At 40.0% G+C, this 144,179-nt stretch overlaps 1 protein-coding gene across 4 annotated transcripts; it reads left to right on the top strand.

The window, feature by feature from the left end:
* The first annotated feature begins 50,542 nt into the window (after positions 1-50,542).
* Positions 50,543-107,493, top strand: rps6ka3 (ribosomal protein S6 kinase A3). Of its 4 annotated transcripts, none has more exons than XM_031896744.1 (22): positions 50,543-50,924; positions 64,957-65,010; positions 85,140-85,256; positions 86,573-86,654; positions 88,481-88,561; positions 89,734-89,813; positions 92,592-92,698; positions 93,661-93,698; positions 93,843-93,985; positions 94,995-95,065; positions 97,624-97,712; positions 97,846-97,904; positions 97,998-98,100; positions 99,239-99,363; positions 99,848-99,970; positions 100,550-100,639; positions 100,951-101,109; positions 102,187-102,348; positions 102,785-102,861; positions 103,058-103,175; positions 103,717-103,857; positions 104,596-107,493. In XM_031896744.1, the coding sequence occupies exons 1-22, from the start codon at positions 50,862-50,864 to the stop codon at positions 104,719-104,721; spliced, it is 2,208 nt and encodes a 735-aa protein (XP_031752604.1). In that variant the 5' UTR covers positions 50,543-50,861; the 3' UTR covers positions 104,722-107,493. The 4 variants fall into 4 exon arrangements, with proteins under 4 accessions (XP_031752604.1, XP_031752605.1, XP_031752603.1 ...); XM_031896743.1 differs by having other exon boundaries at positions 50,544-50,924; positions 97,840-97,904; XM_031896745.1 differs by lacking the exon at positions 64,957-65,010 and having other exon boundaries at positions 97,840-97,904.
* Positions 107,494-144,179: the final 36,686 nt, after the last annotated feature.

The raw sequence follows: 144,179 nt of genomic DNA, 5'->3' as shown, positions 1-144,179 counted from the left end.
GATTGGCCAATCGCTGCGTCAATGTTAGTGAGTCCTGACCCAATTTTGGAAACTGGACAGGGGGTTTTGACCTGGACAGCCCTTCCGAAATCCGGGCTGTCCGGGTCAAAACCGGACAGGTGGCAACCCTACCTCTAAGTGACCCCAGTGCACATATATACACATACCTATACCAACTTATCTATACACTCACATATATAAATTATATATAGACCAATATCTATACTAATTGTAGGTTTTAGTATCACAATAGCCTTGGATATTGTACTTGTTCAAGAAATCATCAAGACATTAAAGGAGAATGCAAGTCAAAATTTAAAAAGCATACTGCCCAATAGTCCTCCTATTGTTTAGTAAAAATGCCACACTTTTGGCTCACCTAATCAAATATTTACTCACTCACACTTACTTTACATTTTCTAGAACAGGCAGCCATCTCTAAAAAGGTATTCTCCCTTCCTTTCCCTCCTTGCTTCATACTGCACATGTGTTTCATTCCCTCCCACCCCCCCCCCCTCTGCCAGATCCGCTTCTGATTGGCTGGTGGGTATGTGTAGCTCAGAACAGGAGACAGTATCAAGTTACACACATGCTCAGAGAATAGGAAGGCTGCCGCTGGCACCTACAGGAAGGGGAGAGAGATTTCAGTGATGTCACTGTAGTCTTCACACTGCTGTAGGCTGCCAGCACCATATCTCAGAGAAGCAAGCAGGGATCTGGGAATTTAGATATGCAGTAAGTACTTAAAAAGAATGCCTTTAGACTTACTTTTAATTTATATTAACCTTTCATTGTCCTTTAACAGAATCTGCCATCACTAGGAAGGGCATTCCCCAACCTCACTGCTCCAACCGTGAAGATGAACCACCTGCACTCCATCTAAAAAAAGTCCTGTTCCTCAAATCTAAAGGGATCATTTGATCATTTTCTATCTTTCCATAATACCCTTCCTTTTAACAAAAATAACAACTAAAGTAGGGACCAACAGTGTACTGTATATAAATATTTAAATGGGAATCTTGAGCAAAACTTTAAATTATATATGTATATACATAGTACTTATTGATGTAAGTATACGTTACTGTAACAAGAGATGCAGTTGTTACAAAATCTTGTATGTGCTGCAGTAAGAAAGGATGTGATCAAGTCTGTTTTTTGACAATGATACCCGCTTTCTACATATTTCTTATAAACATGACCACTTGCTACAGCTGAATATAGCATGGTTACTGTTCCTGAACTATTTAAAATCTTCTTCTATAATGTTATAGAAGGTTATATATCTGGCTTCATTGGTGGAATTTTAAATCTTTGCAATTTTTTAAACATACTGAAATAACATAATGACTTCTATATTTATAGTTATAATATAATATTTAATATAACAATGTATACAATAATATATTTATTGTAATAATTGCATTTAATATAGCATTTATGAGTTTATATTTATAGGGTATTTATAGGCTATAAGGCTATAAGTGCTATAAAGTGCTATAAGTGCTATAAACCTTCTACAGTTGTAGCTTTCAGCATAGTAATTTAAGGGGAACTCTGTTCCTTTAAATAGTATTAATTAATATAATTTTTGTCACCAACATACAATGGCGCGTTGATATCCTTACCCCAGCAGTTTCACAACAGTTCACACTTCCAGTCATGTACTTTGAAGGATTAACACCTTCATCAATGAGAATCTTGGTACCATTGTGATTGGATCATACCTTCTTACACCTGTCAGTTTCAGCTAACACCTAACTGAACAAGTTCAATGGAACCATTGTGATTGGATGTCTGTGACTCTACTACCATCAAGAGTTTAAAGGAACAGTAACATCAAAAAATTAAAGTGTTTTAAAGTAATTAAAATATAATGTGCTGTTGCTCTGCAAAAAAAATGGTGTTTTTGCTACAGAAAAGCTACTATATAAATAAGCTGCTGTGTAGCCATGAGGGCAGCCATTCAAGCTGGAAAAAAGGAGAAAAGGCACAGGTTACATAGCAGATAACTAGTAGATAAGCCCCATATAATGGGGGTTTGTCTGTTATCGGCTAAGTAACCTGTGCCTTTTCTCCTTTGAATGGCTGCCCCCATGGCTACACAGCAGCTTACTTATATAAACTATAGTAGTCTTTCTGAGGCAAACACACCAGTTGTAGCAATGCAGGGCAACAGTATATTATATTGTAATTACTTTTATACACTTTCATTTCTTGGTGTTACTGTTCCTTTAAATACCGGGGAATTCCCTACCAGTCATTTGAACTGAAGAAGCCACTCGGATGAGTGGTGAAACGTTTTCAAGAAAAACTCAGAAAAGTCCAGTTGTTTTAGACTTAATTCTACTAAATACTGTATATCATGACCTGGATGAATGAGAATCTTCATAGACATAATTTTTATACTGAAATGCAGCTGCAAAACAATTTTTCTCTTTCTGCATCATTTGAAATCCTGACAGGGGAGGAGGGATTAAAACAGTGAAGTTACAAATTGTAACAACTTTTTCAGAGCTTACAGACAACATGCAGAAACTACATAACCCACAATGCATTGCACTGTGTTCCGTTCCTTATTGACATCCCAAGTGCATTAAATTGTGGGATTTGGAGGATGTAGGCTGAAGGTAGACTGAGGACAGCTGACTACTTTTACACTTTTTTTTTTTAGTCTTAAACTAGTCAGCCAGATCAGCAGGTTCCAGGCTTAGGTTCCAAACCATATTATTACATTAAAAATAATAAAAATGCTGCATATTTTTTATTTGATATATACTGCAAAGTTGCTCGAAATTATGTTTCCTTTTCAAGAAGTTGATGTTTATGTGGAGTTCCCCTTTAAAGTACTGTCTTTAGTTGGAAAACTAAACAGACTTTATAATCCTTTATAATCCTTCAGATGTGGACCCCATCTTTCCTGCTCCCTTTATTCACTAACTGGCCCTGGCGGTACATTTTACTGATCATAAATATATAAAATAAAATGTAAATGATGCAAGGCACAGGGCGGCAGTTAATAAAATACTGAGATGTATAAAAGTAAACTATACTAAAGTTCATTTCAAGCCATGGAGTCCATTAATAAAATAAAAATGCCTTCCCAGCGTGGCATAACCTTTCATTCTAAATGTTTCCTCCTACATGTGTAAAGTACTGGAGATGGGGGCGCAATAAGTATGATTCATGGCATTTCTTCATCTTAATCCCTGCAAATGTTCAACTTCATTCTTTCACTTTTGCTCTTTTTTATGTTCTGTTTGTTTGGTGGAGGCACTTAACTGAATTTGAGGCTTTGCTGACTCAGTCTGCCCACTTTCCTCTGTGAACCTGACATTCAATTACACTTAACATAGGTTGACTCTTTTGATAAGCTGTTAACTGTTAAATAACAATTTAAGGCAGAAATAATTATAGTGGACTTTGCTTTTCATTTTCCATAAATTGCCAGTACAGGTATAGGACCCATTATCCAGAATGCTCGGGACCAAGGGTATTCCGGATAAGGGGTCTTTCCATAATTTGGATCTCCATACCTTAAGTCTACTAAAAAATTAATAAAACATTAATTAAACCCAATAGGATTGCTTTGCATCCAATAAGGATTATTTATATCTTAGTTTGGATCAATTACAAGGTTCTGTTTTATTTCTACATAGAAAAAGGAAATCAGTTTTAAAATTCTGAATTATTTGCTTATAATGGAGTCTATGGGAGACGGGCTTTCCGTAATTCGGAGCTTTCTGGATAACGGGTTTCCGGATAAGGGGTCCGATACCTGTATTTGCAGTATGAGTGGGAGATATCATATTGATTGTTTCAAAGTCACCACATATTCTCAAGCAAATCATATTAAGTCCAGGCCACTAGATAGGGAGATTAACTTAACAAATTATTACACAAATCCATATACAATGTAGTTAAACCAGGTGCCAATAGAGTTGCCACCTGGCCAGTATTTTTCCAGCCCGGCCAGCAAAAATGATGCAAATGTTATTAATAGGAGAAAAATGCAAAAATATAGAAAAGCCTGTATTTTTTTCCAGAGAGGGTGGAAACCGTAGGTGCCAGGGAAGATAATTTCAGGTGAGAAGGCCAGGGGAACGTTTCACTGCTGCACAAAACTCTTCTTTTCTCCCCAGCTTCCTACCACCCTGCCCACATCAAGTTACAGAACCAGTGCAGATAATTCTGAGGGGGTCCCCCTGGTCCCCCTGGTTCCAATGCAAGAAGCAAGCAATAGCGGCTCATAAAATAATACTAATGTAAGTTTTACCATAGATAGCATAATCATTTAAATGTTAGGTAAAAAGTATATTTAATTTTGTTTCTTAAAAGACAACTGACCCCTAAAGATGAATATGGCTAGAAATCCCATATTTTATATACTGAACAAACCTTCACAGCAGCTACCCATCTTGGATTCGGTTCAAATTGTCAATGACATTGCACATGCTCAGTATGCTATGGGCAGCTGTTGAGAAGCTAAGATTAGGGACTGTAGCAAATGTTCAATCAGAAAATTAGGCTGGCCTCTCATTTAAGCTGATGCTGCAGGGCTGATTATTACATTCTGCTGTATTACTAATCAGTCTTTTATCAAGACATTTATATTCTATATACTGTATACAGTATATTTGGAGTTGGTCCTTAACCTCGGGTAACTGAAAGCAGCACAGAGCATGTTCAGTGAATCAGCAGAAAAGAAGATAGGGAGCTACTGGGGGTACAAACTAAAGCCCTACTAAAGGGTCTGTGGTTGCCTTGGGCTGGTACATAACATAGTGTACAACATTCTAGCCATCTTCTTTTGGTAGGCTTTAATTCTTTTTTTAAGGAGAAGGAAAGTCATTTTGGCATTTTACTGCCACTAGATTTGCCACATTAGTGCCACCTAGAACAATATATTTATTCTGCAGAAACCATTACCATACCTGCGTAAACAGCTTTAGAAGTTTTCTCCTTTTGCTTAAGATAACAGCTGCCATTTTAGGTACCTTCCTTCCTGCGGTCTAGCCATTATAGCTCAGATCACGCATTCCTAAGGGAGGGAGTTCTTAGCATTCTGGTGGGAGGGGGGAGCAGGAGAGGGGAGAGAAGAGAGAACTGTGCAGACTCTCGCCCTGGGAATTAAGGCTGTTTCTGAGAGAGGAAGTCAGACACTGGAACATCATGTTTACAAAAAAAGAGACAAGAAATCCTGTGTTTCTTTTGATAGAGGACAGCGTTTCTGTGAGTGCTTATGTCTGTATTTACATAGTAACATAGTAACATAGTAAGTTGGGTTGAAAAAAGACATACGTCCATCAAGTTCAACCATAATGCCTATATATAACCTGCCTAACTACTAGTTGATCCAGAGGAAGGCAAAAAAACCCCATCTGAAGCCTCTCTAATTTGCCGCAGAGGGGAAAAAATTCCTTCCTGACTCCAAGATGGCAATCGGACCAGTCCCTGGATCAACTTGTACTAAGAGCTATCTCCCATACCCCTGTATTCCCTCACTTGTACTGAGAGCTATCTCCCATAACCCTGTATTCCCTCACTTGCTAAGAATCCATCCAGCCCCTTCTTAAAGCTATATAATGTATCAGCCAGTACGACTGATTCGGGGAGGGAATTCCACAACTTCACAGCTCTCACTGTAAAAAAACCTTTCCGAATATTTAAATGGAACCTCCCTTCTTCTAAATGGAGTGGGTGCCCTCGTGTCCGTTGGAAGGACCTACTGGTAAATAAAACATTAGAAAGGTTATTATATGATCCCTTTATATATTTATACATAGTTATCATGTCACCTCTTAAGCGCCTCTTCTCCAGTGTAAACAGACCCAACTTGGCCAGTCTTTCCCCATAAATGAGACTTTCCATACCCTTTACCAGCTTAGTTGCCCTTCTCTGGACCCTCTCTAACTCAATAATGTCCCGTTTGAGCACTGGAGACCAAAACTGAACAGCATATTCTAGATGGGGCCTTACCAGCGCTCTGTAAAGGGGAAGAATAACCCCCTCCTCCCGTGAATCTATACCCCTTTTAATACAGCTCAAAACCTTGTTTGCCCTTGCAGCTGCTGCCTGGCATTGCTTGCTACAGCCAAGTTTATTATCTACAAGGACTCCAAGGTCCTTCTCCATTAGGGATTTGCCTAGTGCAGTCCCATTAAGGGTATACGGGGCTTGCATATTTTTACATCCCAGGTGCATGACCTTACATTTATCCACATTAAATCTCATCTGCCACTTAGCTGCCCAGATTGCCAGTTGGTCAAGATCCTGCTGCAGGGATGTCACATCCTGGATAGAATTGACTGGTCTGCAGTGTTTTGTGTCATCTGCAAACACTGATACATTACTCATAATACCCTTCCCTAAGTCATTTATGAACAAATTAAACAAAAGTGGACCCAGTACAGAACCCTGAGGGACCCCACTGAGAACCTTACTCCAAGTAGAGAATGTACCATTAACAACCACCCTCTGTACCCGATCCTGTAGCCAGTTTTCTATCCATGTGCAAACAACTTCACTAAGACCAATAGACCTTAGTTTAGAAAGCAGTCGTTTGTGGGGAACGGTATCAAATGCTTTGGCAAAATCCAAATAGATTATATCTACTGCATCCCCACTGTCCAGCTTCTTACTTACCTCATCATAAAAAGCAATTCAATTGGTCATACATAGACCTTTCTGATAAAGCTTACTTTGTTTTTACCTTTCCTTCTCCTTTAAATGACCCTTTTTGCCTTTGCTGAATTGCATTATAGAAGTGTACTCTTACAAAAGGGGAATATCTCTCTACACAGGCATAAGCAGGGCCATATTTAGGTCTGGGAATTTTCATTTAGGGTGCCGTCCTAGGCACGGGCGCTTATATGGTAGATACCTACCTGGCTGTAAGCAGTTTAAGAGATTTGCTCCTTAAATGAAATGCTCCATTTTTCTCCTATTATAACGACCTATTACCTGTTGATATTACCCACCCCTCCCCCGGCTAACTAGATCTTGGGAGTATCCTAACATGTCATCTTAGACAAGAACAGAGGTAGCCATACACCTTTTGACTTATTTAAGCCACTATGTGGTATGGGAGGGTGAATCACCATTGTGTGGAAGCTTCTAGAAGTAGGTGGATCCCTAGTGTTAAGCTCACCATACACGTTCAGATTTTAGTCTTCAAACGGTCGTACTTTTAAATCAACGATCTGAAACTAACATGTAGGATAAAGCGCTTAAAATACAAATCAGAGGATGTTCTGAACATGAAATAGTTGGCAAACACCAATCGTACAAAAGTGACTTCCATGGTAGGTCCCCCAAGGATATTGACAAATACAAAATACATGCGCAGATTTTATCATTAGCCGACTGAAATTTTCTTACCTGCCTGATCAACTAAGCGAGCAATCGCCATGCTACGAAAATTATGGGGATGATAATTCAGAGCAAACACACAAAAATCATACGGAATGATTTTAGCGTCACATGTATGGACAGTTTCATCAGGAGAGAATAGTTGCGCTAGATTTCAAGGGTTTAAATATTGTTTGTAAATGTAACTGCAGTTGAAAGCTAAACCTGGTTTTGACATTGTAGTGTAGCAGACTCAGTGCAGCAGAAGTCAAAGACAAGTCTAGTAATCAGCTGGGTTCTGCTTCATTGTTTCAAGTCAGAACAACCAATGCAGAGAAAATTGAGGGATGGATAATGCTTTCAATTGCAATTAAATATAATTGTATGTATATTGGAATGCTATATTGATACATTGGAAAGTTGCTTAGAATTAGATTTTCTTAATTAAGCAATATGTTTTAAAGGATGGTAGAGTTATAGCTATCAAGGTCCTTATAAATCATTGTAGGTGGACCCCCAAGTGTATGCCAACTTTGGATGAGTACCAACAGGACAGGATGACTCCTGTAGAAAAAGAGTGGTGGTTATTCTGGTTTTTGTTTTGGTGTGGGCTTCCATTTTAGTAAGCTCTAAAGTTATTTTTGTTGTTGGTGAGAGTAAATCACCCTTATGTTATTACAAGTACCAGTGCCCCACCAAGAGAACAGCAGGGTCAAAAAACTGCTCAACCAAATAGACATAAACACAGACAGACATAAATACCTTTAGAAACCAGAGGAAAGGGGAATTACTGTATACATGTGTAGGGACCCATAGGTATTAGAGTCCCTATGGCTTTAATTCCCTACTGCCTCTTTCCTATTACTGTTGCTGGGCAAAGTCCCATGTATCTAGTTCTCTATACCTTATGCCTTATTGGCTTAGTTAGGATGACCACTCCCCTTGCAGACTGATAAAGTGTCTAGCAAGGAGGGGTGGCTTCCTGTTTGGCTGCCTTCTGACTCTCAGGGAACAACTCAATTGAGCCTGGGATCAGAATAGGCCCCAGTAAAGCCACCTGCCCTAGAGTAGCCCCTTGGTGCTCTAGTGAAGTCGGGGACAGGGCCCCGTGAATGAGGTGAAGTTAGTGGTAGGATAGATCCTGTCATATCACGCTTTAGATAGTGTGATATAGTTAGGGCTATCAACCTTGTCTGTGATAATAAACATTCTACAGTTATTCAGCAAAAAGCCTTCTGGCGTCCTAATTACTACATCTACACCATACAGTCTCAGGGAGTTGTAGCTCAACAACATCCTCATCTCAAAAATAGCTCCTATAGGCCATCTCCCACTTAGCGGAGGCCCATCCTGGGAAAGGGGGATCGCATGTAACACATGCTCTACTAAATACTAGCCTGGATTAACCCCTAAACGGCCAAACAGGTGTTACACATGTATAAATGTATTCACTTCCTTTTATTATACAAATACAAGGAGAAAATAAAAAAACAATGTATGCTGAAATTAGACAATAAGATAATAACATATTTAATAGGAATGCACAAATACTCATTTTTTTTATTGGGCAAAATACTTAATGCTCCATAAAAGATTCATCTAAAAAGCAAAGAGAATCTGAAATCAAATTTGCATATTCATATTAAAGGTTTCACCTGTGAACAAATTTGTTGTTTTTTTTTGCATTTAGGTGACCAGAGCTTTAGTCACATAATACTAAGGGTTCAGGTTCAGTTAGGCTAAACGCTAAAGATTCAGTGCATCCCATATAGTTAGTGTCAGGCCACCCGACTTGGCGCCCTAGGCAGGGGTTGCAGGCCACTGGCGGGGGGACTGCCGTGAGGGGGAAAGGGTCCGGAACTAGAGGTAGGTGAAAGAAGAGGTACCTGCCTGGCGCCCTCCACCGTTGCACCTGTTGCATGTGGTTAACGCTAGGTGAAGCCCTGCATCAGTGGGCAATTTTTTTATTCTTTCACTTCATTGGGTATAAATAAAAAGCTACATACAACACAGTAAATCAGGCCCATAATCACAATCTGTGAATTCTGGCAGAGGGGCTGCTGTAAGATGCCATAGACAGCCTCTATTTATTAGGCTGGTGGGGAGGACAGGATTTGTGGAAAGGCCACAAAGACCTGGGCCTATGACAGCGCAATTTTAGGGGCAGTATGCCGCCAAGCCGCATTTCTTCTTTCCCTTTTTTGTGTCAATTCCTCAGTGCTCTGGGATCCGAGGAGGAATGCAAGCAAAAAGGGGGAGTGGGGTAAGATGTGGAAAAGATGAGGAGAGGACCTACTGCTCATGCGTGGGGGGCAGGGCACAATGTATGGTAGGAAAGGGGTGCAAAAACCGGTTGTTCCACTGTGTACTTGAAATGCCAGAGCCTATTATGAATCATAGTCCAGGCCTACAGTAAAGCACAGCAGCCAACCACTACCCAAATATACCAGTCAATGATCTTTCCTTTACTGAAGTTCCAGATATTGTCCAGCCCAACACAGCGCCTTTGTGTGAGTGCCATAATCATGCAGCTTCCATGTTAACTGCCTGTTCATTGCTTGTGGCTTGAAACTGGACTAAAATTTTTCTGAACCCTAAACCAGCACTGCAATATGCGTTTTTTTTTCTCTGAACATATGTTTTTCCATTATGGCTGAAACCTAGCCCCTTTTTAATTTTGCTAAATCTAATTTAAGGAATACACGCACAGTCATGGGTCTATCTACGTAGATGTCTGCTTTATAAATAAATGTGTTAGTTAACTGTGAAGATTGTCGTCCCTATTTTAGAATTACAACATATTGTGAATGTGCGGAGCACGCGGCATCCAGTCAATGAAAGGTGAAATTGTTTTCTCACTATAATACACTGAAATATTCAGTAGTTCACACTTTGAAGTGCAAATTAATTTCAGTACATTACAAAAAATATCAGTGTTTCTATTCACCGAGCGACTTGATTAAGTAATATAGAGTTAAATCGCAGGTTATTGTCAGCGGCAATAAAACATATTGTGTTTATAAATGCCTGTATTGTACTGTCTAACAGAAGGATGCCTGTTTTAGCATTTGTTTTCATTGTTTGATGAATGATGCTTTCCTTGTGCCGTGAAAGCTTCATCACATCATGTAATTTCATGAAATATATTATACAAGACATCATGTTCTCTTGTTTCCAGGAGGTTTCTGTTCAATATAGGTTTAAGCATAAATGCCATAAGCACTCGATATATTTGCTCTAGTATATGTCATATTTTGCCCAAATATGAATTTTATAGGGCCATAGAAATTCACACACACGCAATGTCACATAGTGGTACGATAGTGGTGTCTTATTTATAGAAATAAAGGCACATTATTGACATGTAAATAACTAACAAGAGACTTTACAATATTTACACCTACTGAAGGGAGCTTACCCTTTTATTATTGCCAGTGGAAAAAACACAAGATCAATATTTCTGCTTCAGTACTGTAAATCCACTCCTATCCAAAGAGAGGCTTAGGGCTCATTTATCAACACTGGGCAAATTTACTCATGTGCAGTAACCCATGGCAACCAATTAGTGATTAGCTTTTTTTCAGCCAGCTGCAGGTAGAACAATGAATATCACAATTTGGTTGGTGTGCATGGGTTACTGCCCACAGGCAAATTTGCCCAGTGTTGAAAAATTACCCCCAATTTGGGATTTTTACAATGGATATAGAATTTGTAATTTCAAGTGAATTGCATGTGTTAACACTTATTTATTCTCCAGCAAACCTGGTAAAGGTGTGTGGGAGAGAGGAGCTATATGGCTTTAGTCATCACCGTGTTCATGCAGTTAACAGTTAAATAATCTCTAGTTTGATTTTAGTACATCACCCTATACTATATGAGAATGTACTTACTTTGCTACTGGCACTTTCAATCCTTTCAATTTCATAAAGATGATAAATGGTAGCTATCATAGGAACATTATTAGTAATTACTGTAAAAGATTAATTGTGGCCCCTTCCAAATACAATAAATACTAGTGTAGATAGAAGAAAAGGAGTAGGAAGTAAATTAGTGATCAGGTTTAGCAAGTAATGTAATAGACAGATAGATAGATAGATAGATAGATAGATGATAGATGATAGATAGATGATAGATAGATGATAGATAGATAGATGATAGATAGATGATAGATAGATAGATAGATGATGATGATAGATAGATAGATAGATAGATAGATAGATAGATAGATAGATAGATAGATAGATAGATATGAGACATAGCCCCATAGGTAGTAAAAGGCATAAACTTTGCCCAGGTAATTTGCCAGATAATAATCCATAGATAGGCCTGTTAGTCTGACATCAGTAGTAGGAAAACTTTTGGAAGGGGTAATAAGGGATAGGGTACTTGAATACATTGCAGTTCACAATACTATTAGTTTGTGCCAGCATGGTTTTATGCGTAACAGATCTTGCCAGACTAATTTAGTTGCCTTTTATGAGGAGGTGAGTAGGAACCTTGATGCTGGAATGGCAGTTGATGTCATCTACTTGGACTTTGCTAAAGCGTTTGATACAGTACCTCACAGAAGGTTAATGATCAAATTAAGGAATATTGGCCTAGAACATAATATTTGTAATTGGATAGAGAACTGGCTGAAGGATAGAGTACAAAGAGTGGTGGTAAATGGAACATTTTCTAATTGGACCAGTGTGGTTAGTGGAGTACCGCAGGGGTCAGTCCTTGGGCCTTTGCTGTTTAACTTGTTTATTAATGACCTGGAGGTGGGCATAGACAGTATTGTTTCTATTTTTGCTGATGACACTAAATTGTGCAAAACTATAAGTTCCATGCAGGATGCTGCCGCTTTGCAGAGCGATTTGACAAAATTAGATAACTGGGCAGCAAACTGGAAAATGAGGTTCAATGTTGATAAGTGCAAAGTTATGCACTTTGGTAGAAATAATATAAACGCAAACTATCTACTGAATGGTAGTGTGTTGGGGGTATCCTTAATGGAGAAGGATCTAGGGGTTTTTGTTGATAACAAGTTGTCTAATTCCAGGCAGTGTCATTCTGTGGCTACTAAAGCAAATAAAGTGCTGTCTTGTATAAAAAGGGCATTGACTCAAGGGATGAGAACATAATTTTGCCCCTTTATAGGTCCCTGGTAAGGCCTCACCTTGAGTATGCAGTGCAGTTTTGGGCTCCAGTCCTTAAGAAGGATATTAATGAGCTGGAGAGAGTGCAGAGACGTGCAACTAAACTGGTTAAGGGGATGGAAGATTTAAACTATGAGGTTAGACTGTCGAGGTTGGGGTTGTTTTCTCTGGAAAAGAGGGGTTGATTTTCAAATAGGGGGCTGGGCTACCAAAGTTACTCCCCTGCACCATGTATAGTTCACAAGACTTTTTTCTAGCATATATTAATTTTGTGTAGTAGCCCTTTATAAATGTCTTAGTGCCACCCCAGCTGTCTACATCTACAATAACTACCAACAGGTAATAAACTGGTAACTAAATAAGCCTGCACTGGCTATAACAAACTATCACTGAGTGGGCAGGACTTATGAGCAAAGTATTCCCCTCTGCAGCAACTTCCCAATACTGCCCAGTATACTGGAGATGCCACTGTGCCTCAATGGGTTGTGGCTATCTACTAAGACAGAGATGCTGACAAATATAGCAAGCTTGTTAAAGGGAGGGAGTTGGAATCCGCTTCAGCATGGGGGGGTCACTCTCTATTTCTATGGGAGTCACTTGGAGTCTAACAGCACCTTCTATCCATAAGCATGCCTGGCTGTGCAGAGAAACCATGCCCACAGTTCCAGTGTCCAAATATGGAGGTTCAACCAACCCATTATATTAGTAATATAGTTATATTCAAGGAACCTGTTAGAGTATTTTAATAAAACCATTTTTTCATTTCAGTAGAAATCTTGTGCTTTCATTTTTAAAGCTCAGACAATAAATTGACATTATTCATTTGTTTATAAACAGCATAAACTATAGAAAATGAACCATTATTGGACTCTGCGAAAGCTTTCCAAACCCCCTTGTAATTTTGCACTCCTGCAGTGAAAGCCTCAGCCGGTTTAAGCAATTTTTGTGTTGCATTGTGATTGTAATTTTATAGAAGAGAAAAACCCTGCTTTAATCGTTGCCTTAGATGCAGAAAGGTATGAAGAATGCTGAACGCTGCTAAGACAAGATTAGAGGACAAAGAGAAATGTTTTGAAATGTAAAATAAGACAAAGGACATGTGGCAGTGCTGGCAGTAATTTTTGTTAATGCTTTGCTTCCAAGTGGATTTGTTGGCTGGAATAGCTCTTTTTCTTTGCTTTGCATTATATTGGCTTGTGTCAATGAGCTCTGTTTGCTGCTGTGTGCTTTGATTGTCTGCCGTGTTTCCCAGTGATATGAAATGACAGCTGATATCAAATAATGATCTAGCACTCTGTAGAGATTGTAGTGTTCCCCTGCTATGAAACCGTGTAAGCCAGACATGATTCCTAATTATCAGACCCATTTCAATAGAACACTGGTAACTGCTTACTGAAGAATAATTCTGTTTTTCTTAGCTCACAGAAAATCCACATAATATGTACAGTTTAGTAGTTTTGAACCCTGGCATTTTAACTAGTTTATCTAGTTAATTATACAGACTGGAGGAGCATGTCATGTCCTAAATTAGCATTTTGTATTCATTATGCCCTAAGTTGGGCCAAAATATGAGAGTGTTACCTTCACAACGAGTTCCAGAAGTCATATACAATTAGTTGTACCCTCTGTGAACTAATTCCTCTACAAGTATATTTGTCTCCTTGGTATGCATATTAGAGCCTGGCCAGTTGCAGATTAGCTGAATGCAATACTCTGACCTACGGGGGTACTGTATTGAAGTTCCCAGCTAATGCCAATGGCATCAGTGAATTTGCATTATAAGGAAAAAAGAGGGTTTGCACAGGCTAAAACTAATGTTCAAAATGGTAAAATCTATTTTCATGAACTAGAAACCCAAGCCTATACTTGCCTGTCAGGGACTATTAGCATCACAATGTGCTTTGAGTTAGCCATAGCGCATTCAACATAACTAGTAATTTGGCGGGATGATGCTCTATCAGATCAATGTGGCCCCCGATCTGACAGAAAATCAAACCTGCCCGATTTCAGGCCACATGTCGGGGGGATGGGGAGGCCCATCGGTGGTGCCCATACACGGGCAGATAAGCTTCCAAATCGGTCTAAAGGACATTGTCATAAAGGACATTGTCACACAATGTTTAGGGGGACCAAGACCATATCAAGCCTCACCACACAGACAGATGTCATCATGCACAGTGTCTCACTATTGCCTTACTGGGATGCTAAATTTGTTGCCAACCTTGGTACCACCTACAAGGAATTTGTGTGTGCTCTCTCTATCTATGTGGGTTCCCTCTTGTTACCATAGTTTCTTTGGGCACTGCAAAATAGTGTTAGTGAAGATGGTAGGAACCTTAGACTGTAAGCTCCACAGGGGCAGGGATTGAAATGGTTAAAGGTGCTTGTGTGCTGGTTCTTCTGTCCCATCTCCTGTTCTAAATTGTGCAAAAGTGTGCATATTGACACACACAATCACACCCAGAAGCAATTTTAACACCAGGTACCAGAAAGGATTGCATTCTGAAAACGTTCATGTTTTCGCACATTGAGCAGTATTTGGTTCAAATACCAATCCACCCTCACGGCTGCAATTACACTGGAATTGTAAGGAATAAAATGCTGCATTTAGGTAAAAAAAAAACATGGCAAATTGTGGACAAAGCTGCATTTTGCACAATGCACTAAATTACCCTTTATTTGTCCAGCTTTAATTTTCTCTGCTGTCTATTTTATAAATAACAGAGAACAGAGGAACAGAGAGGAGCCAGTAGGGTTCCAGTCTGATGCGCAATGTCACTTTATGTGCACAAAACAGACTACTTTTTCAAAGTGTCAGGGGTGTGAGGGCCACAAAGAGATTGTGCTGTGGAGCCTCAATGACCAATTTTTCAATTGAAAAAAAAAAGAAAATTGCAGTATGAAGTAAATGTACAGAGTCTAAGTACTAAGAAAAGCACTTTAATTGATGAACAATACCTCATGTAAAAGATAACAAACTTAGATGGAGCATGGAGATCTTCTACAAAGTGACATTTAAGAGTTAAATCCTGAAAGCTAATTGTTGCACAGTCATTGCAACCAAGGAGGAAATCAATGAGCAAATGAAACCAATATTACCATGATTCTTATTCTAACCAAGCAATACCCTTGCATTAGCTTTGCTGCTGAAGGATTTACAGATGTCTTTGCTTGGGTATTGCAGAAAAAAATGTACCTTCCTACTCTCCAATTTACCCAAATGTAAGAAATGAATTCTCTTATGAATATGGAATGAGCCAATCAGTGTTCATGCGAGTAGATCAGAGTAAGTGCTATGTATGATATATATTTAATGGGGCAGAGCAAGAGCTATGTACGATTCTGTGTATTTCAGTACAGAGCACAGGGATGCTCACAGTAGAATAAATCATGTAGCTTGGGTAGGATCAAAGAGCTGATTCATCACTTGGATCTTTCCAGTCTGTGATACATGTGGGTGTTGACAGTCTATGGATCACAGTAAGGCAGAGAGCTATGAAATACAATTAGATTCACATACGTTTTGCCACTGTCTCATACATCGTGGTACCCCTTTATAAAGGGTTTGCACAACAATATTCTTAATTCTAGGTGCCATTTGTGCCGTTCCATACCAGGCCTTTGTGGTGATATGTGGTCTTGTTCATTACTGCAGTGTCACATTCATAATGCCCTAATGGGTCACTGAGGCTTCAGTTTGTGGGCACATAGGCATTTATTTTTGGGCTGCAATTTTTTCAAAAGACAGAGGGACAACATGAATAGGGTCAAACAGAGGAAACAGAGCCCTGTACCAACAGCTGGACAGGTGTGTGTGTGTGTGTATGTGAGACAGAGAGATTGCAAAGGATCAGTGAGTTTGCCCTGTCACCTCTGATACTGCTATATTGTATTAGGATCAGATTTTTGTATAAACCCCTAGCACTCCTATCAGTGTCTTTGCTCTGCCAAGAGTCCTGTCCTATTTGCCTTTGGTCTCTGTCTGATTTCATATTGCATTGGTTTTTAACCCATTCATTACCTGTTCTGACGTGTTTTTTGCTGTCCCTTTTCAGATGAACCACTTTCATTGTTACCAGCCTTCTGCACCATTCACTTTATTCTTCCCTTTTCTCTATCTAATCCATCTGGATTTTTATACTCTCTTTTACCCATTAAAATTAGCTCTTCCCATTCCCCATCTGCTCTGTTCACTTTGTTTGCCCTTCCTGCTCTAATTTTTATGCTGTTCTATTTCTCATAATCTCTCCCATCTTTTCTCTATCTAAGTATTGTTGCTTTACCACTTCTCTTTTCTCCTTCCTCACTTCTTCCCCTTTCTCATTTATGCATCCTGTCATCCTTTAGTCCTTTCTCTCATGTTTCTCAGCTGCTTTGCCCTTGCTCTTATGGCTGTTTCTTGCATCTCTCTTCCACTCTCTCCTCCCTCCTCTCTTCGAGACATAGAGCCATATGTAAAGCTTTCTTTTTCCTTTATAATATCTATATTAATACTTTGCTTCAGTGACCCATTCTAAATTTATTTTCCAAAAACATAGTCATAACAATGTTGGAACACCTGCCAAGTTACTTGCACTCTCTTTTGTATAAGGCTGCTCTCTGCTGTCATTTTTTTAACCAGGGTTGCACTGTGGTGTGCAAGGCCCACCGGGGCTGCTACCCCAGGGGCCCCCACACACCCTCTTAGACCCCCGCCGCCAGTCCGCTCAACCACCACCAGCTTCTTCATCCCACATACGCGCACCTTATACTTTCTTTTACCGTTATCTGGGGAGGGAGGGCAGCGGGAGAGTTTGTATCATGGTTGTACGAATTTTGCTGTTAAAAGCACTGTTTGTCCCTTTTTTATTCCCTGCCCTGGGGGCTTTGGCTTTTAAAACAATGTAATATACCAGATTGACAGATCTGTCTAGGGGGGAGACAGGCTTTTGCAACATTGTTTCAAAAGTCATAATTAGTAGTTAAGCAAATGCTGTTTTCAATAGCAATTACATTCACAAATAACACTGAAAGCACCTCTTTTAATAAATTCATATCAGTCCCTTAGAATTGTGTTTTTTTTAATTAGGGAAAAAAATTATATAAATATGCCATTGGCAGTAACCAATTCTGTCATATAAATGGCATTTTCAAGCCAGTCTATAACAATGGAATTGTAAATGAAATCATTTCCTTTTGGAATATGTAAAAACTAAGAACTACTGCGGTGGCTGCTGTTTCTTCTTTCTGCTTATTTTTACTAGTACCGGTGTGAGACCATAATGTAAGAAGGAATAATGTTGATACACCCTGATTAAATCAAGACTGCAAAACATACATGGAATCTTTTCTGCTCATTATGCCAAAAAATAAGGGTTGAATAATGTCTTAAATATTCAAAAAATCAATAAATGTTCATATATCAATAAATGTTTAAAAAGCATAGAGCCCGGTAAAAGCAGTAAATTAAACAAATACACTGATTTTGCCCTGCTGATATTGTAATGCATTGATAAAACTGACAAATTATTTCTGAAAAAATAAAAATTGTGCAAGAAGATAATACTCAAAATCAATGCTTTTAGAATTCTTAGACAATTTAATAAAAACATCTGTCTGTTTGGTAATTTCTTTTACAGACATATCAATACAAGCAATCACCTGTCTTTCTTATTCTAAGGCTAATGTGTGTGGCACATGCAGAATCATACAACCACTAAGGGAGAACAGCAGTGGTTAAATTCTCTTTTTCTGCCATTTCTTCCAATTAATTTGGCAACATTTAGAAACGTGTTGGCATTCCCAAACTATCCCCACCTGACAGCACCAAAACCACCCTGGCAGGGTTGGACGGGGCCGGTGGGAAATTGGCAAAAAAATTAAATGGGCCTTGGCCATTGTAGGCCCCATCAACCCAGTCCCATATCCTGCCAGCAACTTAGCTCTCCACCCCCACCTCTAAGAATGTGACGCAAGTTAAAAAACCTAATGTGTGAGTCACGACGCAGAGTAACATGGCAAGCACTAGAGGGGGGAAACCTGGAGGAGACGCACCTGTGGTTTGGGAAGTTTAGAACTGGGGTGGGGGCCCTTGTGGTGGCAGCCCTAGTGGGCCCTGGACACCCCAGTCTAACATTGGTCCTAGGCTTCAAGCAGGGGTTGGGTTCAAATGCTGTGTTTGCCCGCCAAATGTAATGAAAGGCCCATGGTTAAATAAACGATATTAACCAATATGTTGCTTTTGAATATGTGAATAGTAAATGCTTCCAGCTGATTGGTTGCTATAGTTGACTAGACCTGTAGCACACTTTGCACCTTTTATTGCTACAGTAAAATGCCAGGTATTGTCACAGATGATTTCCCAATATAGCGAATCACAATGTATGACAGAGGGGCTGTCTCCATGGGGCCCAAAGCAGAAAATATCAATTATCAATACAATACAATAATTAGTTGGAATGAATTTGCTACTTTGGATATTATGGGGACACTCTAGCAGGGCAGCTTTAATTACAATTTTTTATAAATCTCTAGTATAGTTAAAAGTGGTGGATTACAAGGATGGGCCCAAAGTATATACTGTATTCTGTACATATACAAGTATGGCTAAATAGATAAGCATTCTGTACTATGTATATTGTAAACCATTGTATGACTTAATTTTGTATCTTAACTCATAATTACTGTACACAGTACATGAGAATAGATGTTACAATAACTTTATATAATACTGTTTCTTTTTGGGTTTTTTTTTTTTATTCCAACACTCAACTGTTTTTCCTGGGATAAATCATGTCTGTAATTATGGATGTAAAATCAGCATTTTAATTGAGATTGGCAAAGCTGCACATGGGGAAAAATGATTTCTGCTCAGCCTTTGTAGTCATATAGCAATTATATGTTCAAAACAAATGTTGCAATATCTTGCCAGTGGCATACAAATATGCTCCTTTCAACCAAGGCAGCTATCAGAGTTCCATACGCTGCTAATGAATACCCATCAGACAGTGAGAACATTTTATTTTTATAGTGCATTCCCAAAAGTACCACTGCTTACCTGGAATGTTGTTTGTTGTTGTGACATATGCTGTGCCTTAATGGTTAGATATTGAAACATCTTTTTCAAAGACAAGGAGATTAAATGAAACTATTTATTTAGTTCTGAAAACTTTTATAGGTTCATTGTGTTTTATTAATCTGTGTGGTGCTTGCTGCTCTGTTTGAATAAGATTTCCTTTCTTACACTCTGAAGCAACTAAGTGCACAAAATGTTTTGATTAATATTATTCATGCTGGCTGTCACTGAGCATTTAATGATTTTATTTATTTATTGTATTTGCATTTAGGGAATTTATCATTTGTTGTCTGAATTTTCCCAAGAAAATTATTCTCGCAGTGGGCAAAGTTGCCATAGACTTTAAAGGTAAAGGAACTTGAGAGTTCTCAAGTAAGTGGAGGGGTAGAAAGATTTCAATTTAAACAAAAGGCACCCATTGCTTTGAAAGGATGTCTGAAGGTATGAGCAGCACCAACATTTTTTGTTGAGAATAAAAGGTCAGTGGAAAGCTGTGACAAAAAATGTTTAATACTGAACAATTCAGTCAGTGGGAGTGGGATTTTTTGGTTGAAATTTTTTTTAAAAATGTAATGTTGGCCTTTGATAAAGCAAGCCTCGAGTATAATGTATCTGCAGGGACATTGGCTCTACACTAGTGAAGAGCAGAACAGAACACTGGAACTGATATCACCAAAAGGATAATTAGTGTACTCGTCTATTGAAGGTAGAATACTGAAACAAACTTCTTGTTAGATCTTGGTAGATATAGTTTAATCTGATAGGCTACTAATAGGTTCAGTGAGTGACCCTTATCTTTGCCTCTAATAACGCTGCCCATTCTTTTGCTTGGAGGGGTGATAGTAGCATCAAGCTTTTTTCCCCTATAACTGAACAATTGTGTCAAGGCATATACACATACTATCAGTGTAAGCTCATCTTGCCATAAATCCTAAATCAATATAAGCACATACAGGTAGAATAACTGACAAATAACCTATGTCTATGCATTATTAGAGAGATGCCACATTTGGTTCATTGAAAAATGTCACTAAATTCATCAAAACCATTGCATTACATATGATATTAAAAAAATCGTAGCAGGAGATTACAGCTTTAATGAATATGCATCTTACTTCCAAGGGAGTATTTTTAACTTGTTTCACAAGGATGAGAATAGAATGCAGGAATGACTCAAAGACTCCCAGACTCATGTTCCCACAGCTTTTCTAATGAACACATATTTTTCTGTGCTTTTATCTGTCGCACTTCTAGTCAAATTTGAATTAATAGCAATGTTCATTTTATTTTCAAAGAAAACGCTACACCGTGTATCCATGGTTATAAATCTAATAAGTTGATTTACATTTTGATGTGTGCTGGATGGTAATTTTAAGTGTCTTGTTTATGAAAGTCATTTGGCAGTTTTTGTGCCAGGAAAATGGATCCCATCCAATTATTCAAAATCCCAAACACTGAACCAGCTTCAAAGGAATTATTGACCATTTGTGGGTATATGTGTCCTGGTAGAAAGCTGAAGCTATAACCTTACTGTATCTGGTGAATTGTGCTCAATGAAGGGAAACATTGATGATGTTATAGACAATGGAAGTCTAGGCAAAGCAACAGCTACATTAACATGGTCACAAACTCAAAAAATTTAAAAAGTGGACAATGGTTCCCTAGTAAATGCTAAAATCATTTGCAGGTTCACAGAAAACCAAACTAACACCCAATGCCTTAAATTTTGGTGAGGGAGAACGCACAGGTAGGGTGTCAAGTTGCATTTAAGGACACCTAACTCCACACTGTGATCAGAGCTGCTGTCCTCCATGGCATCTGAATCTGATGTTACAATTGTAGTTTAGCTCCTGATCTTTTTTCAGCATTTCCATTTAACTGTTACTACTAAGTAACAATGGAGCATACTTATCTCCCAGCTACAACAGAGTGAAATTCCACCACTGTCTATGTAATTTTATGCAGTAGAGTTACCAATGGCATGACACTCACCTTTACCCTTTGATAACTAAGTGAATAGAGAAAAGCAGAATTTCATTGTGGCAGGCTGTGGCAAGCTCAGGCTTCACTTTTTTTTTTACATATATCTCGCCCAATGCATTATGAAAGGGATCCATGATGCACAACCCAATGCTGCCATTAATTGTAGGCCAGGTCCAGTTCATGGGTCTTAGAAAGTACTACAAAAGTTTCTGTGAGCTCCATAATCTTTGTGTATGCATTGCTGGTGTAACTTGCATGCACAGCTGAACATGGAACATATGGCTGCATGTTTTTGTGCTCCATAAAAATGACTCATGGTTTCAAACACAGTTCTATGGTAAATTAGTGGTCAAATCTCCCCCAACTTCAAAATAATAGGAATGAATCCATGCAGTTAGTGAATGTTCTGCAATTGTGCTAGGTAGCCTGGTAACCACACTCATATTGTACTCTTCCTCCACTGTATCAAAATCCTGCTAGAATAACCATCTGCAATGTCACCTTTAAAAATTTCACTTCATTCTTCATGGCATTAATTTAGTTGGTCTGAAATTTGTGATGGTTATTACTAAGATATTAGTATCCACTACACATGTCAATAAATCTACAAACATCTTCTTTATGGTTTTGTTTTCTGAAATTCAGGTACACAATAGCAGACAGGACAAAATAATAGATGATTATAGCCCCAGACATGAAATTGTCATTGTTGAACTATTTTATCTGTCAGTCAAGGAACTTTTATATGTGATAAACCATATGTACTACTACTACAATACAAATATTATATCATATTTACATTAGCAGCATCACCTGTAAAGAGGAAAATGTCCTGTACAGTTTTTTAAGCAGAAATTAGTCTGTTTTAGTGCAGAGTGCCATTATTCCAGCCACCTTAGATGGCATGGAGCTAAGAAACACCCCTACCTAGATGTTGATCTGTTCATGTAATGGTGTCTAATAAAAAGAGAAATTCTTCTCCTTGTCATGGTTTATAGATGCATAACTCTGAAAAAAATAATGGCTTCAGCTGTTTTAGTTCATTTGCAAATGGTGTTCAGTGACACTAGCTTCAGGGTATGTGTACACATGGAGGTAAGACTTTATTCCAAGCTGAGACTACATTCAACTGGAATGCATCCATTTAAACATGGTGCACAATGAGGCAGGGAAGATATATGATAGAATGAAAGATGGTCCTTTGCTTATTCTGTTACTACTAGGTCTCCTAGTCATAGTGGTGCCTAGAGATTCTTGTGCAAAACATCAAGCTGAATGGCATAAGGCTAATGCCACATAGGACTTTTTTACTGCTGCTGCCACTGGTTGGAAAACAGCAGCAGTCTATACTGTATATCCCTCTCCATCAATCACTGTTTCCCATTGATATCTATGGCACAGGTGGTGCACATAGTGCTGACTGATTTGTATCAACTGGCAGAGAATAAATGAGGGTGGGGTATAAACTAAATATATATGAGAAGAAAGTGGTATTGAACAATATTCCTGCATTTGTCTCTCCTCATTTAGCTATGGGGCCATTTTCTCAATTACCTGCACACTAAAAAAGAGAATCATTTAATTCTTCCTTAATTTTCTCTTGAAATGGTTTACACCTGGGTTTCATGGGGTTTTTTTTTTGTTCTGAAACATTTTGTACTCCATTTGTAAAATGACCCTTCTAGCCTTTAAAGCTGCCGCAAAAGCAAAATGTTAAAATTGCTTCCTGAGCAGCTTCTATGCTGTCTATATTTTATTCATAATTGCGTTAATAAATCTTGCAGTATTTCTATGCATTTCTGAACTAAATTATGCAGGTCCACTTTCATTGCTGATTTTGCTTTGGTTAAGAAACCTCAGCCCTGCTCAGCTCTTTGATGCATAAAATGCTTATTATATGTATTTTGCCTTTTGATGCTGCCAGGAAGGATAAAAACATTTTTTTGGAAGACAGACAATCTTTATGATAAAACAGACTTCTTTACTCACCTCAAAAAAGGTGAGTAAATGTACTTACCAAAAATAATAATTGCCTCATGATATTCATACCTCCAACTGTCCTGATTTTCAAGGGACAGTCCCTCTTTTAACAGCTCAACCCACAGTCCTGGATTCTTCCTGAAGAGTCCCTCATTTCCCTTTGATCTCCTGCACTGAATGCTAAAAAAGATACAAATTTACACCTGCACTTAGATACATTGTTTCTCAGAATTAATTAAATAAGTAGCTTTTGACAGAGAGCCCAGAAACTTAACAAGCTACACCTGCACTGAGATACAATTGGGAGAAATGAGTCTTGCAGCTTAAAATTTCAGCTTTTTAGCAAAACTGTAATAACACATGAAATGACCCCCAGAAATGTGATCAAACTTTAAATAACCTGCCAAATTTAGTAAAATGGGAGTGGTATTTAGGGGGTGTGGTCGCAAAAATAGACTTGGTAAAAAAAAATTGCGGCATTCCTTTTTGTCCCTCTTTCCATTTTCCAAATGTTGGGAGGTATAAATGAGGTGTGGATGTTCACATGTTCACACCTCAGGCAGCCAACATTGTGCCACTGTGTGCCGGCCCTATGCTGCCTGTGTGTGTGGCACACACAGACAGGGAAGGGCAGGCAGAATATGACACACACAGACAGGGGAGGGCAGGCAGAGTATAGCACACACAGACAGGGGAGGGCAGGCAGAGTATGGCACACACAGGCAGCATAGGGCAGGCAGAGTATGGCACACACAGGCAGCATAGGGCAGGCAGAGTATGGCACACACAGGCAGCATAGGGCAGGCAGAGTATGGCACACACAGGCAGCATAGGGCAGGCAGAGTATGGCACACACAGGCAGCATAGGGCAGGTAGAGTATGGTACACACAGGCAGCATAGGTCAGGCAGAGTATGGCACACACGGGCAGCATAGAGCATTTTTGTAATTTAGCACCTATCTCCCATATGTTATAAAAGGCACTGTTTACCCGTGCGCACTAACTTATATCAACTATAAGGGGGCTCTCTTGGTGTACTTCAGATTATCCCCACATAAATAATAAGCACAACTAATGTTGCCCAGATTCAATAACTCAATTTTAAAATATTGACCTGCGTGGAAACCAGCTGGCACTCAGAGGGTTAAATTGATGAAATTTCGATGACATTTTTTTTTATACAAAAGTTCTGTACTGCCATGGAAATAACTAAAACGCGGAGCATCTCTTATATAACTATGTAAAATGACAGACACATTTGTTTTTGAAGTGCAGTATATAGCAGAAGCAAATATAATAAATAATGTTAAAAGTTGTGTCTAAAGAATTCTAGTAGTGTTATATCAACTATTATTATTGCATAAACTATAAATAAAATCTGTTTTCCCCACTATGAGAAGCTGATACGGAGAGACCAGCAGCTCAATCTTCAAGGCCTGACCCACTCAGCATCTCCAATTACTCCATCTTTTCTGTGCTGGGAAAAGGAGAATTTGGCAAAGTTAGTGATTGTTTCTTATTAGGCGCAGCTGTTTGTGTAGGGTTTAAATCCTAACTGTGCAAAAGAAACAAAGTCCAAAACTGAATTTCCAACTATATATCAATGTGTTTTCCATCATAGCGCTCTAAACACATAGGAGCAGATTTAGCAAAATGTGACTTTAGAGTTTAAAACATAAAAACTCACTCTTGTTCTGTTCATTTCTGTGGGATTTTTAGAAGCGTATTTATCAACGGGTGAAAGTTAAAGTTCACTACTTGATAAATATGCTTCTAAAGATCTTATAGGAATAAATAGAATGTGTGAGTTTTTATGTATTAAGCTTTTAATAACACATTTTAATAAATCTGCACCTTAGTAATATATATTTATGTTTTTCTTGCCTTTCTCAGGTAATGCTCGCCAAGCGTGGAGATGCAGAGCCATATGTGGCGATAAAATCTATTAAGAAAACTACGAGCACATTAACACCGAGGCACAAGTGCTGAGGGTCTCCAGAGGGTGCCCATTCCTTTGCCAAGGCACTGCCGATTTTCAAACTCAGGTACAACTTTGTCTCAGTATTGCCATTTAGCCCCATAGATGCAGTGTTGGACCAACCTGCCAAGTACCAGAGGATTGTCCAATGTTTCCCAGTCTCAAGGATATTTCCCATCAATATTAATTAATCCATTATTTCACCATAGGGCTACATATCACCTATAACATTTATCATTGTGTATACCAAATTGTTATGAGAGTGAGCCTACCCACCTATCTTCCCACGGCAATCCCCCTAGCACAACTGTTTGCCACCGTTTTCATCCTGTCTTGTCCTCCACTATCCCCCCCCCTTGCCTACTGCTGCTCTCTATCATTGCCTATCATTGTCTGATCTGCTATGGCAACTATCGGTGGGCAAAATGACAGGAACCAAAAGGGTTCCAATAAAGGTTAAAGTTTATGGGAACGCGGGGAGAAAGAAAAGGAAAATGGATGGAAGGAGGGAGCAGATAAAAAAATAATGGATGGGTGGGAGGGAGGGGCCAGAATTGAGGTGAACAGTTGTGGGGAAGGAAGAGAAGTTAAACCTATGGGACTAATGTATTAAACACAAACAGCAAAAAAACGGTTCTCAGGCACTGAGGGACTCCACAAAAATAAAATTTTATTTACAATATTGAAATCATTAATATCTCCATACGCCCTACATTATTTATGCTTTAGGTCCATACTGCAGGATGTGGGCATTTAAATGTTAGACAGTCAATAGGTGAAAACACAGGAAAAAAAAAGAATAAGGTCTTAAAGAGACAGTGTCCTCTATATACAACAGGTTTAAGAGAAGCATTACAGCAATGTAAAAACATAGAAAAAACAATATGGAGTAGTAGATATATGTGAATACAATATCCAAAAAATAAGTGCAGATAAGTATCTAAAATATCAGCCAACAGAGAGGGTAAAAAAAATCACAACATCCATGGTAGAATTTAATATTATTTGACATACTAATTATTCTTCATAAACACATCAGGAAATTCATGAATGGGAACATTTTTACATTAAGTAGTCAATTATTTTTAATTAACTTAATAGAAAGGTAGTGCATTATAGGATAGTCTTCATGTAGTTAACCATTATTTCCCTGTTTAAAAGGTTCCATTCAGCGGAGATGATATGCAGTCTGCAGTTCCTGCATGGCATGGGGATCATCCATCGGTCAGTATAGATTTCTTCATCTCTGTAACATTCTACAGCAGAGGCCACAAACAGGTTGCTCTGCAAATCAGCAGTCCTTGTCTTCTTCTATGTAACTCCTTTAATCTCTACATTACAGAGACTTAAAACCCCTAAACATTCTGTTGGATCACAAAGGCCATGTTAGGATCTCGGACTTTGGCCTGGCCATACAAAACATATTCAACAATGATACCATCACTGGCTGTGCCGGAACTCCGGGATACATGCCCCCAGAGGTAAGAAATGAGTTTCTACTCATAAAGACCTTAATGGGCCACATGCAGTTTACATGGCAACTCTGTACACACCATGTTCTGTATGGAATATGTAGAAGGGGACATATTTAACTTAAAGGAGAATGCAAGTCAAAATCTAAAAAGCATACTGCCCAATATTCCTCCTATTGTTTAGTAAAACGCCACACTTTTGGCTCACCTAATCAAATATTTACTCAGTCACACTTACTTCACATTTTCTAGAACAGGCAGCCATCTCTAAAAAGGTATTCTCCCTTCCTTTCCCTCCTTGCTTCATACTGCACATGTGTTTCATTCCCTCCCCCCCTCCCCTCTGCCAGATCCGCTTCTGATTGGCTGGTGGGCATGTGTAGCTCAGAACAGGAGACAGGATCAAGTTACACACATGCTCAGAGAATAGGAAGGCTGCCGCTGGCACCTACAGGAAGGGGAGAGAGATTTCAGCACCATATCTCAGAGAAGCAAGCAGGGATCTGGGAATTTAGATATGCAGTAAGTACTTAAAAAGAATGCCTTTAGACTTACTTTTAATTTATATTAACCTTTCATTGTCCTTTAAGTGTTTTTTTTTCTTTCAATATCCCACAGAAGAAGCCAAACAATGCAGCAGTCAATTGGTGGTCATTTGGCATCACCATCTGCAAAATAGCCACCAGAATGTCCCCATTTGACAAGGGGTACAGTGAGGAGCTCAAATGTTCCCTTACATCATATAGGCCTGAAATACCTAAATGGCTGGCTCTATTAGATCTGCTGAAAAAGGTGGGTAGTAAAAGTGGGGGCATTGCTCAGCCTTCTGCCTTTCCTCTCAATTCCTTAGACACTCAGTCTCTCAGATGGTTGGACAAAGGCTCCCTCTGTTCCTTCCAGTGGCAGGTGGCACCCCAGTCCCTCTGGAAGAAAGGCAGAAATAGACACATATGGACAGATTTATCAAAACTGGAATTTAAGCATTATTGAAATATGTGCTTATTTATTAAAAACTCTAATCTGGAAAAGTTGACAAAACATTACAATACAAAGCAAATGCAATGAAATCTCATTTACCCTTTATTTTCAGTAGGTTTGCCAAATTTCCAATTAGTCCCTTAGAAACTGAAATTGAAAAATAGCTTGAATTTTGAGTTGAATTTTTTGCACTAAATAAATCTTGAAAATTTGAGTTTCGGAAACTGAAATTTAAGATTTTTGATGCAAAAAACACAGATCACAGTAAAAAGTTAACTTTAAATATTGATAAATCTGCCATACAGACAACATGACCGAACCGTTTCTGCTGTGATTTGGGCACTGATAAAGTCTTAACTAGCTATAACACATGTATTTTATTTAACATGTTAATACCATTATACAGTGTAAATGCCATTATAATTAAGTGACTTACTGTGAATGTATTACAGGGCAATAAATTATTTTGCTGTCAACATTTATCTTTCCAGTTATAGATATATGTAGCTATTTAATATTAATTTTTATTGTTCTCTTTTGCATCACTGCATTGACCTTGATGCTTGTCTTCCTGTGTTTAATGGGTAATGGAAGTACTTTCCAGTAGGGACTGGATGTACGTTCAGCAGCAATCACTGATGGCCATCTGTAATCTTGATTCTTTATGGAGAGAGCCCCAATGACTTTCACTACAAAGGGCTCCACGGATGCACTGCATTAAAAAGCTATTTGTAGGAAATTGGGTAAGGTGCTTTTTGTACAGACTTTACAAAAGAATTAATATAAAAGCTCTTTGTAGACATTTAATAAGAAGAAGTAAGAAAAATTGGCCAATTTCCTGTGCCATCCAAGGAGCTCTTATAGCATGCCACTATTCCATTCATAGATCGAGTGCTCTAATAAAGAAACACTAGCATTACATTTCATGTTGCTAGGATCTGAAAGAGCATACATTTAGGATCCAAAGTGAAATGGGCATAAGATTTTATTTACCTTTAACGATAATTACAGGTATAAGACCTGGGTCCTGTTTTCTACAATGCTCAGGACCTGGGGTTTTCTGGAAAAGGGATCTTTCCATAATTTGGATCTCCATACCTTAAGTCTGCTAAAAAATCATTTAAACATTAAATAAAGCCAATAGTATTGTTTTGCCTCCAATAAGAATTAATACTAAAATATATTGGGCTATAGAATCTGGAAATAGCTCAGTAGCGCACTAAGCAATTTTTTCATTCAGTAGCCTAAGGGGCACATTTACTAACCCACGAACGGGCCGAATGCGTCCGATTGCGTTTTTTTCGTGATGATCGGTATTTTGCGATTTTTTCGTATTTTTTGCGATTTTTTCGGCGTCTTTACGATTTTTGCGCAAAAACGTGAGTTTTTCGTAGCCATCATGAAAGTTGCGCAAAGTCGCGATTTTTTCGTAGCGTTAAAACTTGCGCTTTTTAAGTTTTAACGCTACGAAAAAGGCGCGACTTTGCGCGCAAGTTTTAACGCTACGAAAAAATTGCGACTTTGCGCAACTTTCGTAATGGCTACGAAAAACTCGCGTTTTTTCGCAAAAATCGCAAAGACGCCGAAAAAATCGCAAAAAATACGAAAAAGTCGCAAAATGTTCGTTTCCAATCGGAATTTTTCCAATTCGGATTCGAAATCGTGTCTTAGTAAATCAGCCCCTAAGTGTTCAAGGCAAGGCAGGTTGTTTAAAAGTGTTGTGGTACCTACATCACAAAAAAGCACCTATTGATGTTATGCTGGCATTAAGAGGGAGGCGAGGACTGCTCTCAGGGCCGGCATGGGACCTGTATGGGTCAGGCGCACAGGCCAACATCCACACAGTTTCCAAGGGTCACGGGCGGGCTTGGGCTGAACTTTTCCCACATATCCTGCGCCTTTCCTGATGTCAGAGGGGGGTGGGGTAGGTGTGGGTCTATTAATACAGAGATTTGGGTCGGGTGCAGATAACAAGTTAGTGTCGGTTGAACTTTTTGTTGACCAAGCACACAGTTGTGGAATAAACTTTTATTAAAATTTTATAATAAAACTGCCCCTTTATGTAAACTTCAGTGTAATAGGACTTAATGTAAACTTTAGTATATTTTTTCAGTATGCTTTATTATATTTATTCCCACTGTATTTATATATCAACACATTAGTGCAAGTTAGAATGCTATATTTATTCTGCAGAAAGCTTTACAATACCTGAGTAAACAGCCCTAGAAGCTCCCTGTCTTTGTTTAAGATAGCAGATGCCATTTTAGCTTGGTCTCAGTTGCTTCCTGCTGCAGCTCTGGCCATTGGTAGCATAGATCACACATTCTGATGGGAGGGGGGGTGAATTCTTATGAATTCTTATGGGGGGATGAGCAGGAGAAGGAAGATAGGAGTGAGCTGCGCAGACTCGGGAATGAAGAATTTTTCTGAGAGGAAGTCAGATAACAAAATACATTTACACACAAAAGAAGACAAGAAATTCTGTTTTGTTTTGATAGAGGACTTTTCTGTGAGTGCTTATGGCTGTATTTACATAGACCTTTCTGATAAAGCTTACTTAGTTTTTATCTTTCCTTCTCCTTTAGGGCTCTGGCACACGAGGAGATTTGTCACTGGCGATTTTTAAAAGAGCGATTTGGCGACAAGACGAACGACAAGACGCCAATGCTAAACCAATGGAAATCGCCAGCGTCAAAACATATGAGGCTACTTCAAATTGCCTGCTGTTTCAAATCGCACACAGACCCTTTTCTAAGCGACTTGAGTAAACATGTGGGAGGGGTAACTGTTGAGTGGTATCATGGGTAGCAGATGGCCTGGAGCTCAACTCGCATGAAATCTCTTCGTGTGTATTGTTGTGGCGACTTGTCGCCAAAGCGCAGGGGGGGAAAAACGCAGGCGACAAATCTCCTCGTGTGCCAGAGCCCTTAAACTATATTAGATTTCTCAGATTTGCCATCCCACCAGTGATATACATTCTAGCCGGTGGAATCGCATTGCGGGGAGATTAGTTGCCTGCGACAACGGAGATTTGTCACGGCGCAACTAATCTCCCCATGTGTCACGGTCCTAAGTGTTAGGAAGCTTCCACCTTTTGCTCACCCATGTTTGATCTCCTATGATGTGTATGTATGTAAACACAAGGAGGCCTAGTGATATTTAGGCAGCCCAAAACCCTTGCTCATTTACACTTGATACTCCATTATGTATTTGAATGCGTAAATATGCTCCTAAAAGTTCATTTTAAGGTGACCTACCCCTTTTCTACTGCTGGCAGAGTATTGTCCATCTCTCCAGGTTTTCACTGACCTACAACTCCCTCCTATGGCAACAGGCTGCAAGTCTCCAAGTCAGACATCTATGGGAACTAAAATTCCTTCCTGTGACAAACAGCAATACAGAGATAGCCATAACTCTTAACTCTAATATTTATAAAGTTTTCTTTTGCCCACTCAAGCTGTGGGAGTCAATCTCAATTATCACAAATTGTACCACAAAGCAAATTGAGCATTTATTATAATTTCACTTCTAAGTATTATGCTGGCTGCCATGTAAGTCATAAAAATCATATTACTGAGGCCATGTTCAAAATCAGTAATATCAGGGAATATGAGAGGACCAGAAAACTTGCGGATTACAGAATGCATCTTCATTTTAACCTACAATGCCGATATCAGGGAATCACACCACGCAGCCTAAGTCTGGGTTCTTCAGTTAAAGGTCACAGGGCCAAAGTGATCCTTTGGAAAGCCCAGAAACAACTGTTAAATGAACGGGTGAGACAGACTAACTTTGCAGTTGAGGTCCGGATTCATAAATCTGATAATGTGAAACAGAGACTGGCAGCACAACTACCAGTGCAGACTTTGCAAAGAGTGGTTGAATTCACAGAGCGGGCGCAACTTGCTCAACATGCCAAGGGCAAGGAGAAGCAAATAAACAAATTCACCAGTTTATTAGCACGTACCGACAACACATACCCAGGTGATGCCACTTCATGCCTATATGGACTCCCAAAATAACACAGAGAAGAAGCCCATTTGTGGCCAATTGTCAGCAGCATTAACTCTGTGACTTATAACATCGCTAAATACGTGGCCAACATCTTAGCTCCCTTAGTTGGAAACACAGTACACCACATTCAGACCTACATGGACTTTGTCAAAAAAGTGCAGGAGTTAACAATGGTGTCCTATGACGTTACATTCACAGCGGTTAACGTAGGCTTTATTGCTTTAGTTATATTGTGTCACTTATGGCATAAAAGTATATAGATGTATCAACCACCAGTTGTCATGGGTGCCATGCCGAGATCAAATAATCAGTATGAGATTACAGCAATGAGACCACCGTGTTTCACATGCGATAAAACAACAAATTTTCACTCTGTGGGACACCTCAGTCAGCTTGTGGGTGTCAAACAAAGCTAGGGGAATCCACCTCCAAAAGGCACAAGTCATCTTAACTATTTTTATTGGTTATGCTTCTATATAAAACATCCTAGATGGTCCTATTGTAATATTTATATTTTTGAATTTGAACCTTTATTATACATTGTTTAGAGATAGTGAAAAAGTTGGCTTTCTGTTTCATGTTCAGCTTTTCACTTTACTGTGCACCCACCGAAAAGAAGCAGAGAAGAAGATCCCAACATTGTGCTTGTACAGAAGTACCCCAGGTAGGTGCAATTTTCTGGTAACAGGATCACCAGCTATCTGGGCTATCAGGAAAACAATTAAAATCAGTGGGGGGTGCCTAAGATTTGGCAAAAGGTTAGTTAAAAAGTTGGCTTTCTGTTTCATGTTCGGCTTTTCACTTTACTGTGCACCCACTGAAAAAGAAGCAGAGAATAAGAACCCAACATTGTGCTTGTACAGACAGGGGGGGGCCAAGCTGACCGGGCGCCCTAGGCAACCCGGTCAGCAACCTCGCTGATTCCCCCCTTTAGCATGCGCTAGCGGCTAGATCATTGCCCCCTCCGCGTAATGACAAGCGGTGGGGGCAATGACTAAAGTGAGTGGGCTAGGGGTAGGTAGCAGAGGCTTCTGCCTGGCGCCCCCCAATCGTTGCGCCCAAGGCAGCTGCCTCTTCTGCCTACCCCTAGTTCTGGCCCTGTGTACAGAAGTACCCCAGGCAGGTACAATTTTCTGCTAACAGGATCACCAGCTATCTGGGCTATCAGGAAAGCAATTAAAATCATTGGGGGGTGCCTAAGTTTTGGCAACCCCAGTAATTATAACTTTTTTTCTCCTTCAAACCCCATAAGACTCAGAGGAGCCAGCTATATTGGAATGCTGGTACTGACTAGTGATTACTCCTTTAAGTAGGAACTAACTTGAATATTTTATGCTCATGAAAATTACAATTTCCTGTGCTTTAAAATAGAAGTCTTGTGATTTTAAAAGTCCTTCCTTCCCTATTTCCTGTAGCCTGATAACAGGATATGCTAATCCAGTCCATTTCTTCAGGCTATGAGGGTTATTTGTAACTTGTCTTTAAGGGATGGGGCATTTGCCATAAATATCTGCCAATTAAAAGTTAAAAACTAAAACCTAAATCCTATTAAAACATATATATATTGTATTTAAAAATGTCTATACCGCAGTTTATTTTGACACATCTGGTGGAAGTCTATTCCATGCATTTCCAAGCCTTTCATTAATTAATTATATTGAATATTGCACTTATACCCCTCCCCTCCAATTACTGTGACCTATTTTTCTTACTGTCTTCATTTAACCGTGTTGATTGCCTTGCTATGTCTGCATCCTACAAATTTCTTAACTTCGGCAAAGTTTGTCTTCCTATTGTTTTAACAATTTTCTAATGATTTTTTTCAGTGCTACATTCAACATTTATTATATACATCAAATTAGACTCAACATTTATCTTATACATTAGGGACTAATGATAACTATATATTTTCACCAAAACATTACAGTAAGCTCCATTTAAGCCAACGAGAAGAAATACAGAGGTGCTTAATGTATGCTGTGCAAAAGTGGAGAGATAGTGTAGTACTGTAGAAGTGAATAAGAGCTGCAGCTCTTCACTACACCAGCTCACATAATCCATCAGCTGATGAAATTTTAAAAACCTGTTCAGTTACCAAACTGACTGATAACCTTAGTACATGTATATTGGTCAGGACTGGTGGGCAACGTTAGTACATGTATATTGGTCAGGACTGGTGGGCCACCATAGATATAAAGTTGCATGCTCCTCACGGCAAATTCCTATCCCCCCCATGTACTTTTTACTTCCTACTTGCAAGTGTAATCGAGGTAGGGGGGGATTGCCTACAGTTCCCAATGGGGAGGGTGCTTAGGTTGGCAGGGCCAATGAAAACTGGGGCCCACCGTGTGTTTTCCAGGTGTCTCGCCCTCCCAGTCCGACCCTGAATTATTTTTTTTTCACTAAATTTGTAAATGATCTCCCTAGTCTCTGTGCTTAAACAACTTTAATTCAGTGATGAATTTTACTGAACCATGACTTTGTCACTGCCAGCAAATACAAATTACACCTTGTCATTACTGAAAATTAATTCAGGGATTTAATTCCCAAAACAATGAGCATATAACATGCAGAACTACTTTAGTGCTATTTCTAGGCCTTTCAGATATATTATGCATCACTTGCTATTTTTCATTGTCTAACTTTAAAACCTTTGTCAGTCTAAAGGATCTTTAACATGCTGCAAGGAGCTACATGATTTATCAGGATTTTCATCTAGTTTAATGGAACACCAAAACTGAAATACAAATCATTTTATTATAGTGTTGTTACATGATTAATATTACCATATAGCCCAGTATGTTCCTGGCAGATAAACCCCCAATATGTGCCAGCTCCAAGGCTCATTCGAATTTTCAAAAACATATATAATCTACACAGCATTGATTTGAAACTTTTAAAGGAGACCTAAAACCTAACTAAAGGATGTAGGCTAGAAATGTTGTTTTGCTTTCTCTACCAGTCCTAGGCAACCACAGCCCTTTAGCAGGGAAGATCTGTGCCTTCAAAGATACCTTCAGAATCTCCCCATCTTCTTTTCTGCTGATTCACTGCCTGTGTTCTGTGCTCAGTTACTGAGCTTAGGGACAGACTTAAAATATACAGTATATATATAAATGTCACAATATAAGGCTAATTAGTAATTAATCCAGATAATTACAATGACAGCTCAGAAATCAGTGCAACTGGCAACAAAATTTAATAATCAGCCCTGCAGCATTAGTTTAATAAGACAGACCAACCTAATTTTCTGCTTGAGGATTTGCAACAACCACCAAGCTTAGCTTTTCAACAGCTGAACAGAGCACACCAAGCATGTGAGTGTTGCAGACAACTGTAAAGACCTGAATCATTGGTGATATTGAGATGTTGAAACTTTAGGCTTAGTAAGTTCAGCCAGTCAGTGGCGTCCCTTCTTTTTGGCAAGGGCATGAACTTTAAAGGTTTGGGATTGGACATATTTATTCACTTGGGAGGCATTTAAATTAAAACCTAGAAGAGGGGAACAAACATGGCTGCTCCGTTTGTCTGTAATTCGTGCTACCATAATTATGAAGCGAAAAAACTTTGCAGATTTAGTTTATAAGGAATTTAAAGCTGATACAAATTAAAACACAACAGCAGGTTTAAAAAATTTAAGTGGCTGTCAGTATCACTTTAACAGGCTGACAAGCAGGTGTACACAAAGTAATTTGTTTGAAAACATATAATTTAGAGCTTTTTCTGAACAAAACACTACTACACACACAGAAAGATAATTTTTGCACACAGGTTTAAAAAGTGCTCACAAAATGATCTAAATATCAATGTTTTGTGTCCAAGAAATTAGACAAAAGAGAACATTGGTGAGCTTGTTTGTGTACTGTCACATTAAATATCTAAACATTAGGGACTAATGATAACTATATATTTTCACCAAAACATTTACAGTAAGCTCCATTTAAACCAACTAGAAGAAATACAGAGGTGGTTAATGTATGCTGTGCAAAAGTGGAGAAGTAGTGAAATTTTAAAACCTGTTCAGTTACCAAACCGACTGATAACCTTAGTACATGTATATTGGTCAGGACTGGTGGGCAACCTTAGTTTAGGGATGACATACAAAATTATGTACTGGAGAATGGCATTTTGAGCAGTAATCAGCATGGCTTTATGAAGGACAGGTCATGTCAGACCAATTTAATTGCTTTTTATGATGAGGTAAGTAAGAAGCTGGACAGAGGATGCAGTAGATATAATCTATTTGTATTTTGCCAAAGCATTTGATTCTGTTCCCCACAAATGACTGATTTCTAAACTAAGGTCTATTGGTCTTAGTGAAGTTGTTTGCACATGGATAGAAAACTGGCTACAGGATCGGGTACAGAGGGTGGTTGTTGATGGTGCATTCTCTACTTGGAGTAAGGTTCTCAGTGGGGTCCCTCAGTGTTCTGTACTGGGTCCACTTTTGTTTAACTTGTTCATAAATTACTTAGGGGAGTGTATTATAAGCAATGTATCAGTGTTTGCAGATGACACAAAACTCTGCAGACCAGTCAATTCTATCCAGGATGTGGCATCCTTGCAGCAGGATCTTGACCAAATGGCAATCTAGGCGGCTAAGTGGCAGATGAGATTTAATGTGGATAAATGTAAGGTCATGCACCTGAGATGTAAAAATATGCAGCCACTTATACCCTTAATGGGACTGCACTAGGCAAATCCATAATGGAGAAGAAATTTGAAGTCCTTGTAGATAATAAACTTTACAGAGCGCTGGTAAGGCCCCATCCAGAATATGCTGTTCAGTTTTGGTCTCCAGTGCTCAAACGGGACATTATTGAATTAGAGAGGGTCCAGAGACCCAGAGCTGGTAAAGGTATGGAAAGTCTCAGTTATGAAGAAAGACTGGCCAAGTTGGGTCTGCCATCTTGGAGTCAGGAAGGAATTTTTTCCCCTCTGCGGCAAATTAGAGAGGCTTCTTGCCTTCCTCTGGATCAACTAGAAGTTAGGCAGGTTATATATAGGTATTATGGTTGAACATGATAGACGTATGTCATTTTTCAACCTAACTTACTATGTCAACTCTCAAGGATTAGCTAAAGCACAAAATGTGGGTTGTGTTACATCCCCAAAAGTGAACAGTACACAATGGAATTTTGATTACATCTACTGATGGGTCAGTGTGGGTCCACTCCCATTGATGGAGGTGGTCCAGCTAAAGTATTAACCTGCACCATGTAAATCTCCAAGCATGCCATCAAATTTAAAAAGAAAACTAAAGTTCTATCAGTGACTTAACTAGAGTTTGCAGGCTCCCCCTGCAGACACTGCTTGCATTCAGTATTTTTTTCTTGAGGGTTGGGCATATATATATATATATTACATGTTCTATGCAAAAACAAAACATTTTCGGGTGGAAGTATGGTTACAAGTTCATGTAAAAAATCAGGCATGCTTTCAGAATATCCCACAGAAGTGCTGCACTGATTGCAAATAGCTGAAATAAAATCAGCTTGCAATCACTATAAGCCAACAATTTGCAATTTTTTGATGTGTCCCTGATTGTTCAAGTTATCTGGAATGTAGAGTAAGCTTAAATCAGAATTAGGTTGTTGTTAAAGAATATGGCCATACTTTGCATAGCCTGCCTGAATCAAAAATGTCTACTGAAAAAAAACAATACACGCCATAGCTACCAAAGAGGTAGCATTTACTGGTCTGCTGGTTAAAAAGAATTCTATTATTTTTGTTCAAGTTAACAGAACAGGAGCAATGTTTGCGCCAGTACTCTTCATACAGCAACAGAAAGCAGGCTTTGTAGCTGTAAGGATTGCAACAAATTTAGGATTTTGGTTTTTGGCTAAATACCAGCACTATATGCAGAAAGTGTTTAACAGACTATTTTTTGTTCAGGACTGACATTTTATCTCAATTCTCCATAGGCAAATTAGGTTTTGATTTGGTTCAAGATTTTACCATAATATTTCGGGAAAGATTTTATATTCAACCAAATCAATGATGAAATAATGGATTTAGTGCATCCCTTGTATCTGTGGTCAACAAAGGCAGCAGAAGACATTTAGACAATCTGGATCAAGACAGGGATACCAGTATTCTGATATATTTCCTTTCCTAGCATTTAACCATTGATCCTTTACCTGCCAGGAACTCACTTTTGGGTGGTTGGAGCTTAAATTAGTCTATGCTCACGTAAAAAGGGAGTTTGAACAGAAAGTGAGATGGCATTTCGAATACAGAGGCAACATGCAAGGCAAGAAAAAAAGGCCACAAAGCATCTTGTGTTTTTTGCACACTACACAATTCCACCTGTTGTTCTATAAGGGGAATGAATCACAAATAATTGTGCCTTGTTTTGAATACAGAGCTGCTGTGGGTACTCACATGGTTGCAACATTAGTACACCTGTCAAGTGCAAAAAGTCAGTGCCGGCCAATGGGTAAGGGCACCCAAAGCAAGTCCCATGGCATCATATGCCATCACCTAACCACCACAACTCAACACACACTAAAAATTAATGCACCTTAGACGTGTTCTTCTGCCTACCCCTAACTCTAGCAAAGGTATATGAGCCGTAATATCCACAGATATAACTTTGTTTACATTTTATGATGTTATGTGAACCATCATGTTATTTTTAAATTTGCTGAGTGTGCTTTGGGCACTTCTCTTCCAACCACAATGTTCAATGTTGACTTTTTTTATTGGCATAGCAACTCTGAGTTCTCAGTGCATATTAGTTTATTGGATTGACTGTCACTGTGAGCAATGCTATTTAAATCTTGTGAGATACCATGAAACCATGACCTTGAATGAACAACTGAAAGCAGTACAATCAACTTAGAGCAGTTGCTATCTATAAAATATAATGGCAGGCATAAAACTTCACCCCAAAAAGTAGGCACTGAACAGTTCAGAGCAATCATTCTGGCGTATTGTATTACCAGAATAGGCTAGTCCCTGATAAGCAGACTGAGAAGGTAAGAACTCTGTATATTCTTGGGGCCTTTTATTGCATAGGGCTGCTGTACATGGGAAGTGAACTGAAATATACTATAAATCATTCAGTTTGAAGACTGAGCTCCCTTTAAAGAATAATGTTCCATCTGTCTAATGAAATAACATTTCCAAACTATTAGGTATATATTATGGATAACTGACATAAATAATGAACATATTACCCCTAGAGGTTTTCTATGTACAGATGTTCTTTGCATGTAGTCATACTCAGGGGCCTCCTCTGTCTTAAAAAAACAGAAGTGGGCTAGAGAACAGGAATGTTTAAAGGCTCCAGGTTCAACGGTAGGTAAGCCGAGTACCTTAAAATGTCACCGAACACCAAAATGTTTTATCTATTGTGGGATTCTGGGAGTTAAAATTCAAGAAGATATGAAGGGTTGCCATATGTATTTTCTACGGGCTTCCTACATTTGCATACCTCCCAACATTTGAATATTAAAATATAGGCCACACCTCTGATTTGTCGTTCAACCTGTTTTTGAGTCTATTCAGGAAGGCATGCAATTTTTTTATGATATTAATATAAAACTATATATTTTCCTATTTAGAACTCAACTGGCCTTTAAAAGTATCAAATTCCCAGTATGCCCACACCCATGATATCACTGTTTTTTATATTTACTATATATATTTATATATATATATATATACTTTTACTGGACCCAGCATTGTTATTCATTGCTCAGAGCTGATAGCATGATGGAATAAATATAATAATATTTGCTACCTTTTTTTTTCTTAGTTGATTTTTCACCTTTTATAAAGACACAGACAAATCATTCTGTTCCTTCCGGAACGCTGTGAATAACCTCTATGGCGGTAGTCTATTTCATTTTTCAGCCGGCGAGAGATGTGGGTGAATAAAAGGGGCAAGCACTGCAGTGAATTAGTACAGTGACTCAGGTCCTACGCGTCATTTATAATAATGGACCTTCCATCTAACTGTACTCTTGCTACAGCTAATGTTTTCCTCAGTTCCATTTTTGTTACAGCAAAATTGAACATAATAAATGAAAGTAATAAATGTTTGGCAGTTCTGTTTAGTTTTTTTTTTTAGCAATAAAGTTTCATATTATCTGTTGTTCTGAACAATTTATTGCAACAAAAACTAATTGCTCATCCAATTATGATTTCTATGTTGTAATGTTGTTTTCTTTTCTTAACTTTTTTAACAATCTCCTGGTAATTACGGTTGCTTTTTACACTATTCTATCCTATATAGCAGTGCTGTCCAACTTCTGTGGTGCCGAGGGCCGGAATTTCTCTAGCATACGTGATGTAGGGCCGCTAATGGAAGCCAGTTTTGACCACTCCCCTTTTAAACCACACCCACTTCAAACCACACCCACTTTATCACAATGGTGGTAGTGCAACGAAAACCCAAATGCTTAGTCCTCACTGCGCGGATATCAACTGTTATTCATATATGAAAGAATTATATTATGTCATAAGACACACCCTTAAATCCATATTCCCTCCTCACCTGTGGATAGCACAGCAACCCCCAGCAACATAATTACACACCATTTATTGGCTATTTCCAACTACTAACAAACTCCCAGAACAAACCCCTGCCAGGTTCACCTCCCCCACAGGCAGCACAGGGCAGGCAGATTATGGCACCCACAGGCAGCATAGGGCAGGCAAAGTATGGCATACACAGGCAGCATAGGGCAGGCAGAGTATGCTACACACAGGCAGCATAGGGCAGGCAGAGTATGCCACACACAGGCAGCACTCTGCCTGCCCTATGCTGCCTGTAAGTTCTATATTCTGCCTGCCCTGTGCTGTGTGTGCCATACTCTGCCTGCCCTACCATGCCTGTGTGCCATACTCTGCCTGTCCTACCATGCCTGTGTGTGCCATACCCTCCCTGCCCTATGCTGCCTATGTGTGCCATACACACAGGCAGCATAGTCCAGGCAGTACATACAATGTCTGAGGTGTGAACAGGAGAACAATGTGGGTGATTACAGCCTGAGCCTGAGGTGTGAACACTGCAGGGGATGAACAATGCAGAGATTAAAAGGTGTGAACAACACAGGGGATTACATTTTTAAACAATACAGGGGGATTACAGCCTGAATCTGAGGTGAGAGCCATGCAGGGGGCCAGTTAATTTCAGTACTGATACCATTTAAATCTTACACAAAGGTAAGCCATCAAAGCAGCCAGACAGGTGGGGGGTTGCGACCCGCCAGTTGGACAGCACTGCTATATAGAGAATTTTGAAAGGGCTGTTCTGGCAGCAGAAAAGCTTGTTATGCTAAAACACAGACAAATGTTGCTATAAAGCCTAGCCTAACCCAGAGCAAACAATCACCCAGTTGTTTTCATTGCCCTTAAGTGCAGTTGACTGATATGTGTTACAGGAGCAGTAAAAAATATTCCTGTATTTCTGCATTGCCTTGTGGGCTGATGGACATTTTTGATTTCGGCCAAATACTGATCCTTTATAAATGGTGTCTGTCTCTTTTTTTTGTGTTAGGAACCAAATCCACGTTTCATTTCTGGTTTTGCCTGAAGCCCGGCACTATTTCAGATTTGGATCAGACAAATAGGGTCTGATTTATTAACTTAAAGATTGAGTTTTGCCATGGTTCTTTTCTTGATCATTTTTATTCATTTATTTTTGTGATTGCAGATTTTTTCAAGAAAAGTTTTAAAAAAAAATAAATAAATAAAATGTTTTTTTTCTGCAGATTTTTTTTTAAAGAAAAGTGTAAAAAAAATAATATATATAAAAAAATATCACCACCTAAAACCTGACAGGATTCATCTCAATCACAATTTTGTAAAAAGTACATACAGGTGTCCCCACCGGTCCCCTAACTTGCACGTCATTCTGCTGCACAAGTTAGGGAGTGTCAGGAGGTGCAGCATCAGGGCCCAGTCTTTACCTCCTGCTTAAGGTAAGCAGTAACGAGCAAGCTAACTGCGTCTCCTAACACTGTTCCTAGAACCTGATTTTCATTTATATGTGAGGAACAGAGCACAGATTACCCCAAGGCACAAGTGAGAACTATAAAATTGAGACACTTGCGCCTTGGGGTAAAATAGGTGACTCATATAGAATTTTATACCATATTGCTCTCCTTCAGGCTAATAGCTCATTTATAAATAAATTCCAGCATTTCTGTTGGCACAAGGGGGAATCTGATGCAATTGTGCACGTGTCATATGTAACTGCTCCGAAACTTGTTTGATGCTTGGCATCAAATTGATGTCTGCCCATGATTGTTAATGTACAAGTCTGTTGCAACAATTGACACAGCCTGCTCCTTTAGAGTACTTACATAAAAGAATGCCCCACATCCCCTCAGGATGTGCCATGACTGCAATTTTTGCATGACTGCAGCTGCGCTTTCAGTTTCTGCCCGGCATCGGTTTTCTATGCACGCTACCCCCCCATATGTAATAAAAGGTGCTAAGTTTGCCCAGTAGTAGTAACCCATAGCAGTAGCAGTAAACAGGTGACCAGTAAACTCTACTTGCTGATTGGTAGCTATTAGTGATGCGCGGGTCGAGAAAAACTTACCCGCACCCGATACTAACCCCTCTGCTCCCAACCAAAACCCTAGCAGACCTGGCTTCTCCCCTGTATTTATAGACCCTTGCCCGCCCCACAATGATGTCACAAAAGGGGCATGGTGTGGCGTGGGCGCGCCTATAAATACAGAAGCCGGAAGAGGCTGCCGGTAGTGTTAGGTCTTGGGTGGGGAGGGCGAGTGGAATAGCTCAACCCCAACCCGCCCGCGACCTGCAAGTGATGTTCCAAGGTCGACCCGAACCCGCCCGACCTGCGAGTAAACCCGCGGATATCGGCCCAGCCCCGGACATGACTTTTTTAACACCCACTGTCCCCATCTTCCTTTTGCAGGATTCTCCTGTCCAGCTTTTGCGATTTCAACCCTTTCCCCTTTTAGACCCAACCTCTACCTTTTAATTTTAAATGCTTGGCTTCTGACATAGATATTGTTTACACTGTCAATGTACACAATAATGTGCAACACAAGCATAACATAATATCCCATGATGCCCCACCCCTTCAGTGGAAGCTGACCATGCAATGCAATGAATATCAGCCCCTACTGTGAGCTGACAGTGCAGCGTGTACAACTATGCTTATAGGCCACATGGGTTAACTGAACCCTCTATGCATAACCTACTATTGTAACTGAGCTCTATTGTGTGGGTGTTATTTTAATCAGACAAATAGAAAATACTATTTAGGTTTGCATTTTGGATTTTGTGTTTTCAGGCAACAAAAGACTCCAGATACACACTTTGATGTAAATATCATAAAATCTATAGCACAGAGACCTGAATACGCCCCATTAACACAGCACTGGCTTTCCAATTTGCATCTCAGAGTGCAGAAAACCCCCAGTTGCACCTAAATCAGGCAACTCCAGGGATTACTGGGGGAGTTGACAGCTCTGGAGAAGGGTATTTACTATAACATATACTGTAAACTCCCACTATTGTCCCAAATATTCTGTAAAAGTCCATATTCATTTTGATGTTTGACTAATTCATGGTACGTGGTCTTCCATTGATCTTGCCTGCATAACTGCAATGCAGCAATCGGCATGTTCAGCGACAGCACAGAGGGCAGTGAGCCAAAGTCCCTTAGAATGAGAATCCTAAAACAGCACTCATGTACTAAGAACCACACAACTTGCAGAATCCTTTTTGGTAATATGTGAGTTGGTAAAAAAATATATGATAATGGAGTTAAACATTGTTTTTTTTTGTTTAATTAAAATATATATATACGGTACATTTTATTTCTGTACAATTTTACTGAAGAATTTTTCATTAAACAGACTTTTCAGTTTTGCAGGGGTTTGTACTCAGATTGTAAGCTCTAGAAGGCAGGGGCATCCTTCTTCCTTAACCTTTCATGTAATTTTACCTTGTATTTATTTTTATTTATTATTGTATTAACCTGTTTGGTCTTTTAATTTTTTATTCTGTTGTACAGTGCTGCATATATAAGTAGTAGATTTAAAGGTCATGAGAGTGAGAGATGTTTGTACTGTCTTTTCTCTGCCTCCTGATGAAAGTCCCTGTGGGGGACTGAAACGTTGAGGTCTGTAATGTTCTTTTTCACATTTTGTAATAAAATGTACCTTTTTTCAAATAATTTAAATCCTGTGAGTGCTGACACTTTTTTGTTTTATTATATATATATATATATACAGTGGTGTGAAAAACTATTTGCCCCCTTCCTGATTTCTTATTCTTTTGCATGTTTGTCACACTTAAATGTTTCTGCTCATAAAAAACTGTTAACTATTAGTCAAAGATAACATAATTGAACACAAAATGCAGTTTTTAAATGAAGGTTTACGTTATTAAGGGAGAAAAAAAACTCCAAATCTACATGGCCCTGTGTGAAAAAGTGATTGCCCCCCTTGTTAAAAAATAACTTAACTGTGGTTTATCAATTTCAATTTTCAATTTCAATATCAATTTCTGTAGTCACCCCCAGGCCTGATTACTGCCACACCTGTTTCAATCAAGAAATCACTTAAATAGGAGCTACCTGACACAGAGAAGTAGCCCAAAAGCACCTCAAAAGCTAGACATCATGCCAAGATCCAAAGAAATTCAGGAACAAATGAGAACAAAAGTAATTGAGATCTATCAGTCTGGTAAAGGTTATAAAGCCATTTCTAAAGCTTTGGGACTCCAGCGAACCACAGTGAGAGCCATTATCCACAAATGGCAAAAACATGGAACAGTGGTGAACCTTCCCAGGAGTGGCCGGCCGACCAAAATTACCCCAAGAGCGCAGAGACAACTCATCCGAGAGGCCACAAAAGAACCCAGGACAACATCTAAAGAACTGCAGGCCTCACTTGCCTCAATTAAGGTCAGTGTTCACGACTCCACCATAAGAAAGAGACTGGGCAAAAACGGCCTGCATGGCAGATTTCCAAGGCGCAAACCACTTTTAAGCAAAAAGAACATTAAGGCTCGTCTCAATTTTGCTAAAAAACATCTCAATGATTGCCAAGACTTTTGAGAAATACCTTGTGGACCGACGAGACAAAAGTTGAACTTTTTGGAAGGTGCATGTCCCGTTACATCTGGCGTAAAAGTAACACAGCATTTCAGAAAAAGAACATCATACCAACAGTAAAATATGGTGGTGGTAGTGTGATGGTCTGGGGTTGTTTTGCTGCTTCAGGACCTGGAAGGCTTGCTGTGATAGATGGAACCATGAATTCTACTGTCTACCAAAAAATCCTGAAGGAGAATGTCCGGCCATCTGTTCGTCAACTCAAGCTGAAGCGATCTTGGGTGCTGCAGCAGGACAATGACCCAAAACACACCAGCAAATCCACCTCTGAATGGCTGAGAAAAACAAAATGAAGACTTTGGAGTGGCCTAGTCAAAGTCCTGACCTGAATCCTATTGAGATGTTGTGGCATGACCTTAAAAAGGCGGTTCATGCTAGAAAACCCTCAAATAAAGCTGAATTACAACAATTCTGCAAAGATGAGTGGGCCAAAATTCCTCCAGAGCGCTGTAAAAGACTCGTTGCAAGTTATCGCAAACGCTTGATTGCAGTTATTGCTGCTAAGGGTGGCCCAACCAGTTATTAGGTTCAGGGGGCAATTACTTTTATATATATATATAATATATATATAATATATTATAATATAGAAAAAAGGCTGAGGCACACACTTATAGGGATAACAACCTGGGTGCAAATCAGATAAACAATGCAAATATGTAAAAAATGCTGATACACACCAGGAAAATTTTATCAAAAAAAAGATACTTAGTTCATTTAGATCGACGTTTCGGTCCTCACCCGGGACCTTTATCAAGACCTCTTGATAAAGGTCCCGGGTGAGGACCGAAACGTTGATCTAAATAAACTAAGTATCTTTTTTTTGATAAAATTTTCCTGGTGTGCATCAGCATTTTTTACATATATATATATATATATATATATAGAAAGATTATACATACATACATATACAATAGTAGAATAATCTGCCGTTTGATCCTGTTAATTTTTTAAACCCACGCAGCATAGTTACCTTCAGAATAAAACTGGGTAAAACCGAAATGGAAAAAAAAGGAATAATAGAGCATGAATAAAGCACGTGAATCATCTACTTCCTTAGCGAGGCACTTGCTAATTATGCATAACTTGCCCTAACTCAGCCCACAGTGACAAGGTCAGCAGTAACTTGTAATGCCAAGTCCTCCTAAATGGGGAACTACAACATTTTCCTTTGCTATTTCTGCCAAATGCCAGGCATTTATGTAATGAAACGGATCCAAGCAACTATGTCATTAAAATAATTATTATTTACTCAATAGCAACCAATAAAGCTGTACAGTAGTGAGTTATAATTACAAATAAAATAGTGTACAGGCACAAAGAAATCTGAAAGGAAGGAGGATTTCATTTATTGGGGGTTTAGATGAACCAAAGATGTCAAACTGGCAAAAATTTTTAGATGCTGACTACAACCCTTCAGCACTCTCAGTTAGTTGTCAGATGCAATGTGCAGCTTACCATGGTGGCGCTGGTTTGTTATGCTGGCTGCATGACTTTGGTGAACATTGCATTACATAAACATGTAGCAAGATGGTCATAGCAATATTTCTGGCGTGAAATTGTCTTTTGTACTCTTATGGGCCTTTAATGTATTAAAGTCATCAATTTCCATTATTCTGTACATCATTTTGTATTAGTGTGTTTTAAAGGAGAATGCAAGTCAAAATTTAAAAAGCATACTGCCCAATAGTCCTCCTATTGTTTAGTAATCACCTAATCAAATATTTACTCAGTCACACTTACTTTACATTTTCTAGAACAGGCAGCCATCTCTAAAAAGGTATTCTCCCTTCCTTTCCCTCCTTGCTTCATACTGCACATGTTTCATTCCCTCCCCCCCTCCCCTCTGCCAGATTTGCTTCTGATTGGCTGGTGGGCATGTGTAGCACAGAACAGGAGACAGGATCAAGTTACACACATGCTCAGAGAATAGGAAGGCTGCCGCTGGCAGCCTACAGGATGGACAGAGATATTTCAGTGATGTCACTGTAGTCCTCACACTGCTGTAGGCTGCCAGCACCATATCTCAGAGAGGCAAGCAGGGATCTGGGAATTTAGATATGCAGTAAGTACTTATAAAGAATGCCTTTAGACTTACTTTTAATTTATATTAACCTTTCATTGTCCTTTAAAGTTATGGGGTTTTCAAAATGAGCTGTGTCTTCATGCATATACAGGTAAAGGACCCGTTATCCAGAATGCTCGGGACCAAGGGTATTCCGGATAAGAGGTCTTTCCATAATTTGGATCTCCATACCTTAAGTCTACTAAAAAATCAAAAAAACATTAATTAAACCCAATAGGATTGTTTTGCATCCAATGAGAATTATTTATATCTTAGTTTGGATCAATTACAAGGTACTAATTTATTATTACAGAGAAAAAGAAAATCAGTTTTAAAATTCTAAATTATTTGCTTAAAATGAAGTCCATGGGAGACGGGCTTTCCGTAATTCGGAGCTTTCTGGATAACGGGTTTCCGGATAAGGGATCCCATACCTGTATAAGATAGGGTTATATTTAGGTTTTAGATTATATTACAATAGGGTGACCAGATCAAATGAAAATTCAGGGACACTGATTACAATTTCATTTAGATGCAATCAGTGCTGCCCTGGAATATGTACAATTTTTTTTGCTGATAGGGCTGCTTTTGTAAGTAATTGTTACTTGAAATTCCTAAACCTGACTTTTGTCAATCTGACTATCCCTTCTCAACCTGACAGTTATAGCTTCTACTTCTAACGGACTCCTGCAGCATAATATAGCAGCCCCCTCATAGAGGAACATGGGGGATAAGATAGGTAATGAAAAAGCATTTGACAAATACTTTTATAGCAGAATTATAAATAGCATGCAAAGACAATATGATAGATGTAAAAAAGGTTTCATTTTTGGTATCAGTATCTCTTTAAGATACTAAATTGTGAAAAACTATAAGTCAAGATATTGCACTATGCACAATGATTTGACTAAATTAGAGAACTGGGCAGCAAAGTGGGAAATTAAGTTTATTTTTGATAAGTGCATTCTTTGATGATGGATTCTTCCCTACACTAATTTGCATATGCAAATCCTTTAGATTACAGGAACTGAACTTTTATTTAAAGCAGCGTAGGTGGTTTTTCATGGTGAGGGCAGTGAGGTATTAACCCTTTCAGAATGTTGCAAGAATAATTTTTAACATTTTGTTCTCTTTCATTTTATTAGCATTTACCTTATCCAGGTAAATGATCTTTTATCTTCTATATATTCCCAAATTATAGAGTGAATAAACTGAATGCTTTGGTCTCTGGAATGCAGAATCAGTTAATCTATATTTATTAAATATACTGACCCATGGCAAATATTTGTTCGACTAAAGCATGTATATGCATTTGTGTATTTACCAAACGATAAGCACAATGGTCAAAACTACCGGAAGAGAAATGGAAGAATTACTCACCCTCTGCACCACAAATCTGTATCCCATTCTGGCTCTGGGAATGTTAATCTCAGAAATAATCATGCACCTTTGGATCACTTGCAGTTGAAAGAGCAGCAGTCATGAGAACAATATCATGAAATAAAATTAAGCTTTATTAATTCCATCAAAAACATGAGCACATCACAGGGCAGGGGCAGTTCAACTTGAAGAAGCCAACTAGGATGAGTAATGAAACATTTTCAAGAAAACTCCAGTTGCTTTGGAGTTAATTCTACTAGATATTGTATATCATGACCTGGGTGAATGAGAGACATTTCAGTGTAGTATTCACATATAGTGGCTTTATAATGCTTAGCTCGCCATTCTCCTTGGGTATCTGCCCGCCTGAAAGCCAGATCTTCCCCACATGGACGTAACTTTTTTCTGAGCCCCCGCACATTAAGAAAAAACCTCCACACTTAAAGGAGAAGGAAAGGCTAAGTCACTTGGGGTGCCAAAATGTTAGGCACCCCCAAGTGACTTAGATCGCTTACCTCTTACCCCGGGCTGGTGCCCATGTACGGAGAGAACAGCACCAGCCTGGGGTAGCTGTAGCGCTTCCTCCTTCCTTTTCTCTTGCGCGCGCATGCGCTGTAGAGTGAAATGCCGAACTTAAACAAGAAAGTCGGCTTTTCACTCTACTGTGCATGCGCCGGCCGACGGATTTCGCCGGCAGAAGATAAAGGAAGGAGGAAGCGCTTCCTACAGATACCCTGGGCTGGTGCTTTTTTCTCCTAACAGGGGCACCAGCCCAGGGTACGAGGTAAGAGATCTAAGTCACTTGGAGGTGCCTAACATTTTCGCACCCCCAAGTGACTTAGCCTTTCCTTCCCCTTTAAGCAGGTAATTATTTGTTACTGGAAACTGCAAGCATCACGTCATAGGACCCTCTCCTAACTACCAACGCTGGCAGGGGTCCCTAAACTTTCTTACATATGAGTCACAGTCAAATGTAAAAAGACTTGGGGAGCAACACAAGCACCATAAAAGTTCATGTAGGTGCCAAAGAAGGGCTAAGATTGGCTATTAGGCAGCCTCTATGCACACTATCAGCTTACAGGAAGCTTTATTTGGTAGTAAATCTTGTTTTTATTCAACCAAATCTTGCCCCCAAGTCAGGAGCAACAATAAAAAGTTGATGCGCAACATATTGGTTGGGGATCCCCCTTGCTCAAGTGTGGCATATTTTCACAAAACATCTCATATTTACTAAAAAATCATAAGTACAAATTTTCTTTTGGCATAAGTACTCTTTTAAAGCATTGTATTTTCCCTGTACAATTCTAGTGGTTAAAATTTGCTAGAGAATAAATGACATGTGGGATATTAGCATGGAAGAGATAACATAGAAAATGAGATGCAAAGTGGCCAAGGTGTCATTATAATGGAAGTTTGCTAGCCTAAACCTGGAGCCATTTCTCTTGGCTAGCATTCGTTCCTGCGCTATTCATAAATTGGCAAATATTTCACACTAGAAAAATTTTTACCTTGGCGAAATGAGGTTAATGTTTTGTTTCGATTCACAAACAATTATAATCCTTTATAGTAAATTGCCAACGTTGTGGCAAATTTTTATTTTCGGTAACAATATGCCAACCTCTGTAAATATGCCCCTATGTAAGAGATAACACGCACAAATTGCGCAAGGTACAGACTGCCGGAGAGACATCCTGCGAGAGAAAGAAAGCTGTCACTCACAGAGAGAGAGAGAGACCGGAGATATTACATTTATAGAATAAGCACTGCATTTCCCTTACATCCACTGAAGGCATGAGCAAAGCTTACATGAGCTACAAACACTGGCCAAATCTTTCTTTATCGAAGGAGTGTAAAAAGGCATGAATCTGTATACAAGAACGGAAGTCAAGGCTGGGAACCGGGGCTCACCCACCCATATACCCACCCATATACCCACACATATACCCACACACAACCACGACACAGCGTCTAGCTGAAACCTTATTCATTTGCGTAACCGGAGACTCATCTAACATGGGAGGGCAGGCATTCCGCCTATGACGCAATTTTACCCAGAATCCTCTTCCCCCGACTGTCACCTGTACTCCGAACTGAAGGGAGGGGAAGGCCGCCCACTGCATGTGACGTAGGGGTGACGCGCACCGTGCCTTGCTGCGAGCGGCAGGTACCGCTGGGGACGCCATGTTGTGAGAGGAAGTAAAGATCTGTGTGAGTGAGAGAAGGGAGAAGAGCTGTGCTGGAGTGGTTCTGGCTTGCCGCGCAGTACCGGACAGCTCACGGTGACTCTAGGGGGGCGGACTGGAGCTCGGTCACTTTGGTGATTTTTGGGGACAATTGCTGGAATCACATCGGGTTGAAAAGATGCCGCTGGCGCAGCTGGCAGACCCGTGGCAGAAAGTGCCGGTGCAGAAAGTGGGAAGCGAGGTAAGATACAAATAATGGAAGGTGCGGGTATCTCGGCCAGAGAGAGAAGGGGACACAGTCCTTTCACAGGGAAGGGTTCCGCCTGATCGGCACTTATCTCTTTCCATCCCGAATGAGTATGAAAGTGTGAGTGCTTCGGGCTATCTAGTTCGGGCAGTAGTACAGACTCCCTGGCACTCCAGCTTCAACTTTTAGCAGCTCCGTTTCTTACCAGCTGCGTTTCTGAGAGGATGCTGGGAGTAGTAGTAACACAATAGCGGGAGTGCCAGAACATAACTATCTCTGGGCTGTTTAACTCTTTCCATCTTGCAGCACTCACTGACAGCTCTTGGTGGGGAATGCCAAGTAGCAATTGAGTTACAGGGGAACTCCACGCTGAAAATGTTTTTTTTTTGCATAATAATAGAAAATGCTATTCTGAACAACTAACTAATATACATTAAACGTTTTAGTTAAAAGTTATTTTCAAGCATAATTGCTATTGAAAACGGAATCCTTTGCCTTTCTGGTTCTGACTCCAGCTCCTTAACAAACCTGGAGAGTTGACCTGCTACATTGTTTCAACAGTCAGAAACTGATAACATTAAGAGATGTCTATAAAGCCACTGAAAATGTTTAATGTAGAATGGAAAGTTACTTTTGGGTGGGGTTGCCCTTTAAGGACCTGGAGGTAGTGGATTTAAGACGCATTTATATTTTTAGTTCTTTTCTTTTATGTGTTTTTGTCTATTTCTTATTAAGTAAGAGTTCAGCCTCCTATAATATTGTGTGAAGCCATAGAATTAGTAATGTACGTTATAGCTAAATTGGTTATTGGATAACAAATTGCATGTATATGACCCTAGAATTCCAGCCCTTTCTCGGAATGTTTACATTCTATTAATAGAATCTCATTAACCCTCTAAATAATTCTCCACATTATTCATAATGGCTGAAAGAACTGGTAGAAAACTGGCAGCAAATGGCAGAATGTAGCCATGTACAGGTCTGTACTTGTCTCCCCTGCCTTTGGAAACCCACCCCTACCTTTTATAGTTAGTGATAGACCAAGTGGGGTTTATTTTGTGCCATTCACTAAAGGGCAGTTAGACCAAATAAAAAAAATTGTGCTAGTGCACGTATTTATGCCTTGCAACAGGAATGTTTCTGTAGATAAGAGGCTGCAAGAGACTGGCATTTGTAGGTTTTGTAATGTGCAGATGTGGGCAATTAAGACATAAGCTCTGTTGTAAATATAGAAGGACGAAGGGAGGTGTCTTTCACTTTATACTGCAGGGACTAGAAGTGAAATGAAGGAAAGCACACAGGGCAGTGCCTGATAGTGTGCAAGTGAGCAGAGCAAAGGTACTGCGCTGCAGGTAAAGGAGATTTTAGAGATTCAAGGTTGAATGACTAATTGAGGGCTAGGAAAGGAGTGACGATGTGACAAAGTGCTGGCAGCCAATGCCGTTCAGTAATTTGACAGGAAGCGTTCCAAGATAATTTGGCAAGTTTAATACTCATTGTCTTTATAAAACCTCCAATTTAAGGCATGGCGCATACGTCTGCCTTACAGTTTAATTACACACACATATCGGTTCATTTGGGATCAGTTGTTCCTGTTTGGGTAGTGTGTTTGATATATAGAACCTGGCTTTATAATTTATATGTTTAACATTTGAAATCTTGTACATCAGCAGCTTAAGCTGTATGCTCATCTGTTTTATATCCAAAACAAAGGAAATGGAACAGAATACATTGTATCTTTGCACCTGTATTTATAAATATAGTGTGTATCATTTCTAGTAAACACAAACATATTTCTCAAAAACCACCTAAAGGGGTAATGCACACTAAAGACTCAGATTATTGGTATTGCTGCATAGCCCACGCCACCTCTAGCGGAACCTAGGAAATCATCTTTTAGTAACTGGTGGGAAGCTGAAGCACTTCTAGTATTTGTGTGTTCTTGGGTGTACAGGAAGTCCCTAAATAAACTGTCTCTTGCCTCTTCCTGTGCATCAATCTTTGCTCTCTTCTTAGTTGTCTCTGCAGTCACTTTTGAAAGCTACAGAGCTGGTTTGGTCAGTAAAATTACTGTGATTTTCTGGAAAGCTTTCTATATTTTATATGCACTCTGGGTTGGGGGTCTCAAATGTAAATATGCAAATATTTTTTTTATATATATAATATTTACAATTCACAATGCAGATTCCATTGAACAATATATTGCTAACTAATTACTTATGTGTATGCACGCAAATTTCTCTTTTTTTCTATTGCTGTTCTCATTCTTTTACTGAGCCAACAAAATATTCTATTCCTGACCTTTCTCTGACGTTTTTCTCCTTATTCCTCTGTAACCTGATGACCATTGCTGAATGTATTTGCCACCAAATAGGGAATTCTGGGATGGAGGAGGCAGCATTTCTAAGCAAAGGGGCTTTCAGTATGCTATATTTTTATTTTGTATATCTTAAACACGTTTTCTTTTTTATTTTAAAGTGGCACAATATAGATTACCAGTGTTTATCACTCTCCACGTATACATTGTTGAATACAGTTCTCTGGGATGTATGATCATATTATTTGTCAGCTGCTTCTCAGCCGCTTGGATGTTGCTACATCATCCGTGGGCGTTGATGAGTTTGCTGGAAAGGATGGAGAGCATCCAGGGATCTTCATACTACTTTTTTGATGATTGCTAGCATACTACATAAAAATGTCTTTGGACGTGTATATGCCTTCACTTGCACATGCATATATTTGTGTGTACAGGTATAGGACCTGTAATCCAGAATGCTTGGGACCTGGGGGTTTCCAGATAAGGGATCTCTACCGTAATTTGGGTCCTAATACCTTTTTCTACTAGAAACTAGTAATTTGAACATTACTGAAACCTAATAGTATTGTTTTGCCTCCAATAAGGATAACAGGTTTCCAGATAAAGGATCTTATACCTGTATCGTACCAATATAAACGTAGAGCCTTTTGTATATACACTTGCATCTATGAGAGAGCATTCTCAGTTGTTGATGGGTAGGGTTATAACACATAGCTGACAAGAGAGACAGCTGTATCTAATACAGTGTATGCTGTTTAACAATATTTGTCGTTCTGACATTCTGTGAGTGACAAGACCTGAAAGTTGCCTTCATGTAGTGGGAATGTTAAAATGTAGCAAAGGTCAAGAAATAGTGATTCCCTGACTTATATCTGACAAGCTCGGTGCAGCATATCTATATCATGCACACACACCCGCTTTGTAAATTAATATTGATTTTTTTTTAAGAGGCTCTTAGTGAGCACATTTTTTTTTTTTTTTTAAGAATACACATCTTTCTTCTAGATATTTATCACTCAGGCTGTTTAGTCCAGAATCTGTATACCCAGACATTTGAAAAACAATATGCATTAAAGTGATACTGACACCAAAAACAACTCTATGAATATCTACATAAAAGTTACATATAGGTCATGTTGATCATTTTTCACTGATAGGGCTGCTTTTGTAACTAATTGTTACTTGAATTTCCTAAATTTGATTATTTTGCCAGCCTGACTGTCCTTTTTCAATGTATCAATTATAGCTTCTAAAGTTAATGAACTACTGCTGCACAAATATGGCAGCCCCCTCATAGAGGAACATGGGAGATCAGATAGGTAATGTCAAAGCATCGGACAAATACTTTTATGGCAAAATTATAAACAGAATGCAAAGACATTTTTATGATAGATGTAAAAAAAAGGTTTAATTTCTGGTGTCAGTATCTCTTTAACACTGCCTCAACAAAAAAGTGCATTTTATTCTTGTTATGCCTTGTATATGTATTCCGAGAGGAACAAATTGGAATTAATCCTGGATTTGCTGTCAGAATGCTTCTTCTTTCTACAAGCATGCCATATTCTGCTTCTTTGATGGAGGACTAGAAGAAAATAAACTTCTTGTTCTGCAAAATGAAGAAAGTGCTTAATTATATTGCTATGTAGTTATTTTGCTAGGGATATTAATTATTTGTCTTCATACTCCTTAACTAAAACTTACATTGAACACATTATTAAATGCAAAGGGACATTATCTCTTTATAGAAACAATATGACACCTTTGGGGACCCTTGATGATCTAAAATGAAACCCATTTAAAAAAAAACAAAAAAACAAAAAACAGTAATTGTCTGGGCAACAGTAGCATCCACATGCACACAGGCAGATTTTGGCCCAAAAAGGCATAATTACATAGATTCTGTGGGTCATCCATTAACACTGGTCAAATTTGCACCTGCGCAGTATCCCGTGGCATCCCGTTTTCTTTTTACTGTTCTACCTGCAACTGGTTGAAAAAAGTTAATCAAAGATTGGTTGCTATGGGTTAATGCCCAAGTACAAATTTGCCCAATGTTTATAAATGAGTTGCAGTGTTTGGTCAGCCCCTCCAAACTCATATCCGTGTTACAGATAAATGCAAATATATATTTGCACAATAGTCAGAGTTTTGCAGTCACCAACTTGAACTGATGTATGATCAAACTGTTCTGATGACTTTAAATTGAATCTACATTGCACCTTATATGCTATGTCTTGGATAGTTTTGCTATAGTGCCCAAGTCTTTTTGCAATGCTCAAATGGAAAGCTTCTGAAATTTACAAGTTGTGTTGCATTACCATATGTTAGAACAGGACTAAACCTAAAAACCCAGCAAGGGTTGAAATGCCATATTTTATATACTGGACTTACTGCACTGCCCAAAGTTTCAGAATCTCTATAACAGTAATAATTTTAAACCTTCAAAATTGTGCACAGTGGGTCAGAATCTTGGATTTTGTTAGTCGTGTCAGTGACACTCCACATGCTCACTGTTTTCTGGGCAGCTGTTGAGAAGCTAAGCTTAGGGGTTGTAACATCATCAAGGTGAAATTTTAGTTTTCATGCCATAGAAGGTAAAACTACAGGGCGAATGATTATTCATTTCAAATACAGATTCTTCTAGTTTCTGAGCTGTCGTGTAATGAAAATATAAATTACTAGCTAGCTGTTTATTGTGAGTTTCATTTTTTATATATACAGTATATTATGGGTACATTTCCCAAGCTCAGGTAACTGACAGCAGCACAAAGCATGTGGGGGAACTGTAGCAGAAAAGATCATAGGGATCTGTAGGGGGGCAACTTCTGTGGTTGCCTTTGTACAGCATTTCTAGCCTAATTCTTTTATTAAGCTTTTTATTTAGTTCTCATTGCAATATGGTAGGTACCCTTAGTGAATAAAATTCATAGCCTTAAGCTGGCCATACATGCATCGATAATTTCGTACAAAACCTTGTTTTGTATGATATTCGGTGCGTGTTTGGCAGAAAACTGCTGATATCTGTCAAAACCTCGTTTTGTATGATATTCGGTGCGTGTTTGGCAGAAAACTGCTGATATCTGTCGACTTGCCGATCGGGTGGGTTAAAAGATTTTGATCGGGCGCCATTGAAGGCGCCTGCGCAAAATCTGCCTTCAGGGCCTTCAGAAGGAGGTAGAAATCCTATTGTTTCTACCTCCATATCTGACAATTCAGCCCTGAACGTCTGTGGAGGGTGGGAACGATCTTTCGTGTGACCGATGGGGGGTCAGTGTTTATTTGAAAAGTGCACCAACACAGGCTACAGTGCATCGCCATCTTTACCAATGTACCTGCTATTCTCTTTACTGTTCTGGAGAGCCTGCATGCACAGTACATTAAAAAAATCTGAACTTTGAAGTTAAAGGAGACATATTGGATAAAAGAAAAAAAAACTCTAATCTTGTAGGCGGTTATGAATCATATACGGTACTGGTTTTACTTTGCTCTTAAAATAAATACAATCTGTAAAAATGGCCCATTTATTGGAGGTTCCTATAGATCCTATTGGGTTTCAAATGAGGGGTGGGCGTTTATTAACTGTCCCTGCCAGAAGCACAGTAGGAGTGGAATAGCCAATCACAGCCCTGCAGTCACACAACCAAAGACAGGCTACAGTTCCAGAGAATTCAGCCAGCAGGAAGTGGAACAGATGGGCAGGACTAGTAGGGTTTTGGGGGAATTTCTCAATCAGTCCGAAACACAACTTTTTCATGCACAATCCTTCTATATTTAGAGGGGTATAATTTATTGGTACGTTCATAATTTTAACATGATACGTCTCCTTTAAAGTTTTTTTTCGCATTTTTACTCTACTGCACATTCATACTATTCAGGAAAGGACCAAGGTTCCCAAGTACAACAGCAGAGAGAGCTAGGTGTTCAAGGCATAGTATTCTGGGCTGATAAACTTTTCAGCAAATAGGAACATTGTTCTGGCATCTTAAGTAAGCTAATATATTTACGCTGAGCTTAATATTGGCACCCCCAGTAGAGTTGAGTTGACTTGTATTTTAAAGGGGTGGTTCACCCTTGTTACTTTTAGTATATTATAAAAAAAATTCTATTCCTAGCAGCTTTGCACTTGGTCTTCATTTTTTTTTATAGTTTTTGAATTATTTGCCTTTCTCTTCTACATCTTTCTAGCTTTTAAACGGGGGTCACTGACCCCTGCAGCCAAAAAAACCTATTGCTCTGTGAGGCTACAATTTTATCATTATTATGTAAACACGGCCCTAGCAACCAGATAGCTGCTGAAATCGCAAACTAGAGAGCTGCGAAACATAAAGCCAAATAACTGAAAATCCATAAAAAATAAACATTTGCAAATTGTCTTAGAATATCAATGGCTGTGTCATGCTAAAACTTAATTTAAAGGTAAACAATTCCTTTAATTCTTCTTAAAAAAACAAACATTTAAATAAACCTAATGGGATTGTTTTGCCACCTTTATTAATTAATGCAGCTCCCTCTAAGATGAAAGCCTTTCACATGTAAAACAGGGCTGATTCTGTCAAGAAATACTATTTAATGTTCTAAGTTAGATCTGTTTGTCTATGATCTGCAAAATTGTTTTTAACATATTCTTATTTTAATTACATGCAATAAATTGTGTTTTCTTTACATTCTTTTTAGGCTTACATGTGTTTTGAATATCATTTATGGATTTACGGATTATTCTCTGGTGTCTGTTATGAGTAAGAGGATTAACTGCTTTACAGCATTGTTATAGGAACATAGGTATTCTTAGAAAAACATGATTTATTGTATCATGCTGCCTGTTTCCCATTTAACTTGGTGCAAAATGCTCAAACCAGAAGGGGATATTTTTTTTCTCTTTTTATATCTTTTTAGTTTTAAAAGTTGTATCTTATATGGTACATTATCTTATTTCTAGCTTTGACGGCTAGAAATAACTATTTATATTCATATATTCATAGCTATGGGATCCCTTATCCGGAAACCAGTTATCAAGAAAACTGCAAGTTATGGGAAGGACATATTGCCATTCAGGAGACTACATACCTAAGCAGCAATGGCTGCTGCTTTTACTGGATTAAACTAAAACATTTATTTTGACTGTGGGGTAATTTAACCAAGCATTAGTTTGTGACACTGCAGTTTCTCTCTCGTACCTGACAGGAAAAGTGGTTTAAAAACAATAGCCATTAAAGAGAAAACTTGTTCTGTATGTTTAAATAAATTACCTCTTTCAGAAACTGCTGATTGGTTGGGTCAGTGGTCATGTGATATTCCTGTATATTTTTTTTTTTTAATTAATTTATATTATTGTTATTTTTTTTCCCTGTACATCCATAATCACACCTTCTTTTAAATTATTACCATGGTGAATCTGTCTGCTACCACAGGGAATCATATAAGAAACAGATTTCCTACTATTCATTGATGGCTTCCATGGCAACGGATGATCCTTTTACCTTCTTTCTTATAAAACAAGTGATACGGCTTCATTTTAGCCTTTTTTTTATAGTATATGTAGCGTGAGTCTTGGATGCATGTGTAATTCATCTACGTCTTAAAAATGGAGCAAAGGCTCAGCAGAATGATCTTCCTTAGATTTAGTCTTGAGAATATAAGAGCGGTAAGTAGATTGTTGGTTTTCCAATGTTCTTTTCTGTTCTGACAACTAGTTATATTTAATATAAATTTGTTCATTTGGTGGTTTGCTCTACTACAGACCAGTATGAGACACGGTGCAAATTCTTTGACATTGAATTTCTTACTTTTTATCAGTCAGAAAGAACAGCCTATCCTTTTATCAGCTTGCTAGACAGAGTTTTTGTTTTTCTCTGTTAAGGTCCCATATACTTAAGGGCTGGTAACACCATAAAATTAATATTCATTTATTTATTTTGCATTTCTTGCCAATAAATGGTCTGTTTTTATATGAAATAGCCACAAATGCCGTTTGACTAATATTAATCTTCCTATGTAAGAACCTCATGGCTGCACATCAGCTTATTTATATAAATTATTTGAAAGCAAACTCACAGGTTTTACTGGTGTAGGGTAACTGTGCATATATTTAATTGCGTACAAAATCCTTTAATGTGTTGATGTAACTTGTACTCAGAATTATGGGATGTCCAGCAACCATAGACTCTTTTTTAAGCAAATAATTTAAATATTTAAAAAGTATTTCCTTTTTCTCTGTAATAATAAAACAGTACTTTGAACATGATCCCAACTAAGCTATAATGAATCCTTATTGGAGGCAAAACAGTCATGCTGGGTTTACAAATTACAAATTTTAGGGTAAGACACCCTACAGTTGTAAGCAATAGATTTTTCAATGGAATTTGCACTGCAAATTTTAAATAATATATAATTATATGTATATATACAGTTTTATTAAAAATAAACTAATGCAATTTCTTCCTATTTTCTCTATTAGAATAAGTCTGTTTGCTCTTTATTCCAGATTCCCCTCTAACAGTACACTGACCAATTGTTGATATATTTTTAGTGAAGTAATGGTATTTGCACATCTGAGCTATGCTTTGTTCAGTGTTTATTTCATGGTAAACCAAGCAGGCTTCCTGCAATTCTACTTGTCCACTCTTATTTCATGGATAACATTTAACTTAGCAAGTGAGGCACCTGTTGTGTTTTACTGAGTATTTATAGTAGAATAAAAGCAAATTCTTTCTCACCTCTTATTCACTATATTATTATGTTTTTAGACAGCAGAAATGGACTTCTTTACAGTTTCACGTGTAATATCTGAGGCAGTAATATACACAGACAGGTTACTCTCAAGTTAATATACTGTAGTTTTATTAAAAACACAAAGAGAATAGAAAAGCTTACAAGACAGTCCTCAGCTTAAGTGTAAAAAAAATTCTATATTCAGCCAGTAACTGCCAAGTCACATTTTCCTGTCACCACTTTCCAGAGCTGATTCCTCCGATTCACTTTTGTTTATTTGATCTTTGGCATCTGCACTCTGTTGTCCCAGTAATTTCTGGATCTCAAGGTGACCATCATTGTTGCCTACCTAAAAATTTAAAATGTGTTCTTTGTTTCAGAGGTTGCTTGAAATGTTTCAACCTTACTGTTTACCTAAGAAGTGGAATAAGTATGTTAATCTAATAGTTTACCTCACAAGGACCAAACATGGAGTAGCTTCAGTTTCCCTGTGGTCTCTTGCCCCCCTTGCAGTCAGTGTATGACTTAATTTTACTGTCGTGCTATAATAACTGTTTTGTAAAATTCTGTAGAAATTCAGGTTCACGCTCTCCAAACTGCAGTTTTATATAAAAAGTGAAACTGTAGAAGCTGGGAAGGAAAATACAAGCACAGCAATCTTGCCTTAAAGGAACAGTAACATAAAAAAATTAAAGTGTTTTAAAGTAATTAAAATACAACGTGCTGTTGCTCTGCAAAAAAATGGTGTTTTTGCTTCAGAAAAGCTACTATATAAATAAGCTGCTGTGTAACCATGGGGGCAGCCATTCAAGCTGGAAAAAAGGAGAAAAGGCACAGGTTACATAGCAGATAACTAGTAGATAAGCCCCATATAATGGGGGTTTGTCTGTTATCTGCTAAGTAACCTGTGCCTTTTCTCCTTTGAATGGCTGCCCCCATGCCTACACAGCAGCTTACTTATATAAACTACAGTAGTCTTTCTGAGGCAAACACACCAGTTGTAGCAATGCAGGGCTACAGTACATTATATTGTTATTACTTTTATACACTTTCATTTTTTGGTGTTACTGTTCCTTTAACCTGCAGCTGTAAGGGCAGATGCCACAGAAGAAGCTGCCAGCTTAAGAACTTGTTAAGGACATGTAAAATTAGTAAATTGTGTGCTCAGTGGTGCAGTACTCAATCCAGGTTGACCAAAATCTTGTCTGAAAGACAAGTGGAGGCAGGTAAAGACAATATAAACACAAAAAAAGGAATTAATCTATACTTTTCAGGGTACTTCTCTAAGTACAGGTATTAGATCCATTATCCAGAAACCTGTTATCCACAAAGTTCCGGATTATGGGAAGGCCATCTCCCATAGTCTCCATTATAAGCAAATAATTCTAATTTTTAAAGATGTTTTTTAACCGATAGTTGCAGTCTAAAGGTGGCCATACACGGGCCGGTTGTACCTGCCTATATCGGTCCCTTAGACCGATTCAGCATCTTATCGGCCCATGTAGGGGCACAAACGACGGACCTGCCCGACCGATATCCGGGCTGAAATTGGACAGATATCAATCGGGCAGGTTAAAAGATTTAGTCTGATTGGGCTAGTTGATGCGGTCCCTGAAACAACTGCGCCTATTACCAGCGTTCTAAGTCGATCATTTGGCCCCATGGCTAAACGACTGAATTAGCCTAAATTCGCCCAATATCGCCGACCTGTAGGTGGGGATATTGGGAGAAGATCTGCTCGCTTGGCGACCTCGCCAAGCGAGCGGATCTTAACGTGTATGGGCACCTTTATACCGTAATGTCTCAGAAACCACCTAAAAATAGAAAACTAATATAAAGTGCTCAGAGGGTTACTCTGAGAAAGTTTTCATTAATCTATTTGCTTAATTTGATCACCTTTAAACACTGTTCTCACCAGATGGCAAACATGGTTTAGGAGCAGATGGTAAAATCCTTGGATTAAACAACATATAATGCATTCAAACTAAAATCAACAGGTGGTAGTTGAGGTTTCTGTGGATAAGCCCTTGAATTTTAGTGTAATGGAAATGGGCTATGCAGATCCAACTAAAACAGCTGGAATGCACAAATAGAGATTACCAGTCCTTTATTATATCTAATTATGCCCAATCTTAATTAGATTGATATTCTCACCTTCCCAGATTCACAGCTGTTTTCTTCTATAGCTATGAAGCCCATCAGTGGTATTGCTGGAATTGTCACATTATTTATAACTTGTTAGAATGAAATGCTTTTTAGGTATTTTTTTATTGAGCTAGAACATATGTTGGTGTCAAACGACCTCACTGTGCACATAGGGTGGGATGTAGGGCCAAAAAGTTTCAGCCTGAAATCTGCCATGGGTGCGACACAGCCCTGTTGCTTCTGCTCTGTTTATTGTTAATATAAAATGAATATTTTTGTGGGTAAATTCTCAAAGTCTGTTGGATTAATTGTAAAATTCAATAATGAGAATTTGAAAAGAAATTAATGAGATATGGATACTAATCATAATTTGCTTATAGAAACTTGTGTAACTTTTTAATATACTTGCAGAATTAACTTTCTGTTCTTTTGTTTTTGTGTGGCTGCGAAATACGTGGTGCAATAGAAGACTGCTTAAATTAAACACACTGGTTTCATTTTAAATAGTATTTACTATAATATCCACAGCTCTTGTTGTTTTATTAAATGGAATTCTAACAGAAGTAATGCATATTTGATGTTGTATTGATATTAATATTGCAACCCAAAAATAAAATTTTTACTCATAAGAGAAAAGTCTAAAGTATATTTCTATAATCTAATGGTCATGAGTTTTGAAACAATGTTTCATTATAATGGACTTGTCTTTGCTTGAGGAGCACTGGCTTAGTAGCGGAGAAAGGTATAAGCAAATGCTTCATTTACTCGCAATTACATTTACAACTTTAAAACCACTGAAAATTTGTAACAAATTTTTTTGGGAAGTTGTTTGGAATTTTTTTTTTTTTATTGAGTAAAATGTTATTTTTGAGATTACATCTCCTTTAAGTGAAAAAATACACAAATGATGGGAAGCAAATAACTGAGAATTAATATTGTTTATAGCGTGTGTTTGTAAAAATCTTTCTGTCAAACATCCTATTGTAAAACCTAGGTCATTTTTGCTTCTTTAAAAACCTCTGGTCTTTCCACTAGCTGTTGGGACAGTGTTGCAGAGATTTGCATGTGCTGACGTTGCTTCCAGAAAACTTCTGTATTTGGTGGTCCATTTTTGTAAGATTGCATGGCCTTTGCTGCTCTGGGAAATAGATATTGTTCAGCTTGTAACTGCCTATTAAGGATACTGTCACTTCTGGGTGATGGTCAATTCAAAGGCTTGTCTATTTATTTAAGAGAATGGTTGAAGATGTTGCTGTTTCACACAGTCTAAAGGTGCGCATACATGGGAGGATTTGCTCATTTGGCAAGGTCGCCAAGCAAGCAAATATTCTCTCGATATGTGATATTGGTCTAATTTGATCCTTTGGCCCTATGGCCAAGCAGTCGAATTACAATGGCGGACATAGGCACAGTCAGATTGGGGACTGCGTCAGCAATCCCCAATTTGATGAAAAAATCAAACCTGCCAAATTGAGATTTAGATGATTTTAGGCCAGATCTCATTTGGGGGAGGGGTGCCCATACACAGTCAGATAAACTGCAGAATCTGTCTGAAGGACCCAAAAAATCGAAAATCTGCCCATGTATGGCCACCGTAAGTGGAAATTATTTGCTCCCAACAGGTGCAAATAACAAAACAATCACTACTACACTTCACCTGGAACGGCATATGAAGAAAGCCCAAAAGTAGCACCCCATAACTATACAATACATCTGCTTGTAGAAAGTATTTTTGTAAGGATGGTTGCTTTGTCTTTAAAGAGCAAGGAAAGGCTACTACTGTAGCCCTTAATATAGTGTAGAGCTCCCTTGCCTAAAGTAAATCGCCAAATTTGTTTTTTAAAATACTGGTCACATTTCCCAAAAATTTGCTTGTAACTTGTGTATTTGCAGCCTGTCACAGCTGCCATCTTACACCGCTCGCACACCCTCCCCCCGACCCCGTGATCAAACACTGCCGCTCGCACCCAACCCCCCAGTGCCGATTAACCCCCCCTCACCGCTCGCACCCCGCCGTTCGCTTCCTCTTGCCTGCGCTGCTGTGTCAAAGAGAGGAGGGGAGCGTGCCGCCTTCTCCAGCAAAGCGCATGCGGCACCTTACGTGTCCTGGTCACAGAGTCACTGAGGGAGTGATGCATTATGGGAATCCTCTTTATCCAGCTCGGCATTTTTTATTCCTGTTTGGCTTCAGATCTTCTGAACAGGTGAAATATGGGGAGACTTAAGGGCACTATTGAGACAGCTGAAGCTATGCCTGCAGCTTAAGATTAACTCTTTATTAGCCTTTCCTTCTCCTTTAAAGAATGAAAGGTAATTAGGCTACCTACACACCATATGTAGGTCTTATCCTCCTTTTGTAGAATGCCTTTTCCTTTTACAAATGTTCTTTCTTAAGGAAGAAATTATTACCTGAATTAAGTTGCTTTTCTAATATGTTGCGGCTGCCATGTCTCTGACCTTGACATCACTTCCCCTCTATGATTATATATTATATATCATATCGCTGAAGCCAAAATTTCCCAGGAACCATGGTAAAATATTTCAGAATAAATTTAGCATGAAACAGGACTCCATTAATCATGTACAATAATAGTGGATTCCCTTAGTAGCATATTTGAAGCTGGTTGTTACTTTCAAGAGAAGGTTGAGTTACACATTGCGAATATTTTAGCCATACTATGTATATTTTTGTACATATTACAGGCCCTATATCAGCTATACATGTGCCTGTATTGATTACCTGTTGTTTTCTAAGGTATGCACATAGTATAAATGCTACCAGGTCAGTTGGATGTTCTTTTAATACTACATGATGCATCTGAAAGGTAAACATTGTCTTTGTAATGTTATTTACAGAATGGGCAGCAGTTTGCAGATGAATCAATGTGTGATGAAGACAATGAGAACAATGTAAGTAGTTTTCTTAATGAAATATTTTACTGACTTCTCAATTCATGCTAAAGGATGCTATGTTTAAATGATTTCTAGTTTTATTTTTATGCATGTTATTGCTGGGCACTTTTCTCGTAATACATATGACTTAACCATATACTCTATTTATAAAAGCACATTTCAATCTGACATGGAGTTGATTCTTGTGTCTTGCTAAGCTGTTTATCGCAAACACTCTAGAACAGATACTGTTAAGGGCATCCGCTTTTCTTTTAATGATAATATTAAACATGATATTGTTCATGTAAAAATGCATACAGGTAAACCGTTTGGCTTAAAGTTGAAGTATTTTTTTCATTCTTTCATAAATTTAATATACATTATTTATTGAATAGTTTAAATAGCACTGTAGGTCAGGTCGCTCATTATAAGTGCACTTTTCCAGTTTAAAAAAATTGAATTGAAATATTGAAGAAAAAAAAACCCATGGGGGATTTAAACGGGCACTCAAATCACATTTTTTAAAAAAATGGTGAAATTCCTTTATCTGTGCTCCTGAATTCCTCACAGATTTCACTGGTCACAAACCCCACCCATTTAAACACATATCGTAACATTGTTTCATGTATTTTTTACTGCAATACATATCACAGGTTAAAGAAGGGACAAGATTAACTTGCGTACTATGTTCAATCTATATCTAATTTTAAATCAATGTTTTTGACATCTGATAAAGAATTCATATGATTTTTAGCATCTGTAATGGTATACTGAATTAATATTAAGCATATGAGGTGTTTGCAAAACCAAAAGCAAAACAGCATGCACTCGTTGGACTCCAATGAAGCGGATAAAAAATTCAAAAACTTTATTGGTGGTCAAGGCCTAACGCGTTTCGTGTGTCTGCACACGTGTTCATAGGCACACAATACTAAGGCACTTCCAGTTTAAAAAGCATATGCAAGCAGCATCATCAATGATGTCATTTCCTTATAGAATTAAAATTAAAACCAATATAAATACACCAGCAATAAAGTAATACAAACATCCATTATGTACATCAATTGTTAGATTTATCAAGTTCAAATCAATAAATAATTCATTTAAGTTAAGTTTACATTAATGGGCGATCAAATGAAAGAAGAGGGAGGGGAGAAAAGAAGAAAAAAAAGGAGCAAGTTATATATGACAGCTCAAATCCCACCTAACATTAAGTCCTTGTGGTTTCTGTTTATTGAGCAAAAAAAATCCGCTTAGCTTCAAGTTTTAATAATTTCTTTGCAATGTTGCCTCCTCTATTATTTGTAATAACCTTATCAATGCCTTGAACTCGTAACATAAATATGTTTCCTCCATTACAGAGTTTAAAGTGTCTTCCCACTGTTGTTAATTCGCTTTTAGAGGCAATCTGGTTTATATGTTCTCTTATGCAATTTTTTTAAAGGCCTGGTTGTGCATCCTACATATTGGATATTACACTTCATACAAGTTAGTAGATACACTGAAGCTGTTGTGTTACAATTAATGTAGCTGTTTATCTTAGAGTTTTTTCCTGTGCTTGTACTTGTACGTGAAACATTTTGATACAGATACATTAAGTGATACAACGTGAGGACCCACGTCGATACATCCCTTTCACTTGTAGCTAATTGCCTCTTACTCTATCATGTTTAAATTCACTTGGTGATAGCATGTTACCTAATGTGAGTGCTCTTCTACTGACTAATTTGCATCCCTCTCTTAGGACATGTCGTAGTTTAGGATCATTATACAGAATAGGGAGATGTTTCTTAATTATATACTTGACTGAATTAAATTGACTACTATATGGGGTGATAAACATAACTGCATTTTTATTCTTTTTTGTTTTATATTTAAGTATTTCTAAGTTACGAATGCCTTTAAATACATGTTTTGGATGACAGGAAGCTGCGTGTAATACAGTGTTCCCTGTGTATTCTTCCTTAAAAATAATGGTAACCACTTTTGAATCTAAATGTGAAAATGTGTTATCTTAAAAAGAGATACTAGTCTCATTCAAGTGGCCTGTTAAATTTAAATTGTTGTAATTAAAAAGTAGGTAAAAATAGACCCTTCACCTTTCCATACAAATATAAGGTCATCTATGTAATGTTTATAGACAACAATGGCCTCAGTGTTGGTGTCACTACCTTCATAAATGCGAATTTCGCACCCATTGAGGTCCCACATCTCTGAAGGTAGTAGACGCCATCAAATTGAACAAAATTGTGATATAATAAACTATCTGTTGCTTCCAAAATGAAATCTTTAGTAGCGATTGAATAATCACAGTATTTATCTAGATGATATGCTATGGCAAATAGACCCTTTTCGTGAGGTATACAGGAGTAGAGACTGGTTATGTATATGTATACATATGTGTATGTGTATGTATATTATATGAGGTGTTTGGCCTTGTAGAATATTTATATCATACATTGTTATCATATAGCAATTGGTAGACTTACTTTCATACCAGAGCATTCCCTAAAAGCACGGTGTCCGTGTTTTTCTTGGTATGCAAAATGGCAATATTGCTTTATTTTGTTTCTGGAGAGAGGGTTCAATCCTATCTATGTTGTGATTCAGATTTGAGTTAAAACAGGTAAAATGGGGGGAGAGCTTTGGCTTAACGATGAATAATGGCCTTTTTTGGTACAGCTATTCTTTAAAGAATCTGTGTAGTAAGTCCCAAGGTTGCCTGTTCAGAGGTTACAGGAGTATGTTTAAGAAGATGAAATTTTCATAGACTATGTACAATATGTGTTTCCCTGTGTATGGTGTGGTTGGAAATGATATTTGGCTGAACATTGACCAGATATCCATTGGGTATGTTTAAATTGATGTGGCCTCCACCCAATGGGTCCCGCATATGTCTTGGTATGGATGTACAAATCAGGCAAAGATCTGCTTGTCTGGCAACCTTGCCAAACAAGTGGATAAACACCGACAATTTAGACCTAGATCTAAATCTAGAATTGAACCTAATGTGACCAATAGATTTTGTTGCTTGTCCACTTAGATGGTAAGCTTGAGGTCACTGGGACTTATTTCTTCCTATGTTTTTTAAAGCTTAGCACTTAATTGAAAATATATTTCTTGTTTCTTGTATTTACTATTTTATATTCTCTGTTTGTAATCTAGTCATTTGTATAGAAGTAGTGCTATAAAGAAAAATATCCATACATACTATTAGAGGTAGTATACAAATAGAGGGGGAGAAGTGGCTGTCCGTGCATAGTATATCACACATTTTAGGTGATCTTTGGAGTAGGGATTATTTCAAGTGTGTTTTATACAGTTAAAATCTTACTGCTTAGCTTTAAAGGGTTGTCCACCTTTGACTTAACTTTTAGTGTGATGTAGTTTCAATAATTTTTATTGGGACTTTTTAAACATTATAGCCAAATAAAGGCATTAAAATATTTTCAAACATTAATATTTACATTATGCAGAAAAATAATCTGCAGTACAAATAATAACAGCCGTTTAAAATTTATACATTCAGTATTGGTTAAAATATGATATAATATAATTTTATATTGTTGCTTAAGAAATTTGTTATGTACGCGTATATTTATACCCGTATACTAATCACGCATTGAAAATGCATAAGTTCAAATGTGCAAAACGCGTATAAACTGACACTACTGAGATCCTAGGGGTCGCATCCATCTAAGGATTGATTGAACATAGTCAAGCTGTATCGTTTGCTTCACCAAAAATATAGAGCAATATTTTTACTATAATAAATTGATATATCCCAATAAGGAAGTATACATACAGTAAAAACTACAACTACACCTAATACTACAACTAATGAAGTTGTATTCAGGTGCTAAGAGTTAAGAACAGTACGCTTCGCTCATAAATTATTGTGTTATGCAGAGTACACAACTGGAAAAGTCTCTATCTCTGTGAGAGGGTTTATAGGATGAATTGGATTTATTAGATTTATGGGATTTATAACCTCTAATTAAGATCATTCAATTTAGTATCTGGATATATCAAATGCAATAAACTTGATCTCACCAGAAAGGACTGTAAATTTCCTGATCTGATTGCCCAGGTTTTTTCTGCATTGAGATTAAACTCTACAGTTTTAAGAATATCTTCAATCTTTGGAATTATTTTATATTTCCAATTTTCTGCTATTTTACACCTGGTAACCACAAAAATGTGATTTAAAATCAGTCTCTCCTTGGGAGGCAAGTCCATGGTCTTTATGTGGAGAACTTTTAGTATGATGTAGAGCAGGGATCTCCAACCTTTTATACCCATGAGCCACATTTAAATGGAAAAAGGGTTGGGGAGCTATAATTGGCTACTTAAAGAGCAAGGAAAGGCTTCTACTATAGCACCTAGTATGTTGTACAGCCCCCTTTCCTGTAGCAAATCGCCAACTTTATTTTTTTTAAATAATACTAACTTCTCCCCAAAATTTCCTTTTAACTTCACAGTATGTGTAGTCTATCACGGCCGCCATCTTGGATTTCCAAACACCTGCGCTCGCAATCCCCCCCCCCCCCCCAGGTCACCACACACCTGTGCTCACCTGTCCTTTCGGCTGTTCTGCTTTCCTGTTCTGTGTTCCTGTGTGTCTCAGTGAAGGGGAACGGAGGGGAGCGCGCCTGCTTCTGTCAATGAAAATCAGCAAAGCGCATGCGCCGCCTACAGTGTTCCGGTCACATAGTCAGTGCAGGAGCCATGCATTATGGGAATCCTCTTTACCCAGCTCAGCGTTTTTTCTACCTGTTTGGCGTCAGATCTTCTGAACAGGTGAAATATGGGGAGACTTAAGGGCACTATTGAGAGAACTGAAGGTATGCCTGCAGATTGAGATTAACTCTTTATTAGCCTTTCCTTCTCCTTTAATAGCTCCCATCTGGACTGGCAGCCTACAGAAGGCTCTGTTTGGCATTATTCTTGGTTTTTAAGCCACCAGAACTTGCCTCTTTACCAGAACTTCAAAAATGAGCCCCTGCTTTAAGGCCACGGAAAGTAACTTCCAAGGGGTTGGGGAGCAACGTTTTCCTCACAAGCAACTGGTTGGGGATCACTGATGTAGAGAGTAATATTATGAGAAAATTTACAATTGGTCTTAATTTTTTATTATTTGTCGGTTTTTTAATTATTTCAGTTTGTTCGGCAGATCTCCATCTTGGAGTTTCAGCAGCTATTTGGTTGCTAGGATCCAAATTACCTTGGCAACCAGGGTATGGCTTGAATGAACGACTTTTATATAAATAGGAGAGGACCTGAATAGAAAGATAAGTAATATAAAGTAGCTATAACAATTAAACTGTAGCATCACAGAGCAATAGTTTTTTGCTCAGGGGTCATTGACCCCCATTTGAAAGCTGCAAAGAGTTAAAGGAAAAGGGCAAATAATAAAAAAAAAAAAAAAAAACTATGAAAACCAAATAATAAATTGAAAAGCTACTTTTGGCCTTTTTATAATATAGTAAAAGTTAACTTAAAGGTGAACCACCCATTTAAAGCGGCTCCTTTACCAAAAAACTTTTGCGCAATAAAAATATATATATTTTTTTTGTAATTTTAAATAGATATTTACAAACACATTAAAATATACTTGTTACAATTTTTAATGTCCTTAATGTTGTTTGTAAATGTAATGACTACTGAAAGCAGCATTTACTTTCTCTCTATTGGGTCAGATTATCAGCTGGTTTGCAACATTGTTACAGGAGTCGGAGGCAGCAGTGCAGTGAGTGCCAACAGCCAGACAGATACTGCTTTCAATAGCAATAACACAAATAACTTAAACTCTGGAACATTTTAATTAATGTATTTTGGAAAGTGCCCTTCTATTTTTATTCACTATGCAAAAAACGTTTTTAGATAGATTCCTTTAAGACCTGTTAACACTATTTTCTTAAGTTTCTTCTTTTCCTCTTGTAAATTTTTCATTCTAAATGAATGTCCTACTGTGGTATCCTCAGTGGGATGCCAGATTCTGCTTCCTATTGTGTATGAACATGTGTGAACATGGAAAGTTCATTAGTTGTGAAGATGTCATTTCTTTACTACTAGTACATAATCACAGTGTGCCCTGCAGTGAAAGAGCGAGACATTTATGAAAGCTCAGCTAAGCCTTACATAATATAGTTCAGTTATGTGAATTCTTTTATATATCGGTCCCATACTCAGAAATGTATTGCTGGCCACCCTTTGTTAGAAGCTGTGCTTGCTTGCCCATTATGTCAAATTATCTCTCACAAATTTCTTAGAATACTTTTGGGCTACAGCATATGCTGTATCTACATTTTTATCAGCAATTTAACTATTGATTATGAGCTTAGGCAACTATTAACGCACTACAAATGGCGTATGATTGTCAAAGCCTTCAAAAAAGACATATATATCATTACTGCCCACCCTTCCCAGTGTTTTAGGCAATAATAAATACTATATAGTGCTGGTTTCAGTCTTGGTCACAAATCATCATTATCTTTAGAAATGACCTCTTTTCATAGTCCCTGCCTGTTTTAGGGCTGTGGCACACAGGGAAATTAGTCGCCCGCGACAAATCTCCCTTGTCACAGGCGACTAATCTCCCCGAACTACCATCCCACCGGCTAAAATGTAAGTCTCCGGTGGGCTGGCACACGCAGCCGAAATCGCCTGCGCAACGTGTGCCATCCCACAGGCGACTTACATTTTCGCCGGTGGGATGGTAGTTCGGGGAGATTAGTCGCCCGTGACAAGGGAGATTTGTCGCGGGCGACTAATCTCCCCGTGTGCCAGAGCCCTTAAAAGAGTGGTGGCATTATTGTAACAGTCCTTGTCAAGAAGCACAGTAGGAGGGGGGATAGTCAATCACATCCCTGCCTTCACACACAGGTCAGCCTAGCTGCTGATTGGGTGCTGCCAGCTCCCACTGCACAGCCTGGGAAAGGAGGCAGCAGAAAGTGGCTGTGAATGGGCTAGGTAGTAGGGTTTTTGGAGAAAATTCAGTAAATTTGCCCAAAACACATTTTTATCACATTCCTTCTTGTTTTTTTTCCGCAGTATTTCCCATTTAATGTAGTAGGACTAAGATTTAAGTTGTGTTTGGATACACACTAAGCAGGGTCATACGAGTGATGTTTTAAAGTGATATAAAATACCCCATTGTCTCCAAACATTAGGTGTATTTCATTCCTCATGGCTGCTGCTGTTAAATGATGTGTATAAATAAAAATGATAACATATTTACATGTGTTTACAGCACATGCTAATTTAAAGTACTGTATTACAGCACCTGTAGATGCATGAAGCTGGCAATTGTGCATTTCTTCTAGCAAAGAATGTTCCAGGGAAGATTCCAGAGCTGGGAATTTATCCAAAACGCTCTGTTATCTTAGAGATTTGGAATTCTAAACAAAGAGAGCATGCTAAAGCTGGCCATACACGTGGCGATCCGACGATGTTTCGTACGACCATCGGTCGCACGAAACATCGTCAGATCCGCCACACACCATTCAGGGCTGAATCGGCAGGTAAGGAGGTAGAAACAATAGGATTTCTACCTCCTTCTGCCGATTCAGCTCTGAAGGGAGAATTTTGGTCAGGCGCCTTCTATGGCGCCCGATCAAAATTTTCTAACCTGGCCGATCGACGAGCCGACCGATTTCAGCAGCTTCCTGCGACATCGGTCGGCTCGCTGACATACCATACACGCACCGATTATCGTACGAAACGAGGTTTCGTACGATAATATCGGTGCGTGTATGGCCACCTTAAGACACTGACATTTATAACCTCTGGTGAATTGAGGTTTTGCTCCAAGAGTTTTCTTGTGTGGTTGAGCATTATAGCATTACAGAGGGAATTCAAAAGTAAAGATGCTGGCTTGCACATTCAAAGGGTACTGACACAGGTATAAATAATAAAATGATTCAAAAATCTTTTTTTGCAAACAGAGGGTGCACCAACATTTGAAATTTTCAATCCTGCCCAAGCGACAAACCAACCATTATCCACAGTACATAGTTGTACTGTAGCATAGAATCAACAATTTACCATATGTACTGCTACATTGGCTATACACTACTTGAAATCTTCCAGCAGCTTAAGGGTGAAGACACACGGAGCTACTAGTAGCAGCTACAAAAATAGCTACAAAAATAGACAATGCTGATCATTTACTGATAATTGTTTCTCTGTGTGTGTTTAGAAGAGGCAATTCTCAGAAATCGTCTATGGCAGGGTATTTTCTGGCATTTAGTAGCCATGGAAAAGTAGCTGTTACTAGTAGCTCTGTGTGTCTTCACCCTAAAGCATGAGTGTGCTGGTTGCATCTAGGAATAAGTTGTGAAAGGTGAACTATGGTGATAAGAAGCTTTCTAAATATAAATAATTAAAACATTTCTGCAGTCTTTGAAAGCTACTGTTCACTATCCTCTTCTTAGCAATGTTGTGGGTCAGACTTTATCTAACCCACAAAATGAGTTGAGTTGTGAAATGTTTTCAAGAAAACTAGGAAAAGTCCAGTTGTTTTAGACTTAATTCTACTAGATACTGTATATAATGACCTGGATGAATGACAATCTTTATAGATGTTAAGCAGAGTTGCAACATGCTTTCCAGTCTTACCTACAATTGCATTCCCATTCTCTGTGCTATTACTGAACAACTAATGTAAATTACCATAAATTTGCTTTGCCTGAAACCATATTCTGCACAGCAGTATCTGTTAGTTGCTCAGTTTCAGGACAGTGTGTTTGAATCTGTTTTGATTTTATAGCAAATATTTGTATATAATGTTCATTTGTTTATACAAAGCAGACAGTAGAAGCATGGATTTGTAAAATTTGTTGGGATAAAGCAGACAAACATATCAATCATTTGCTACTTAAATTAGTGTTTGTTATTTATGACTGTCAGACTTTACATGTTTATTTTTATGCAACCCTTATTGTTGGCAGTAACACAGAATTTAGAGACCATTTAAAATCAAATGTTATTGTATAACACCAGTCATCCATAATTAGTTCTTGCCCACAAATCTTTGTGTGTTTTTCTTTTTATGTTTAGGATAGAGCATAATATAGTGACAGGAGACAATAATTTAAATTTTAAATAACCCTTTTTTCATAATGTAATCTGAAATGTATTCTATTATATGTCTAGAGAGCCCCATTTTTCCATAAGAGTGCCATTACCAAATATGTATTCGGTGAAACTTCAATTTTTCATACCCTGTTTTTTAGTTTTCCCACATTTTACATTATTTATTTGTGGACCCATCAATATATAATGCACCAAAACGTGGAGATTTCCGACTGAGTATTCAAAGCACCCCACCAGAAATAAACATTATTCACTAGTTAAGCCAAAAATGCCCCCTAAATGTAATTTCCCAATATCATATAATGTTTTTATATTATGATTTAAATTTAAATGCCTTTTCAACACCAAACAAACCAAGTGAACATGCTAAAATCAGTTTTTATGAAATTCCTGAATATTGTCCCAAACGTACAGCATCTCCCACATCATTAGGCCCATTCAGAGTTAGTTATGCCCAGCAACCAGAAGGCAGAACCTTTTTGGGACTAGAATTTTATTGTTGTTTTATTACTTGGAACTTAGCAACCAGGTTACAAACAGCTTACATCCCACACTAGAGAGCGTCATATACAAAAAGTTACGGTAATTTAAAACCCACAGAATTAAAGACCCATTCCAGTTTTTCTTAAAATACCACCAGGCCTGGACTGGCAATCTGTGGATTCCGGCAAGTGCCAGAGGGGCTGCTGTAAGATGCCATTGAAAGTCACTATTTATTGGGCTGGGGGGGGGGGGGGGGACTATTTGGACCTCTGTGTACTTGTAATGCCAGGGCCTATTTTGAATGGAAGGTTAATATAAATTAAAAGTAAGTCTAAAGGCATTCTTTTTAAGTACTTACTGCATATGTAAATTGCCAGATCCCTGCTTGCTTCTCTTAGATATGGTGCTGGCAGCCTACAGCAGTGTGAAGACTACAGTGACATCACTGAAATCTCTCTCCCCTTCCTGTAGGCTGCCAGCGGCAGCCTTCCTATTCTCTGAGCATGTGTGTAACTTGATCCTGTCTCCTGTTCTGAGCTGCACATGCCCACCAGCCAATCAGAAGCGGATCTGGCAGAGGGGAGGGGGGGAGGGAATGAAACACATGTGCAGTATGAAGCAAGGAGGGAAAGGAAGGGAGAATACCTTTTTAGAGATGGCTGCCTTTTCTAGAAAATGTGAAGTAAGTGTGACTGAGTAAATATTTGATTAGGTGAGCCAAAAGTGTGGCGTTTTTACTAAACAATAGGAGAACTATTTGGCAATATGCTTTTTAAATTTTGACTTGCATTCACCTTTAAGGTGCCTTGTGCTTTATGGCACCTTTATATTGCAACACATAAAATAAAATGTAATTTACCATACAGCAGACCCCACGACCACAGAGTGCTGTGTATAGTAGTTCTCTTTCCAGCTTCTACCGGTTTAATTTTCACCACAACGTTAGGGGCGTGAGGAGGAGGCGACTGATTTGAATTCATAGTGCCAGGTCCCCAACAGTGTGTTAAGGGAGCAAGAAAATGCATGTTACAAAGTTAGAGATTGTGTTTATCATATTCAATCTGCAATATGTATGTTTAGTACAGTATGTAAGCTGGCCAGCAGAGCGTATGCTCTTTTTACAAACTTCTTCTTAGTTATCTTAATTATTTAAACTATGAATGGTTGATGGGGGGGGGGAATTGCAGACAGGCAGGCATAACCTATTAATATTCCCCAGGTAATCCCACTTTCCTTGTCCTTAAAATGAAATATTGCAATGCTGTGTTTGGGAGCTTTCTGGATACTTTAATGGGTTTTCTGGGTAATAGAGAAACTATACCTGTATTACCAAGACTGAAATTTACTGGCTTGTGGCTTCTTTAGTGAAACACTAGTGACTGGCCTAATGCAACTAGAAGACCATTCTTGCATACATTCAATCACCCAAAACCTACATGGACACTCATAGCAGCCTTATTGTTTTCTACTTCTGTGTTATTTACAGAAACCTTTATAAAGGATAAAGGTCACATGTAACTGGATTTCATTGTATGGCCCTCAAATGGAATACTTGGCATTTATGCTGTAGGTTTTATCAGGGCTGTGGAGTCTGAGTCGAGGAGTCGGAGGCAATTTGGGGTACCTGGAGTCGGAGTCTGCAAAAAATGAACCGACTCCGACTCCTACTAAGTTTAGATGTCCCAATTCACAAACAGTCATAATTAATTACTTCTCTGCTATAAGAATAAAGCCCAATGCAGAGCCAGTAGTTCTGTGGTTAAATGACATGTATGTCTCCTTCCTTTCCTTCAATGAATGTATAACATTCATTAGTATATTAAAAACAGAGGAGTCAGAGTGGTGGAGTAGGAGTCAGAAGTATCAGAAACTAAGGAGTCTGAGTCGGAAAATTTATCTACCGACTCCACAGCCCTGGGTTTTATAGTGTCCTTCCTTGGTGCCTTTTGAATCCTGATCAAGGTGAATCACAAATACTGTCCTATCCTTAATTTGTTTATCACTGGATATATAGATTTGGAAATATTTTGATAAAAAAAAAGATATTTGGAAGAAGCACACTACCTCAAGTTTAGTTCTTAGAGACTGGTTTGCAGAGCTTGCACTCTACAGTGGACCATATAGCTATAGAAATTCTATCCATTAGCAAAGAGAGTCTTATGATGTGTGACACTCTAGGAGCTGGTTTTGCCTTATCTATGTCCGTTTCCTTTGCGAAGTGTATTCCCTCAAGCCTGGATCTTCAGTTTTGAATATTTTTTTGCATGTTGCAAAATACATCTCTGTTTGCTAAAGCTGTGTCAGGTTGTCTCTCTCTGCTGCAGAGAGATATAAAATGATGTATATGACAGCCTCACAAGTTATTTGAGTCATGCAGTAGATAACTGCTTATTTCACAAATTCTGTATAGAAATCTCAGTCCTTTGTGTGGTAATGTATATATCCTGTCATGGGTTGGTTTTGGCATCTTGCCACATATTGCGGAAAGACTTTTTTTCTTCCCCGTAGTCATGATTTCCAGTCTAGTACTGTATAAGAACAAGAGATATATTTATCATGCTTTGTGATGTTTTATCAGTCGTACTTAATAATGTATCATAATTCTAAGTACACATATAGGATCTGTTATCTGGAATGGTTGAGGGTTTTTGAATAAGGGATTGTTCTGTAATTTGGATCCCCATACCTTAAAAGGGTAATTAACTGTCAGGTTATCCAAAGGTTATAGAATGAGCAATTTTTAGCAACTTTTCAGTTGGTGTCATTTTTTTTATATACTTTTTGAATTATTTGCCGCCTTCTTCCAACTCTTTTAAGCTTTAAATGGGGGGTCACTTTCCCAGAAATCAAGAAAACTATTTCTCCGTGAGGCTACAATTTTATTTTTATTATATTGTATTTCTTATTTTTCTATTCATATTCCAATTGCTCACACCACTGCTTGGTTGCTAGGGTAATTTGGACACTACCAACCAGCTTCTGTAATTCCGACTTGGAGAGCGGCTGCACAAAAATCTTTCAAAAACCACACGATAGTTTGAAGACCAATTGTAAATTGTCTCAGAATATCACTCTCTATATCATACTAAAAGTTAATTTAAAGGTGAACAACCCCTTTAAAATCTTTAAGGGCAGTGACACACAGGGAGATTAGTCGGTTGAGATTGCTTCGGCAAATCGCAGCGCTGCGTATGCCATCCCACCTGCGATTTACATTCTAGCCGGTGGGATGGCATTGCGGGGAGATTGTTTTTGCCACCATTGTGGATTGGTGCAGCTAAGTTAAGACTGTTTTATTACAGAGAAGAAGGATGAAAAAAAATTAGAATTATGTGTTCACAATGGTGTCTGTGGTAGACAATGGTAGATCCCTTCCTGTAATTTGTAGCTTTCTGGGTAAGGGGTCCCATACCTATTACATAAAATTACCTCTGTTTCCCATTTTATGTAGTAACAATTGCATGTAATATAAACCTGACATGATTGCATATTCTTAACATATTCAAAGTAAAGAAGCAAAAGCTCTCTCATGCAAGTTTCTTGGGGCTTCCGTTTGTAAGGGTGAAGGCACACAGGGCTACTAGTAGTACAGCTACAAAAATAGACAATGTTGATCATTTAGTGGTACAGGTATGGGCACCCTTATCTAGAAACCTGTTATCCAGAAAGCTCCGAATTACGGAAAGCCTGTCTCCCATAGACTCCATTTTATTCAAATAATTCAGAATTTTAAAACTGATTTCCTTTTTTCTCTCTGTAATAATAAAACAGATCCTTGTACTTGATACCAACTAAGATATAATTAATCCTTATTGGATCCAAAACAATCCTATTGGGTTTACCGCAAATGATTGCCCTGTGTGTCTATAATTGTGTGATATATTTATTTGAACTAGCAAATTGGTTTCTGATTTGACTTGGGATATGAGCATAAATTTTTGCATACACAGCCAAGAAGAAAATAGAGGAAACATTGCTTTCTGGGGGTTCTTTTCATAGAAACTGCTGTAAAGATGGTAAGCTATTGAAGAAAAAGTGTGTTTTTAAAAAGCCCAATGTCTAGGGTGCAAAACCCATTCTAATAACCACTCCGCTCACCTTTAAAGCATTTCCAGGAGACAGTCTCCTGCTGAGCGATGTCTGTGGCACTTCCACTTACTGGCATCTGTGGCTATTATTATTATCATTGTTGCAGCTGTCAAAAACCAATGCTTTATAGCTGCATGCATACAAAATCCTTATATATTTGGGTTTGTGTGACTTATTTTAAATTTTACCATATTTTAGGCAATAACAACTGTTGCCCTGGTCCCTATTTTGTCACAACCCCATGCGTCCTTAGACACCTCTCTCAAAAGGGTTACCATCTAATCATGGTTGGAAAGGATGGCACTTTATTAGACCGTTACAAATTAAAATTTTATATGTTTCTCATCAATAACCAGCTCTTTAGTGCTGTGCGATACAGCTGTAAGTGGAGAAATAAAAAAAAATCAATATACCATTTCAGCATTCTACAGCTTCTTCCATTAAGCTGAGCTGGAAATAGTCTTGTTTCCACACTGCTGATTCAGCATTCATTGTAGTACATTTATCTTCTGAATATTTTCAGTCCTTGAATGTTTCATGCAGAGTTTAATATTTAGGAAGAAAAGATTTTCTTGTCCTAATACATTTCTACCTTCCTCATTGCAAATATAGAGCAACATGTTTGTATTTATTAATGCAACACCCTCTCTCAACAGCATTGTCTAGTTTTGTGTACAAACTCATCAAGGTTTAGCTTTTCAAGGATTTGTGCCCTGAAATTAAATTCTAGTTTTTTTTAGCACTGCAGGAGCTGCCATAATAGCTTACATTGTAACTAGGCAAGAGCAGTGTTCTTTTGCTCTCCTCTCTTCCCGACAAGGAAACTGTTGTGATCAACAGGAAATAATCTATGAATAGATTGTTTTTTTTTTCTGTTTATAACCCCATATGTGGTTAAACTACAACTTCCAGCATGATTTAGACCTTGCATATATGTTGAAGAACAGTGGAAATTGTAGAATTCACATGGGGCAGATTGTTTTTCATGCATGAAACATATATAAATCTGTAACTCCAAGTGGAGGTCAGATAGAACAGTCAAATGAAGTTAGAAAAACTCAAGGCGTCTAATTTGTTTGTTTGGGTTTCCAAACAGCTGCCCATTTGCATATATTGCATATATTACACAAGCCTGTATTTCTACCCTACAGGGCCTGGCGTGAGAGCTCTAACTTGACTTAAGATTAAGTTACTCTACTAAAGCCATAGTTCTACATGCTGTTTTTGTGGATTGTGATCTATTTGGGTAGTAAGCCATATTAGCACAAGGTATTTTGCCTTAGTTTAACATATGTTTGTAGCATATATACGGTAATATATGTGTGTTAGATACAGGTAAACAAGCTGGAAAAGATTAAAGAACCAGTGCCTTTTATATTGCGTATCCAATCTCATTACATTGTCAAAAAATAAAAAGTATTGTGCACCTAATAAACAGTATTGTCTGGGGCTGCGTCACTTTGTGTGCATAGCTGTGAAAGGAACTTGCTCGTGAACACCATCTTCCCTATTCTGCCTGAATGTTTTAGGCTGTGTTGTAGGATCATAATTTAGTTTAACTACTATAAAGTTGGCTTGAAAATCTTAAAAGCTGCTCATTCTTCTGCTCCATGGTCTTCATTTAACCCCCTCCCCTTAGTGTATAATTGCTCCCATAAGGCTGGCATTTGCCAAGAATGGTTTAACTTGCAGCTCTGGATTTAATCCAGAATGCCATTTGTGTGCTTTGTGGTGCACTCACAGTAAGTTTCCTTTTCTCTTCCCTGCAGTTGTTAAATAATTATAATCTGTTGTCAAGTGTGTGTGTGATGCAGAGAGCATCCTGGTACAAAACATTGTGTTTTCTGTGGTTGTTCAAAGGGCATTGCCAATTGATAGTATAAAAGTTGTTTTTATACTTAATTTTGTTAATTAAAAACAAAAATAACCTTGCATGATTAGAGATTAGCATTTAACATACTATATTTAGGCTGCATAGAAATGTATTTTTCTACTGTCCTGTCACTAGATAGTTCTGTGCATCAGGCATCATGGTATAGTGCCTTGCTGCTTACATTTATTCAGTAATATTAGCTGTATTTGCTTAATGTCAGCCTTGTGATAGTGTTCTGCCAAACATCTGCCTATAAACCACAGAGCACATGTATATGAGATCTGGCACATCTAGCCGCCCTGCTCCTCTCTTATAACCTTTTATGATTTCAGCTTTTGTGAGTTGTTTTTTTCTCTCCCTTTTTTTCGTCAGAGGAAAAGGATTGGGCCTCGCTTAACCAGCAATCTCTGACTCTTCCCTCACAGGAAATTTTCTAATTGCCGGAACAGCCGGTAGCAGCAAGAACTTCAGGGGTTTGTCCTTCCTTTTTCACTTGTCAGATGTCTGTGCAGGAAAGTCTTAGCATTATGGTTCCGTAGCCATGTTAAGGTTCTGGGGTCTGCGAATACGTTCTTTTCGGGTAAGGACTGATAACATATTAATAGAGATTTGGCTGTGCAACGAAGCTGTCATTTGGGAAGGATTTCTGTTTACTTTTACACGCTGCCTGCCTGTGTTTGTGCTCTCAGACTTGGCTTTTGTTGTTTTAAAAGGATATCAGTGCAGTTAGGTAATAAGCGCTCTGAGCAATATTTACTATCATTACCATTCTGCAAGTGTTCTGCTTTTAAGGGTTTATATGTTGAATGGACCTGTCGGAGACCAGTGGCATGATATCACTTTGCTGTAAATGTTTACTATGTATTTTGTGCTGTTATGAGGCAGTTGGAAACCCATTATCCAGAAAACTTCAAATCACAGAAAAGCCGTGTCCCATAGAATCCACTTTAATCAATTCAAATTTGTGCATATTATTTTCTCTTTCTCTGTAGTAATAAAACAGTACTTTATACTTGATCCCAACTAAGATATAACCAATCCTTATTGGGGGCAAAACAATCCTATTTTGTTTATTTAATGTTTAAATTATTTATTTATTTATTTTGAAGATTTAAAGTATGGTTATCCAAATTATAGAAACAACCCTTATTCAGAAAACCCCAGATCTGGAGCATTCTGGATAAATTCCTTAAAATGTATGGCTTCATTTTTAACTGTACTATGTATATATTCATGGCTGAAGTGAGCAGAGAAATTAAAGTATATGAGTTAATAGTATGGCCAGTAAAATGGCATTCTATTAATGTAATATTCACTAATAGTGCACGTCCTGGTTTATTTAATGTATACAGATAGTTTCTGTGCCCAGAAGCAAGACATACAATAATAATACAAACAATAATAAATGTGAGTGTTTTATGTCAGTGTATTTATTCTGTTTTTACTGTACAAAATATATAAATGTTGGGCTACATATACATGTTAAATGAACACTCCAGTTTTAAGGATACCTGTAAAAGCGGCAGCATTTAAAAGTGTAACAGTAAAGGAAAGCTGGGGAATACAGGCATAATGGAGTGCCTATTCCTGTAATGATGTTTACAGGGTTGAAGTCGTCACTGACAGGTTCCTGCTTTTATGCTGTTGCAACTCTGCACGTATTATTATAGGTATAGGCCCTACTTTCAACTGGTTGAGTGCAACCGAACACAGCATAGTCTAAATTGAGGGGAAACCAGTCCTTACAAAATACATTTGAGTCCTAGTCCTCATGGGACACGAACAATATGGATGGCAAAGGGACCATTGTCAATAGAGCTCTAAGGTACCGATTTATCAATCAAAAGAATGATGGCCCATGTAATGAACTTGCTCTGCTGTTAGGAGAATTTAGAATCCATCCCTTAATTAACAACTTGTTTGTTTTTTTAAATTTTTTTTTAAATGCAGTATGGTTGGGGAGGGGAATTTTTAAGCTAGGTAAAAATAAAATGAAGTTTTTAAAGTCCTATAAAGTTAGCACGGAACAGTGCTTGGGTCAAGGGTCTGGTATTTAAGAAGCTTCTCTTCTGGGAGCTTAGCAGACTGGATGAGCAGTCAGAAGATATATTAATGTACCTACGAATAGAAAGCTATAAGGACTACATTTAAGAATGTTAAAATTCATAGGTTTGCTATAGGCATAAATCTGAATAGGAAAACAACTCACCGGTGAGTGAGGCAGCACATGCGACCTTTGTTTCGTTCAGTTACCGCACAGAGATTCAGTGTTTCAGAAGAGGAAGTCTGGTACCTCATGGTCACAGGACCTACATGCTCTTTAGTCACAAAAACACCATTGTCCTTGGTTATTTTGGGTCATCTGTGTTGCTTTTGCATTGCTGAGACTTCCAGCAGTGATTAGAATGGCTAAGACTGTTTTGTCTTCCATTTCACTTGATAAGGCTGACTTTGCTTTACAGTATCTAGCAATGGGTTTCCATGCCAGTTGGTAGGTTTCAGAACCAATAAAATGTGTATATGAAATCAGTAAAGGTAGACATACAGGGGTATGCAACCAAGCGCATTGATAGACATTTTTCTGCTGTTTCATTTGTCCTAAAAGATGGACCAAAGAATTTTTTTATTAAAATCATATAATTATTGGCCCACTTGTTATTTAAAATGACCAACCAAATTAGATCATCTGTAGTCATCTTTAGGCACAAACAACAAAGTTTGTTGACGGGTCAGTTTTTACTTTTCCCCAGTACTAGGGGTCACCATTTGTTTATCTTCCAGGGGCAAAGCTGTCCCTACTTAGTACATTTGATTGGGAAATAGTTCTTCCTTAATCCTATGTATCTTTGTGTATCCCCCATTCACAAAATGGGGGGGGGGGGGGCAATGTATGTTTTTTTTTTTTTTTTGACAAAAAATGTGATGTACTTCATAGGAGAGGTGTCTACAGAGTTTCCCATCTGCCCACAATTATAAAACCAAACAGCTTTCAGAAGTTAGGTACCGCTTTTTGGGGGGGTTTTCCGTGATCTCTTAATCAAACAACAGTCTACCAGTCCAAACCAGGCTTAGGCATGTTGTTAACTACACTCCTCATTGTTCCTGGATAGCTTTCAGCTGTCAGGGGGGTTCTGAGAGTCGTCGATTAACCACTGGAGGTCCACAGGTTAGTTTCCTGTGCAAGGCCATAGACCAATTTTTACGCTTCACCAATAGTGTTTTGTAGCATCAATCAGCGGATGTTTTACTCACATTTTTATGTGCTAGCAACACAGATTCTGTTTCCAGGTTAATGTGAAATGCGAGCGTCCCATGGTCCTGCTTGTAGATGCCACTGTTTGTGCTTTAAGGGTTCATGGACAATAAAGCTAATGAGACTTTTTAGAGTTTCACAGGCTCTAAATGCAGAAGACTTCTATAAAAATGTTTTTACCTTTTGGAGAATTGCTTTTCTCTGTTCTTTATGCTGAATTCTGGTGAACAACTCCAGTTTGGAATGAAACTGTGCTGCTCTGCAGGGATTGTTGGTTTCGTTAAATTAAAAAGCTATCTCATTGTGGGTGGCATAGCTTATTGTAGAGATTGAACAGTCAGCAAGTGCATTTCATTGAATTTAGGAATCCATGGAAATCAGCATGAGCTCTAAATAATCAAAAGATGGTTCATGGAGACACTGCATGCAAAGCGACCTCTTTAGCTAAGGATTCATCTTTCTTTGTTTAAATTGAGTTAAAAACACTAATAGATATATTGAAACACGCACATTGTTCGCTGTTATCACGTATGCTAAGATCAGTCTGTTGAGCTAAAAGCCTGCTTTAAATCCCATTTTCTGCTATTTTTTTTCTGAAAGTTTCAGACAAACAGATTACATATTGCTCATTTTAAAGGTGCACTGTCGGATTTTGTGTCTGCTATTGATGATTATAATGAAGAATGAATCTTGGCATTTATTACACTTAAAATTTATTAGACCACCTATATATACATTGAACAAACAGATGCCCCCTATAGAGGGCACCAGGCTTAAAAAAATAACCATATAACTCCCAGATTAATGATGTGTAATGCAAGTCACATTACATCTTTTTCATCTTACTGACTGCGAATAAACCAGTCAAAAGTGTCTCTGAGTAATATGGTTAACTTTATTTTGTGTCATGTCCTCTGTAGGTGGCATTTCTGTACAAATAAGTCACATTAATTAACCACTTGCAATCCCCTATTGAATTTAGTGGGTAATGCCTGGCAGCGAAAATGCTGATTCTATTCAGCCCAAACACTTACACTATCTGATTCAGAACCCTATGGATTCTTTCTTCCCCATTAGCGGACTGGAGATACACTGCACATGACTATGAACTGGCAAAGGGCAAAAAATATAGATTCTTAAAATATGCTGATTATGAAAGGTTGCAATGCACATGAATACATTTAATACTGCCTGTGGCTGAATAACTGGGCAGGCTGCAGGTGCACTCTGCAATTCCTGTGGGGAAGAAGACTGTTTAAGAAAAAGGAGAAATGGGGAAAGATGTCTTACTAGATATTAATAGGATAAAGAATAATTAAATGGCATTTAAAGTTTTATTTTGTCCCTGTCTAGGATGAAGGAAATATAAATGAAATTGCAATCACACACCATGTTAAAGAAGGCCATGAAAAGGCAGACCCTTCACAGTTTGAGCTTCTAAAGGTTCTTGGGCAAGGCTCCTTTGGCAAGGTAAGTTCAACCAGTTATCTGGCACTATTGTTATTGTCCTGTTTTTTTTTTTGTTTTTTTTTTAAGTTTAACTGCAATTTTATCATCTGCAAAACAAGTTAAGGGCTGTGGCACACGGGGAGACTAGTCGCCCGTGACAAATCACCCTGAAATACCATCCCACTGGCGAGTATGTAAATCGCCGGTGGGATGGCATATGCGGTGCCTCGATTTCCCCGAAATCGTGGAAGTTTCCTCTAAAGGCAACCGCGCCGCGTATGCCATCCCACCGGCGATTTACATACTCGCCAGTGGGATGGTATTTTGGGGAGATTTGTCGCAGGTGACTAGCCTCCCCGTGTGCCACAACCCTAACACTGGTTAAAAGTTATGCACACTGAGCTCCTGCTCTTTCACCTGCATTTTGCAGGCCATGTTGCACCTCAGTTTTTTAGCAGAAGTCTTTTGCCTCCTTTGCTTTAACTTTTTGAGGCAGATGTGCTACACAGGAGATAGGTGCCAGTGCTTAAACTGAAGGGCAATAAGCAAGCCAGGAAAAGAGCAAGATGGATGCTGCACAGAGAGTCTGCCCCTTTATGTCCATCTTAACTGTGGCATTCCAGAATCCTCATTGCCAGCAGCCACCTTGGGAGAGGGCCCAAATAGAAAGATAATTAATGCAATAACAATAAAATTTTAGCCTCACAAAGCAATAGGTTTTTTGGCTGCTGGGATTGGCAACCCCAATTTTACTACTGGAAAGAGGCAGAATAGGAACAGGAGTAATTAAAGGGGCCTATGAATAAATACTTAAAGGGGAGTATGACATTTAAATATAAGCTTCATCTCATGGAAAAAATAAATTTTCTTAAAAATCATGTTTTTTTCTGAAATAATGAAATTACCCTTAGCTTTCCTAGCAGTCTTTCATTCCACACGTGTTAGAACTGGTTATTTTGTAAGAGAGCTCTAATACATTGTCTTTACAACAGAAGCACACACATCGTACGAGTGCAGTGTATATATTTGACCAAATTGTCAATTGAAATCATGTAGCGAGTGAGAGGGGTACTGAAGGTTACCTGGATTATTTTAGAAAACAGTACAGATTTTTTTAATTGATTATATTTAGAAAGTTTCTTATTTCCTTCTGGTGAAGCTCCTAATCAATGTCTATTTTCCACTTTAAGAACAGGATATTTTATAACATAATTAGTTAATTGGTACTAGATAAACTGTCACAGTGTTACTCTGCAAGTATTGCAACCATTTTTAGGGAGACTCTTCCCTTAATGTCACTGGCTTAGTTTTTATTTGAGTTCTCATTTTTATTTTAGGTATTTCTGGTTCGTAAAATCTCAGGAACTGATGCTGGGCAATTATATGCAATGAAAGTATTAAAAAAAGCTACACTTAAAGGTAATTGTCTTCTGGTCCATAATGCTGTTGTGTAATATAGTTGATTTGTAGGTGATGCAAGGAAATTATTAAATCTTATATTAAAAAAAGTAAAAGATCTGTTTGTTGTAATTACTTTTGGCAATGACTCACGAGCACATGAGCATTTTAGTTTACCAGGGTCGGAATCAGAGAGGCTCAGCGCTCAAACCATGCTTACTGACCGCTAATTCCCATTCATACAAATAAGAAATATGCTGTCTATGACAAACACTGCTACCAGGAAACTGAGATCACTCTGGAATGTGTTAATCACTGTGATTCTCCCTGAGCACTCTAAACTGTCTGTTGGCAATACTGGTTTCTATTTTGCATTGGTTACATTTACACAGCTTTTTCTATAGTCCCCTCCCCCAGTATTTCTAAATGGGGCAGCACAATACTGTTAATGATGGGAAATATACCTATTTATAGAATATTTCCTTTAATTTACCTTCACATTATGTATTAGCTAATAATTAATTGTGCACAAAAATTTAAAATCAGCATTTTGTTTTCTACAGAGTTGTTATAACTTGGTAAAAGCATTCTTCAAAGGTGACACTTCACAGTGCATTCGATTACTTTCATTTAAAACCATATAATATGGCCCTGTAATTCGGGATGCATTGAATCCAGGTTTCCATTCGAGATTTGGCCTTTTTCGGCAGAATTCGGACTTGGGCGAATCCACGCTCCTGGCTGAACCGAATCATGTGACACGTAAACACGGAAGTTGAAATTGTTGCTTGTGGCAACCTTTAACCCTTCCGTAACACGATCTGCATATGCAAATTTGGATTTGCTTTGGTATTTGGCCGAATCTTTTACGAAGAATTCGGGGTTTGGGCGAATCAGAAAAAATTCAGTTTGGTGCATCCCTACGTGTAATATGTGCTGCTAACAGAACCACTAAAGCGGAGGGCCACTGGCCAATTTGGCACTAACTTTGCCCAGGAGCAGTAACCAATAGCAGCCAATCAGCAGGTAGCATTTACTAGTCACCTGTTTAAAAGCAAACATCTTATTGATTGCTATGCATTTGTGCTACTGGGCAAACTTCGTGCCTTTTATTACATATGGGTTTAAGTTTGTTTTTAGGAAGCTGAAAATTAGGTGTTAGAAGCATCCCCCCATAGATGGAATGGAATGTAAATTGCTGTCAGCACATTATGCAGTGGTGACCTAGAAAAGCACCCATAGTAGCCCAGAGAACTTAGAGAGATAACTGTTCTGCCATTGCTGTGCTTTCTAGCTTCTACTAGTTTAGAATTATTTTGTACATTATATGCCCATGTCATGATGTTAGTCCCTGTTATTAAAATTTAAGCATTCCAAGGTATTTGGGATTTACTTGAGGGTCATAAAAACTAAGGATAGCCACCCAGAGCAGATTCTCAGCATGTGGATAAATGCAGGGCAATATTCTGCCCCTTGAAAATTCTAATGTGGCTGCACCTGGAGCCATTGTGTTGGTCTGAGTGCAACCACACTAAGCGGAATTCGCCATAAAACTACATACACTGTGCCGGAGCCAATGCAATAGCTCTGGGTGCAGCTACAACTATCAGATTTAAGTGTAGGGGCAGATTCTCAGCCTGCATTTACCCGCAGGTCGACAATCTGCCTGTGTGCTATTAGCCTAAGAGGAGGGCTACATATTTTGTTTTGAGAAACAAAGTCTTATTTTGCATAGTCCTTTGGTGGTGGTTCTGCGTTTATGTAATAGGCATCATATAATCCTTTCTAATCTTGTAATAAGTCCTAATGATTATTTTCCTTCTCTTTATTTCTCTTCTAAACAACAGTCAGAGATCGTGTTAGAACAAAAATGGAGCGTGATATTTTGGTGGAAGTTAATCATCCGTTTATTGTGAAATTGCACTATGGTGAGTAACAGAAATCTGACTGGAGATGGAATAGCACCAGCTGCTGAAATGTCACATCCTGCTCTCAGATTTCTCTGCTTGCAGATAACTTTGCGCTGCTCATCTGATCAGCAGCACCAAAAAGAACACATATTCATGTATATTCTATAGAACACAGATGTATAGGTTTGCTAATATTTGAGAATTCTTTCTTAGCTGCTTATCTTAGGGAAATGACCACTGACTACATTATTTGGAAGAAAACATACACAGATCCTTTAACAATCATAGAAATAGAATGGTCTATTCATTGTAACTTTTCAGTTGGTCTTCATTTTTTATTTGTTTTCTTTCTTGAATTAGTTTCCTTTTTTTGCCCCTTTCCAGTTTCCAAATAAAGGGTCACTGACCCCTGCTTCCAGTGAATTCTTGCTCTGCAGGGCTATAGTATTTTTATTACTTTTTTGCTTTAACTAATTTTCCTTCTGTTCTGGCCACCTTCTATTTATATTCCAGTCTTATTCAAACCACTACCTGGTTGTAGGATAATTTAGATCCTAACAACCAGATATCTGCTAATATTCCAGTCTGAGAGTTGATGAACAAAAAAATGACATAATTCAAACCCCCCCCTAAAATAGGAAAAAATAAGACCACTTGCAAATTATCTTTAAATGTAACTGTCTACATCATACTAAAATGTAATGGGGATGTAAACGCAACGATAATTTGCCCAATTAAAGAGCATGTCATTCTAAGAAAAAAAATCCAGTATATATTCATTTACAATTTTCATTGGTTTTAAAGTTATTGGTACAGTGGAAAGCAGTATTTTTTTTTAAATGTTTTTTCTGCACTGCAGATTGTGTCTTGAAACAGTGTTGCGGTAGTCAGACTTGCCTGATAATTCACAGCTGGTTTCAGCTACATTGTTCACTAAGTAAGGACAACCAGGGCACAGTGGAAGAAGATAGGCAGACCCTGCTTTCAGCAGCAGTTATATTTAACAATTACTTTAATATAGTTCATTTATAGTAAATTGGGCAATAATTTATTTTTGGGTTTACATGTAGTTCACAAGGCATTTTAGTAAATTGATATTTTCCATCTTTCCATTAAATTCTCTGCCATTAACTCAAATTCGATTGGAAAATTTAGTGCTTTGATCCTTTTTATGTATTTTTTCTTTAAAGCTTTCCAAACAGAGGGCAAGCTGTACCTAATTTTGGATTTTCTCAGGGGTGGAGATTTGTTTACACGCTTATCCAAAGAGGTAATTAATTTTCAATTCCCATTTTAGTGCTATTCAGCGACAATTTAGAAACAAAATGTATTTTATTCTTTTTCTGTCATCAAAATTCTTGTGACCTTCTTTTTCTTCCGCTTCTTCATACTTCCCTTGCCCTAGGCTGCCACATACACAGTAGTGTAAAAAAGCTGTCTTTTGCTTTAGGGCAAAGACACATAGGGTGATTAGTTGCAGAAACTTCACCATTTGATAATATACCAGTCGCTGTGACTAACTAATTTTGGTGCGCTAAATAGTCGATGCGACTTTTTTTTAAAAAATAGCGGCGAGTAATTGCCCTGTGTGTCTTCACCCTTTAGTTTAGCTTTCTGCTCTATTGTGCATGCACACCTGGCATAAAGAAGCAGAAGAGCACCACTCTGTGGTGCTTTTACAGATATACCCAAGGCTAGCGCAGTGAACAGGAGCACCGGCCCAGGGTATCAGATAAGTGATTGTAATCACAGGCTCACTGCTCACCATATCTGGCTTATGTTTCTTACCTTTGCACATGCTCAGTGTTCTCTGAGCTGCTTTGATAAGTTAAACTTTTTACTAAAATGTTCAGAAAGTGAGGTTAGATCTGAGCTTGAATTCTAAGGGCAAAGTTCACTGGTTTTTATGCTGCCATGCATTGTGAAGGTCATTTAATTTGATATGGTATATATTCTGTATATTATGGGTTTATCCTTAGCCTCACATAACCAAGAGCAACCTACAGCATAAACGGTGAGCAATAAAGGAGTTACTATTACTAGGGGCATATTTAAAGGGACAGGTCTTCATTTCTAAAGGGCTGTAGATGCCTTAGTTTAGAACAGAAGCACAACACATAAGGTGTAACTTTTCTACACTTTTTTTTTTTTTTTTTTTGAGCTTGTGTTCTTTCAATAGTTTTATTAGTTTCAGTGTGGTGTATTGCTGCACCTTTCCTATCCAAAAGCTTCACAGAGCTATTAAGGGCACTTTGCTGCTCTGCCTGTTGTACTTTTGCAGTTGTGCTAAAATGCCACATCATGCTTTTTCTTACTATTACTTGCCTAAACTGGTTTTATATCAGTGATGCAGACTCAAACACAAAGGTGTTTTTGAATGTTTTGTCACCCACGCTGGAGGCGATTTAGTGCAGGCAACAAAACTTCATGTGTGTTCTTAAGTTCCAGTACATGAACATAAAAGCTAAAATCGTGGCAGTCTGAGGCATGTATCTCTGACAGGTTTATGAACAGGAATGTTTACATTGTGGGTTATTTTGGATTTGATTTTCCTAATAAAAGTGAATTGTGAGTTTTAACAGAATCACCTAGCAACTGTGTGGCATTTTCATTAGATATGGTTAGATGTTATTTTTATAGAAACAAATATGCCCTCTACTGTAAAGTCAGATTTTACGTGCATGGAAAGAGGATTACATCAGATCTCCATGCAACTCTGTGATAAAGAGACCAAATGTGGTTTATATTAAACAGATGGTGGATGCTTTAAATACTATGCAGTCATTTGTGTGGGTCAGTATGGCAGCTACAGTGATGCATGGCAGTCCTCTGATCTAACTAGGTAGGCATATGTGGTTCAATTAAATTCTATCTGAATTACTTTAAAGGAGGCATAAACATTTGTGTTTAAAGAGAGAACTGAAGCTTAACTAATGAAGAGGCTAGAAATGTTGTACATTATGTTTTGGGCTTCTGTACCAGCCCAAGGCCAACCACAGCCCTTTAGCCGGGAAGATCTGTGAGTCTGGAGATGCCCCCAGTAGCTCCCCCATCTTCTTTTCTGCTGATTCACTGCACATACTTTGTGCTGTTGTCACTTACTGAGCTTAGGGGCCCAGTAAGAATAAACTTTATGTATACAATATAAATGTCACAATTTAAGGCTGATTATTAATCAGATTATTAGTAAATGGCAAGTCTGAAACCAGTAAAATTTGCATCAAAATGCAATAAGTTTAACTAATTGTAGTTAGCAGTTCATATAAAGAGTTTTATTAATTAATGTGCTAATTAACAGTCAGTTCTTGATACTGATTTAGGGGCCTAATAACTAGTCAGTATTAGTTCATAAAAATAGTGGGAAAAAAAGGTCTTATAAGTCAGTCTTTAAATTGGTGGTCAGTGGAGTTTTTCCAGTCATTCCCCAACTGGAAAGTTTATGTAGGAGATACTAATATCATTCAGTAAATACATACATATACATATAAACAGTAAATTTAATAAGCAGTCCATATAAATAGTTAATAAAATAGTTAAAGTACTGATAAGTCAGTCAGTTCATTGTGGGCTGTGGAATTTTAATTCATCAGTGACCAGGGAAGTTTACCCCCACCTGCCAGTGTCAAGCATCTCTTCATTGTATTTCACTTGAAATTTAAGTAAGTTCGGCAAAAATTCCCTAGAAACTTTTGTAACTTGCATAAGCTTCAACATAACTTTTTAAGGAGCTTACGCAATTGTGTAACTTTTGCAACACAGCCATGCCCCTTTTAAAGCAGAATTCGCCGGGCCCGGCACAACAATACCTCCTCTCCCCCCTGTGGGGGCCCAGAAGAAGGCAGGAATTATCCCTGTGTACCTTCCATTACAAAACTAAAACATTTCTGGATTTCTGTCTTTCCTTGCTGTCTCAAAAATAGGGTTTTTTTTTGTCTCTTAGAAGGTAAAACACACACACAAAAAGATTAACAAGAAACATTGTGTGTCTGCATTTTTCATAATGATTTTCTTTGTGTATTCTTATGTGGGTGTTCCTTTAAAATTCTAGGTGATGTTCACAGAGGAAGATGTGAAGTATTACTTGGCAGAACTGGCACTAGCCTTAGACCATCTTCATTCTCTTGGAATCATTTATCGAGACCTGAAACCAGAAAAGTAGGCTAATATGTCCTTTTTAATTTCCTAACTGTGCATCAATACCCTACTGCTGTACACTTTGCCTTTCTTTACTCAGTCTACATCCTTTTAATTTATGGAAGTTGAAAATGCTTGCATTCTGTTTTACCTAGTGACATTATAATGTTTTATTAGCCATATCTTACTTGCTGAAAGGAAAAGAAAAGCTATAATCACTAAGTGGTTTCTAGCGATTACCATCACTTGGGGGGGGGGGGGGTGCCTAACATTTTACACCCCCCCAGTGATTGTAACTTTCCTTGTAACTTTAAGAAAAGTTAAATGTAAGGCACCCACCAGTAATTATAATCACATACCTGATATCTCCGGTTGGTGCAGTTTTTATGCCAACAGGAGCACCAGCCAAGTGTATCAGGTGTCTGATTATAATCGGGGGGGGGGGGGGGGCGCGTCTAGCATTTAGCACCCCCTCCAGTGATTTTAACTTCTTTAATTTGAAGGAGTTGGCTACCCTTTTAACCTGTTTTTCTCCATCCTTGCAGGTAAATGGTTAAACGTACTGTAGAAAAAAGTTAGAATTGTAGGAGTAAATCAAGCCCATGTGTTTGTACTGGTGCACAATGTGTTATGTTATTTTTCACCTTTGGGGCACACTGGTTGATTCATGATGGTTGGACAGCATACAGACAATGTAGGGAGCACTCACCGTACCTAAGACACCTTCAATAAGGTCCCGTGCTTCCACGTCCAATGCCGCCCCCGGTCCAGGCGTAATAGAATGCAAAAAATATATGTGGTGGACGGAGCACGCCAAGGCCAATTTTTCAATAAAAAATAATTCCTTTATTGCATATCTTCATTAAAACATCAGCTTAACGCGTTTCGTGGCAAACTGCCACTTCATCAGAAGCTCTAGTGATGATGGTTGGACACCTAGGTGATTTACAAATTTATTAATTCATTTTTTTTCTTGTACCTAGCATATTGCTTGATGAAGAGGGACACATAAAATTAACAGGTTAGTTTAAGGCGTCCTAACATTGTATATTGTACAGCCAAAAAATGTTCAAAATGCCAAAAGATGTTACTTAGACGCAAGTGTATGTTTTGAAAATGCTTAATATTTTAATATCTGTTCTTAATTTTTTTGCTCCTTTTACAGATTTTGGCCTTAGTAAGGAGTCTATAGACCATGAAAAGAAAGCCTATTCTTTCTGTGGAACTGTGGAATACATGGCTCCAGAGGTAGTAAATCGGCGAGGCCACACTCAGAGCGCAGACTGGTGGTCTTTTGGTGTTCTAATGGTAGGTTTCTTGAATTGAAAGATTCTTTGTGTATTTTCACTGACCCCCTTTCATAGTATGAAGTAGGGATGCACCATACCCACTGTTTTGGGTTCGGCTGAACCCCCAAATTAGGATTTGGATTTGGTTCGGGATTCGGCAGAATCAGTCAGGGTGGCTGACTGATTCTGCCGAATCCCGAACCAAATCCAAATCCTAATTAGCATATGCTAATTAGGATCATAAGGGGATAAGAATTGCAGCGCACAGTGAAATTTTTTTCCCCTGCCCATTTAACCCTTGCCGAATGCTAATTAGCACATGCTAATTTATGCTAATTAGGGTTTGGATTTGGTTCAGCCAGGACCGTGGATTCGGCCGAAACCAAATCCTTCAAAAAAAAAAGCCTGGATTCGGCCCGAATCCCGAACCAGATCTGGAATTCGGTGCATCCCTAGTATGAAGGAAGCAATATCTCCATTTGGTGTTTTGAGACTGAAAAGCTTCTTCCCTTTCCTGCCAGCGAGCCAGCTGTTGTGTGTAGATTGGGAAGAATTTCAGAAGGAATGGCCTTGTGTAGCCATTCCCTCCAATGTCAGATAAAACATACTGTATCCATCAGAAAAATCACAGTTATTTAAAGCAAAACTCAGTATTCCAACCTATTACAAGTCTTGCCAGGGGCTTCACTGCCCAGCTGCTGTGGTGAGCAGAAATCTTATGATATGTAAGAAAGCAAAGATTCACAGAATAAAGCCGCAGAAAACCTACTTGTTAGTCTGGTAATATATTGTTTCATTTGATTTAGGAGAACGAAATACTATATATTATACAGCTGGTAGTTTTTTACTGGAAATTGAATGATTGCACTAAAGTGAACGTTTTAGTTGGAAGTCACATGTACCCACTGTAATGATTAGGCTAGTGAAATACAAACATTTGTAGAAGTACACAGATCTCCCTTTGACAAATATCTCAGGAATTCATAAAAGCTGTAAGCTAACAATCTTCTGGTATGTTCTATTCACAGTTTGAAATGCTCACTGGTACCCTACCCTTTCAAGGAAAGGACAGAAAAGAAACCATGACCATGATTTTGAAGTGAGTTGCAGTGTTTCAGCTTCATTTAAAGTTTTTTTGTAAGAGGCTACCAGTGGTGTAACTCTATAGGGGCCAGGCCCACAGGCTGCAGGGTGGCCAGTGGGGAATAGAGAGCCCATGACAGGGATGGTTGCAGGTGACCTGCAGTTTTACATGCGGCCTGTGAGGCAAAACTGCAGGTGACCCGTGATTTTGTGTATGTCGTGGGTCACCCATGATTTTATTTTGAGGATGGATAATGTGGGGGTCCGAAAATAACTTTTTTGCAAGGGGTCCTGGGACTGGATGCTACATATCCCAGTTGTTTGTAAGAAATAGTGCTTAGTGTTGCAGTGGTGTGAGTAGAGGTTAAGAAAGAGTCTGTCAGAATTAACCATTAGCACCCATGCTCTTCTGCCCCCTTTCCGTGCAGCCTCTAGGTCTGCTGACATTTTTGTTACATCCCCCATATAGAACCTTTTTGAATTTTTAACTTCTTATACCTGAATTCCCTTTCACCATGCAGATCCAAACAGTGGAGTCAAATTTATGATATGCTGCAACTTTATTCAGACCAAATTTTGGACCAAGATACCAGCTGCTAGAGCTATATGGTTAAGGCAAATGTCTGATGTGACATTTTCCTTGGAGGAGTAAATAAATGCAATGTGGCTGCCTTCAAGGGCAGATTTCTAAACCATGCAAGCATGCATTTTTGGACAGAATGATTTTCAGGTCAGCAGAGAAAACATCACTTGTGACATGAGCTAAGGTCACACGAGGCATAGCCATGACTTTTTCCACAGGCGGTCAATGTGGTCTCCTCTAGCCATGTCTCTGCACTGACAGGTATGGTGTTGGCCTATGCACACACAGTGGTTATTGTCACAAAAATGCAAAAATATGAAAATCCCACATAAATGCGAAATCCGCTCTGTGTATCTGCTAACAGGCTGATGCTGTGCCTGGCAATGCAGAGACACAGCAAAGCGGAAGGAAGCATGTCGGTTCTCTTGGAGAAGGCGAAAGAAACTAAAGCTGCGCCTCATTTGACATTAGTCTTAGGGGGCAGAGAAAACACCATGTGTGGCATTACCCTTGGGGGCTACAAGGGTTTATTAGTTGCTTCTACCCCTTTTATAGCATCTTCATTCCTGGTCATCCATACCTATTTTTTTTCATCTGATTTTGTTATAATTGCCTCTGTCTTTAGGCTCTAGTATAATGCAAACTCTAGTATAATACATTATTCGGTCTTACTTAATGCACAAGAACAGGGAGTTTTGTGAGAATACATCATTTCTTTGGAAAGGGAGAATGTAGGATACAAAACTTGTTTTATGGTGTTTACATCTGGCTATGTTTTCTGCTATGTAACCTGTGCCTTTTTTCCTTGAGTGGCTGCCCCAGTGGCTACACAGCAGCTTTGTTTATATTAACTATAGCAGTCTTTTTGATGCAAATACACAACTTTTACCAGGGCAGGGCAATAGTACATTACATGAATCTATTCATTACTTTGATAAACTTTCCTGAGCTGTTAAATGGGCAGCAGCCAATTACAGCCATACCATAAATCCCTTTATGTCTGCAAGGAATGTATTAGTGTTATGAAAATACTGATAACGCATTAGCTATACTTAAGTGCATTTTTTTCTTAGGGCTCTGGCACACGGGGAGATTAGTCGCCCGCGACAAATCTCCCTGTTCGCGGGCGACTAATCTCCCCGAGTTGCCATCCCACCGGCGAACGTGTAAGTTGCCGGTGGGATGGCACACGCGGCGGTGCGATTTCGGCAAATCGCCGAAAATGCCTCGACCGGCGACTTACATGTTTGGCGGTGGGATGGTAGTTCGGGGAGATTGGTCGCCTGTGACAAGGGAGATTTGTCGCGGGCGAATAATCTCCCCGTGTGCCAGAGCCCTTAAGCTCCTTGTACATAAAAAAAACTACTTATATGGCGAGGATACCTGATTTGGCCAACCATCAGATCGTCACAGGGGCTTATGTCCCAAATGGTAAAGGACTTCATTAATAAACCTCATCTGACTGAATTTTTAAACCTGATAGCTATTGGTTAGGCAGTGTATTGGTTTGCCCTTATACATGAGCCTATAAACTGTCTACTCATTTGGGAGGGGCAAAGTTAGCAGCTGTTTATCTTGTGTATGGCCTTTTAGATTGTCCAATCTGCAGCTGTCCAGATGTTGAAATAGCTTTTTCTGTGGCTGTAGTGAGATTCCAGCAGTTATATTTCAAGAACAATAATTGGACATCCTTGATTATATTGCTTTAAAACATGGAAAAATCAACACACAGTTTTCTGAGAACACCGTTTGAAAATGCAACCTGTGCTTGCAATATATATAATTTATAGGGGTAAATTATTCTTTATAATAAACAAATTTCAAGAGTCACTTTGCACATGACATCAGTACCTATTCTAATGATGTAAATGAGCAGCATTTAAAGGGATATAATTAACAGGTTATTCACATCTCTTTTCTATATTTAATTAAAAATGTTAAATGCTGCCAAATCTATTGAGTTAAACATTCTTCTTTTTGCATATGTTTAGAGCCAAACTTGGGATGCCTCAATTTTTAACTCCAGAAGCTCAGAGTCTCCTCCGCATGCTGTTCAAGAGAAATCCTACCAACAGACTAGGTGAGCTAAATGATTTTAGTGTTACCATTTATTTCAGCTTAATGTATATTTGTATAATGTTATTCTGCTTGCTAAAATCTCAGGACCAAAGAAAAATCCTTAATCGCATTTTTACTATTTTATGAAGGAGCAGGGCCAGATGGGGTTGAAGAGATTAAGAGACATCCATTTTTTGCCACAATTGATTGGAATGTAAGACATTTCCCTCTGCAATGACACATATGATATATCTTTTGTTTTCACCCAAGATTCTAGGGACATTATTTTTGTTTGTATTTTTTTTAGAAACTGTATAGGAGAGAGAACCAGCCACCTTTTAAACCAGCCACTGGTGGACCAGAGGACACATTTTATTTTGATCCCGAGTTCACAGCAAAAACACCAAAAGGTAGGTTATTTTTACCTGTTTCTCATTTACTGTGTGCAACTTAATTAGTAAATGGTGGGTATTCTGATGTGTTATGTCCTATATGTTTGCTGACCCTCAGCGCCGGATTTGTGCGCCCCTAACCCCCCCCCCCCCCCCCCCCCCGTGAGCGCATGCGAGAACGCGGAACCAGGCAGGTGTGACACATGTCATACAGAAATACAGTTGTCGCAGCGGTCTTTTTATATATCTATAATTTTGTTTGGAGGAAATGGGGCCCTGAACAAAAGTTGGGCCTCAGATGCAAGCCTGAACTCAGATGGTTCATAAGTCACTGCCTCAGAGGTATTATTCACCTTGAAAATAACTTTTACTATGATGTAGAGACTTGTATTCCTACACAGACTACAATTTGCCTTCATTTTTTTTATTATTTGTGGTATTTTAATTTTTTTTTTTTTGCTTTTTGTTCAGCAACTCTCCAGTTTGCAATTTCTGCAGTTATCTGGTTACTAGAGTAGGGCTTACCCTAGCTTTATTTCATTTTATCTATGTATTATAATTTTTTAGCAATCAATATATATATATCATATATCATTTTCATTTTTTAGAGTTAGTCTTTCAAACACCGGATCTTATCGATCTCATGGAAACATTATGAAAGCTATTGTTTAAATCTGCTCTCTGTTTGTTACACTATAGGGCTTATTTATCAATTTTAGTGTTTGTTTCTCTAAATGAATAAACTTGCATATCAAATGGTCGCTTATTTATTAATAGGAAAAACTCTGAGCTCTAAAAATTCTTAACGGAAAAGATTTTAAGAATATGGCTTGACTTTGCCTATGACAACTCCCATTGACTTCCATAGAAGCTCCCAAGCTTTTACATGGCAATTTTTTACATTTTTTGCACTTAATAAATACCAGACATTTGAGTGTAGGAACGAAAACTCGAATCCGAGTTTCTTAAGCACAAAAAACTTGAGTTGAGGGAAAAAAACCTTGACTTGATAAATCACCCCTTATGTAAAACAATCCTTTCTAGTTTGTTCATCTTTCCCTGGGTTTATGTAGCTATATTTTACCAAACCTAGTGTCTAGTGTACAGTTATGATCATTTTTACCAAATGTATAATACATTTATTTTTAACACCTAGATTCTCCTGGTATCCCAGCAAGTGCCAATGCACACCAGCTCTTCCGTGGGTTCAGCTTTGTTGCCATTACATCTGAGGATGAAAACCAAGCTATGCAAACGGTTGGGGTTCATGCTATTGTTCCAGTAAGCACATTTTTTCTTTGAAGTGTACATACAGTGCCGCTTTTAATAATTCATTTGTATTTTAAATGCTAATTTATAGTTGTATATAACATACATACATTTTAACTTTCTCAGCACTCTATATAATGGCATAAATACATGTTAGGTACCATTAACAGCCTGGGAAAAATTACTCGAAACTCAAGAGCCAGTGGAGAAACCTATATCCAACCTTTACAAACTTTTAATAAATAATATGGAGACTCCCAAAAGAGGTTTTTGTACAGAATGGGAAAAAGAGCTGGGTATAGAAATACCTGAAACGGTTTGGGAAATGGGAGTTACCTCTATACAAAAATCTAGCATGTAGCTGAACATTTTATCTGTGTTAATTCTATTCTCCTTTGTTCTTCATCTTTATTCTTAATTTCCCTTTTAGGTGTAAAATCGAATTGTTTTGGCTCATGAATGTTGTTTAAGTGAACTAATGTAAACTTATTTCTAGCTTCATAGGAACAGTATCCAGTTCACAGATGGCTATGAGCTGAAGGAAGATATTGGTGTCGGTTCATATTCTATTTGCAAAAGGTGTATTCACAAGGGTACCAACATGGAATATGCAGTAAAGGTAAGAGTAATGAGTTATAGAACAGTAGGTACTACTGCTACCTACTACTTAGCTAACACTACGTTTTCCACACAACCATTTTTATAAAAATAGGGGCAAGTTTACTTGTTGAAGCGATTTTTAGAGAGATTTTGCATCAGTAATTTTGCTTGTAGAGTGAGAGGATGTCGGATGTGCAAGGGAGGTAATATTCTCTCTAATGTGCTGATAAGGTTCTGTTTCTTATGTCTCTTATTACATTAGGTGGGCCCATTGCACATATAGATACTAAAAATTTAAGTGACTTATAACTTATGGACTCTTATTGTTTCTGTGTTGTTTTGTCTCTCTGATCAAACTCTTTGCCTGTACACTCAATTTGTATTCTTTATTGCACTTGTTCACTGCCTCAAAAATGTACCAAACCATTGGGTTCTAACTGTGCTGCTGCTATAATGCCATGTTTGGCATGCAGTTTGCTATAGTGTGACTGAATCCAAGTAGTTCAACTTTATTCTTATTTTCAACTTTGAACTTTTTAATGAGAAAAGCTTTGGGAACTGTTTTCATTTTGTTTCTTAAACATTTCTTTTTTTTAAGATTATTGACAAGAGCAAGAGAGATCCCACAGAGGAAATAGAAATACTGTTGCGATATGGGCAGCATCCCAATATTATTACGTTAAAAGACGTAAGTATGATTGGGCTTACCTGCTTGTCCCCACTTTATTTCTTTAGGGTTTGGGCTAGTGTAATAAAAAATTCTGTAGTTTATATACTAAACTTATGGTACAATCCCAAGGGTAATTCTGAGTGCTATACCTTTAAAACTGGTAGAATACATTTAAACACTAATATTTGTACATTTCATTAAATAAAGTACTCTTGTGCTTGCATTGGGCATAGTTTTTTTGGGCATTCATTGGGCATAGTTTTACCTGTTGTAATATTGTAATAATGGTTTAAATTCACTGTAAAGTACAAATAAACTTTTTGTTGCAGGTATATGATGATGGCAAATATGTGTATTTAGTAACGGAACTAATGAAAGGAGGGGAACTTTTAGATAAAATACTGCGGCAAAAGTTCTTCTCTGAGCGAGAGGCAAGTGCAGTGCTGCACACGATAACCAAAACTGTAGAATACCTCCATTCCCAGTGGGTAAGTAATCACTTGGGCAAAATGTAGTGCTTTATGGTAGCACAGGCTTACCATGAAATATGCTACACAATGCATTTTCATGTTCTTCCACTTAAACATCAAACAGTTAGGACACTTTTCAGGTTTAATGTGCGAGTAGAGTAAGAGCAGTTCCACTATGCAACTAAAATTATACAAGCTTACATTATACTGTTAAATAAGTATGAAACAGGTAGTATCTAGACTAATAAGAGCTGGTGTACTGTTTACAAACTACCACCCTGCATCAGTCCCAGACCCAGACTGGCAGTCTGGGAATTCTGGCAAATGCCAGAGTGGCTGCAGTAAGATGCCATAGACAGTCTCTGTTGGGCTGGTGAGGGGGGCTGTTTGGGCCTCTGTGTATTTGAAATACCAGGGCATTTTATAAATCCCAATCTAGACCTGCCCTGCATGCTGCATTAACTTATACTAAATATGCTGATATTAGGGTAAGAAAATAATGTCTTTATTGTGTACAGCCCCTCTCCAGTTAACCTTTCTGTATGATGTTCAGATTGCAGACTTGTAGGGTTACTGCATATTCATAATAGTACCAATACTTTTGTGAGCACTTGGGCTGTGTTTCTGCATTGGACTAGCTATGCATTTTTAGTTTAGTTTAGCAGCTGCACTTTTCACTACCCTTTCAGGTAACAGTTCTAAAGGCAACTTCCCATTGTTTTGATCTACACTACTCGATCAGTGATCAACATGGCCCTTTTGCCATAGTCTAGAATGCTGACATTTCACAACAAGTTGTGATGTGGTCCCCGATCCGACTGAATCTTTTATTGATATCTGCCCAATTTCAGGCCAGATATCGGTCGGGCAGGCCCCCTCGTTTCTCCCCCTACACGAGCCGATAAGCTGCTGATATCGGTCCCTTGGACAATCGGCCCATGTATGGGGACCATAAGACTAAGCTAGAACAAAAAAACATTTTTGTAAGCTAAGTTATTAAATTTGATAGGGTTGCTAAAACACCTAGGGCGCAATTTAATTTGAATTAATGTATTACATGTTCTTTACATGTCTTTTCATGTCCATATATTTTAGGTCGTCCACAGGGATCTCAAGCCAAGCAATATTCTTTACGTGGATGAGTCTGGGAACCCTGAGTCTATTAGAATTTGTGACTTTGGCTTTGCAAAGCAACTCAGGGCAGAAAATGGCCTGCTTATGACTCCATGCTATACTGCAAATTTTGTGGCACCTGAGGTAATTCATCTATTCCTCTGATTTGCTCACAGTTAATATGACTAGTAAAAAGTTCCTCTGTAGTATCCCCTATTAACATATGCCACCCAGACATTAAGAAAAAAGGCGTAAACTGTAACCATTTTGTCAGTAAAGTCTGTATTTGACAACAGGGTGGAAAATGTACACGATATTCTCACTGTCAAGCATCTTGCCTGCATTAAACAGAAATCCTTCCAGGCACAAAGTGATGTGAAATACTTCTTTCACATTTATCAGAAATTCTGTCACTAAACATACCATGAGCATGCCATAAACAGGACAAGTCATTTACAAGCACTAATAGCTTCTTGTAGCCAATGCTACATACCTCATCCATGAAATTTGATTGTTGAACTGTGAATAAATACTTTAAAATACTTAGGCTTAATTTTATATTCTTCTCTAATTTTTTCAGGTATTAAAGCGCCAAGGCTATGATGCAGCATGCGACATATGGAGTCTGGGTGTACTACTTTATACTATGCTGACAGGGTAAGTTAACATGATGCTTAAACCTTTCATCAGGGGCATATACAGAAATATACATAATAGACTTAACACTAGGTTATACTGATCAATGAGTGCAGGCTCTGCCCAGTTCAGTTACCTGCTCTTGAACCCATTAAAAATAAAATATAATGTGTGGTTACTGCTATTTGTAATACTGTATATTTTTCTCATATTTCAGATACACTCCTTTTGCAAATGGGCCAGATGATACACCAGAAGAAATCCTAGCAAGAATAGGAAGTGGAAAGTTCTCTCTAAGTGGTGGCTATTGGAATTCTGTTTCAGATATTGCCAAGGTCAGTTTGTGTGCAGATCAGTTACTCAGTATTCCTTATCTGCTGCTTTTCTGCAGTTTGTTGCATCATTATACAGCAATCTCCCAGACTTGCTTTGTCCCACTGAGTCAGCATTAAGATTGTTGCCACTCATAACAATAAGGTGCTTATTTGGCTGGTGCGCAGTGACTTCTGGTGCTGTTTGGATACTGGCTTCCATCTTTTAAAGTGGGGTAATTGCATTTGAAGTGCCATTCACTCAAATAATATTAATAGTATGAGGAGACAGAATTATTTCTGCTTTATAGTGGGATAGTCCTGATAAATAGGTATAATAGGGACAGCTGCATTTTAGTGTTTTTACACTATTTACAGATCAGTATATTGTGCCAAGCTCTGTTGTGTTGTGTTGGTGTTTTGTCCACTCTGGGTTCCCTGAGAGGGCAGTGGCTTCATATAAAGCGAGCTTCATATCCTATCTCATGATCAATTCTAAAGATGCTCATTTTGTTTAATAACTGTTTAGAAAGGCTGCTAAATATATTTTTATGCACTACCATAGGACCTAGTTTCAAAGATGCTTCATGTGGATCCACATCAAAGGTTAACTGCAGCCCAAGTACTCAAGCACCCCTGGATAGTACACTGTGACCAGCTGCCTCAGTTTCAGCTAAACAGACAAGATGCTCCACACCTAGTAAAGGTAATGTAGTGTATTTATTCTTCTAGACCAGCCTAAGGAAAGGTGGGGTGCCAAACCTTAGTTTCTAAGAAGCGGAAGAAAATGGCAGTGATGAGCTTTTATAGAAGTACCAAGGGCCAGTTCCGTTTTTAGCAAACCAGGGCACTGGCCTGGGGTTTTAGGCAGGAGATTCTAATCACTGGGAGGGGTGCCTAATATATTGGCATAATATATTTGTTTATATCATTAATGAATACTGCTATTTTAACTTTGCACTTGCAAAACTTGAACTTGCTTGTGGATACTTTCTATTAATCCCAGGGCAGCTGTCCAAGTGCATAGAATGAATCCATTATATACACATGGACAGTATCTGGCAATATGAACCATATAAAGAAAATCATAAAATAGTATTTAGCAGAATGTAATTTTTATTTCGCCGCATTTCAACATTTTGGGGATACAGAATTGTGTATTTATAAAGCATTACATTCTGTATTATGCCAACACTAAAATAAATGGCTACCCCTTTTGGAATAAAAAGTACAGCAAAATAGTAAATGTTTTCAGGGTAAATTACAGGGACCAGGGAAGAAGTGAAAGAGCACAGAAGCTGCACTGCCCCAGCCCCTTATGAATACAGTAATGCCGAACAGTTTTGGAGCACAGGGGCATTCGGAATTTGTTTAATCTAGGAAGGCAGTGTGCAAAAATTACATTTCTTAACTTGCCCTCACACCTTTGTGTTGTTTAATGCAGGGAGCCATGGCAGCAACTTACTCTGCTTTGAACCTTAATCCATTGTCTCCCGTTCTGGAACCCGTTGGTCGTTCAACTCTGGCTCAGAGGAGAGGTATAAAGAAGATCACCTCCACTGCCCTGTGAAAGTCAAGTCATCTGTAAGAGCAGCCTGGAGCTGAAGATTCACAGCACAAAAAAAATATTAAAGCCAACAGTGATAGCACATATCCTAAAGACACTCCGGCAAGCAAATGCTCACTGTCTCTGCCGGCTCTCATAATCAATGCTGCTGCTTCTGTCTGTTCTCAGTAGTTAAGTGATGGAAAAACCCATCCAACCATGCCAGGACTTTGTCATCTGTACAATGGAACTGTCCTTGGGTGAATCCAATAGACTCTTCACCTCTCAAACTGAAGAATACACTGAAAATGATACAAAACACAAAAATATCTCAACGGTGAACAGCATTATTTTTATATAAGTATTCGTAGTCCTCCAAAATAACGGGTTCTAGGTTCACTTTTTATTTGAGCACTTGCATACTTTCAGCTCTTTGTTCTTTAAAGCGATGGATAAAACATGCCACTCAGCCTTCTGCCGTTGCTTCTGGCATTGCTGGATAGATTCAACGTCTTGCCAATCTACCCTTCCCCACATTTTGTGTTTTTTATTCTTCTTTTTAGATCATCTTTGCCTTGTCTTAATACAGAATAAGATATAGCCATGGAATGATTGTGTGGACTTCTCTGTAAAATACAACTGTGGAATTTCTCATGAATGTATCACAACCTAGATGAGCAACAAGAACTGTTACTGTGGGATGACCGCCGTAATAGCTTTCAAACTGCAATAAGTTCAAGCATTATGCCTCCAGCAAGCAGTACTAGGTGTATCTCTGACTTTGTTCATTGTCTTTTTTCGGGATTGTAGATCAGTAACCTTCCAATTTCCCACTTTGCTTTTCTTTGGTTTTTATTTTTTTGCATTGAAACGATGTACAACCTCATCAATCTGGTTCAGCAATCCACTTTTAAATCAGCTGTGCTTTTTAAGGGTTTCAGAGCACTTTAGCTCCCTAAACGGGTGCAAGCTTTAAAGCTGTCCTGGCATGAGCAGGCCACTGTATTCTGCTTCACGCATTAAGGCACAACCATAAAAAACAACCTGTTTGTTAGTGCCTGATGGCTGTAGGGAAAATGTCAGCACTTGTACTATTATAATTACTTGTTCTCAGAAGAAGGACTTTGCCAAAATCTTGCAAGGTTTGATATTGACTATGAGATGAACTGTTTATAAGACAAGCAGGCCTTTTGTGGATCTTTTGAGTTCTATGGCTAATGGCACACAAGGCAGTTTCTCTGCTGGTGGGTTTTATGTGGCCAATAAACACTTGACCCGTTTGTGCTGTTTTCTGATGACTTTAATGGAAGTCCTATGACACTGCTAGTACAAGCAGTTATCTGCCTGAAAATGCTCTAATGTGAATTTGGGGCACAGGCTTACTGGCTACTGGCGTGTCTCTGTTGGCTGAAGTACACTGGTGGAAAAAATGACCCTTGTGTCATTAGCTTAATGGTGGAGGTATTGCTTTTTTTTTTTTCTTCCCTTACAAACCACAGGGGGTAAATGAAATGAATTTCTCACTAAGAGCTTCCTTTTAAAGAGGTAATAAATAATTCAAGATGCCCCCTTTTAAGAGTTATGGATTTCAGGTGGTTTCTATTGCTGAAAGTGAATCTACCATGAAAGGTTAGGAGAACAAATGTGTGTGTTGTCCTCATCACGTTTGCAAAGGGTTAAGTGAATGGGGCAAGATGCATCTCTGTGCAGTTCTCGCTCCTCCTAAGCTGGCAAGTCTACAGCAAACGTAAAAAAACTGCCTCTCCGGAGGCACTTCCTGCATCAGTCACTTAACCCTCTGACAACCAGTAGCCCAGTACCAATGTTGTGAATGAATTCTGAAATTGCTCATACCAGCGCTTAGCAATTCTGCCATTTTTTTCAGCTTTATCTCCTGTTTAAAAAAATTGTTTTGAAATTTTACATTCTAGGACAGATAAGCACAAGCCACTGACATCATGAACATTGTGTAGAAAGCTGGTGCCTTTATTAGGAGGGTGAAGCCTCCCACTCCACGGGGGTTCCCTTTGCAGTTACACAGCTTCCCTTCATAAACCTGAATAAGCCATTTCACCTTGATTTGTGCTGCTCCTCTCCCTCCTTTATACAAGCTGAATACTAAGCCCACTCAGATTTTTTGAACCTTTACCAGCACTTAATAGTTTATGACTAAAGGTACTCCTGTCTCCCAATGGCGTATGAGTGTTGAACGGAAGTGCCAGCACCAAGAAGGATCTCTTGCACCTCACCAATTAGCTACTTAGAATATTGCATGACTTGATCATTTCAGAAGGGGATACTGTTTTTTTTTATTAATATGTTTCCTGGTAAGATTAGGGAAAAATATGTATGCTACGTTTATCATGTAATTCTCAAGCTAAAGGGAAGTTGTACACAAAGGGATGTAATTATTTTGCAGTTATCTCTGGTGGGAGGGACATTTTTTTTAAATAAATATAGAGAATATTTTTCTACACTTATATGTACAATCATTCTTTCTATTAGACTCTTTAGCTTGGCATGTCTGTACGTTTATAATCCATATTCTGGGAGTTAGTCTTTGTGGAAACTGCATAGCAGATGCTTTCACAGAGGTGAAACATTCTAGTACTACAAGGATAAAGCTGAATAGTCCTCCTCTCCTACCTATGAGCAGTCTCTTATGAATCCTGACATGTTACTCTGTCTAATAAACCCAAATGGTGATCGCTGCTTGTACATTTCACATCAACTGTTTTGTAATCCTCTAAGGAAACAGCAGTCCTTTATATAATAAACTTCCAAATACATAAACCACCCAGTGTTGCTTTGTGCATTTGTACATAGAATAACTGGTTATGGCCGGAGAACTTTTAGTGTTATAGAATGTCCTATTCTTAGCAACTTTTTTATTGGTCTTCATTTTTCATCAGTTTTTCAATTATTCCCTTTTTCCAGCTTTCAAATAGGGGTCACTAATCCCGGCAGCTAAAAACATATTGATCTGTAAGGCTACAAAATCATTATTTCTACTTTTTACTCCTTATCTTACTATTCTTGCCCTCTTCTATTCATTTTCCATTTGGTTTATAAGGTAAATTGGACACTAGCAACCAGATAGCTGCTAATATACCCGAGAGCTCGAGAGCTGCAACAATACACAAAAAATTATTTCAAGGTGAACCATCCTTTTAAATGAGAAATAGAGCTCCAATATAGACTGTTATGAAACTGTATGTTTTAGGCTCCTGTACCAGCCGAAGGCACCACGGCCCGTATAGCAATTAAGATCTGTGCCTCTGGAGATGCCCCCAGTAGCCCCCTATTTTCTCTTGTTTTATACCACATGCTTTGTGCTGCCTTACTTTAACCAGCAGCATTACACGGCAGTATAGAAACCAATGCATAAAGTTTAATTGTCTAATAACCTAAAAATGGTTGAAATAAAAAGAAATGTGTTAAATATGTTTCCTTTCAGTTGTCATAAGCAATAACAAGTGCCCTGTGCCCCCTGTCTCTCTAGATTCTGTATTGCGGTAAACCTTGTATTGTAAATCCAAATAAGAACATTTTCATAATATAATTTAAATATAATTCTTAGAATGTTCTATTATACATTTGCACCTACTATTAAAAACGATTTCAGTTGCTATTCTTTGCACTGCTGGTTCTTACTACAGTGCCTTCCATAATGTTTTGGGACAAATACACATCTTTCTTTGATTTACCTCATTTCAGTTTCACCATGTAGAAATTACATACATACATAGCCCCCCTCAGCTCAGAGCCTCTACCGCAGCCAGCTTTAACTTCTGCTTGTTCCGGGGGCTTGTCCCTTTCTTTTGTTTCCTCCTCAGCATATGGAAGGCATGCCCAATGCCCAGGTGACTGGCTTGGCCATTCAAGAATTTTCCATTTTTTAGTTTTAAGAAACTCCCGTGTTGCCTTAGCAGTAAGTTTGGGATCATTATCTTGTTGCAAGATGAAGCACCATCCAATGAGTTTGGAGGTATTTACTGGAACTTGAGCAGATAAGATATTTCTATACACCTCAGAATTCATCGAGCAACTGCAGTTACATCATCAATGAAGTGTGCCAGTACCTGTGGCAGCCATACATGCCCAAGCCATAACACTCCATGTTTAACAGATGAGTTGATATGCTTTGGATCTTGGGGAGTTCTTTTTTGTCTCCACAGTTTCCTTTTCTCATCACTCGGTCTCGTCTGTCCATTTCGCAGGCTGTAATTTGCCTATTTTTATGGCTAAAGGCTCCCATACACGGGCCGATTATAGCTGGCGATATTGGTCCCTTGGACCGATTCGGCAGCTTATCGGCCCGTGTAGGGGCAGAACCGAGGGGCCTGGCCGACCGATATCTGGCCTGAAATTGGGCAGATATTGATCGGCCAGGTTAGAAAATCCAGTCGCATCAACGAGCCGATGCGGTCCCCGAACCGACTGCCCCATTGCCGCGTGTAGAATTCAATCGTTTGGACCCATGGCCAAACGATCGAATTCGCCTACATGCCTCCCCGATATCGCCCACCCGTAGGTGTCTGCCCGTGTATGGCCAGCTTAAGTAATGGTTTGCATCTTGCAGTGTAGCCTCTATTTCTGTTCATGAAGCCTTCTGCAGATAGTAGACACAAATAGGAGAATGCTGGCAGATGCTCCAGTTTTCCACAAAAATGTCAAAAGCAGCTTGTAGTAAATAAAAATTGTTTTAAAGTTTATTTAATCCATACATAAAAACAAAAAGAAGCCTTACATGTTTGGTACTTAATCATAGGCTATGGTAGCCTATTAAAACTGTAGTGCCTGCCAGCATTCTCTCCTATTTGTGATCTCCTTATGGCTCCCTAAGCTGAAGATCTGGGGCATGAGCACCTGGGACACCTTTACCAAGGGTAAGATCTCTACACCAATAACCATTTATGATATCGGACAAAGACACACCTGCCTCCTGAAGAGTGTTTCTGATCTGTTGACAGGCGTTTGAGGATCTTTCATTACCATATTGAAGAAGTTAACTTTAAAGTTACTGAAAATGTAACTGAAAAAAGTAAACATATTCAAATTCAGTTTGCTTTCATTAAGCATTTATGTTAGTGGTCTACTTTTAATTGGAAAGAAAAGCCACACAAAGCATTATGGTGGTATATGGTCCTGGTCCATGTAGAGTCCAGCAGAAGCCCATGCAACAAATACATTCCATATCCTGCGTGTAAAGATATCCTTAGCAGGGGCCCCAAAGTCCTAGAGGGGACCCACTGGGGGTCATTTATCAGCAATGGGCAAATTTGACCACTTGCAGTAACCCATTGCAACCAATTAAACGGTTGCATTCATTGTTCTACCTGCAAATGGTGACAAAAGCCAGTCTCTGATTAGTTGCTATGGGTTACTGCCCACTGGCAGATTTGCCAAATGTTGAAAAATGAGCCCCAGTGCTTATGGTAACCATTTCCTGGCCTGGCCAATGTGGGAACCATATGTGGCTTTTACTATATAGTAAAAATTACGGAATATAGATCCTGCATTGGTGGCAGAGGGTCGATCCCCTTGTCAACATTTTACAGGATTAAAGGTTATTGTTGTATATTGTCACTTTATAGCACGTTACATTGTCACAATATTCTATTCCAATTCATCTGTATGTAGTTAGACATTTACAACCCTTATTCATACGTTTCAGGACAGCCTTGTCATATATACACAAAGCCTCTCTTTATTTGCCCCATGAATAGTGCCGCTCTGTGGTGCCAGCTATGTCTAGGGTTCTTCTGAAGTTTTTTCACATTTTTGCATAGAATTGCACACAGCTTATCATTCACTCCGCTTTCATTCTCCTGTTATATTTCTGCTTTCTCATCATTATCATTTATTTATATAGCCCCAGCCAAGTTATGCAGCGCTTTAAATTAATTTATATTAATTTAACAAACAAGGGTTCCCACATTATGTGAGTGGGCTGGTTCCTCCTTTAATTCATTGGCATCCATTTAATTCCCCTTTAACTGTATGTTATATGCAGCTGTACTCTCATTGTGATAACCATTACCTGCTGTTTGTATATATATATATATTTTCTTTAGTTCCCTTATTGCTATTGGCTAATAAGAAAGCAGGCACCCAGTCAAAACCCTCCAAAAACTAAAAGTAAGATGTATTCTATGTAGTGTTCTAAACAAGAGACAAGGCTAATGTGTTGGGGCCATTTAAGTAACTACATAAATAAATGCCCCAATAGCTGCACAACCTGCGCCTACTTTCTCATTATCTAGTGACTTGGTGATTTTTGGCTGACTGGGACACAAGCAGAGTATCTCCTGCTCCCATATATACTTGCTTTTGTACATCTCTCTTTTTAGTTTCACACTGCTGTTGGCTTTTACTGTGAGAGCACATCTGCATATCCCATGCTGGGAACAGGAGTGCGGCTTTGTTACATGAACTGAAGGGGGGTAGAATAAAGTGCTAGAGACCCCCCCCCCCAAACTTATACATGTGGAAATCATAAGGGATTTGTGTAGAGAGGAACAGAGCAGAAGGAAGGAAGGAGGAAATCTTCTTGAGCTATTTATATTAATTCCCCCCCCCCACATATCAACAGTGTCATTTGTGCAATCAGTCTGGAGATATCACATTCTACCCCCTGGACATCCGTGTCCCCCCAATAAAGTCTGAAAATCGTCTCAGTTAAAAATGCCTCTTTGTGATACTTTAGCTGTACTCCTGTTTGTCCCATACCTTGCCCTGTATTCCTTAAAGCAGTGATCCCCAACCAGTGGCTCAGGAACAACATGTTGCTCTCCAACCCCTTGGATGTTGCTCCCAGTGGCCTCAAAGCAGGTGCATATTTTTCATTCTTGACTTGTAGGCATGTTTTGGTTGTATAAAAACCAGATATACTGCCAAACAGAACATCCTATAGGCTTCCAGTTCATATAGGGGCTGCCAAATAGGCAATAACAGTCCTTATTTGGCACCCCAGGAACTTGTTTCATGCTTGTGTTGCTCTACAACTCGTTTTACATTTCAATGTGGCTCATGGGTAAAAAAGGTTGGGGACCCCTGCCTTAAAGAGATACTTACACCAGAGTTTAATCCTTTTTTACTTCTATCATAACATTGTATTGCATTAGCTATATCATTTTGCCAATGCTTTTACATTACTTATCTGATCCCCCAAGATCCTCTAGGAGAGGGCTGCCATATTTGTGCAGCAGTAGACCATTAGCATTAGAAGCTATAACTGACAAATTTAAAAAGAGACAGTCAGGTTGACTTTTTTATTTCAGGCCTTCTGTCATTTTCAGGTTACCTAGTGATCTTATTGTAGCAATCACATGGTATACAATCCAAGCTTTAGAGCTAAATATAAATATATATATAGAGAGAGAGAGAGAGAGAGAGAGAGAGAGAGAGAGAGAGAGAGAGAGAGAGATTGTATACCACCTGGTTCCTATATGTATATCTACAAAAATAATAATAAATAAAGACCTATTGCAAATTGAAGCTTAAGGTTTACAGCCCCTTTAATGAACAGGATTATAAACTGCAGGAAGTAGAATTACGTATGAGCAGCTCAGAGGGCAGATATCATAATAAAACTAACCTAAAGTAAGCCATTCCTACCAATGCGCACCAGGCACATTCTCCTGCAATAAAACAGCCTTCTCCTGTCAGCAACACATAGCCAAGTTATAATGCAAGGGTCGTAAAAAGCTGTAATGCAGTCTGAAAGCATCTAACAGTATCCTGTGATTTCGCAATGTCCTTTTAATGAGGGTAGCTGCTAGTTCCTAGTGTCTAATGCCCGCGAGTGACGTCACAATCACGTGAAGACGTGGCAACGTCTCCAGCGCGTAACATTCAGCACCTTCTTCAAATGCCTGAATAAATAAATTATAGGTGAGTGCGCTCCTCAGTGGTTACTCGGGGATGCTATGGAGAGAATGTAAAGGCAGTGTCACAGTGCTGCACTGAGTAAGGTTGCTCTGGGTAGCGTTATTTTTTTTCTTGGGACAGGATTAAATGCAGGAGTTTATTCAGTTCTTGCCTGAATACTGGGACACTTGCTGTTAGTGGAGGCTGTGGATCTTTTACGCACTTGCTGGTCTCTGTAAGGTGTGTGCCTTTAATATTAGGGGGTTAGTGGAGCCTGCTTATATGTGGAGTGCTTGTATTTTTGGGGTAAGGGTGCTGATGAATTTTGGGGTGTGTGCATTTTTTGTGAAGGGTAGTTGTTGATTTGATTCATAGAGACAGAGATAGGGAAGGAGAGAGTGTCTGTCTGTCTATCCTTTGTGGCTGTCCCTGCACAACTATCTGCCTGTATCTTTGTATCAATATAGTCTGTGTTTTCTTCCAGCTATATACACACACCAAAAGGATTATTAGGAACACCATACTAATACGGTGTTTGACCCCCTTTTGCCTTCCGAACTGCCTTAATTCTACGTGGCATTGATTCAACAAGGTGCTGAAAGCATTCTTTAGAAATGTTGGCCCATATTGATAGGATAGCAGCTTGCAGTTGATGGAGAATTGGGGGATGTACATCCAGGGCACGAAGCTCCCGTTCCACCACATCCCAAAGATGCTCTATTGGGTTGAGATCTGGTGACTGTGGGGGCCATTTTAGTACAGTGAACTCATTGTCATGTTTAAGAAACCAATTTGAAATGATTCGAGCTTTGTGACATGGTGCATTATCCTGCTGGAAGTAGCCATCAGAGGATGGGTACATGGTGGTCATAAAGGGATGGACATGGTCAGAAACAATGCTCAGGTAAGCCGTGGCATTTAAACGATGCCCAATTGGCACTAAGGGGCCTAAAGTGTGCCAAGAAAACATCCCCCACACCATTACACCACCATCCTGCACAGTGGTAACAAGGCATGATGGATCCATGTTCTCATTCTGTTTACGCCAAATTCTGACTCAACAGAAATCGAGACGCATCAGACCAGGCAACATTTTTCCAGTCTTCAACTGTCCAATTTTGGTGCGCTCGTGCAAATTGTAGCCTCTTTTTCCTATTTGTAGTGGAGATGAGTGGTACCCGCCTCAAGGTTGTGTGTGTTGTAACTTCACAAATGCTTTGCTGCATACCTCGGTTGTAACGAGTGGTTATTTCAGTCAAAGTTGCTCTTCTATTATATTCAAACTCACGGGAGCACTTACCGGACAGTCAGTGTGTGCTCACGTCACGCCGGAACCCAAACGGCAGAAAACTCCACAGTGTATAGTACTTAGTACGGAGCAAACAGACACTGCTGATAAAAAGTCTTCCACTTTATTCAATTTTCTTTAAAAGCATAGTGTGCACTTCCAAAAAAGACCACACGCTTGATGCGTTTCGTGGTGTCCCACCACTTTATCAAAAGCTGTATAGTTGCATTTTCGCCCACAGGACTGCCGCATACTGGATGTTTTTCCCTTTACACACCATTCTTTGTAAACCCTAGAAATGGTTGTGCGTGAAAATCCCAGTAACTGAGCAGATTGTGAAATACTCAGACCGGCCCCTCTGGCACCAACAACCATGCCACGCTCAAAATTGCTTAAATCACCTTTCTTTCCCATTCTGACATTCAATTTGGAGTTCAGGAGATTGTCTTGACCAGGACCACACCCCTAAATGCATTGAAGCAACTGCCATGTTATTGGTTGATTAGATAATTGCATTACTGAGAAATTCAACAGTTGTTCCTAATAAACCTTTTGGTGAGTGTATGCTTGTCTGTCTGTCTATAAGCAAAGGATAGATATATTCAGCAGTGCCTGTGTCCCTGTGTTTATACCTGTTTATCTATAGATCTCTCTGTAAATAAACCTTAATTCAAGTCTATTAAAGGGGTTGTTCACTTACTGAGTTAACTGCTGAAACTCCACATACTAAAAGTTATTTGATTTCTGCTGAGATTAATATGATGTTTCATTAGAATGTCCGGCGGGCCTGTGGTGCTGCCCTAGAGACATTCTCAGCTGTATAGATTCTGGTTCTGTGCTATTAAATCACTGTGTGCCAAGAGAGATCCTCTTAAACCACAACCAACAGCATAACTTATCTGGGGATACACTAGCCCTTTGCTGGTGCATTTGCCTTTGAATCATTTCACTCGGCAAAACAATACACTCAATTTCTACGAGTGTCTGTACTCTACAAATCAAATTAATGATTGTGACATGAATACACATTGTTCTGAAAATATCAACTTATTACCACGCTGTGAAATTTAGTGATTTTTAATAAATCAGGCCAGTAGCGCCTAAGGACAATGTCACCCATCATAAGTGCCATTTATACTACTCAGAAAAGACAGCCTGGCCTGGCCCTTACTAAGGACAAAACCCTTCCTATAGGTTAGGACTGAGTGCAACCCCATTTCTTCCCACTATTCAGGCTATGGAAGGGACACCCTACAAGCTAAGGACCCCCTTGTTTACACCAGACTTAGCAACAGCATCAGCACTTACTGAAAACCGGCTGATGAATGAGCAGATCGTTCAAACAGTAACTGCACTCACTCAATAGGCCACACATATAAAGCTATGCTCTGTGTAAAGAATAAGCCAAGTATGTATTTCACATCTAAGGGCAAATAAATGCCATATAAACCTTACACATCAACAGAGTACACTTCCCCTTCGATAGCAGCACCTGTCATGTGATAAGAGATGACTACACATCTAGGGATGTACAGTTGGTTTGGTCCGTTGATTGGCAGCATGGTGAGAGGTAAGAGCACATCCCCTCTGAGAGATTTTCTTGCCAATTAACCTTTATTTTACATAAAAAGAGAGAGGGATAGAGTTGGGGGACACCCTACAAGCTAATTATCCCCTTGTTTACGCCAGACTCAGAAACAGCGGCAACACTTGACGTCATACCTAGGAAATGTGATAGTTGGTTCAGTCTGTTTGTTGTCATTGCTGTGAGAAGTAAGTTTACATCCCCTCTGAGAGATTTTCTTGCCAATTAACCTTTATTTTAGATTAAAAAAAAGGGATATCGTTGGGTGAGACCCCCCCCCCCCAGACTAGCAGATGTTGCCCCTGATTTTAGTGAATCTGGAGAATTTTTCCCTAAAATGGGCTTTGGAGATGCTGGTTGGGAGACACAGGCACAGGATTTGGCACTTATGCAGGGCTGCCAGCGAATATACACTTTTATTCCACTGGGGAGTAACATTTAGGGGGACCTATATGCCACACCATAAAATACTTAATTTTTGTTCCCAGTATTGACAGCCTCCTTGGAGATTTACCCCTCTGCCCCTGGATATATGCCGTGCTCTTATGTACCAACCTTAACATGTAAAGGAATAAATACCAAAACCTTTCCTGTTAAAGAGTAACATTTATTAGTGGTGGTGAGGGGGCAATAGGGTACATGGTAGGGGCAGTATTGAATAAAACAATGTTTATTTGTTACTCCTAACAGTTACCCAATGGCCTAGTTGCCCCTTTAGCACCTACCTTATGCTACTAGCCCCTTAACTAATTTGTTTTTAGGGTTTAGGCTGTTTATATAACCTCCTGTCCTGCATTAAAATGTTCTTATGGCTGGTGGAAATTAGCAACACTAAGCAATCTGCACCAGGGCAGTAATCCATGCTAACCAATCAAATATCAGCTTTCATAGTTCTCCCTTTCTGCCTCCAATGGGGGCTTTTACTCACTCTGGACACAGGGCCTGATTCCTTACTACTGGAGGCAGTAAATCTAAATCAGTGGTTCTGAAATGATGGTGCTTAGAAAAAGTAATTGCTGATTGGTTGCTATTGGCACCTATGTTAGTAAATGAGCCCTAATACCAATTTAATTTACTAGAAATAACACATGGAATCCCAGCTGGAACATCAGTTAGTCTGGAATGGGGGCCCTGATCTAATGTTCACCTTAAAGGGGTAATTTGGACTGAAAAACTCTAAACGTTATCGCTAACAGGGACATTTCATACAAGCACCTCTGTGGTTAAATAATGTTTCCAGTATAGGAGAAGTTAACCCTAGTGGCTGTTGATAACAGAGAAAGTCATCCATGAATTAAATATAATCTGAGCAACATTGTAGTTAGTTTTATTTTTTTATTTCAGTGTGAATTATTTATATTTTTTCCGCATATACATCAAATACCACCTGGTTGCTAGGGCAAGCAGCCACGGCAACTGGAAAACAAGCCAACTGTTTGTTAAAATATTATGTTGCTTGTGCTTTTCTAAGCGATCCTGCCCCCCATCTTTTTGTGGCGCCGCTCCAGACACCCCAATTTTCCCATTGACTTTGACAGGGAAGATTTTCAAACTGCTGCCACTCTTACAGCTTTGAAGCTACACCACCCAAACTTAAATAACATAATCATGGGGTCACCCCGAATGAAACATTTGTGACATTTGTTGGATGACCCCAAAGTGGGAGGGGCCAACAACAGCCAATCAAATTTCACCCATTGACTTTTATGGGGAAATTGAAACTGCTGCCAATCTTACAGCTTTGAGGCTACATTCAGGCTACATGGGCTCAGCCTGAATGAAAATATGATGATTGTTGGATGCCCAAAAGTGGGCGGAGCCTTGAACAGCCAATCAGATTTTACCTATTGACTTGGCAGAAATTCAACCTGCTGCCATTATAACAGTAATAACACCGGGGTCCCCAAACTTTTCAGAGTTAGGCATCAGGTAACTGCAGTTCAAGGTTAGAAAAAGTGGGCGGAGCCACCAACAGCCAATTAGATTTTACCTATTGACTTTCAATGGGGAAATCCAACCTGCTGCCATTCTCACAGTACTAACACCAGGGTCCCCAAACTTTGCACAGTAGTTTACTATATAACTGTAGTCCAAGGTTAGAAAAAGTGGGCGGAGCCAACAACAGATTTCATTCAGTGACTTCATGTTTTTCAACCCAACATGAAGTTTGTTCTCAAACTTCCCATTCAAGTTGATAGTATTGTTTCATGTTTCTATTCAAACCATCTCCTATTCATACTGCATTCTGAGATTTATGCAAATGCCTAGTTGTAAAAGTTAGAAAGCTTAGCGACCAGATGTTAAATGTTATTATTAGTTTCACAGATGAATTTGCTGCATTCCTGCCATGAATAGTATAATTGAATTCTAAAAAGCAAATGGAAATCAGACAAACAGAATTGTAGTCATTAACTTGCTGTAGACCGATTGAAAACTATTTTGCTATGAAGTTTCAAATGGCACCAATGTACTATGTCCTCGTGCTAACTGTACCAGTGCTCATTTCTGAGTGGCTGCTATGAGCAAACTTACATTACGGCATAAATGGAGACTCAACACCTGATGAAAGTGATGCAAAGCTGAGGCTTAGGGCTTCCTATGTATTGTATAGGAAATATTAAGTGCTAAATGCATTATCCCTGAAGCTGACTTGTCCTTTATATTCTCCTCTTTATACAGATTGCTACAGTGGACGGCTGACTTTTGCTTTGTGATTCCTCGATTTACCGGTGATCTTTAAAGGATTTTGATGACTTCCCCTTATTTTAGATAATTCCATTCTCATCTAAACTGAAATTAGTAGAGCCAGTACGTACAGATGGGGACCCCTTGGGGTACCCTGGCCTTTTGCCGGCCCCTCTATTTTAGCCTTTATAAGTCAAGCAGTGCCATGAGGAGGAGGAGGAGAACGCCAGCTGCTCCTGCTCAGGATTCAAACATACTCGCTGTGACTCCGCATGAACATTTAAGTGACTGCTTTTAAAAGCCCCACCTAATGTAAGTGTGATATATTTGTATTTTATTTACTCTATTAAAATAGTTTTTACAGGTGACCTACACCCAAACACTTTCTAAATATCCGTACACCACAGGATGAGGATACCTGTCTGTATAAATACTACACTATATATTGTTATCTTTACCTCTAGCCAAAGGCAATGGTTTAATTTTGGAATTGGGATCTTATTTGTATATAATTGAGACACTGTGAACAATAAAAGAAAAATTTTCCAGAAAGCTGTGTCTTCTATTTATATCATCATATTTAAAAATCCTGTTATTTTTACCTAAACATTTACTATTTATCATTTTTCTTTATACATGTTGAATTGGTCTATTTTAGCCAAAAGTCAAAACAAAGAGTAGAATAAAAGTCAATTATGCCCCTTTAACTAGGCTGGTACTTCATTACAATCTGTATGATGTCTGGAGAATATTTAACCCTAAAACCAGAGTTTTGTGGGGCATTCCCATACCATATGGATGAAGTTTGCAGGCGTGTGTTGACATCTTGGGTGGTTCTGTGATATATTGGGATTCATGTCATGTAGTTGCTGTGGAGTGTGGAGGTTATATGTAAATAATTCAATTGAGTCATCTTGTCCTTGCTACTAATGGTCCCTTCAAAGGTTGAATCTAAGATATCTTCCCAGTGCTCTTGGGTGAGGTGGGGGATATCCGTCTGCCATTTTGTATACAATCTGGTCAAGGATACACTTCCAAGTTGTATAAGTTGTGCATAGAAACTTGAGAGAGGTTTTTTTGGAGTTTCACTGTGTATCATTGTTTCTATGTGGGTTGGGGTTGTTTCGATTGGCAAGTGTCCAAACTGGGTTTCTGCAGCATGCCTTAGTTGTAAGGACCTGAAGAGCATCCTATTAGGGAGTATATATTTTTGTTTAAGTTCTGGGTAAGGAAGTAGTGTTCCGTTCGTCATGATGTCTGCCAGGTACTTAATGTTGTATTAAGCCCATAGTTGTGGATCTGGTACTGTTCTAAAATGTTTAAGGTGGGGGTTGCACCACAACGGGGTGTATTCCGAGTAGTGTTTGGGGTAGAATCTGCTGGCTGTTTGCCAAGCTCTTAGTGTCGCCTTCATTAATGGGGAGGCCTTTTTTGTGTACGTTGTTCTCCTGTACAGTAAGTTTTTTAGTTCCTCTAATGAGCCCACCACCTGAGCTTCCAGGATAGTTGCTGCGTTAGTTAGGATGGAAGCAGTCAAGTTTCTTGCTACAGTGAGTTGTGTAGCCAAGTAGTATAAAAATAGATTGGGAGCTGCCAGCCCTCCTTGATTTGTTGGGAGTTGTAGAGTAGTTAGGGCAGAGTACAGAGTAGTCACTAGAGATTAAAGTTTAGCAAAGGTGGATCTACGAATCAGGGTTGGGGCTTGTCTGAAGATGTATGTCAATTTTGGGAGTATTACCATTTTGAATAGGTTTGTGCGTCCTATAAGTGATAGGAGGAGGTTTGCCCATATTTCGATTTTGGCCTCTATCATCTTAAGGATTTGGTATATGTTACTCCCAGGTATTTAAAGGACTCAACCCATTGTAGACCTTGAGTCTGGTTTGGGGCCTGTTGTGGTCGAGAGTCAATTGGAAATAGCACCGACTTGTCCCAATTAATTTTGAGGCCCGAGTAATTTGTGTGGGTATTAATTGCTTGTAATACTAGTGCCAGTGCTTGATCTGGGTTGGGCAGATAAATTAGGGTGTCATCTGCGTACATTGAGATAATTTTTTTATTGGGACCTACTTTTAGTCCCTCTATGCCATTTTGGGCTTTTATACGACAGGCCATGGGTTCCAAGGCAAGTGCGAATAGGAGTGGGGAGAGTGGGGTACCCCTGTCTAGTACCTCTGTTTATGGCAAGGGGTGTTGATTGTGTTGGTTCTTATTTTGGCTGTTGGGAGGTGGTATAGCGCTTTAACCCAGTTGATGCATGTGGGATGTATTCCCACCCATTTCATGGTAGCCCACAAATACTCCCACTCTACTGAATCAAAGGCCTTCATATTATCTAGTGAGGCTACCAGCCTAGTGCCTGGTTTGTCGCGTGTAACTGATATGTTTGTGGCTTTATGCCCGGCCGCACAACTGACATTAATATAAGGATATTAATGTCAGTTGTGCGGCCAGGCATAAAGCCTGTTTGATCAGGGGATATTACTTTAGATAAGTGTTGTGCTATTCTAGTTGCTAATATCTTTGCTAAGATTTTTGCGTCTGCATTGATAAGCGAGATTTGCCTATAGGATGAACATTTGAGGGGGTCCTTGCCTGATTTTAGGATCAGGACAATAAGGGTCTCTTTCATTGAGTTGGGTAAAGTTTTACCTACCTTTACCCCATTTTATAGTTTCACTAGTAGCAGTGCGATTAGTTTGGTATGTTGTTTGTGCCATTCCATTGGTATACCGTCTGTACCTGGGGTTTTCCCACTTGGGGAGGCTCCAATGGCCGTTTCTTCTTCTGATGTGTTATGTCGGTAGCTAAGTAATGGGAAGTCTGTATATCTAGCTTAGGAATATCAATGTCCCTTATGTAGTCCTGTATCTCATTGGGTGATACTTGCAATTTGGAGGTATATAGGTCTGTATAAAATTCTACAAATATGTTGTTCACTTCCTCAGGGGAGGAGGTTATTGTACCATTGGTTAGTTTTACTGCTGGGATGAGCATAGTTGTGGAGTTTTCCCTGGAGAGCAGTGCTAATAATTTCCCATTTTTATCTCCCTGCTCAAAGACCCCTGCTTTTTGGTATAACATGTGCTTTTTTGTGAGTTCAATTTGAGCTAGGGTGAGAGCCCTCTGGTTTTCTTGCCATTCCTGCTGGGTCTGCGTGTTTGGGTGTGCAATGTAGTTTGCTTCGGCTTCCTGTACCCTTTGGGATTTCAATAGAATTTCCACACATAGGTTAGTTTCTATTGCTTTAATGTTACTGATAAAGACACCTCTGATGTAGGCTTTAAAGGCGTCCCAAGTGATATCTGGAGGTACCTCTTCTCTATTTGTTTCTATAAATGTTTCTATGCTATTGTGGATGGTCTTGTTCAGTTGTGCGTGGGTTGCCCCGTAAGGGCTGAGTCTCCAGATCCTGTCTGCTAAGGTTGGGGAAGTGAGTATAGTGGTTATAATAGGGGAATGGTCTGATATACCCCTAGCAAGTATTTCCACTTTTTGTGTTCTTTTGTTCATTTCCTTGCAGCCTAAGGCTAGGTCGATTCTGGACATATTATTAGAGCCAGGTGAGTAGCAGGTGTATTGCCTGGCTCCTGGATTACGTACTCTCCAGAGGTCTGTTAGTCAAAAACCAGAGATCCATTTATTAAATGCTGGGGTGTTGACTCTGGGGGGGTTCAGTTTGTCTAGTGTTGCATCAATCACCGCATTAAAGTCACCCATTAGCAGTAGGGGTGCCGTTGGAAGGGTCAGGATTTTATTCATGACTTCTTTCAAGGGTTCCCCTGCAAATGGGGGTGGGATATATATATTTGCTAGGGTTAATTTTTTTCCCTTGTAATGTGCCTTGCACTAGGACATATTTACATTTCTGTCAGAGATAACAGTTTCTACTACGAAAGGGCAGGTTTTACAAATTAGGATAGATAACCCTCTAGAGTAGGCTGAGTACAGAGAGTGGTGCATTGATCCTATCCAGGGTCTTTTTAGTGCTAAGATTATACTGCCCACTAGGTGTGTTTCCTGTAACATTATAATTTGTGGCTTGTTTCTACGAATGAAATCTAGAACCAGCCTTCTTTTAATTGCGCTTCCTAAACCCCTTACATTCCACAACATTACTTTAATTGTAGCCATATTTGATTATTTTTTTTAGTTATGTTCTTTGTGTGATAATAGTTTTTATTGTGGGGGGTTGTGTTGTCCTCGCTTTTTAACTGATTTCTTCTTAGTTGACAAAATTCTTCTCCAATGTTTATGGAAAGCTGATATAGGTACTGTGCTCCAATCTCTATAAGTATTATCCCACTAAGAATATACCAACAAACTCATGGAGGATAAATAAAGCTTTATTAAATAATTTGACACAGCATATTATCACAAATGTCTGAAAGAATATTTTGATCCAAATTCCTCCAAAGAAATTTCTATTAGTTCTCAATGGTGTGCCCACAAAGCGACACTAACAGGGATTTTTATTCAAGAAGTGTCCTACTTTAGAAGGAATAATATAATTGGAAAGATTAACATTAGAGAACAATCTTGCCCAACATCTCAAAAAAAAAAAAAAATCAATCCTACTAAACCAAAATGTCCAGAAATTAGATTTAGCTACTTTTGAAGCATTGCGGAGGCACTTGCTCAATATTACTTCCAGCTTTGTTATATAATACTGAAATATCATTTGAAAAATGATAACAGAATAACTCAACCCAATGCCCAAAGTATAGATAAATATCTGGCAGAAGTTAACTTACCTCATTTAACTCTGATCAAATAAAGTGCCCATTTCTCAACAAGAAGTGGAACATGCTATAAAATCTTCTCCTCTGAAAAAAAGCCCCAGGCTTGTATGGTTTACCTGTAATATATTATAAGATATATGCACAGCTATTAGTTCCAAATCTGATATTTAATTCCATATTATCAGGAGGATATTTATCAGAAGAAATGTTACAAATGTTACAACAGTTTTACTAAAGGAGGGTAAAGATCCAACAAAGATACCAAAGTTATAGACTAATCTCTTTATTAAATGAGAAGGAAAGTCATTTAGGCATTTAATTGCCAATAGATTTGCCACATTAGTGCCACCTAGAACAAAATATTTATTCTGCAGAAAGCATTACCATACCTGAGTAAACAGCTCTAGAAGCTTTCTCTGTACGCGTAAGACAGCAGCTGCCATTTTAAGTAGCTTCCTGCTTGCAGCTAGCCATTGGTAGCTCAGAGCTCACATTCCTAAGGGAGGGGACAGAGGAGAGAACTGAGTAGACTCTGGCCCCAGGAATGAAAGATCTTTGAGAGAGCTCAGATACCCTAACAACATGTTTACAAAAAAGGAGACCAGAAATCCTGTGTTTCTTTCCTTCTCCTTTAAACTGCGATTTAAAGTTTTATTCACAATTTTTCTCGAAAAGTTTGCAAGATATTCAAAGTGATATATTAAATAGTGACCAGGTGGGAGGCGGAGCCAAGATGGCGGCTTGGGAGGACGTGTTTGCCGTGAGCTCCTCACCATACAGAATATCCTGAACAATATTCAGCTTCTAGAACTCTTACTTCGACACCCCGTTATACGACTAACATCCCTGCTGACAATGGGGAAACATACTGCCAAATCCGCTTCAGCCAAAATGGACAAATACCTTAGTTCATCTCAACCACCGCCGGAGTCTATTTCAGAGCGCGAGCGGGCCGCGTCCCCTACGCCTCCCACAGCAGAACAGGCCCCAACATCGCATGCGGAGCCGACAAATCGTGACATACTCCAGGCGATAACTGACTCCCACACTAGCATGACATCGCAGCTGGACACTATCAAAATCGACATCTCGCACCTGAGACAGGACTTGCAAAACCTGAGAGAGAGGACATCGGAAGTGGAACTCCGAGTCTCTTCTCTGGAAGACGCAACCCGCCCGATGCCAGAGGAACTATCTCGTTTAAACAAACAAGTCGCAGACGCCATGCTTAAAGCGGATGATCTGGAAAACCGCCTGCGCCGCAACAACCTACGCCTAGTTGGCCTACCGGAAAATTCAGAAGGAAACAAACCGGAGCGCTTTGCTGAGGACTGGCTGCGGCAAACTCTAGGTGCGGACCAATTCTCCCCCTTCTTGGTCATAGAACGGGCACACCGGGTCCCCACCAGGCCCCTACCACCCGGGGCAAACCCGCGCCCACTAATTATGAGATTTCTCAACTACAGGGACCGCGATGCGGCCCTGTCTGCCGCACGGGCCAAAGGGCAGCTGACCTACAACGGGGCCCCCATCTCTCTATTCCCCGACTATTCCATCTCGGTCCAGAAACAGCGTGCCTCCTTCATCGGGGTGAAACGGAGACTGAGATCCGAAGGGTTGATTTACTCAGTACTATTTCCCGCTAAACTCCGTATTATAGATGGGCCGAACACGCACTTCTTCTTGTCCTCGGCTGAGGCGGATCGTTGGCTCGACTCCAGAGGAGCCCACGGGAATCAACGAGCTGGCTCCCCAAGACAGTGAGGACGCACCGCGTCACCCGTGAGTACATATGAACCCCCGCGGCCCTTCCTAAGCACTAACTAACTTGTCCACACTCAACCGCAAGTGCCTTTCCTTGTGACCTGGTAGGCCCCCCCACGAACCGGGGCATCGATATGGCACAAGATATAGAGGGACGCGCACCCAATACCACTACAACTCGGCCAAGGCGGAGCGTCAGTCAGTGTGCCCCTGTCCAGCATATACCATACGCTGCTAAGACATTATACCCGGCCCTAGCAAGCTCCTCCATAAACCCGGGCTGATCCAGAGGCCCACTACATGGCGGGCATCAATTATCGACCTAAACCCCGGAACATTACCTACCATAAGCCCATCCACGCGCCACCACATCGGGAAAAGTCCCTTGGGATCCCAGGACCCTGTTACTACTGCCAGGGTACCTAAACCCCATACATATTTGCCAAAGCAGGACATCGCTCCTATCACTCCACTACGGCATCAAAACCTAACATAGAAGCGTCAGTTAAGGATGGTGAGGACGGACAATGGCTCTCAAGCACAGTGCTACTACTCCTTCTCCATAAAAGTTTTTCTGTTATGGGTACAGGCCCACCCAAGTTCGGGGGGTGGGCAGGGGGGGTGTTTGGGTTTTTATGGGCCCCCGTTTGTTTGGTCCCTACTGCTTCTCCCCTACTCCATTTCCTGCAACGGAACTACAACCTTACCCAGCGAGTTACAATGGCAAACTATAAAAGTGCCACCAGTACAACCCCAACGATGCAGCATCGTACCAGTGCTGTAATTATGCCTATGGACACTAGTCCAGTTACCCATACCCCGCTCCACCCACCATGTCGGATACAAACATAATATCCTGGAATACTCGGGGACTGAACTCCAAGTTCAAGCGAGCTCAACTCTTTGACTACATTAAACATTGGAAACCTGACCTGCTCCTACTCCAAGAAACCCATCTAGTCGGTCAAAAACTTCTGTCTCTCAAAAAACGCTGGGTCGCCCACACCTACCATGCCCCCTTCTCAACTCATGCGAGGGGGGTATCTATCTTGGTCCGTAAAGGTGTACTGTTTGAATGTTTGGGATTGAACACTGATTTTTACGGTCGTTATATTGTTTTGCATTGCAGAATCGCCAATCAGCTCATAACACTGGCCAATGTCTACAGCCCCCCTCCCGCAGACAATGATTTATTGGGAAAAATTTATACCGCAATAGCCTCATTTCCCAGTGCCCCTATATGCCTCCTTGGGGACTTTAATGCAGTTCTTGCCCCCCACCTAGACAGGCTGGGACAAACCGGTACCCAATCTACTACTCTAGCTAAATGGGCAGATGCTTTAAGCCTCACTGAACTGTGGAGATTGAAACACCCCAAAGAAAGGCAATACTCGTGCCACTCACCCACATATGGTTCCCTATCCAGAATTGACCTAGCATTTGCATCAACCGGTTTTGCACAATTGACGGTCTCTGCGGAATATCTCCCCAGAGCCTTCTCTGATCATTCCCCACTGCTTATAACACTAAATTTATCCACGGAAGCCAGACGAGCTGATTGGCGGTTATGCCCACTGTGGTTATCAAATGAAGTAGTGAGGGAACTCTCACAGACTGAATACACTGCATATTGGGAACTTAACCAGGGCTCTGCCCCCAGGGAAGAACTATGGGAGGCGTCCAAGGTAGTGGCCAGAGGAACCTTAATAAGTGTAATCGCCAAAGCCAGAAATAAATCTAAAGAGGAGGTCAAAGAGGCTGAGGCTGCCCATGGGGAAGCAGAAAAAGATTACATAAATACGCAATCAGAAGAGTCACAACAACTCCTTAGTCAAGCACAAAGAAACGTAGAGCTAGCACATACCAAACTCACTAGAAAGAGACTACTTTATACCAACCAAAGAATCTTTGATCAGGGGGAAAAGGCAGGAAAATTGCTAGCCTATCTCTCTAAATCCAGGGACTCACAGACGTTAATCCCTAGAATTAGAGACCCCAATGGAGTCCTTGCAACAACCCCCTCGGTCATTCTTGGCATTTTTGCCAAATACTATCAGGACACATACCAGTCACTATATCAGGCCACTCCAGAGGAGCTCACAGCCTTCCTCAACAAGATAGAGTTCCCAACTCTACCCCCAGCAGAAGCAGCCCGTATGGATGCTCCTATCACTGAAATGGAAGTGGCTGAGGCATTAGCAGCGCTTCCCTCGGGCAAGACCCCGGGGCCGGATGGATTCCCGGTGGCCTGGTACAACCTCCAGGGCCCTTTGCTAGTACACCACCTCCACCAGACGTACCTCAACGCAATAGAAAAGGGACAGCTACCCCCCTCCTTCTACGAGGCCACTGTAGTCCTCATAGCCAAAGAAGGTAAGGACCCAGAACAATGTGACTCCTATAGACCCATATCACTTATAAACACGGATGCTAAAATATTTGCTAAAATACTGGCAAGTAGGCTAGCTAAGGTAGCCCCCCTGCTAATACACGCGGACCAGTCAGGCTTTATGCCAGGGAAATCTACCTCTCACAATCTCAGGAGGGTCTATACTCATCTGCAAATAAAACATGACAACTGTGGCTCACGTGCCTTGGTCTCACTAGATGCGGCCAAGGCATTTGATTCGGTTGAATGGCCTTACTTATGGGAAGTGCTGAGGAAATTTGGCCTTGGACCTCAGTATATTAGCTGGATCCAACTGCTATACAAAAAGCCAAAGGCCCGTATTAAAATCCATGGTACTCTCTCTGACTCTTTCCCCCTCCATAGAGGTACCAGGCAGGGCTGCCCCCTGTCGCCACTATTATTCGCCTTTGCCATTGAACCACTTGCCCTGCAGATACGACAGTCCCCCGACATAATAGGCTATAAATTGCACACTATGGAAGACAAGCTTGCCCTATATGCAGATGACTTGCTACTCTTCCTAGCCGATACCTCCGCTTCCCTACGGGCAGTACTTCAGATACTCTCCCTATTTGGCAGCTACTCAGGCCTCCGCATCAACAGAGCCAAATCAGTAATTCTCCCAGTAGACCCCGTACAGAACCCCCCTGCAGATACCCATGGCCTGCGCTGGGTTACTAAATTCCAATACCTTGGCATCCAAATCTCACCCTCAACCGCACTATATGTTGCAGATAACATTGTACCTCTTATAGCCCAGCTCAAGACCACAATAACCTTCTGGGCCAAACTCCCTCTCACACTATGGGGAAGAATAAATCTGTTTAAAATGATCTACCTCCCCAAATTTTTGTATAAACTGCACAACTCACCTGTCTGGGTCACTAAAAAGATTTTCCAGAGAATTAACTCACTACTGATCCCCTTCATATGGGCCAACAGAACCCCTAGAATATCATGGAAAGCACTAACAGCTCCACTATCAGATGGGGGACTGGCACTTCCACATCTACACCTATACTTCCTGGCTAGCCAACTATATTATGCACACGCCTGGATTCATACTGACGGGAAGGACCCAGGTATCCTTATCCTGTCACACCAAGCCGGCTCACTGGAAGTAGTCCAGAATGCCGCATACAAAAAGCCCTCAGACTACCCCAAATGCCCCACCACTGTTACCGTCCCAGTTAAGGCTTGGAAACTTGCAACTAAGTTACTACAATGCCCTACTCCCCCCATTTCCCCCTTTCTCCCTCTATGGAACAACTCTAATCTGCCGCACCTGCAGGGCCTCCAAGATGTCCAGTACTGGGCTCAAAAGGGCATCAACTACCTAGGTGATATCCTGGACAATGGGAAATTCCCTACCTTGGAACAGCTCCGAGATAAGTTAAATAGACAAGACCTTCAGGTATTCCGCTATTTTCAGCTCCGACATGCCTTCAAAGCCCAATTCACAACTTTGGAGCCAGAACTTACCCTCTCGAATCTAGAGTCAACATTAAGAAACCCCCAAACAGGTAAATTAACCTCTAGACTATACAAAACTCTGCTCAACTCCATCCCGCCTCCCTTTAACACCGCTCGCCGTAAATGGCAGCAAATAACCCCAAACATGACCAATGAGCAATGGAGCGAGACCACAGAAGTATTATATACCGACCTGATCTCACTCCGGGATAGATTAGTACAATACAAGTTCATCCACCAACTCTATATGACACCCATTAAACTGCAAAAAATGGGACGTAACCCTGAGGCTACATGCCCCAGATGCCATCAGGCAGGGTCCTCCTTTCTACATCTAGCCTGGGAATGCCCACCAATCCAGAGATACTGGTCCAAGATAATAAAATATATGGTCGACAACCTGGGGTTCCCCAACCTATGCACACCAGAAATATGCCTACTGGCCCAGCTTGAGGACCTTGTGCCTGATAACAAAACTAGATCCCTCCTCCGCACTATCCTATACTATGCTAAAAAAGTGGTAATATTAAACTGGCTGGGAAACAACGTTCCCACAGTGAAAACATGGCAGACCCTTATTAACACCGCTCTACCCTCTATCAGAATCACATATGAAGCCCGGGGGTGTCCCGCTAAATTTGAAAAAATCTGGTTCCCATGGCTGGAGCTAAATCCCGGCACACCTGCAGGAATATGAGGCCCCCAGACTACTAAACTTCACACTCAACATGGAGGACTATGCTAACCTGTTCTAACCCTCTCAGAATAAGAACTGCCATGTGCCTGCTCTAGAGTTCATATCTCTGTACTGTATGTCTCCTTTTTCCAAAATCTCTGTATAACACCGTGCACATTACTATATGTAACTTGGATTTGTGGGAAAAAATTGTGTATCTCCGTTGCTCCCTCCTCCCTTCTCCTTCCTTATCCCTCCCCCCTTCCCCTTTGTTACAAAACAATAAAAAATTATACTATACAAATAGTGACCAGGTGGGATTTATTAAAGGTTGACAATCTCCAGATGGTACCAGAAGATTTATAGACTTAGTTTACACAATCCATAAGACAAAAACTCCAGCATTAATCATTTATTTGGATGCAGAAAAAGAATTTGACAGAATACACCATGAATTAATAGAAAAGGTTTTATCTAAATTAGGTTGTGATTATTCTATCATACATGCTGTTTCTGTAATATGTCAAAATCCTAAAGCCATAGTCAATGAAGGCTTGCTTTCTCATACATTTTATCTTTCTAATGGCACACGTCAGGGTTGCCCTCTTTTTCCACCAATTTTTAATCTGACAATGGAAATTCCATCCCAAACAATTAGAGACCTGAACTGTCTGGTTTTCAAATTGGACTCAAAGAACACTGTATTGGTTTATATACTGAGCATGTAAAGGTAAACTAAAGTCCAGGACCGGATGGTATCCATCCCAGGGTATTTAACGAGCTTAACAGAACTTGCCAGACTAATATAATTGCCTTTTATGAGGAGGGGAGCAGGAAGCTTGGTGCTGGAATGGCAGTTGATGTCATCTACTTAGATTTGGCCTAGAACATAATATTTGTTCTTGGATAGTAAACTGGCTGAAGGATAGATTACAAAGAGTGGTGGTAAATGGAACATTTTCAAATTGGGCCAGTGTTTTTAGTGGAGTACCGCAGGGGTCAGTCCTTGGTCCCTAACTTGTTTATTAATGACCTGGAGGTGGGCATAGGAAATACTGTTTCTATTTTTGCTGATGACACTAAATTGTGCAAAACTATGCGTTCCATGCAGGATGCTGCCACTTTGCTGAGCGAGATGATTACATTGGAAAACTGGGCAGCAAAATGGAAAATGAGGTTCAATGAGGTTGATGAGGTTCAAAGATATGCATTTTGATAGAAAAAATATAAATGCAAATTATACATTAAATGGTAGTGTGTTGGGGGTTTCCTTACTGGAGAAGGATCTGGGGGATTTTGTAGTTAATAAGTTGTCTAATTCCAGGCAGTGTCATTCTGTGGCTACTAAAGCAAATAAAGTGCTGTCTTGAATAAAAAATGACTCAAGAGATGAAAACTATTATATTTTTCTCTCGTCATAGGCCTCTGGTAAAGACTCACCTTGAGTATGCAGTGCAGTTTTGGGCTCCAGTCCTTAAGAAGGATATTAATGAGCTGGAGAGGGTGCAGAGACTGCAACTAAACTGGTAAAGGGTTGGGGTTGTTTTCTCCTTCAAAAAAAAAAAAGAAGTATGCAAAGGAACATGATTACTGTGCAGAAGTACATAAAAGTGGATTATAGAGAGACAGTAGGGTGTTCTTTTGTCCCCATAAAAACAATGGAGCACCAGAGGCCACCCCTAAAGATTAGAGAAACAGAACTTTCTTTTGAAGCAGTGTAGGTGGTTTAGTCAGCACTAAACCACCTACACTGCTTCAAAAGAAAGTTCTGTTTCTCTAATCTTTAGGGGTGGCCTCTGGTGCTCTCTTGATATATATTGTTTGTGTATATGAGTGTAAAGATAAGTCGGAATTAAGGTGGCCACACGCGCACCGATAATATCGTACGAAACCTCGTTTCGTACGATATTCGGTGCGTGTATGGTATGTCGGCAAGTCGACCGATATCGCCGGAAGCTGCTGATATCGGCCGACTCGCCGATCGGGCCAGTTTAAAAATTTTGATCGGGCGCCATAGAAGGCACCTGACCAAAATCTTCCTTCACCGCTGAATCGGCAGAAGGAGGTAGAAATCCTATTGTTTCTACCAATTTAACTATGTAACACAATCTCCCCCAACATCCCAGCATGCCATGTCACTTAGTCAGACATGGGTCAGTAATCAGACGCAGGCAATGCAGAGTAAAGGATGATAGTAAAAATGATTGAATGAGAATGTATTTTCCAGCTGACATGCATTTAACAACCAATCATAAGACAGGTAAAAAGTAGAACAAAGGGTATTTGGGAGAAAATGGTAAAGATCTTGCAATTATTATTATTATTATTATTAACATTTATTTATAAAACACCAACATATTCTGCAGCGCTGTACAATAAGTGGGTTTCATACAATGGACATACAGAGTAACATATAAAGCAATCAATAACCGATACAAGAGGTGAAGAGAGCCCTGCCCAAAAGAGCTTACAATCTACAAATACAAATTGCTATTAAGCCAGGCAGAATGGGCTAAGATCTATTTTGATCTTAGGGCAGTGTCAGACAGGAGATTACTTGCCCGTGATAATCCCCAAAATATGCCATCCCAACAGCAAAAGTGTAAATTGCAATGTAAAATGCAGCAATACGATGTAAAAAAATGTAAATTGCGGCAAGAGGACAGAAGATTTACCCACTAAGGTAAGTGACCGAAAATTTAAAGTGCGGCAAGAGGACAGAAGATTTACCCACTAAGGTAAGTGGAAAAAAATGTAAATTGCGGCGAGGACAGAAGATTTACCCACAAAGGTAAGTGACTGAAAATTTAAATTGCAGCAAGAGGACAGAAGATTTACCCACTAAGGTAAGTGACCGAAAATATAAATTGCGGCAAGAGGACAGAAGATTTACCCACAAAGGTAAGTGACCGAAAATTTAAAGTGCAGCAAGAGGACAGAAGATTTACCCACTAAGGTAAGTGGAAAAAAATGTAAATTGCGGCAAGAGGACAGAAAATTTACCCACTAAGGTAAGTGGAAAAAAATGTAAATTGCGGCAAGAGGACAGAAAATTTACCCACTAAGGTAAGTGGAAAAAAATGTAAATTGCGGCAAGAGGACAGAAGATTTACCCACTAAGGTAAGTGACCGAAAATTTAAATTGCGGCAAGAGGACAGAAGATTTACCCACAAAGGTAAGTGACCGAAAATTTAAAGTGCAGCAAGAGGACAGAAAATTTACCCACTAAGGTAAGTGACCGAAAATGTAAATTGCGGCAAGAGGACAGAAAATTTACCCACTAAGGTAAGTGACCGAAAATGTAAATTGCGGCAAGAGGACAGAAGATTTACCCACTAAGGTAAGTGACAGAAAATTTAAAATGCGGCAAGAGGACAGAAGATTTACCCACAAAGGTAAGTGAAAAAAATTTAAATTGCGGCGAGGACAGAAGATTTACCCACTAAGGTAAGTGACCGAAAATTTAAAGTGCAGCAAGAGGACAGAAGATTTACCCACAAAGGTAAGTGACCGAAAATTTAAAGTGCAGCAAGAGGACAGAAGATTTACCCACAAAGGTAAGTGAAAAAAATGTAAATTGCGGCAAGAGGACAGAAGATTTACCCACTAAGGTAAGTGAAAAAAATGTAAATTGCGGCAAGAGGACAGAAGATTTACCCACAAAGGTAAGTGACCGAAAATTTAAAGTGCAGCAAGAGGACAGAAGATTTACCCACTAAGGTAAGTGACCGAAAATTTAAATTGCGGCAAGAGGACAGAAGATTTACCCACAAAGGTAAGTGACCGAAAATTTAAAGTGCGGCAAGAGGACAGAAGATTTACCCACTAAGGTAAGTGACCGAAAATTTAAAGTGCAGCAAGAGGACAGAAGATTTACCCACTAAGGTAAGTGGAAAAAAATGTAAATTGCGGCAAGAGGACAGAAGATTTACCCACTAAGGTAAGTGGAAAAAAATGTAAATTGCGGCAAGAGGACAGAAGATTTACCCACAAAGGTAAGTGACCAAAAATGTAAATTGCGGCAAGAGGACAGAAGATTTACCCACTAAGGTAAGTGACCGAAAATTTAAAGTGCAGCAAGAGGACAGAAGATTTACCCACAAAGGTAAGTGAAAAAAATTTAAATTGCGGCGAGGACAGAAGATTTACCCACTAAGGTAAGTGACCGAAAATTTAAAGTGCAGCAAGAGGACAGAAGATTTACCCACTAAGGTAAGTGGAAAAAATGTAAATTGCGGCAAGAGGACAGAAGATTTACCCACTAAGGTAAGTGACCGAAAATTTAAATTGCAGCAAGAGGACAGAAGATTTACCCACTAAGGTAAGTGACCGAAAATTTAAATTGCGGCAAGAGGACAGAAGATTTACCCACTAAGGTAAGTGACCGAAAATTTAAAGTGCGGCAAGAGGACAGAAGATTTACCCACTAAGGTAAGTGACCGAAAATTTAAAGTGCGGCAAGAGGACAGAAGATTTACCCACTAAGGTAAGTGAAAAAAATATAAATTACGGCAAGAGGACAGAAGATTTACCCACAAAGGTAAGTGACCGAAAATGTAAATTGCGGCAAGATGACAGAAGATTTACCCACAAAGGTAAGTGACCGAAAATGTAAATTGCGGCAAGAGGACAGAAGATTTACCCACAAAGGTAAGTGACAGAAAATTTAAAGTGCGGCAAGATGACAGAAGATTTACCCACTAAGGTAAGTGACCGAAAATTTAAAGTGCGGCAAGAGGACAGAAGATTTACCCACAAAGGTAAGTGAAAAAAATGTAAATTGCGGCAAGAGGACAGAAGATTTACCCACTAAGGTAAGTGACAGAAAATTTAAAGTGCGGAAAGAGGACAGAAGATTTACCCACTAAGGTAAGTGAAAAAAATGTAAATTGCGGCAAGAGGACAGAAGATTTACCCACTAAGGTAAGTGAAAAAAATGTAAATTGCGGCAAGAGGACAGAAGATTTACCCACAAAGGTAAGTGACAGAAAATTTAAAGTGCGGCAAGAGGACAGAAGATTTACCCACTAAGGTAAGTGACCGAAAAATATAAATTGCGGCAAGAGGACAGAAGATTTACCCACAAAGGTAAGTGAAAAAAATGTAAATTGCGGCAAGAGGACAGAAGATTTACCCACTAAGGTAAGTGACCGAAAATGTAAAGTGCGGCAAGAGGACAGAAGATTTACCCACTAAGGTAAGTGACCGAAAATTTAAAGTGCGGCAAGAGGACAGAAGATTTACCCACTAAGGTAAGTGACCGAAAATTTAAAGTGCGGCAAGAGGACAGAAGATTTACCAACTAAGGTAAGTGGAAAAAATGTAAATTGCGGCAAGAGGACAGAAGATTTACCCACTAAGGTAAGTGACCGAAAATTTAAAGTGCGGCAAGAGGACAGAAGATTTACCCACAAAGGTAAGTGAAAAAAATGTAAATTGCGGCAAGAGGACAGAAGATTTACCCACTAAGGTAAGTGACCGAAAATTTAAAGTGCGGCAAGAGGACAGAAGATTTACCCACAAAGGTAAGTGACAGAAAATTTAAAGTGCGGCAAGATGACAGAAGATTTACCCACTAAGGTAAGTGACCGAAAATTTAAAGTGCGGCAAGAGGACAGAAGATTTACCCACTAAGGTAAGTGACCGAAAATTTAAAGTGCGGCAAGATGACAGAAGATTTACCCACTAAGGTAAGTGAAAAAAATGTAAATTGCGGCAAGAGGACAGAAGATTTACCCACAAAGGTAAGTGACAGAAAATTTAAAGTGCGGCAAGAGGACAGAAGATTTACCCACTAAGGTAAGTGACCGAAAATATAAAGTGCGGCAAGAGGACAGAAGATTTACCCACAAAGGTAAGTGAAAAAAATGTAAATTGCGGCAAGAGGACAGAAGATTTACCCACTAAGGTAAGTGACCGAAAATGTAAAGTGCGGCAAGAGGACAGAAGATTTACCCACTAAGGTAAGTGACCGAAAATTTAAAGTGCGGCAAGAGGACAGAAGATTTACCCACTAAGGTAAGTGACCGAAAATTTAAAGTGCGGCAAGAGGACAGAAGATTTACCAACTAAGGTAAGTGGAAAAAATGTAAATTGCGGCAAGAGGACAGAAGATTTACCCACTAAGGTAAGTGACCGAAAATTTAAAGTGCGGCAAGAGGACAGAAGATTTACCCACAAAGGTAAGTGAAAAAAATGTAAATTGCGGCAAGAGGACAGAAGATTTACCCACTAAGGTAAGTGACCGAAAATTTAAAGTGCGGCAAGAGGACAGAAGATTTACCCACAAAGGTAAGTGACAGAAAATTTAAAGTGCGGCAAGATGACAGAAGATTTACCCCACTAAGGGTAAGTGACCGAAAATTTAAAGTGCGGCAAAGAGGACAGAAGATTTACCCACTAAGGTAAGTGACCGAAAATTTAAAGTGGCGGCAAGATGACAGAAGATTTACCCCTAAGGTAAGTGACCGAAAATTTAAAGTGCGGCAAGAGGACAGAAGATTTACCCACTAAGGTAAGTGACCGAAAATTTAAAGTGCGGCAAGAGGACAGAAGATTTACCCACTAAGGTAAGTGAAAAAAATGTAAAATTGTGGCAAGAGGACAGAAGATTTAACCCACTAAGGTAAGTGAAAAAAATGTAAATTGCGGCAAGAGGACAGAAGATTTACCCACTAAGGTAAGTGAAAAAAATGTAAATTGCGGCAAGAGGACAGAAGATTTACCCACTAAGGTAAGTGAAAAAATGTAAATTGCGGCAAGAGGACAGGAGATTTACCCACAAGGTAAGTGAAAAAAATTTAAATTGGGGAGACATCAGATTAACCCACTAAAGGTAAGTGAGCAAATTTAAAGCTGCAGCAGAGGACAGAAGATTTACCCACTAAGGTAAGTGGAAAATTGTAAAATTGCGGCAAGAGGAAGAAGATTTACCACTAAGGTAAGTGAAGAAAATGTAATTGCGGGCAAGAGGACAGAAGATTTACACCACTAGGTAAGTGAAAAAAATGTAAATTGCGGCAAGAGGACAGAAGATTTTACCCACAAAGGTAAGTGACCGAAAATGTAATGGAGAAATATTTTGACTAAAGGTCATATCAGCCGTTCTCCTTTCCCACAGGCTCCTTGAATCTTGTGCTGGGCAGCTTTGGATATTTGTTGCCAAGGCTTGCTCAGCCCGTTCCTTCCCCAGGGTCTCCTTGGACTCTAGCTGGGCATGGGATAGCCAGCGCATACAGCTCCGCCGGTCCCCTTCCCAGGCTTCTTGAACTCTGGTTGGGCATGGGATAGCCAGCGCATCAGCCGCCCGTCCTTCCCCAGGCTCTTGGAACTCTGGGCTGGGCAGTGGGATGAAGCCAGCACTCATCAGCCCGCCCGTCCTTCCCCAGGCTCCTTGAACTCTGGCTGGCATAGGAGACTAGACCAAGGCTTCAGCCCGTCCTTCCCAGGTTCTTGGAACTCTAGCTGGGCATGGGCATTGCCGGAAATAAAATCAGGCCCCCCTTCCACAGCTCTTGGAACTCTGCTGGGCATGAATCCAAGCATCTTCACGCCCGTCCTTCCCCAGGCTCCTTTAACTCTGGCTGGCCGGCGTACTGGGAGGATAGCCAAGGCTTCAGCCCGTCCTTCCCCAGGCTCTTTGAAACTCTGCTGGGCATGGGATAGCCACAGCTGCCTTTGCCCATCTTTCCCAGCGCTCCAGCGCGCCGTCCTTCCCAGGCTCTTGAACTCTGGCTGGGCATGGGATAGCCAGCACACGCCGTCCTTCCCCAGGCTCTTGAAACTCTGGCTGGGCATGGGATAGCCAAGGCTTCAGCCCGTCCTGCCCAGTACTCTTGGAAATCGCTCAGGCTCTTGAACTCTGGCTGGGCATGGATAGCACAGCGCATCAGCCCTCCTTCCCAGGCTCTTGGAACTCTGGCTGGGCATGGAGCCAGGCGCATCAGCCGTCCTTCCCCAGGCTCTTGAACTCTGGCTGGGCATGGGATAGCCAGAGGCTCTACACCGTTCTTCCCAGGCTCCTTGAAACTCATGGCTGGGCATGGGATACCAAGGCTCGCCCGCCCGTCCTTCCACAGGCTCTTGGAACTCTGGCTGGCATGGATAGCCAAGTGCTTCAGCCCGTCCTTCCCCAGGCTCTTGGAACTCTGGCTGGCATGGATAGCCAAGGCTTCAGCCCGTCCTTCCCCAGGCTTCTTGGAACTCTGGCTGGGCATGGGATACAAAGCTTCAGCCCGTCCTTCCCCAGGCTCCTTGAACTCTGGCTGCATGATATAGCCAGGCTCAGCCGTTCCCCCAGGCTCTTGGAACTCTGGCTGGGCATGGGATAGCCAAGGCTTCAGCCCGCCCTCCTTCCCCAGGCTCCTTGAACTCTGGTGGCATGGATAGCCAGCCATACAGCCCGCCCGTCCTTCCCCAGTCTTGAACTCTGGCCTGGGCATAGGGATAGGCCGCTTCTCGGCAGTGGGCTCGCGATGTGGCCTGCCAGTGCTGATTATGAACCTGCGCTGGAGTAGGATTGCCAAGGCTCACCCGTCCTTCCCCAGGTCTTGAACTCTGCTGGGCATGGATAGCAGCCACTTCAGCCCGCCGTCCTCCCCAGGCACTCCTTTGGAACTCTGGCTGGGCAATGGGATTATCCCAGGCTTCAGCTCCTCTCCCCAGGTTCGGTGAACTCTTAGCTGGGCATTGGATAGCCAGCGCTTCAGCCCGTCCTTCCCCACTGGCTCAGCCCGTCCTTCCACAGGCTCCTTGAACTCTGGCTGGGCATGGGATAGCCAGGCCCATGCAGCCCGTCCTTCCCGGCTCCTTGAACTCTGGCTGGGCATGGGATAGCCAAGGCTTCAGCCCGTCCTTCCCCAGGCTCTTGGACCCAGCTCTTGGAACTTGCCGGCATGCGGAGTAGCCAGCGCTCAGCCCGTTCCTTCCCAGGCTCCTTGAACTCTGGCTGGGCATGGGATAGCAGGCAATGTTCAGCCCGTCCTTCCCACTCGCGTCTGAACTCTGGCTGGGCATGGATAGCCAAGGCTTCAGCCCGTCCTTCCCCAGGCCCTCTTGAACTCTGGCTGGGCATGGGATAGCCAAGCAAGGCTTCCAGCCCGTCCTACCCAGTTTGAACTTGCTGGGCATGGGATAGCCAGCTTCGCCTCCTTCACACCTTCTTCCTGCCAGCAAGCTTCAGCCCGTCCTTCCCCAGGCTCTTGGAACTCTGGCTGGGCATGGGATAGCCAGCAGCCCCGTCCTTCCCTTCCGGCATGGTCTCTTGGAACTCTGGCTGGTGGCATAGGAGATAGCCTTTATGCCATAGGTCTTCAGCCCGGCCTTGCCTTGTCACTCAGTGTCCATCGGTTCAGTCTTCCCGGCTCTTGAACTCTGGCTGGGCATGGATAGCCAGGCTCAGCTCTTCTTCCAGGCTCCTTGAACTCTGGCTGGGCATGGGATAGCCAGCGCATCAGCCCGTCCTTCCACAGGCTCCTTGAACTCTGGCTGGGCATGGGATAGCCAAGGCTTCAGCCCGTCCTTCCCCAGGCTTCTGGAACTCTGGCTGGGCATGGGATAGCCAAGGCTTAGCCCGTCCTTCCCAGGCTCTTTGAACTCTGGCTGGGCATGGGATAGCCAAGGCTTCAGCCGTCCTTCCCCAGGCTCCTTGAACTCTGGCTGGGCATGGGATACCAAGGCTTCAGCCGTCCTTCCCCAGGCTCTTGGAACTCTGGCTGGGCATGGGATAGCCAAGGCTTCAGCCCGTCCTTCCCCAGGCTCCTTGAACTCTGGCTGGGCATGGATAGCCAGCGCTCAGCCCGTCCTTCCCAGGCTCCTTGAACTCTGGCTGGGCATGGGATAGCCAGCGCATCAGCCCGCCCGTCCTTCCCCAGGCTCCTTGAACTCTGGTTGGGCATGGGATAGCCAGCGCATCAGCCCGCCGTCCTTCCCCAGGCTCTTGGAACTCTGGCTGGGCATGGGATAGCCAGCACTTCAGCCCGCCCGTCTTCCCAGGCTCTTGAACTCTGGCTGGGCATAGGATAGCCAAGGCTTCAGCCCGTCCTTCCCCAGGTTCTTGGAACTCAGCTGGGCATGGGATAGCCAGCACTTCAGCCCGCCCGTCCTTCCCCAGGCTCCTTAACTCTGGCTGGGATGGGATAGCCAAGGCTTCAGCCCGTCTCCCCAGGTCTTGGAACTCTGCTGGGCATGGGATAGCCAGCGCTTCAGCCCATCCTTCCCCAGGCTTCAGCCCGTCCTTCCACAGGCCTCTGAACTCTGGCTGGGCATGGGATAGCCAGCACTGCAGCCCGTCCTTCCCCGGCTCCTGTAACTCTGGCTGGGCATGGGATAGCCAAGGCTTCAGCCCGTCCTTCCCCAGGCTCTTGGAACACCACAGGCTCTTGGAACTCTGGCTGGGCATGGATAGCCAGCGCATCAGTTCTCAGTGGCTAGGTACAAAAAGCTTTTTATACTCAGGGAAGTTGTGCAGCCGTTGGGCAGGGGATTACATCTCATTGGTAACGCTGGTGGCTGATGTATACACGTCGCCCCTCCAGGTTCAGTTTTGGGGATTTTGCGTGTGTGTACTAATGGGCCTCCTGAATTCCGTCTTGCCGGAATTCCGGGCAAACAAGCTATCCCACTAGGGCTGGTAAACAATGGTGAACCTGCATACAAAATGAACCACGCGTGAAGCTAAGATGGCAACATAAGGCAAGAGGAGAGTTGTTATGGGCACTTAACATAGGGGGAGAGAAGAAAAGAATAGAGACCGCCTAACGAGCAAGAGATGGGCCGCTCGACGTGCACATATGCAAAACGCATTCGCCAAAAGTATCTGGCATCTATAGCTACACGAATTAGTGTCAAACTACAACGTTGTCAACCAGCATGGGCACTTGAACAGCTATTGCAAAAATTTTATATCAAATATGAGTACTTGTAATTTGGCTGGCGCATAGCAAGAGTAGTGATAACAAAAATATAAACGCATGTACTGCCAAGTGTGCCACTATAACATGCTCCAGCTGAAACTTCCAGTTGCTATCTTATTGTCTCAGCTAACTCACAGCGTTCTCTACCTCAGTATTCTCACGAGGCTGAGCGCCCCTGTTCTCGCGCATATGGTCAGGCTCCACAGCTCTACATGCCTCTTCTAAACATACCGTATTATAGAAACTAGGGAGGAGAACCTAAAAACTAGGCAGGGTCTACCGCGGACAATTTTGCTGCACGGACTCTCAGACTCACGTCATCTACCCCATTCGCCTCTTATTGGCCACTATAAGGAGAGTGCAAACGGGACAAGAAATTTCAACGGACATAGGAGCATGCAAAGCAGTACCTTCACGGAGTGTGTTCTGTCGAATCTATGGGCTTGCGTGCTCTTATTGGATTTGTGAGCAGGGCTATCAGAAGCACAAGTCCTGGTATCTCACACACGGCCTATGTCTGAGAAGACCTACTACTGTGGTAGAGAGGAGCATTGGAAGAGGGTATGGAAGGAAGTGCATATATCATCGCGAAATCTGTCCTCTCCCATGGCTCCCCGTATGCACGCTCTGGCTGGGGCATTCGGGATGCCAGACACGCTATCAAACGACTACCACCGCCCCATAAGCACAGTTCTTTGATACGTCCTTCTCCCCGGCTCCATCTGTGAACACTGCTTATCGAGATGCTATGGGCCTCATCTGGGATGGTGCACGCACGGATAGCTAGGCAGCCCGCGTCGAGTGTTAGGCGCAGTTCCTCACCCACACCTGCAAGGACTCTTAAGAGAGAGAACTACCGCTGGCCTGGGTCAGCGAGTGACTAGAATGAAGAAAGCGCTACGCCTAGATCTATCAATTCAGGCTCCTCAACAGTCGGCTGTCATCGCCTTGGCCCACCAGGACTCATATGAACCTCCTCCATGTGTTGCTTAAAGGTGATGAGGAGATATTGGCACGTCAACTCGTTACATGACGCCCGTCAATTTGCACGAGCTGGGACCAGGCACTCCATTGAACTACTGGCTGGCGCTATTTAATTCCTTGAGCTAGTGCACTGTCCCTTAAGCTGCGCTATCCTTACCCACAAAGGCACTTCTTGGTAATCTGGTCTGGGTCGTGAAGATCTGTCAGTTATGTAGCTCACTTGGCTCGCTGCAGCCCGTCCCTGGCACCACAGCTAGCACTGGTAAGAGATACAATTCGGCTCACTTGCAGCTTGGAAAGCAATACGTGAACGACAGATGCTAAGGGCACTTCACTGAGCCAGCTCCCTCGTCTTTCGAAGGAGTTGTCTGCTGAACTTCTATGGATCGCCCCATTCGTTGGATCAATTTCATGCAAGCTCGAGAGGGGTTGAGCGTGTTGTTTTCACTGCACAGGCATGTTCAGACACTACGCGCGCCTTGGCGCATTGCTGAATGAGTGGCTTTGACCAACAATGAGTTCTACATGACGCAGCGTCGACTCTCTGATCGAGGCATATTTGGACTCTTCTGGCTGGAGCTCTTGGGGATACGAGCCTCGACACATAATCTTACGTTCGCGTCTTCTTCTCGCCTAAGCTCCTTGCCACACCGTCTATGCTTCCGGCCTTCTCCGGGTCTCCCTTTTTTGGCCAGGACGTCCGATGGGCTGGGTCACAGTGTGGATGACTGTCACAGTCGCGTGGTATAGCCCGGTCCTTGCTGCCTTATGTTGGTTCGTGTTGAACTTCAGTGGACATAGGCTGCATAAGGAAGTAACTCAGCTCAGGCTCTCAGTCTTCCGGTATAAGCCACACATGTAGTCCACGATCTAGACTCATCGAGACGTTTTGTGACATGTGTAGGGATACAGCTCGGGCCGTCACTAGTTCAGCCACGTCTTCCGCATCAGAGTGACGATTGAAGCTGCGGATGCATGGAGAAGGTGAGTACAGGACAGAGATAAGTTTGCCATCGTGATCAGCTAAGTATAGCTATGTACACAGGCGTCTTATGGAGTGAGACCGGTTGACTTATTAAAGACTTGTACAGTAGTCTACTCCATGCTCCTAGAGGCTTGAAGTTAAAGAGCTGCCAGTTCTAGTTCACTTGTACACCTGCAGGACTTCCCTGAAGGAGAGAAATTAGGCTGGGACATGGGGATCGGGATATCTCCGCGCTCTCGACTGCAGACACGATATTCATGTAAGTCCGCTTAGTACTCTCTGTGTCTCATCCTAAGTTAGCCTAGACGCTTCTATCACATCCACTTATACAATACCTTCGAGGTTCGCAACGTATGGCAGAGCAGGTTGTTTCGGGAGCGCGCGGCATTGGGGTAGGGAGCCGATTCTCTTAAACACCCATTTTATGACACACATGGCCAAACGAATTCTGAGGAAGTAACACATGGAATAGGAACGATCGGAGGATATTAGGGAGAGATTCATCTCAGCAGAGAGTCGATTAGACTCAACGTCCTTCCCAAGTAGACTCCATGAACTTCGTATGTGACGCTGTGCGCATATTGTGTGTATAGGGCACAAGATAGCACTATCTAGAGCGAGAGTATACACTAGTAAGTCATCCAGATCGTTTATACTGCATCAGGCTCGCTGAACTCTTGTGCGGTAGTCAGAAGAGGTTGCGCAGAATAGGGAGTGATATTAGAGCGAACCATATCCAGCGACCAGAGTGCCCTATGCACACGAGAGATTACTGAGACTCTATTGTATACGCATGACGTACGGATGGGCTTGAGAGATATCACACGCGGAGACATGGCTATTAGCCCAGCGCATTGCAATAGCACGTCTTCGACCAGCTCGGATGGTCTCTCTCCTTGTTACCTGGAGTGCGCTGCGCTATATGGAGGTTATAATAAATGCAATTGAAAGAGTCATCACAGCACACCGCAACATCCCGACGCGCAGGTGTTTGTTTCTTACAGGAACATCTTCGGCCCTATGTCGATTCCCACCGGAATATTGGCGCACATCGACCAGCATTCAGCTCCGTATCTTAGTGGTGGAAGAATAAAAATCTATCTCTATTATACACCTATGACAGTCTCTACCTTGTAACATACTGGGCGTTGGTGAGTTACCATATCTTAGGCAAGAATCAGTGCTATCACAAAAAGAAGAATATTCATGTCTTCAAAAGCTTAATCACCACCGGATCCCTCATTAAATAATGCAGATCGAGCCACCCATAGAGCGGGGTGTGCCAGCGCACTCGTCGCCTTATCAGGCGCCGAGGTTCGTTAGAAAACTATAGACCACTTACGTAGAGTGGCTATTAATTAAGCACAGGGATATCGACGGTATCGAGGCCGAACCATGACGTCAGAGTATTATCTTCCATAGGAACTCATGTAGAATACTCTAGGAGAGTCGCGACGCATCGGGAATTGTGCCTGCAACAAGGATTCGCCATATCAGGAGTATCAGCACATGCTACCTTATATAAAACACCTCCACTATACGGAACGCTAGAGAACTGCACACCTTGAAACTCTGAGCTGGGCTATACTGTTAGATCCAGACAGTCTTACTATAATAGCAGGCCGTAACTTTGCCCAGCTTAGGGTGTCGCTTCTCCAGCCACGCAAATTACTATGACATTAGCTCATTAAGTGGCTATAGGAGCTTCCATAGCGAGAGGAGAGGTTCTCACAGCCGATCTGTCTTCAGACGCCATAACCTAAACTATATAGCATAACCAATAGATAGTTCTATTGGGATCTCAGGACTTGAGAAGTCTTAATCCACCGAGTGGAACTTCAGCTCCAGCCGCAATTGTTCAGCCGCAATTACCTTTAACCAATGTGCTTCCTCTCCCAACGTCCTCTGAGCTGCAGCATGGGATACGTGAGCCGGACCGCAATGGAGCAACGCTACCTCATGCAAGCGCCTCACGTGCACGAGTGCATCCAATGCACACCACCATAAGGCCAACATATGAATGGCATACTTCCGCGCTGGGAGCATCTCGGAGGATTTACCTTAGGGCATCATAGCACGCAGCAAGTCTCACACCGTCTTCCCC

Source organism: Xenopus tropicalis, chromosome 2, assembly GCF_000004195.4.
Source record: "Xenopus tropicalis strain Nigerian chromosome 2, UCB_Xtro_10.0, whole genome shotgun sequence".
NCBI classification, from domain to species: domain Eukaryota; kingdom Metazoa; phylum Chordata; class Amphibia; order Anura; family Pipidae; genus Xenopus; species Xenopus tropicalis.
The sequence above is the reverse complement of the archived record's forward strand: the minus strand, read 5'-3'. Positions and strand labels throughout refer to the sequence as shown.

Bases quoted from the DNA above. Each gene is read 5' to 3' on its own strand.
- rps6ka3 (XM_031896743.1), top strand. From the start codon at position 50,862: ATGCCGCTGGCGCAGCTGGCAGACCCGTGGCAGAAAGTGCCGGTGCAG. The intron at 98,101-99,238 runs GTAGGTTATTTT...TTTAACACCTAG, and splicing joins CACAGCAAAAACACCAAAAG to ATTCTCCTGGTATCCCAGCA. The intron at 101,110-102,186 runs GTAAGTAATCAC...CATATATTTTAG, and splicing joins AATACCTCCATTCCCAGTGG to GTCGTCCACAGGGATCTCAA.